Source organism: Aristolochia californica, unplaced genomic scaffold (genome assembly GCF_029961685.1).
Source record: "Aristolochia californica isolate CCGP_79_NKW_82.1479 unplaced genomic scaffold, dmAriCali1.0.hap1 SCAF_11, whole genome shotgun sequence".
In the NCBI taxonomy this organism is placed as follows: Eukaryota; Viridiplantae; Streptophyta; class Magnoliopsida; order Piperales; family Aristolochiaceae; genus Aristolochia; species Aristolochia californica.
Genome location: NW_027181782.1, coordinates 6588895 through 6730501, shown reverse-complemented (window position 1 = coordinate 6730501; position 141607 = coordinate 6588895). Strand labels below are relative to the sequence as shown.

Below are 141607 nucleotides of genomic sequence, written 5' to 3'. Positions count from 1 at the left end.
AACAAAAAGACCACTCAATGGAAAATGTCCGGAGAACTATAAGACATGCATCAATGTCTGTGAATGCTTTTGCAAGATTATCGATCTATGCTGTGAGTACAAGTTTCATAGATCAATTGATTATTATGTGAAATGGTTCCTCCTTAATAATAACAACTTCATGGTATTTCTATCAATCACCAACCTATATGTGTATTGCTAGATTAATTAGACATCATGAATAATATATATTGAATTAATTTAAGCCTACCTACCCCCTTAAACTATGTGTCAATGGAAAAGATGCATGGTCAAATGTAGTGTATTATTAGGAGAAATAAACACCAATGAGTTGTCAAACAAATTTTACCTCTCCTTTTTACGTCAAATAATATGTGAGTCACTCCCAATGTACATACTCTAACTTGTTATGACAAGTAGTTTGATTATGAGAAAAACATTCACTTTATTGTCACAAAACATGGTAGATACTAAACAGACATTTTTTCTAGCACAAATCAGTTGTTCTATCAGTCATATAGTATGATAGTATGCTAATGTAATTTTGATGCTTTTACCGGGAATTTAGGTTCTTAAGATTAGTAAGGGTAGTTTCACCGTTTAGGTAACAATTCCATGGTTGACTTCCCATCAATAGTTGGTACTAGGAAAGCATTAAAGCCGATGGAACATTGAACTTAGACCCTTCAAACTATTTCATACTAGTCTACTCCAACACAACTCCTAGACCCAAAGTTGGGAACGATGGCACTATAAAATCCCAATAGGCTTTTGTGCTACCATCCATGATGACCCACTTTGTGATTGCTTTACTCTAGACTAGGTAGTCCTTTTCAATAGTCTCCCCTTTGGCATTTGAACATGTGATGTAATTTCCGCTCTGATTTATCACTACAAGGAAAACCACTTTGCCAACAAAAAACCCACGATAGAAATTATACTCATTGTGCTACCATCCGTGACGACCCACTTTGTGATTGCTTTACTTTGGACTAGGTAGTCCTTTTCAATAGTGGCCCCTTTGGCATTTGAACATGTGATGTAATTTCTACTCTGATGTTCACTACAAGGAAAACTACATTGCCAACAAAAAAAAACCCATGATAGAAATTATACTCATTGGGGTAAAGACTTTTTCCAATGAATTTTAAATTTCATTGGGAGAGACAACTTCTCCTAGCAAATTTTAAATTTGTTGGTAGAGATTGACTTACTTGTAAATTCTAGATTTTGTTAGGTAAGAACTTCCCAGGAAACTTTACCGCTCCTCAAAAAACCTTCTCCTAGTGAATTAATAGAATTTGTTGTGAAGTTTTTTATTTTTCCCAACAAATTTCACAAATTACTAGAGAAAACAAAGCCTTGAAATATCTCTTCAATAAAAACAACATCTGACTAGAGGGAACAACCACTCCGGTCATTAGCCCTATCTTTGGCATCCCCTAGCTTGTAGTTAAGGTAACGACTTTGAACATAACCAACTCCCACATTGTGATGGAGAATGTGTACAAGGCTTGGGAAAGAATTTACCATCATATAGCTGACCAATGATTACTAGCAATTCAGACATCATGTAGGCGAGTTGCAACCTGCAATCCAAAACGAGAATAGGTTTTTGGGTGAAATTTCCCAACAAAATGATAAATTTTCTAAGAAGGTTCCTTTAGATATAATAGTACAAATAAATATTAGATATTAAATAAAAATAAACAACAAAGAGGTAGGTAATACAACTTTCCCAACGAATTTGGAAAAATATTTTTCCTTTTATTTTCCTTCTTTTCCTTCTTCTCCTTTTTTCCTTATTCTCCATCTTTCCTTTCTCTTCTTTTCCTTTTTCTTTCTTTTCTTTCTTCCTTATTTTATTTCTTTACCTTCTTCTCCTTGTTTCTTTCTTCTCCTTCTTTTCTTTTTCCTCTTTTCCTTGTTTCATCTTTTTCTTCTTTACCTTTTTTCTTTCTTTTTTTCTTCTCCTTCTTCTCCCCTTTGTCTTTTTCCTCCTTTTTACCTATAACGGAGAGGAACAAAAATAAAATTCTCCTAGAAAAATTTGGAAATTCACTGAGAGAAGGTGCCATCTCCAACAAATTCCTTGATTTCCCTTGGAGAAACTCTTCCTATTATTTTTTTTTTCTTCTTTTCCTTCTTCTCCTTCTTCTCCTTCTTTTCTTTTCTCTTTTCCTTTTCCCCCTCTTTTAGTTTTTCAACTTTTACTTCTTCCTCTTTTCCATGTTTCCTAGTTTCCTTATTCTTCTTTTTTCCCATTTTCTTATTCTTTGTTTACTTCTCATTTTATTTATTTTTTCCTTCTTCTTGTCTTTTTCCTTACTTCTTCCTCTTTTCCATGTTTCCTAATTTGCTTCCTGTTGTGCCAAGTAACCAAATTACCACCTACCATTGTGCAATAACTAGAAGTTGATTTTTTCCAAAACCTTCTATAATGAATATGTCCAAGATTTTAATGCAATAATGCATGCCCTAGACTTTTCTTGAGGTTAAATTTTTTCCAAGGCCTGCCAACGTGACATTTGATGACGATGCATAATTTGACTAATCACACTTACAACATAAGAAATGTTTGGTCATGTCATTATGAGGTAGACTAACTTTCCAACTGGCTGCTAAAACTATCCGACATATACTTCATAACCTTCCTCAGAGTGTAAGTTTTCATTTGGATCTATGGGAGAGTCAAGAGGCTAATATTAACCCGTACACATCTCATTTAATAAATCCAATAGATACTTCGGGTGGGATCGATCAATACCATGTGTAAATTGTAAGACTTTGATGCCAAAGAGATATTTCAGCAACCTCAAATCTTTAGTTTGAAAAACTTTACCATGTCCTTCCTTTGTCTTTTGAATTTCAACATTATCACTCCCAATGAGTATAACGTCATCTACAAATACAGCCACAAGACCTAAACCACAACTAGTATGTTTGAAAACACATAATGAGCAGCCTCGCAACTTTTGAAGCCAAAGCCAAGAAATGCTTTACTAAAATTTTAAAATATTCTAATGGAGATTTCTTTAAACAATAAATATATTTTTGAAGCTTGCAAGCTGCCTTCCCCTCAACGAAAAAACCAGGTGGTTGTGTCATACAAGCCTCCTCATGAGGGTTGATATATGTCATATTCTGACATGAGAACTAGGTTAATTATAATAGAATAACCTTTATAATTGTGTTATAGGTGGTTATTTATCGGTTTTCAAATGAAATGAGCATTTATTGAATTTGGCATTAATCATTGTCGATATTGCATATTTCTCTCTCCTAAATTATATTTCATTATTTTTTAGTTTTATTTCTTCCTGAAATGCTTTTTTTAGATTCAATTATGGAATTTCAGGAGAATTTGGGTGGAGAAGAAGATATTTACCAAAATGCCCTTAGTGAAATGGAGGTAATTTCTAGGGCAAATCGTTTTAAAATAAGAAAAATCATATTTAAAGCAAAGGGAAGCGTCGAACGGAGATGAAAAACAGGAGAGGAGCGTGAAAAGAAAACAAAAACGGAGACCAAAACAGAGGAGCTTGGACCGGAAACAGGGGAGGACCCGAGAGGAGTTCCCCACCGTCGTTCGCCGCACCACCGTCGTCCACAGCCGTCCACTGCCGTCCAGCAACCGAGAACAAACACGAGAGAGTCTCCGTCGAGGTGAGTTCGACAGTCGTCGCTCGCCAGGCCAAGAAGAGATCCGCGAGGGCTTCTCCGGTGCCACTTCCGCTTTTCGACTATCCTCCGGCGTCGGTTACGTATTTCAGACCAGTCCCGGAGCTATTCTGACTCCAACCGAGACTCGAGAGAGCCCGTTAGAGATCGTCAGCTCTGTTTCACTCTTCGCCGGACGTTCCCTCCGTCCGTCGGCTTCCAACCTTCGTCGCCGGCGTCGTCTCTACCTCCGGCCACTCACTCTTGCCAACCCGAAGCCATTGATTTCGGGAAATTGCAGCACCCGTGAGAACGAGTTGCTGCCCGAGCGAGAGGAGGAAGAAGGGGAGTAATTCGTCATTATTGAATTTAATTTTTATATAGTTTGAACTTAGGTTTTGAATGTTAATTGAATCTGATTTGATAATTAATGTTTATTGAATATTTGTTTTCCGGATATTTGATTAAATTAGCTAATTAGGGTAGGATTATAATTGAGGTTGGATTTTGGTATTTTAATCCGATTTCTATCTTTCACTCTATGCGCCCGAGAGGGGATAGACGCAAGGATTGAGAAATCGGATCTGTGGTTACGTGGGGCTCGAGAGAGGCACGAATCACCGTAAAATCCAGAGTTCCTATTGTGCAAGTAGTTAACCAGATGATTGCTTGATAATTTAGGATATAATTAGTTTTTAGTTCATATTAATTCATCATATTTGGTTAGGCTAGTTGACTGAAAAATACACTAAATTCAGTCCTCCTTGTGGATATGACCCTCGCTTTCCTCTAAATTACATGAACGATTCATACACTTGCGAGTTATTAAAGCCGATGTAACTAAATTTTATATCAAGTGTTTGGCGTCGTTGCCGAGGAGGCACGTATTAAGTGTATTTCTTTGTTCTCCATAGTCTTAGGTTAGATTTATTTTTATTTTATTTATTTTATTTTATTTTTATTATTTTATTTTTATTATTTTATTTTTATTATTTTATTTTTATTATTTTTATTTTTATTTTTATTTTTATTTTTTTGCTTTTTGCTTTCATAATTTTAGCTTGGTGATTTTGTATGGAATTATTTTTATTTCTTCTAGTTAGCTCATATTTTTAGTAGTGAGTTTGTTAGCTTAATTTGATAGTTCATTTTGTTTCTTTTTGTGTTTTTATGCATGGGCGCGGCTCCCTAGGTGGACCATTAGCTCCCTTTGTTGAAGAGGTAGAACATATTTTTAGGAAAATACCCGAAGTCAAGTTAGGAGCTACTATGGCCAATCAGGGTGAACCATTACAGTTACCTGCAGCAGGTGACCGTAGAGCCCTGAGGGATTATTCTATCCCATCCCACTTCACCTCACCTTCTTGCATTATATTGCCACCCACTACTGCCGCCAGTTATGAGTTGAAACCGGGTGTGATCCAACTCCTCCCTACATTCTATGGGTTGGAGAAGGAGGACCCATATTACCACATCAAGGAATTCTTAGATATTTGTGCAACTTTCAAATTCTACAATTTCTCAGATGACTCTATCCAGTTAAGACTTTTTCAATTTTCACTTAAGGATAAGGCCAAGTCTTGGCTTAATTCCTTGGAGGTGGGCAGCATTACTTCATGGGACACATTAGTCACAAAAATTTTGTCCAAGTACTTTCCCATTCAGAGAACTACAGCCCTCAGGAGAGAAATCTCCAACTTTATGCAGCAGGAGGGTGAACACTTTTATGAGGCTTGGGAGAAATGGAAGGATTTGATCCGTAGGTGTCCGCATCATGGGTTTGAGAAATGGCATTTAGTGCAATACTTTTATCAAGGTCTTACACCCCAGGTTAGATCCATGGTAGATGCAACGAGTGGTGGGAGTTTGATGGGTAAGAGTGCTAGTGAGGCGTGGGACTTCTTTGAAACGTTGAGTGATCAATCTCAGAAATGGGGTTCATCATTTAATGTTGATAGGAGATCCCACGAAGCCAAAAGAGGGGGTCTTTACGAGGTTAGTGAAACACCCATGCTCATGGCCAAGATTGAGGGGTTGACTAGAAAAATTGATGCCCTTATGGTATCCAAGAGTTCACCTAACCCATCTACTATCTGTGCCATATGCTCTGGTTCATCTCATCCCACACAAATGTGTCCATCTAGTTCATCCTACCCAGAGCTCATCGAGGACTTGAATGCAGTCCAGAATTTTCATAGACCGAACTGGAACGATCCTTTTTCAGAAAGGGCCCACAGGTTGGGGGTCCTCCAGGGTTTACTCAACCCCAAGCTCCATGCCCACACTTCACTCAACAACCATTGATTCCACAAAAACCTTCACTTGAGGATACACTTCAATTATTCATGCAGAATACTCAGTCCTCCATTGCTAAACTTGAAATGCAAGTGAGTCAGTTGGCCAGCCACATGAGTGAACAAGCACAAAATAGACTCCCGAGTCAAACCATTCCCAACCCCAAAAGCACACATGAGAGTGGGTTGAATTCCAAACCCCACCATGAGCAAGCCAAAGCCATAACCACCCTTAGGAGTGGTCGTGAGTTGAACAATGGGGTAGGGATCACTAAGTCTAAGGAGTCAAAGGATGACAATGGGGACACGTCATTGAGTGAAGAACCTCCAAGTTCTTCACCAAAAGCCAAGCAGATCCCTAACCACGTCCCACTAGGTCCTTATCCGCAGAGGTTATCGGGCCCACCTAGGAAAGGAGATAGCATGCATGAAACGTTGGAACTGTTTAGTAAGGTTCACATTAACATTCCACTTCTTGATGCTATTAGGCAAGTCCCTGCCTATGCCCGATTTTTTAAAGACCTTTGTACACAGAAGAGAAAACAACATGTTAACAAAAAGGTCTTTCTTACAGAGAATGTAAGCTCAATTCTGAAGCACAACACTCCTCCTAAAGTTAAAGATCCTGGATGTCCCACAATTTCATGTGTCATTGGTGAACATACCATCCAGAGAGCTCTTCTTGACTTAGGAGCAAGTGTGAATTTGCTTCCTTTCTTTGTGTACCAGCAATTAGGTTTGGGGGAATTGAAGCCTACCCCCATCACACTTCAACTAGCTGACCGTTCTGTCAAGATACCACGAGGAATAGTTGAAGATGTTTTGATAAAAGTGGACAAATTTGTGTTCCCGGTTGATTTTATTGTTCTTGATACAGAACCAGTAGTCAATGTGACCAACCAAATTCCAGTCATCCTAGGACGTCCCTTCTTAGCCACATCTAACGCTATCATTCATTGTAAAAGTGGTGAGTTGGAGTTGTCTTTTGGAAATTTTAAGGTCTCATTGAATGTATTTATTGTCGGGCACCACCCACTTGAGTTTGATGATCTGAGTCCTGCATTTAAGATAGAAACTGTTATGCTTGGTGACGAATCCACTCTTGAATCTTTTGAGTCTTGCATAACATCTTTAGACATGGACTATTTTGATGAGGAAACATATTTTTGAGAGGTTAATTCTTTACTCAATTTTGTACCTCTGTTGGAGGAAGCTTATGAGGTTATCACAACTGAACATCCACAGGATCTTCCTCTTGACTTGGACAAACCTCTTGAAACTTCCAAGCTAGATCTTAAGCCACTTCCTCCCACGTTGAAGTATGCGTTCTTGGGACCCATGAACTCATTACCAGTCATTATTTCCTCTGATTTGAGTACTGAGCAGGAGGAACAATTGACTGAAGTTTTACAAGCACACAGAGAGGCATTGGGGTGGACTCTTGATGCCTTAAAAGGGATTATCCCCTCCATATGCATGCATCATATGCATTTGGAGGATGGGACTAAAGCCTCACGTGAGATGCAACGTAGGTTAAATCCCCATATGCTGGAGGTTGTGAGAGAAGAAGTCATCAGGTTGCTTGTGACAGGAATCATTTACCCTATTTCCGATAGCACCTGGGTGAGTCCAATTCAAGTTGTCCCTAAGAAAGGGGGGATAACTATAATGAAAAATGAGATTGGTGAATTGATTCCCACAAGAACTACCACCAAGTGGCGTGTCTGCATTGACTATAGAAAACTTAATTCCGCCACTAGGAAGGATCACTTCCCACTACCTTTCATTGATCAGGTACTAGAGCGATTGGCTGGCCACAATTTTTATTGCTTCTTAGATGGATACTCCGGCTACAATCAAATTCCCATTGCTCCAGAAGACCAGGAAAAGGCCACATTCACGTGTCCGTTTGGCACCTATGCTTAAAGACGCATGCCTTTTGGTTTATGCAATGCGCCCGCCACTTTCCAACGGTGCATGATGAGTATCTTTTCTAACATGATTGGTGAATTTTTAGAGGTCTTTATGGATGACTTTTCTATGTTTGGCTCTAGTTTTGATACATGTCTGCACAATCTTTCACTCGTATTGTCCCGTTGCATTAAGTCCAATTTAGTCTTGAATTGGGAGAAATGCCACTTCATGGTGAAAGAAGGAATTGTTTTAGGACATGTAGTGTCTGAGCGGGGTGTAGAAGTGGACAAAGCCAAGGTTGACCTAATAGCCAATCTGCCACCACCCACTTCTGTGAAGGGGGTGCGTTCTTTCTTTGGCCATGCTGGGTTCTATAGGCGTTTCATTAAAGACTTTAGCAAAATTTCTCGTCCTTTGACGAATTTACTTGCTCAAGATGTTGCTTTTGCCTTTGATGATGCCTGTATTCATGCTTTTGAGACACTGAAGAAATGTTTGTCCACTGCACCCATTGTCCAACCCCCTATTTGGTCTTTGCCTTTTGAGTTGATGTGTGATGCCTCTGACTATGCATTGGGGGCTGTTTTGGGGCAAAAGACGGATAAAATGCCTTGAGTCATTCAATATGCTAGCCGCACTCTTCATGATGCTCAATTGAATTACACTACCACTGAGAAGGAGTTGCTAGCTGTTGTGTTTGCCTTGAACAAATTCAGATCATATCTATTAGGGTGAAAGGTTATAGTGTTCACTGATCATTCTGCTTTGAAGTACTTATTATCCATCAAGGACACTAAACCTCGCTTGATTAGATGGATCTTGCAATTGCAAGAATTTGACCTTGAGATTCGAGATAAGAAGGGTTGTGAGAATGTTGTTGCTGATCATCTATCTAGGATCTGTGTAGTACCTCAGGAAGGATTCCTTCCTTTAAATGATTCCTTCCCTGATGAACAACTTCTCCAAGTATCCCAGTTGCCTTGGTTTGCTGACATAGTCAACTATCTTGTAACTCATAAGATTCCTGATTATTGGAGTAAATAAGATAGGTTGAAATTCTTTTCCCAAGTCAAACATTTTTTTTGGGATGACCCTTATTTGTTCAAGGTGTGTTCTGACCAAGACATTAGGCATTGTGTACATGAGCAAGACTTTACCAACATTCTTGAATTTTTTCATTCCCACGCATGTGGTGGACATTTTGGTGCTAGAAAGACCGCGGCTAAAGTCTTGCAATGTGGTTTCTATTGGCCTTCATTATTTAGAGATGCCCATGAGTTTTGTCAAGTGTGTGATAAATGCCAACGAACTGGTTGTTTGTCTAGGAAGAACATGATGCCTTTTAACCCCATTCTTATTGTTGAATTGTTTGATGTGTGGGGTATTGACTTCATGGGTGCTTTTCCTATCTCGTTCGGCTATCAATACATTCTTGTTGCTGTTGAATATGTCTCTAAATGGATTGAAGCTATATCATGTAAGACAAACGATCACAAAGTGGTGGTAAAGTTTTTAAAAGAAAATATCTTTAATCGGTTTGGTACCCCGAGAGCGATCATCAGTGATGGGGGATCTTATTTTTGTAACAGAGCATTTGAGACCTTATTGAAGAAATATTCCATCACTCATCGGGTGTCCACTCCGTACCACCTGCAAACTTGTGGTCAAGTGGAAATCTCTAATAGGGAGATCAAACGGATTTTGGAGAAGTCGGTTCACTTTGATAGGAAAGATTGGTCCACTCGATTGGACGATGCTTTATGGGCCTATCGAACCGCTTATAAGACTCCTATTGGGATGTCTCCATTTCGCCTAGTGTTCGGCAAAACATGTCATCTACCTGTTGAGCTTGAGCATAGAGCTTATTGGGCCATTAAGGCTTTAAATTTTGATTTAACTCAAGCGGGTGAGGAGAGAAAGTTGCAATTGAATGAGTTGGAGGAGATACGTCATGATGCTTATGAGAATGCCAAACTGTATAAGGAGCGAACAAAGCTTTTACATGATAAATCTATTTTTCGCAAGTCTTTTACTGTTGGACAGAATGTTTTACTTTATAACTCACGATTGCATTTGTTTCCAGGGAAGCTAAGATCCAGGTGGTCTAGTCCATTTGAAGTTACACAGGTGTTTCCTCATGGCGCTATTGAGATCCGCAATCACGGAGACGGGTCGATCTTCAAAGTTAATGGTCAGAGGCTCAAACCGTATCTTGAGAATGTCCCCACACCGGAGGAGGTGATGGTGATTTTCTTGGAGGAACCTGTCATTTCATCTTGAATGCGTCAGAGTCTTGCTTACGACTATAAACTTAGCACATTGTGGGCAATCCCCACGTTTCTATCCCTTTGTACATTACAGTTTTATTTTTATTTTTATTTTTTTTGGTTTATTCATACTCTCTTGCCGGCTGAGAGCATAAATGGTTCCGGTAGTCGATGACCAGACTTTTGGTCCCTAGTTTGAGAGGTCTGTACTCAAAAAACAAAAAAAAAAACCGTTCTGGGATTGACCAGTTCTATCTTGAAGTATTGAATGAAAACCTTATGGTGAGTAACTTAAGGACTTGTGTTCAGCGCGTGATTCATGTTGCCTTCAGTGGCCAGTCACACGGAGATTTCTTCAAAGTGTGATGTGGGATAGCGGTTTCATCTACGGATGATTACCTACGGGTATGGCTGATACGAGTAAACCTTCTTCGAGGGAGACTATGTATCATTCCTGGGGGTCTTTATTATTATTATTTTTTTTTGTAGTCGTTATAGTGTTTTAACTTTTCCCCATTGAGGACAATGTCAGGTTTAGGTTTTGGGGGGGGGGGGGGGGGGGGGAAGAAACGTCTCTTTTATGTCTTAGCAATAATTTTCTTTTGATTTTTGTTCGTGGTCTTCAAATTACTCCTCTTAGTATGTGGTTAACATTAGTAGAGTTAAAATAAGTTGATCAAATGTGTTTCAAAATTTTTCGTAAAACTGTGTAGAATATGCCTATTAGAAATCTGATATCATTTGTTGTGATTCATGAGAATTCAATGGGATAACTTACAATTGCATTAGACTTGGAACTTAGTTGCAAAAGAGAACATGTAAATCTAGTGTTGATCTATGTTAGTCTGAATAGTCTTGTATGCCTGTTTGAACTCATTCCTTTTAATACCTCAGTGAAATTCCTTGTTGTAATGTATGAATGCAAATGGAAATGCTCTTGCTTGCAAAAGACAGATAACTTCAGAAACAGCCTGGGCAAACCCAGGGACATACACCGGAACAGTCGGTTACTTAAAAATAAGTGCATGTGCAGTGAAGACGAATACAGAATGGTGGTAATACCAAAAGTATTCAGTGAAACAAAAATTACGCTGGTAATAGCAAAAGTGCGCTGGTAATAGCGTAAAATGGTTTTAAATCTGGAAGCAATGATGTTTCTTTAACTTTGATGATGAATTGTAATTTGAAAGAAGTTGCAAGTCAAGATTGAAATTGGTATATTTCTTTTGTGAGATTGTAAGACAACATGCTTACTTTACTATTTTCTCTTAATTGTGATGTGACCAGGATTTTATTGTTATTTGATGCTTCTTTGTTCTGTTGAAGTAATAGCTTATGGGTCACATTGGTTCAGGTGGAGTAACAATGAGTGTATTTGGATTGATAATAGGCTATATTTTACACAGGTTTTAATATTTCACAAGATCTCATATGATTTTCAGATATTTTACGATACTAAGTGTTAGTCATATGCTAATGAGGAGTAAATTTTCTTCAGTTTTTCTTTTTATATTATTAATTTAGATGAATTTTGTGGGTAAATTCCATGCAAACCCTCACGAGACATAACTCGTCCACTACTGCAAAGTAGGGGTTTAACGGCTTGTTGCATGCGCTAAATGCAATCGTGCTCCCTACGAAAGTGGCATTTTGTTTTCCTAGGCTTAATTTTGGTTCGATTGTTGTTTTACTAGGGACTAGCAAAGATTTAGGTTTGGGGGTGTGATAGATGCCATATTCTGACATGAGAACTAGGTTAATTATAATAGAATAACCTTTATAATTGTGTTATAGGTGGTTATTTATCGGTTTTCAAATGAAATGAGCATTTATTGAATTTGGCATTAATCATTGTATTGCATATTTCTCTCTCCTAAATTATATTTCATTATTTTTTAGTTTTTTTCTTCCTGAAATGCTTTTTATAGATTCAATTATGGAATTTCAGCAGAATTTGGGTGGAGAAGAAGATATTTACCAAAATGCCCTTAGTGAAATGGAGGTAATTTCTAGGGCAAATCATTTTAAAATAAGAAAAATCATATTTAAAGCAAAGGGGAGCGTCGAACGGAGATGAAAAACAGGAGAGGAGCGTGAAAAGAAAACAAAAATGGAGACCAAAACAGAGGAGCTTGGACCGGAAATAGGGGAGGACCCGAGAGGAGTTCCCCACCGTCGTTCGTCGGGCCACTACCTTTCGCCGTGCCACCGTCGTCCACAGCCGTCCACCGCCGTCCAGCAATCGAGAACAAACCCGAGGAGAGCTCGAGAGAGTCTCCGTCGAGGTGAGTTCGACAGTCGTCGCTCGCCAGGCCGAGAAGAGATCCGAGAGGGCTTCTCCGGTGCCACTTCCGCTTTCTGACTATCCTCCGGCGTCGGTTACGTATTTCCGACCAGTCCCGAAGCTATTCCGACTCCAACCGAGACTCGAGAGAGCCGGTTAGAGATCGTTAGCTCTGTTTCACTCTTCGCCGGACGTTCCTTCCGTCCGTCGGCTTCCAACCTTCGTCGTCGGCGTCGTCTCTACCTCCGGCCACTCACTCTTGCCAACCCGAAGCCATTGATTTCGGGAAATTGCAGCACCCGTGAGAACGAGTTGCTGCCCGAGTGAGAGGAGGAAGAAGGGGAGTAATTCGTCATTAATGAATTTAATTTTTATATAGTTTGAACTTAGGTTTTGAATGTTAATTGAATCTGATATTATAATTAATGTTTATTGAATATTTGTTTTCCGGATATTTGATTAAATTAGCTAATTAGGGTAGGATTATAATTGAGGTTGGATTTTGGTATTTGAATCCGATTTCTATCTTTCACTCTATGCGCCCGAGAGAGGATAGACGCAAGGATTGAGAAATCGGATCCGTGGTTACATGGCGCTCGAGAGAGGCACGAATCACCATAAAATCCAGAGCTGACGTTTCCTATTGTGCAAGTAGTTAACCAGATGATTGCTTGATAATTTAGGATATAATTAGTTTTTAGTTCATATTAATTCATCATATTTGGTTAGGCTAGTTGACTGAAGAATACACAAAATTCAGTCCTCCCTGTGGATATGACCCTCGCTTCCCGCTAAATTACATAAACGATTCGTACGCTTGCGAGGTATTAAAGCCGATGTAACTAAATTTTACATCAAGGATCACAGCTATGAAAACATTTTTAAAATCCAACTGATGGTCCCAATTAAAATTGGCTGCAATTGATATTACAATGCATACTGAATTATGTTTGGAAACTGAGGAGAACATCTCTTCATAGTCCATGTTATAAGATTGAGTACAACCCTTGGATACTAATCTGGCTCTATGGTTGGTAACACTACCATCTTCATTATGTCTCACAATAAAAAACCATCTACAGACAGCCGATTTCTTTCCATACAGTAAAGGAGTTAAATCCCAAGTGTTGTTCACATACATGGCTGTCATCTCCTCTTCCATGGCTGCCCTCCACCCTGGATATTGTAAGTCCACCTAATAATCTTTGGAAAGAGAGATTGAGGACAATGCTACTAGAAAAGAACAACAACTAGGAGACAACCATTGAGTAGAATCAAAATTGGAAATGGGATCAGAAATTGGCTGGGGTTTTTATGCATAGTTGTGGGATGAGTGTCATATTGTGGTCCAAATGGAATAGAGGAAACAAGAGAAGGAGTGTTTATATTAGATGTTCGGGTGACTAGTTGGCCACTAGGGAAGAGGACTCAGGATTGTCTCCAAGAATATGTATTAATTGTTGATCCAATGGCACAAGAAGATAGAAGCATACCTAAAAGTGGAGTGAATCCTAAAAGAGAACTAGTCCAAGTATAGAATGGTTGATCTCCAAAAAAGGTGACATATGCATATATAAAAGTATAGTGTAGTCCTAGATGATAACATATATAACATTTTTTCTTAACATATCTAAGGAATACACATTTGAATGCTTTGAGATCAAGTTTGTTTTGATTAGGACTAAAATCACGAATAAAACTAACACATCCAAATATTTTAAGAGGAAGCAAAAAAATGATCCAACTGTGTAACAAGTTTTGAGAAAGGAGATGTGTTATTCAAAACTATAGAAGGCATATTATTGATTAGAAAATATGTTATGAGTTCTGCATAAGGCAAGTAATAGTGGGGAACATTCATGGAAAATAAAAGGGCTTGTGCCACCTTTCATAAATGGTTATTCTTATGTTTAGCTACACCATTTTGATAAGGTTTATAGGTGCATTAAGTCTATAGATAATGCCATTTAGATTCTAGGATTACCTAAAGGAGTGGGGAAGATACTCTTTCACATTATTAGACTGAAACTCATGAATTTTTTTGTGAAATTTGTTTTCAATCATGGCATAAAAAGATTAAAAATATCAAACACTACAGACCGATCTGCCATTAAGAGTAAACAAGTGACACGAATAAAATCATAAGATAATAAAGTAATGAGATTGTGAAACATTACATACATCTAATGGAACCCATACATTTTAATGAATTAAAGAGAATGAACTAGTAGTAGACACATCATGACACAAAGGAAAATATTTATTTGATGTTTGCTCAACTAACAAAGCTCACAGGACAAACTTTTAATAGAATGTAAAGATTTGACAAGAAGTGTGCCATTTAATTACTTTTTGCAAAGATGTGGCCAATGTTGAAATAACTGCATTATCTAGATAATAGAGTTCCCCTCCCTCACGACCTCCATAAATTAAAGGTCATGTCCAACTGTCCTAAAAAATAGTATGAGCGAAATAGAAAGTTATTGAACAACCAACTATTTTTCTTAACTTGGCTTACTGACAAGATGCTTAAAAAGAATTGAGGAAAAAATAGTACATTATTCATGGGTAAGGATGAAGAAGGTGAAGAAGAACCCACCCCTTGGACGTGTGTCAAACATTTTACTGGTAAAAGATGATAACGAATATCATGAATCTTCCTAGTAAGATGCTTCTAGGTGCCAAAATCAAAAATTTGGTGGAGTTATCATATAAAAAATGAAAAGACGTAGCAATAGTAGCAATGGTTGTTGTAGAGGTGTTGGAGATGTGACAATCATACTCATAAGCCACTAAAAAATTTGATAATCACCTTTAGTATGGACCTTGTATTATGAGAGCTGGTTGATTTGGTCTCTTTTTGTTCAATGGCAATGGAGCTAACTTGATCAATATTGGTTGGTCACATGTGAAGTTTCCAACACTTCTCTCTTTCATAACTGCACATAACACAATAAGTACAAGAACGGGTATTAGAATGGTAAAACATACCTCATCCTCAACCACATATGTTACCATGACCTCATCCACCTTTTCCCAAACCACTTGATGTATTGTACCTGTCTATACCCTGAGAGACCATGAGAGATTTAAAATGTTATAAAAGCCGACCTTGAAACTCATTTATTCCCCCTTCATTTTTCTATCAAAGATGATTTTACAATTTTTACTAGTTTTTAGAAGCTCCACTTCCTATCTCTCATTCGATTGGATGTAAACATTCAATGTGCCTCTACAATTGGAACGTGAGAAGGCAATCAGTTCTATCTGGTTTGGGTTTTTTGCAGGTATGTCTCTTTGTGAGAAATATCTTGTGTCTTTGACGCTTTGAAGATGATTGTACATATATCATCAAATGATGGCTTTGTAGAGGAACTTAAAATCTGAGATAGGTTTTAGTAATTTGTAGAAAATAGAACATACCACCTCCTCCTATTGCTTTTCTTGAATTATAGTATCCCCATAGCGTAGTTCTGTTAGTTTCAAGTCTTGTAGAAAACCTTTGAAATTGAAAAAATTTCATCGATAGAAAATTTAAGTCTTGGAGATTGTCAGAACTTGAATATAATTTTTCACATGTGTCCCAATTAATTTTGGTTGTATTTAAATGCACAACATTATTGGCTACATCTTCCTCCTTGATGTTTATAAGCCGATTGATAACCAAAGTATCCTCCTTTATCCACCTTTTTATAGTTGGCTTCTTCTACATTTTTTGTTGTTGGAAGTTTAGTAAGATCATCAACAAGGTCACAAGTTACCATAAATCTTTGAACACAATGGTCCCAAGAGACATAATCTGAAATTCCATTAAGTCAAATTGTAGTCATTTTTAGGAGGTCTATTTTACCAAACTATAAAGAGGAATGATTGTTAAAAGATAGGCCCAAGCCCACATGACCAAGGAAGGCCCACATATCTAAGAGTATTATAAGATGGGCCACACGACCAAGGAAGGCCCACAAGATGGGCCCAAGCACATAAGAAGTAGGACTCACCATGATTACCACGAGCTGGCATCCTTATCACATAAGTTGGAAGATCAAGAAAGACTCATAATGGCATCTTTATCTTATGGTCACATCCTAAAAAAGTTCTATTTTGAGTTATGTTTGTCTTTTATCTATATTGAGTTATTTAATTATGCTCGGACTTATCTTTAAGTGTTAGAGTTTGGGTGTAATTGAGACAAAGGTAGTTTTATTGTATTTGGACTCTACTACCTTCCTCTATTATAAATAAAGGTTCATATACTCTGATTATAATAAGTTAATGAAGTCAATTAAGTATTTCTCTTTTCCATAAATTCAACATCGTATCAGAACAGGTTCTGTGAGTTGACTTGGTCAACCCACAAAGATAATGAGATCCTTTTCTCTAAACCCTAAACCCTATATCTAGGTTCGTAGTTATTTTTTTTACTCCCTACACACGTAGTTTTCTTTGCATTTTTTACCTCTATACTGAGATTTTCATAATGCAAATTATATATTAACGAAAAGATATTTGATTCTTACTTTCCAAAGAAAAATGATTTTTTCCAATCTGAGTTATCTACAAAGATAAATCGATATTTGAATGAGTGAAGGTTAGACTGTAAAAGAGGTTTAAGCAGCAACAGAAAGCTTCAACTTCTGAGGTATTTTATGCTATCAAGAATGATACTTTATATGGAGATATATATATATATATCAAAAGAAAGATCAGTAAGTCTATTCTCTTACATATTCAACCAATTTTCAATCAGATTTATCTACAAAGATAATTCGATATTTGAAGCAGTGAAGGTCAGATTGAAAAAAAGGTTCAAGCAGTAGCAGAAAGCTTCAACTTCCGAGGTATTTTATGCTATCAAGAATGAGACTTGAGGGGGAGAAGTACAAGAAGTACAAGAAAGAGGTATTTTATTCCATATGGTGTGGATAATTTTATGTGACCATAATATTCAAGAAATGGGGAGCACAAAAGATGAAGCTTATGCATCTAAGAAAAAATATTTATATCGGATTATGATTATTTCATGGGTCTTTCTACAAGGTTTATTATTTTGGTTCATGCTATATGTGTTGGAAGATGGCCGTGTTACATTACAGCTGCTGCTATTATGTCTCTTCGGATGAGACATTATTATTGAAGAAGAGGTGGCCTCATTACCTTTTCTCATACCATAATTTATTTAACTCTAAAAAATATCACAGGGTGGACACCATGAGAGTTGTTGCCTGGATTGGGACACCATGATAAATTTAACTCTAAAAAATATCATGTTTGGGATACCATGAGAGTCGGTTTCCGGATTGGGACACAATTATAAATAAACCCACTACCCCCCCCACCCCCCCCACCCCCCAACCCACACCCCTTGTAATGGCTTTTATTACTCCTACCACTTGAGAGTCATTGTCCTATGGAAGGACACGATGGTGGACACTTCAAAGCAATGCCGATAGACACACTACCTATAGAAGACAGAGTGTGCCCTACATCCAACATTAGGACTGGAGTATGGAGCAATGTCTTACCGGCTAGGAGTGAGTTTTACTCTCACTTATATTATGCCAGTATGGCCTCATGGAAGGACGCAACAGCATGAGGGGGAGTGTTGGAAAATGAAGGCATATTGGAAGATGTGCGATTTTATACAAAAAGATTTTATACATCATTTGCAGCAAGCTAGGAGTTCATGTTGTTCTCTCACCCCCAGCTTGAGGGGGAGTATTGGAAGATAGGCACACGACCAAGGAAGGCCCACAAGATTGGCTCAAACACATAAAAAGTAGGAACCACCATGAGTACGACGAGTCGGCATCCTTATCACATAAGTTGGAAGATCAAGAAGGACTCACAAAGGCATCTTTATCTTATGGTCATGTCCTAGAAAGAGTTGTAGTTTGAGTTATGTTTTTCTTTTATCTATATTGAGTTATTTAATTATGCAAGGACTTAACTTTAAGTGTTAGAGTTTGGGTGTAATTGGGACAAAGGTAGTTTTATTGTAATTGGACTCTACTACCTTCCTCTATTATGAATAGAGGTTCATGTTCTCTGATTATAATAAGTTAATGAAGTCAATGAAGTATTTCTCTTTTCCATAAATTCAACAATGATGTAGAATTCAGCCATATCAAGAAGCCTAGGAAACTTGATTTTATTATGTATAAATTGCCAAAAAGGGACTCAAACAAGGGAGAAAGGACTTATGATTCAATCACTTATATGAAGTCTGATCACAAGGAATGAAAAAATAGTAAGTTTCAAACTTGTGGGACAAGGAAAAAAATTTGAGGTTTTTGTTTTTTCAAAAGAAACTCAGCCACAAACTCCTTTGGGATTGATTCAATTATTTGAATACTTCAATAAACAATGAGATAGGGTTTCTTAGTTTCTAGACTAATAGCACCTACCATCTCCTGTTACTTTTCTTGAATTGCAATATCCCCAAAACAAGGTTGTGTTAGCTTTCAATCTAGTAGAAAACTACAACATTTGGAAAAATATTTCTTAAGATTGTCTACTTTCATACCAGAAAATACCATAATCTTTGGAGATTATTGTTGGCCCAAGTGGCTTCTCAAATGGGGGGTGAATTGAGAATTTCAATTTTAAAAACTTAAGGCGTGCAAAAATAAATAAATAATTATGCAAAGTAAATAGGCAAAAATTCACATACCACAATTTTGACACCAAATGTTTTATTCTCGATGTTTTCCTATCAATATTCACGGCCCTAGAAACCATGCTTGGAAAATTCGACTAATGATAGCTCTATTAGTTTGAATTACACAAAAAAAAAAATTGGCTCCTTTTAAGCCACATCTGTGCTCAAATATACGATTTATAATACAATCTCCTCAAGAGATTATCTAGATTCTAGATCCAGTAAGGCTCTTTTATCTAGATTTAACAAGATTCAAGATTGAAAAAGACAAGGAAAGGTAAAACTTACACCCTTGACAATTGGAGAGATAGCCTTCTCCTTCGAGAGTTCCAAGCTCTCAGCCTCTACAACACAATGTTGAATGTAGACCTTGACTATAGTGTATGCAAGAAGATAGAATGAGAAAGAAGTGTAGAATTTTGCAAGGTTTTGGCTCTCTTTCTCAAAAATTCACTTAGGAAAATTTTTCAAATGATTAAGAATAAATATAGGTAGATATGCTAATAAATGCTCATTCACTTCTCAGTGAGGGTTTGGTGGGGTATTTATAAGTTCCTCAAGTCAAACTAGCTTTTTTTTACCCAATAGAAAAAAGTTGTGTTTATATTGATCAAACACTATAAAGTGGATGATCGATCAATCGTGTGTAATGACTTTTTTTTTTTTTTAGAATGTGACTTATTGATTGATGGTATGATTGATCATTAGCTTCATGTTGGGTTTAACTTTTTAAGGTGATTGATCAATGTACATGATATGATCAAAAAATCAAAATTTCCATTGCCAATGCATAACAAGTATCATCAATCAAATGACCTTGCTATGATAGATCATGTTTTATCTCCCTCATTGGAAAGGTTCAATATGATTGAGCTATCACTGAAGTTGATCAATCAATCAACATGAATTTGTTTTGCCTAAATAGTATTGATCGATCAGTCCTAATGGGTTGATCGATCAGTATTAGGACTGATCGATCAGTCCTAATGGATTGATCGATCATTTTTTATAACATAAATTGGCCATGTTATGGATGATCGATCAATCCACCTTGGTTGATCGATCAGGCTTTATATTTTTGGCATGTGCACTTTTGGTTGATAAATCATTGGCAAATATTAATCGCTCATTCCAATGTTAGTTCACGGTGTAGCTTTTCAAAATATGAAAATTTTTTATCCTTAGTGATCCTAACATGTATAAAATATGTTTATGCATATTAGTAGAAACATATTTGAAGGCAAAAATATGTCCTAAAGTTCCAAATTTGCATTGTACCTCAAGTTTTGGAAGAAAAGACTAATCTCTTAAATAGACTGAGTTTTTCACTTAACTCAATGATTTCTAAAACTTTGTTCTTCAATTTTTTTCATCGTCTTCAAGAGTTCTTTTACATTCCATGGAGCTTGAGGCCTTTGAGAAGCTTTTGCTAATTCAATACTTTGGACCTTGAACTCGGTGTCTATTGAGGAAAAGTGTCTAAAATACTAGATTTGCAATTGTTAGCTGACTTAAGTTTGGTTATCATCAAAATCAAGTAAGAAGTCAACTCTCGGTCAAAAATTATTAGAACTTGAATATCATTTTTCACGTGTCCCAAATAATTTTTGTTGTATCTAAGTGTACAATGGCTACATCTTCCTCTTTATCGTCTATAAATCAATTAATAACCAAAGTATGTTCCTTTAGGCACCTTTAATAGCTGGGATCTCCACATTTGTTGTTAGTGGAGGTTTAGTAAGATATTCAATAAGATCAAAAGTTATCAAAAGCCTTTTAACAGATAGGGCCCAAGAGTGCTAATTTGAAACTCCATTAAGTGGAATCTTAGTGATATTTAGGAGGTCCATTTTACTAAAATCTAAAGAGGAATGAGGAAGAGTTTATACCATATCAACAAGCATGTGACACTTGATTTTATAAGGTATAAGTTTCCAAAAAAACGGACTCAAAAAAGGAGCAAAAAACTTATGATTGAATCACTTATATGCAGCCTAATTACAAGGCATGAAAAAATAGTAAGTTTTAAACTCGTGGAAAAAAATTTTGATTTTTTTTCTTGTTCAAAGGACTCTCTACAAACTCAATTGGGATTGATTCAATTATCTTAATGCTTCAATAAACATACTTAGGTAGATTCTTCTTCCCTTAGTTCTTAAAAACGAAAATATTTGTTTGAAACCTTAAGTTAGGGTTTCAAGTTGAAGGGATGAAGAGATGAGCGAAGTTGAAGAGGAAAAAATCTGAAAATTCAGAGGAAAAATCATTTTTACTATTAGAGAAAAATGGCTCACTTATGGAAGGTAAAAATTTGAGGTTTATCAAAAACAAAAAATTGGGTTTTGCATGCATACCATGTTCAACATACATGCAATGATAGGAAGACAAAAATATAACTTAATCAATGATATTAAGGTAATCTAATCAAATTAAATTAAACTTCAAACACATAAAAAAATAATGGTAGATAAATTTTTTATATTTCAAAGTAAAACGCCATCTATTTGTGTCCAGCCATTGAATTCTTTTGCTGCCTTCAACATAGCTCTCATATAGCCAATAAAGAAACTTGAGCAGCTTAAAAAACCACACCCTAGAACCCATGCTCTGATATCTTGATAAATTCTAGGGCCTTAATTCATATTTGATGAGGATTAGAGAAGAGAGTGAGAAGAAAAAAGAGGAAGAAGAAGAGGTGAAGAGAAGGCTCTGGTTTAGCTTTAGAGGATGAGAGAGAGGATCAGAAGAGAGGACTTGTGGAGAGAATAGTATTAGGGTTTAAGTCAATTTCTCAAACTTCATAATGCTTTATTGATAAGTACACATTCAGGTTTTCCATGCATTTTTCAACATGTATCAACTAGATGATTGAGTCCACCACTATAAGCACACATTTGATTTTGATTTTTTTGTCATCTGGGGACCTTGACTCATTCTGCCATCTCTTCCTTTTCCACCAATGTTATAGCTTCCCCTACTCTTGCAGTACATGACTGCTGATAGATCTACAAGAGTATTTGAAATTGTATCTAGAATACGGAGCATTGTAGAACATATATCATCAAATGAGGCTAGCACTCCAGAGCTAAGAATTTGAATCTTAGTCGCTCAAGATAGAGCTTCAGATTTGCAAGACATATGGCAGCTATAATGCTTCCCTCTACTTCTCTTTCATTGCAATGTTAAGGCCTCTGAATCTAGAAAGCTTTGTTTCTCTAGATGAGTAAGCTTCCATTCTTACATAAGGCCTCTGAATCTAGCAAAATAATCATGTAAATTTTCCCCATATTTGATATTGAACAATGTCTAAAATATATCATATAACATTTATAAACTGTCAACAATGGAATAAAGTTTTGCACAAGTATCCCAAATAATTTTTTTGTTTTAAGATGGACCACATTGTTTGGTACATGCTCTTCTATGCTATTAATCAGCCAGCTAATTACCAATGTCTTCTTTAATCCATTTCTTATATATAATATCTACCTCATCAATAATTAGAGGATGCTTGACTAGAAGGTCTGACAAATCTCAGCTAATAAGAAACCTCTTAATACATTGAGACGAGCTCTCAAGTAATTGGACAAGCTTTTTAGTAGAATGGTGGTAATTTTTGCTAGGTTACTTTTACCAAGAAAATGTGAGAAATTTTCTTCTACCATGATGATTACTATATGATTAATCTTAACTAACCATGATTTTACCACAACTCAATTTATGTAGGTTTGAGTAAGTGATCATAACATAGTAAATCCTTTACCAAACGAGATAAAGAGATCTCTTCATCAATTAAAGACATAAACGAGCCAATTCTTGGTAGCCTACACCCGAGAAAAAAATGAAGAATACGGAAAACACCATTGGAATTCTAAGACCTCTGCTCTGATAACATGTTAAATATTAGGATTCTATTATCAATCTTAAAGAACCTTTGAGTGAGAGAAAGTGAGGAAGGAAAAAAGAAGAGAGAGAGAAGAGAAGAAGGATTGAAGTCAAGAAGAGGAGTGAGGAGCTCGAGAAGTGAGAGGGATGAAAGAAAGGGTTAGGGTTTGAAGTATTAATAGCCTAAACCTCCCCCTGAGTCCTTATATAATAGCTTAACCTCAAATATTACATAAATACCATCTAACATAAAAGAATTAAATACATGACAAAAATTACATGCATACCATTCTTCTTCTTATCTTCAAATAGAAATAAACAAAAAGAGAAGGTAACTTATCTACCTTGATGATTTCAATACCTGGAAATTAACACAAAGAACTTTCAACTGAAATGCTTTTATGATAAATAATCACAAGATTAGTTCTAATAATAATCATGCCCCCAATGTATTTTTCATGTTGGTCATATCAATTATGAGGAATCTAGCAAGTCACTTGACCACCAACCATTACTGAGATGAAAACCCTCTTTTTTTCTTGCAGTTAAATACTTGTGGAAACACACAAAAATATACAGCCGCTGCAAACCATTACAAGAAATCATCATATGTGGTGAATACTATTCACTAAAAATTGACACATATTGCCATTAATTGCGAACAGAATTTCCCACTTTTCACTACTTTTGCAGGACAAAATGCAGTACCCCAAGAAAGCAAAACCAGCTCGACAAAATCTCCTACTGAGCAAAATAGTTCTCAAGGTACAAGGTGTTCTGTTTAAGGATTTCTATTTGCTTTCTTGATACTCACTACTCCCTTTCTCTTAATCAGTAGGAGCAGGTGAACTGCCGAGGCAAAGGGAAGACAACAAGAGAAATTTGCCAAATGAAGATGAAATCTCTCAAGGTCAATGCTCTATTACACACTACTTTGATGGTAATTCTCCAGTTGGTTCATCATACAAATCCATGACTTTCATTGGTCTTTCTTAGGTAGTGCCAGAGAGAAGAGTGAAACTTCAAAGTTTCCACTGAACTACACCATATTGGGCGCTTTCATTCGGCTTCTAATTATTGCCTGCATCACTTTCATTCGGCTTCTAATTATTGCTTGTATCAATCCTCTCGGACTTGGTTAGTACTCTTTAGTTTACCTTGCATACTCTTGTCTGTTGAAAAACCATGTGGACTTAGTCTACATGTTCATTTTTCATAGAGAGAAGAGAAAAGAAGAAACCCTTTATTAATTTTGGTACTTCAACATTCATCTTGTTTAGTAAATTAAGCTAATCCACTTCCTATTTCATCTCAATTTGGTGATTGGAAAGGTCTATTGAAATTCAAAAGTGTGTTTGTTCTCTTAGAGAAGATATTTACAATTCCTTTATTACAAATAGTGGGAAATAGTTTACTATAATTCTACAATGTATGGTGATGGGGGAGTAAACAAAGGCAAAACTACCCATCAACATGTGCAATCATCAAATAAAATTAAATCAATTGATAGTTAGGGGTAGTTTGATACTTTGATGTATAAAAGGAAAAAAAATTTCATAGTTTCCTGATTGTGTTAGAATAAATGTTGTAATTTACATAGTTTCCTGCATAAGAAAGGGATTTTCAATTTGATTTGGAGGGTAGTTTACAAAGTTTGTGCCATAAGAACTTTCTCTCTCTCTTGCACCAAGGCCTACATGTCTTTGCTTGCTCCAACTACTCCCATTTTTATTTATCTCCATGTTTTTCCCTCAATTTATGGTAGGGCTCTAGATCTTTTAAGGTAGGTCACTAACAAAATGGTATCACAATAATTGTGATACAAGGAGCAAAAGAAGGTTTAATCTAGGGCCTTGACTTATAGTAGGTTTAGTTAGATGAAGAGAAAGAGAAGAAGGAAGAAAGAATGATAGCTTATGGTTGAAAAGAAGGTTGAATGTGTGAGAGAGAGAACACCAAAAGAGAAGAGACTTCGTCGAAGGGCATAGGATTAATCTCTCTCTATTCTTTATTTATTATAAAAAGAAGAAAACATACATAATGATGATTCCGCCTTTAGGTTCTCATATTGACATAATAAGTAAGAAATCAAAGAAACTACCACTTATTACATTAATAAATTTAACACTCCCCCTCAAGCTGTTTCAAAACACCAAATACACCAAGCATGGAACAAGAATATTGAAGTGGTCCAACAACAACTACTTTGGTTAAAAGTTGACTTTTTGAAGGAATATAATGTGTGCTAATAACTCTAGCTCTGCATTTTTTTCTCAAATGAAGTCATAATCAATCTTCAATGCATTTGATTCTTTCATGAAACTTTGGATTCGTAGCAATAGACATCGCTGCCCAATTATCACAATGGAATGACATAGGTGTTGTTATTGAGAAACTAAGCTCTAGAAGAAAGGATGTGTGCCACAAAATTTTACTAATTGCATGTGCTATAGCTCTATACTCAATTTTCACACTTGATCTAGCAAATATAGTTTGTTTCTTACTGTATCAAGTAACTAAATTTCCACCAACCATTGTACCCAGAAGTGGACTTTCTATCATCAAGAGAGCCTACCAATTCTTCATCTACTAACCCTTCGTTAATTTGACGAATGCCACTTTCAATAATGATGATATCACCCACATACATAACCCATAAGAACAACTCCATTATTAGTATTTTTAACAAACATCGAGTAATCCATCTCAGACCTTGTTGAATTTATTACACAAACTCGTGGGGATTGCCATAAATTGAGTTTTTTTACCTCACACGCTTTCTAATGTGGTGTTCAAGTGCTCTTTAAAATAATCTAATGTGAAGTGTTGAAACATGAAAGAGAAAATAGCATACCTATAGTGGAAAAGGTTGCACTGGGAGGAGTAAGAAATATTTATTTTTAAGATTCTTAGAACCTATTCTAGAAGAAATTTTAGTTTCCATAGTATCTTGGGTAATAATACTTGATTCATGTTGCTTGTTTTCCATGCAACTTCCAACATCTATCCACAAGATGATTGTTCATTCAAAAAAAGTAGAAAATAGGAGTGGTAACCTTATCTTTGGATGTATCTCAGAACATCCTACTTGTTCCTCTACCTCGGAAAAAACTACAACCTTGACCTCGGCTAAATCAGTTCTCAACTCTAGTTTTTTGGCTGGACTCAAGAGCGTAGTGGTACAAATGTCAACAAAGGAGGGTTTCACGACTGAATTTAGAACTTATCTCTTTGCCAAAGAAAGATAGGATTGTAGGTTTGCTACACAGATAGACTCAACCAACGCCTCTCTTTGTCTTTCTTGGATTGAAACATCTGTGGAGTAGGGCTGAGCTAACTTCCATTATTGAAATAAATGCAAAATCAAGAAAAGTATTGATTGAGATTACCATAATGTTTAATAATTACATTGCTTGAAAAACATCATAGAGTCTTTATCAAAACCAAATTAAAACTTGGTACAGGCATCCCATATAACTTCGGCATTCTCTAAATGGACATATTGTTGGTTACAATTCGTCCATACTATTAATCATCTAATTGATTACTAGTATCTTCCTTGAGCCACATCATGTAATTGGAATCTTTCTCATTAGAGGAGGGAGGAAACTCTTTCAAGTAATCAACTAAATCTCAAGGAATAAGAACCCTCTTGATTGACTAGGACCAAGAAGAATAATTTGAAACACCTTTTAATGGAATAATGGTAAAAAATCAGTGTCCCCAAACTCATAAGAGAATGAATCTTCAACAATAATTGAGGCTGACATCAAGGATTCCAAACAGCAAGGATTCAATGAAGTAAAACAAAACTTGTGAGTTTGAGACTCAATAGTGAATTATGGAACCTTCAAAAAATTTATCAAAGAGGGAACAAAGGCCGACGTTTTCACATTTATTAGAAGACTATAGATGATAAAAAGGACATTATGTAATCGCTGTAATTTCAAAAGATAGAAACAACAGCTTAAACATTGCAACTCCAACACCCATGCAACTAATAATTAAAAAAATCAAACCTTAAATTATGGTTTCAACTCCAAAAAATAAGAAGAACTTGCAAAAGCCTCAAAATTAAGGTTAAAAGGAAGGATTGAATTTTAATGGAAAATCTAATGATACTATGTTATATTTTGCATAGTTTTGATGAAAAACGAAAATTTCAAAGCAATAACTCTAGACATGAATAAAGGTCAGACATTAACATGCATGAAAGGAAAAAAGACACCAAATTGAACATAAATAGGACATTTTTTTTCAGGAATACAATATGAAACTTATATCTAGAGGTAAAGAAGCCAGCTTGTAGGGTTGTAGCAGAATTGGTCAACTCGGGTGCTTCACTTGTTGTAGGTACCATAAGATGTCCTCTCAAATTAACAAGTAGAAGGCTTAGTTATATGAAGAGAATGAGAGAAGGAAGAAAGAAGCGAAGAAAGAAAGAATAGTAGTACCTTAGGGTTGAGCGGAAGGCTGAACTTGTGCTAGAAAGAACACAAAAAGAAAAGAGACTTCCCCTTAGGTCATTGGATCGTCCTCTCTCTATTCTTTAGCTATAATGGAAAGAAGAAAGCTTCCATCATGATGATTCTACCCTCAGGCTCTCATAATGACAAAATAAGTAAGAAAACAAAGAAACTACCAAAACACAACATATGCTTGAGCTGAAAAAATTCCAACAAGTCTCTTGTTCTATTTAGATTCCAAAATCACCCTCTCATGTTTTGAGCTCTCAATAATCCATGTTTAAGCTTCCTTTGGTATCCTTCAAGTTGAGTTTCAAGTTCTAAAAAAAAAACGTTATTGAGGCATACATTAGGGCAAAAAACTAATGTTTTGAATGGTTGATCATATGGCTTAAAAATTATGTCAAATTGATGCCATAAATTTCCCATTATTAACTAAAAAATCCTCTTGTGATTTTAGAATTTTTTTCTTCGCTTTAGCTATTTTTAGTAGTTAAACCCTAAGTTAGTGTTTATAGTTCATGACTAAAGGATGTTTAGTGTTTATAGTTCATGACTGAAGTTTTTTTCTTTAAAGTGTTTGATTCACCTAAGGTTTCTAAATTCTTCGTGGGTATACTCTTGAATTATTGCCTAATCTAGTTCAGTCATGATGCAATTGAATCAAATTTCATCTTTTTCATTTTTTTTCTAGCACGTTGGGTATGTTTATGTGCTGAAATTTGTGATGCTGAGTTGTTGTTTTTTCAGCCATTGTGTGACTTCATTGAAGGTGATTTATTCTTCTCTATCTTAAGTTCAAATTAGTTTTTTCTTTTTTTTTTTTTTTTTTGCTATTTGCAATGTTGAAAGTTTACAAAAGTCTCCTTATTATGCTGATTTTAGCAAACATGATCCCTTGAGAATTACCACTATTCCACGGAAGGGTCTAAGTAATTTTTTATCATGGTCCAAATCGGTAAATAGATTCTTAATTACAAGAGATCTTGCTGGACATTTGACTCAACCATATCTCAGTGAAGATGACCCTTCATAACAAAAGTCATTGAAGGATGAAACTTTAGTCATAAGCTGGTTCGTAAATTGCTTGGAGGAATCAGTTGCTAACAACTTTATTCACTTGGATACAACTTAGGGAATTCGGAGAACTTGTTCTAGAATTTATTCCACACTTGTTAGCCTCCAAAAGGTTTTTGATATTTTTTAAGAGATGTGTAAGACAAGGCATAGAGATAACATTCATGAATACTTCGTTAGATTCAAAGGGTTTCTACAAGAATGGAAAGTTATGCAGCCATATTAACCTACAATAGCAATTCAAGAGAAACAGAGAGAAGATTGTGTCCATGCAATATGCCTTGCAAATTCATAGCCTTATTTGGAAGCTACAAAATCTCAGGTACTCAGTTAGATCCTCTTTTAATGATGTGTGTGTTCCCATGCTTAGGATTCAAGTCAAGGGATCCACCTCTTAGTCAGAACAAATAGAAAACTTAGTAATATTCTCCCAACAAAGGGGTGGTAGCAACTATGGAAGAGGACGAGGAAGAGGTGGTAGATCATATGTTAAAGGTAGAGGAAGAGGTGGTGGTGATTCCACTTCTAATTCCACAAATTTTTGTCAGAGTAGAAAGTACACTTTTTGTGGTTTAAACAACCATCTGGTAGATGAGTCCTGGAATTTACACGGAAAACAAGATTTTTTAAGGCTATTCAAGCCTCCACCTCTACAAAAACAACTAGCAATGAAGTGTCCTTAGATCCCACTAAAGGAAAGATGGTCTTTATAGAGGAGTAACTTGGTTTTATACAAAAACCTAAAACATTAATGGATGCTCTTCAAGTGCACCAATAGCTACCGTTGCTACTAGTAGTATGTTCCCTTTGTTAAGTTGTGGAGCCTAATTAACGCCTTATGCTGAGTTGGTCGCGGATCAACTTTCGTGGTAAGGTCATTGTGGGGGTTGGAAGGGGGCGGAAAGCCCCCATCCGATCCATGATATATTGATTGTTGTTTCATTAAGGGCAGTCTGGGAATTTTACTCTTATATGTAGTTGCCCAAGCTTTCTCTTTAAATTGGGGGTCGCCGCTATTAGGGTTTAATCATCACCAAAGGAGAAGGATCTCAAGTTGCAGCCCAAGGGGTTAGAGAGAAACACCTGTACGGGTGTATGATTTCTCTTTGTAAACTATTTCATCTTCATAGTGGGTTACTGCAGCAGTGGAAGATAGGACGTAGTCTCACCTTGAGGAGAACTTTTATAAATCTTATTGTTCTATTTTCGTGTTTGCATTTCCTTCTTTCACGTTTATTATTATTGCTCTCGTTAGTTTGGAATTAGGGCGTCTAATTCCTAACAAGTAGTATCTGAGTTTTGGTTCGTGATTGAGAGCATGGCTGGTGGAGAAGGATCAGTACAAGGAATCAACAAGTTCGATGGTATGAATTTTGTGTTCTGGAGAATGCATATCGATGACTATCTATACAGTGAAAAGTTGCAGACACCTCTTCTGGATATGAAACCAGAAAGTATGAAAGATGATGAGTGGAATCACCTTGATCGATAGGTGTTGGGAGTAATTCGGTTAACACTGTTGAAGAATGTTGGTCACAATGTGGCATCAGAGAAAACCACAACGGGGATGATGAAGATTATGTTTGACATGTATGAGAAGTCTTCCGCAAATAAGAAGGTACATCTCATGAAAAAACTCTTCAATTTAAGGATGACAGAAAATATGTCCATGGCATCACATTTGAATGAGTTTAGCACAATTTTCAATCAATTGAAGTTGGTTCAAATTAAATTTGATTATGATGTCCGTGCTTTAATTCTTTTGGTGTCTGCCAAATTATTGGGAGTCTATGAAGGTTGCGGTCAGCAACTCTGTAGGTAATGAAAAGTTTATTTTTAATGATGTTCGGGATACCATTCTTGCGGAGGAAGTTCATAGAAAGGACTTCGGAGAATCGTCGATATCTAATTCCCTAAGTGTTGATACTAGGGGGAGGAACTTCGAGAGGAATTTCAACAAGGGCAATGGTAGAGGGAAGTCAAGGAATGAAAGAAGTAAGTCCAAATTCGGAAGGAATGCGGAGTGTTGGAATTGTGGCAAGTCTGATCACATAAAGAAGAACTGCAAAGCACCGAAGAAGGATGAAAAGAAAGGTGATGCTGCAAATGTGCTGACTGAAGAAGTACAAGATGTTTTACTCTATTCGGTTGATAGCCCTATTGATTCTTGGATGTTAGATTCAGGGGTTTCTTTTCACACCACTGCATACCATGAGATCATAGAGAATTATGTTAGATTCAGGGGTTTCTTTTCACAGCACTGGGTACCATGAGATCATAGAGAATTATGTTGTTGGATATCACGAGAAGGTGCATCTTGCTGATGGAGAACCTTTGGATATTGTCAGTATTGGTAATATCAATTTGAGGATGTCAAATGGGTCAATGTGGAAAATTCACAAGGTGAGACATTGTACCAAAACTGATGTATAATCTGATTTCAGTAGGCTAGCTTGATGATGAGGTCATAATTTTGTTAAGTTGTGGAGCCTAATTAATGCCTTACATTGAGTTGGTCACGGATCGACTGTTGTTTCATTTAGGGTAATTTGGAAAATTCACTCTTGTAAAGCAATTGCCCTAGTTTCTCTTTATAATTGGGAGGAATTGATCATCATCACGGAGGAAATTGAGTTGTAGCCTAAGAGGTTAGAGAAAATACATGTAAGTGAGTGTGATTTATCTTTGTAAACTATTACATCTTCATAGTGGATTATTGTAGCGATAGAAGACAGGATGTAGTTTCACCTTGAGAAGAACCTATATAAATCTTGTTGTTATTGTTTCATGGTGATTTTCCTTCTTCCGCATTTATTATTATTGCTCTCGTTAGTTTGGAATTAGAACGTCTAATTCCTAACAAATATGACTTTTAATGGAGTTGCCTAGAAAGTCACTTAGGGAGCCATGGTCGTCGCTCGAGTTAAAACTATAACTTTATACATCACTTCCAGTTGTAGAGACACGGTTACAATTGTTGATGCTATTACTGATTTTGATTTGTTGCATTATAAGCTCGGTCACATGAGTGAAAAGGGAATGAAAAAACTTCAGACCAAAGGGAAGCTACTGTTGATTTTCAGGACTCCATAGATTGAGCTCATGGGAAAAAAGAGAAAGGGACTCATTGGGAGATAACCAGAGGAAGAAGAGGTTATGGACTTGATGTCCTAACCCTCCCCCTAAATTTCTATTTATAGATTAATGAAACTATTGTATTACAATAATACCCCTGAAATTAGGGTTTAGGGTCTAAAGTTTTAACCCTAGAACTTTAACCAAATTACATCAATGACATCTCTATGAAATGACCCTTTATTTACCATCCTGCCATCATTGTATGAGCCTGTGGGCCTTCTCCTTAATCTGTGGGCCTTGAGCCCATCTTCCACATCTCTTGGATGTGTGGGTCTTCCATGGTCTTATGGGTTTGGACCCATCTTCCAACACACTTGGATATGTGGGCCTTCCTTGGTCGTGAGGGTTTGGACCCTATCTTCCAACACTCCCTCTCAAGCTGGAGGTGAGAGAATAGCATGAACTCTCAGTTTGCTGCAAATGATGTATAAAATATTTTTGTATAATATGGCACATCTTCCAACACTCCCCCTCACATTGGTTCTCTTGTTCATGAGGCCTAGCTAGAATAGGAAAAGTGAGAGTAAAATCACTTCAAGCCGTATGACATTGCTCTTTAATCCAGTCAAATAACTCATGATGGATGTTTGGCACACTCCTATCTTCTGTAGGTAGTGCCACTCCTATTAATATAGGTTGTGGGTCTATATATTGTTTTTAAGTGTAATAAAAAAATCCTCCATCACTGTATCCCTCCACAGGATAACGACTCTCTAGGAGTAATAAATTTCAATTTATGGGGGTAATGGGTCCATTGATACTGAGGCCACCTCTTCTTCAATAATAATGTCTCCTCCAAAGAGACATAATAGCAGCAGTTGTAATGGGTTTTGGCCCATCTAACATGAACTAAAATAATCCTTGTAAAATTGACCCATGAAAGAATCTCATGCAAATATATGTACCAAATAATATGTTGACCAGGGAATAATCTGTCAATACTTCAAAATAATAATCCAGCCATAGAAAAAATACCAAGTCACGCCGAACCAAATAGTAAACCAATATATCCGAGTCATGGAAGAAATATGTATAAAACTTGGACACGTATACCAAAGTAAAAAAAATAAGTGGTCCGATTTAGGTTGACCCGGACCTGAGTTGACCCACTCAGTCTGAGTTGGCCTGGGTTGACCCGACAGAACATAAGCATCCTCGGTTCTGTGGGTTCGTTTAACTCACCTGATCAAGGTTGCGATAGGATAGTCTCGCCCGATGTTGATTAATTCTGGTTTCCTAACTTTGGAAACATGAACAGTGCCTTCTTCTTCCTCGACGCCGAACAGAGCAAAAATTGAAAGGCAACCGACAAGCACGGGACAATAATAAACTGATTTTTCAAAAAAATAGCAGCAAGATCAAGATCAAAATTCTGGAAATCAAGCAGCAATGACATGATGACAGCAAGACCAACAGAGAAGTCATCCTCCCGAAGCGCAAGCAAGATTAATTTTCTGGATTGACGATAGATTACGAGATGAGCAATAGCTCTGTGACTTCCAAAAAAAATAGAAGCAATGATGTTCTGGGATGGACAGCAGCAACAGGATTTTCTCGGAGTCTCGCGAGCAGATTCGTCTTCTTCGGCGATGCTAACTTCCGAACAGTTCTGAAAACACCAAGATACAGCAACAGAGATAATCGTCTATACGCAGTAACTCATAACTCTGTTCCGAATCAATGCGTATAATCAGCAAGACGTGCTCTGTTTGGAACTTGGTTCAAGTTGACTTGTTGTCTGGTTCACTGTTTTCTCGGAGGACATTTTCTAAACTACTTTCCAACTTTGAAGTTTGCTTCCAGTTGGATGATTTTCGACTTTCGAACCAGTTGGATGATTTTCGACTTTCGAACCAGTTGGATGATAACAACTCAATCTCAGTTGAGTTTCTTCCATCAGTGTATAACGGACCGGATGACAACCCAACAGCAATAGAGAGATTACCGGCAATAATGAAATCGCAAGATGACCAGATGATAACAGCGGACAGCGGCCCTGCAAATGCGAGGGGAGATTGTGTGGTTCAAGGTATGAATAGAACGTCTCTCTCTCTCTTAAAGTTTCAAAAATTTTCTTAAACCTACGAGGCATGATTTCTACTTATTTCTACTGCAGTTTGTTATGAACTCGATGCCACGCCATTTCTTCGTTGTCATTGTTATGGTCCTGGGTTAAGTACCTATGTCTTCCGCTCCTAACAGGCCGGTCTTTTGGGTAGTATTGGCTAGGTGCTTAACATTTGGTATCAGAGCAGGCGCTACGTCCTGACTTCGAGTCCCAGCGGCCGCGTGCGCAGGTGGACCGCAAGCCCCTAGCGTGACCCCTGACCCGGTCGCGTTGCTGTGTTAATGCCGGCGTGGTCGTCGGCTCGGGCGGGCGGGGTGTGATGTTAGGACGGAGCTAGCTCCCTCATCACGTGTTCGAATCCCGGAGGGGGCGACTGCGAAGGGGGCGACCTATGCGGAGGGGGCGACCTTGACAGAGTAGGCCACCGCACGTGCGGAGGGGGCGACCTTGGCGGAGTGGGCCGTCGCTAGAGTGGGCCATCGCAAGTGGGCCGTCGTGGACGTCGGCCCGTGAAGGAGGGGTGTGATGTTATAGTCCTGGGTTAAGTACCTATGTCTTCCGCTCCTAACAGGCCGGTCTTTTGGGTAGTATTGGCTAGGTGCTTAACATTTGGTATCAGAGCAGGCGCTACGTCCTGACTTCGAGTCCCAGCGGCCGCGTGCGCAGGTGGACCGCAAGCCCCTGGCGTGACCCCTGACCCGGTCGCGTTGCTGTGTTAATGCCGCCGTGGTCGTCGGCTCGGGCGGGCGGGGTGTGATGTTATGGTCCTGGGTTAAGTACCTATGTCTTCCGCTCCTAACAGGCCGGTCTTTTGGGTAGTATTGGCTAGGTGTTTAACAGTCATCAACCATGCTGGCCATACCCCTATGTATATATTCACAGAAACACACAAAGATCTCGTTAAAGAAGGAGGAAGTTGGCTTACCGGTATTGCACAATACTGCGCAGTCGTGGCTTCAGTCATAGCGAGTGTGAGCTATGCCAGCTCTACCACTGTGCCTGGTGGAGTAGAGTCTCGTAGTGGCGTGTTTGCATTTTATAGTTTTGCCCTCTTCTCCATGGCGGCACTGGTTTTCTCCGTCACTTCCCTTGTAACCTTCCTGACCATTCTTTCCTCAGGTTACACTGCAAATAATTTCTATCGTGCTCTTCCCATCTCTCTGATATGGGGGTTAGGCACACTCTTCATCTCCATTGCCTCAATGTTTACGTCATTTTGTGCTGGGTATTCCATCAACTTTTACGACCAGTACAAATTTCCAGCCAACTTTCCAGCCCTTTCTTTCTATGCAATTTTTGCATTTTCTGCATATTTTGCATATTTTGGATTAACACAGATTCAACCGTATTTAGATCTGCTAAGCTGCTCCATTGGAAAGTCACCTTTGCGCAAGTTGTAGATGTGTTTCTTCTGTTCAACTTATTCGGACTGCAGCTTATTCTCAAACTGATGCTGTTTCTTCGAAATTTGACTAAAATACATGCAAACAGTTTGATTTTCATATTCTAACCTTCAGTTTGATCAAAGATCTTACGTTATTTCTTATGTATTTGTTTAACTAGAATCACACAGTGACAAAAATTAGGATCATGCTATATATCGTACTCATCCCAAAATTTGATATATTTGTGCCTATATGAACTCAAAAGCTCCCCAAGTGTTCCCATAATAGTCCTAGTGCCATTAAGGACCTCAAGAAGAAAGTGTATTTGATAAGAGTTTTTCACTCAAAGCTAGGTATCAGTGTGCATTGATTTTAATATCAGTTTAAAATGCTTGATTTTTTATTGGTGGAAGTTTGCTCATGAATTTTTACATCGGCCTAGGTGAGGGGGTAAATTCAGAATTTTATAATTAAAATCTTTTGTGCTTGCATGAAAAATTAAATGCAAGTAAAGTAAATATCAAACACACACCATAAAGGACACAAATAAAAATTTATTGATCTTTCCCTTGTGGTAGTCACTGCAAATTAATGACTCTATTAGCAAAAAAAAAAAAAAATTATACGACAGATATTTTGGCTCCACATGTATGCTCAAATACACGATAACAAATCTCTCATTGAGAATAAGTGTCTAGAATCTAACTTTAGCAAGCTTTCCTGTCTAGATTAAGGCTCTAAATTAGCCTTATGAAGAAAACAATGAACATACAAAATAAAGAAAAACTTACACCCTTGAAATTTGGAGAGATAACGTTTTCTTTGAAATTTCCAAGTCTCCAACTTTTGATGCACAAGAGGAAAAGTTTATGGATCTAGAAATGCACAAAGAATTTGAGAAAGATATGAAGTTTTTGTAAGTTTCTAGATCTTTTCTCTAAAAAATAGGTATGTGAAGAATTTCAAGTAAAAATAGTAGTTGAGTGCTCTTAAATGCCAATAAAGGCTCTCATTGTCCTTCACTGGATGCTTGGTAAGTTATTTATAATTTTCCCTTTTAAATGAGCATTTTTTGCCCATCTTTAAAAAGTTTCAAAAAGTGTATAACGACTGTATTTTTGAGTTTCCTAAGCTTGTTCAACGATCAGGCCATTGATCAGTCGAATTCTCAACTCATCAAATGGCTGGTTGATTGATCACTCCATTTAGGTTGATCAATCATGTTTAGCAAACCTAGCTATGAAGCTCTAAGTGTGATCGATCATGTTTTATAGTCCTTGTTAGGTAATTTTCTATATTATCTATCAACTATACTTTATAATCTTCTACCAAACTGCATCTATATGATTGATCATGATTTATGCCAATCATGTAATTCTATCAGACTCCACCATATTAATTCTGGCTCTGTGGGACTTCTTACTATGAAAGTCATATAAGACTTTTTTCATATTTGCTCTTCAACACTTCCCCTCAAACTGGAGTTTATAACTTCAACTTAATTAAAAGGATTTTTGGTCATCAATTTTCTTTTGTTGACAAATATTCTGCTAAGATGCAAAAACTTCATCTTTTGTCCCCTTTCTTGAATATTTTGGTCACATAAAAATTACCAGAACATGTGGAACAAAATATATATTTCTTATACTTCTTCTTCTACTTCTCCCCATCAAATTGGGAATAAAAATGACATATAAATTATGCTTGGAAAAAACCCAATGAGGGAGAAGAAAATCACTTCTAGCCATACGACAAATCTTCATACACCAGTCAAAATGGTCAAAGTCTAAACATACTCCACTCAATTTTAAAGGTGGGAAAACTTCCTAACTTGAGGGCACAACAAAAAGATTACTCATTTTTAAGGGTAGCTCAAACATAAATCAACTCTTGGGTGAAGAACAAAAGACTCTACTCAAGATGGATGTTAGGCACACTCATATAATTTTTACGTAGTGGGTCTAGGCACTGCTTTGAAGTGATAGAAACACAATATGATAAACTAAAGAAATACTACAAGAAAAAAAAATTTACTGAAAGGAGGCGACTATGCAACACTCATACATCCCAAGTGATTTTAAAAAAAAACTAAGATAAATTATAATGATAGAACTTAATAAATTTGACCGAGTATAAATTTTATTTTAGGGTGACCACAATTTTTTGGATTTAACTATACGAAAGATATACAACCAAGTAACAAAATGTAAAATTTGAAAACAACATCGAAGCAAGATATTGCATACCTTGAACGAGCACATCATGGAGTGATTAATTCTAACCAAAAATCTCTAATTAGAAGAGAAATTTGGCTAACAAACTAGGATTCTAGGAGAAAAGGAAACTCAATTCACGTTAATGTGTTTAGAAATAATAGAAGAAATAATAGAAGAGAAAATAGGAAAAGGAGAATTTTTTTATAGAACTGGCCTTTTGTACTTCTGATATTTATATCACCAAAAATATAGCTCAGAATCACAAACAGTTTGTTGCTAAAGAAACTAGACTCAAATAGCTTTAAATTCATACCTAAATTTACATAAAAAGATTTTTTTTTCAATCTCTGATGACCTTTTGATTTGCTTCAATATGTAGTTTGACCCGTGCCGACTCCAATGCTAAAATGTCCTTAAATATAGATCAGATTTACATGAAATTTTCTCCTCCTAAAACTAGATTTTGATACCTTTCATCCAAGTGTCACTTTTTCTTATAAAATAAACTTCTTTTGAGAGAAAGAATCTGATAGATTTCGGATTCTTTAATCTAGTCGAACTGAGTACTCTTTCTTCTTTTGGACTAAATAACCATTGACTCTTCCAAGATTGATATCTCCCTCCAGAAAACTCAAATTGAGAATTGGTTGTATAGGTAAGAAAATACACTTATAGATATTTCTTTTGATATATAATTTTCTATATAAAGTCTCATTCTTGATGGTATAAAACAGCTTGAAAGTTGAAGGTTTCTAATGATATTCGAACATTTCTTGCAGTCTAACCTTTGCTCTTTGAAATATAAATTTCTCTTCGTAGAAAACTCTGATTTCTAAAATTCTTTTTGCCTTTAAAATTAGACTAAAAACTATTTCTATCAATTTATAAATTGCAATATGAAAAATTTAATATAAATATACGAACGCCAAGAAAACAATGGGTACTGGACATGCTCAATGTCATATTGAGTAAAGTATTCCACAAAATGAGAATTCTCATATTCTTCTCCATGATCACTCCTAAATTTGACAGTGCTACAACATTGTTCTTTTTGTACGTTTTGACATAGTTCACGAAAGGTTAGAAATACATCATCCTTATTGGCTAAGAGATCTTATGGTACATTGCTTCTACCGCAGAGATCCTATGGTAATGAATTGTGATAACCAAGCAATAATTTTCATTGCTAGCAATACAATGTTTCATGAGAGAATGAAACACATAGAAGTAGATAGTCATTTCATTAAGGATACAGTAATGAAGAAGAGGGTGACAACCCTATATATTTGGTTTGGTGATCAACTTGGTGATGTCTTTACTAAAACACTAGCAAGCACGAGTTCTTAAACTTCTTTGACATGTTAGGCCTCTTTGACATATATGTTCCAACTTGAGGGAGAGTGTTGAAAAACAGCTACAAGGATAATTTGATCATTTCACCTGACCCTGACTTTTATATCTTGATGTAATCTTATTCCTTACGTTGAATTATGCCTAATTTCATATAAATAGGACATATAGAGGTAAAGACATAAGAAGATTAGGGTTTCTCTTAAGTAAGGGGTATACTTGTAATTTCTTATTTTTCATTTAATAAAAAGGCATTTTTTATTTTTCAGTTAATAAATAGGCATGGAGACGTGCATGCCACCCTAGGCAGCTCTGTTATGCCTTTCTCTCCCTCTCTCTCCTACTCTTTCCTTACTTTTTTCAGTTAATATAAGCAAAAATCTCGATATCTCTATCGCAATTAAAATATAAACAACAGGCTAGTTTTTTCTTGAGATATGACCATCCAATAGTACATTCTTGCAAAAAGTTAATGAAACCACAAAAATGGATAGCTACTATCTACCTAACAAAGAAAGGTTAATAGCCGCTATAAGAGGAAAACAATGGTTTTCTAAGTTTGATTGCAAATCAGGATTTTGGTAGATTCGTCTAACCGAAAGAGTTATTCCCCTTACTGCATTCAGCTGTCCTTCAGGACATTATGAGTGGATTGTTGTGCCCTTCAGGTTAAAACAAGCACCCAATATATTTCAAAGAAGAATGGATGATATCCTCGAACCATTTTTAAAATTTTGCTTAGTTTAAATTGATGACATCCTAGTTTTCTCTAAAACCAAATATCAACATAAAGAGCAATTACTTAAGGTACTAAATGCCTTAAAAATGCTAGGATAGCACTCAGCAAAAAGAAATTAGAATTGTTTAAAATTAAGATAGATTTCTTAGGATTAAACATCTCAAAAGAAGAAATCATTCTCCAAAATCATATTCTGGAAAAACTAGTAGCTTTTCCAAATGAAATTGAAGATGTAAATCAACTTCAAAGTTTTTTAGGATGTCTAACATATGCTGAACAATTCATAAAGAATTTAGCAGAAATTAGAAAACCCTTTCAATAGAAGTGCAAGAAAGATGTCAAATGGTAATGGACTTCCACTAACAATTCAGAAGTAATCAGGATCAAAGAAATGATAAAACACTTCCCGACGTTAACTCTACCAGATCCAGATGCAAAACTAATTTTAGAAACTGACACCTCGGATCATACTTGGGCAGCAGTACTAAAATGTAAAACCAATGATTCTAAGAGAATATGTAAATATACCTCAGGAACATTTTCATCTGCTGAAATAAACTATCATTCTTATGAAAAATAAACTTTAGCAATAAAAATGGGATAAAGAAATTCTATATATACCTTACCCCGAAAGAATTTCTCGTTAGAACTAATTGTAAGAATTTTGTCGGTTTTATGACAAGAAACTAAGAAGATTCACTTTGTCGTGGTAGATTACTCCGCTGGCAGCAGTGGTTCTTTCAGTTCTCTTTTATTGTTGAACACATTAAAGGAAACAAAAATTATTTACCTGATACTCTTACTCGAGAATTTTCTTGTATTACAGACAGGTAAAATGGATCCCCTCAACAACACATTGACGGATCTGGTAGCAGGAATCGCCACCCTCACAGTATTGCTCTCAACATTACAGTCTCTTTTCGACAACCTCTTAGTTCCTTCTAAACGAGGAGAATTATTAGAGAATTGTGCCCGTTTCGGGTTAAGTGGAGACATCCTACAACTCACGGTTAAAGAATTAACCGAAGAGTTAAAAGAACTCAAAAAAAGGCATGATACGCCAAGCTCCTCCGGGACTTCTACCGGATCTCCATCGGGAGAAAAGGAAGCCATAACGTCAGCCAACAAGCAGACGGATGACTTTAGTGTTTTGATAAACACAGGTCGATCCAGGATTTCTACCGGTCATGATAGGCATGAAAAGGAAATCACAACCCAGTCTTCTATGAAGAATGGGGGAATCAGGGACTTCTACCTGCCAGTCTCGAGCTGGAAAGGAAGCCAAAACGACTTCAGAACTCGTGGAGATGGACATGCCCAAGAAAGATACTTCTTTCAAGGCATGGTTAGCTACCCCATCTGAGTTCACTAGGTTGACAAGCCTAGGAAAAACGGATAAAAAAGAGTTTAATGAGTTCGATTTTCTCATGAAAATCAAACCTCTAAAAATCCAAGACATTATATCTACAGAACCTTCGCTATGCCCTCAAAAGGTGGCCAGTGAAAGTTCAAAAGAGTCTATTTGCCATAAGACTCAGTTCCAGAATTCGAATGAAAATCTTGGCATAGGGATTCATACTCCCTTTATGACCAAGGACGCCAGTGAACGCTGGAACCATTTGGTGATACATCCAGAAATGGATAGTAAATATGTCAGTATGTTAAACGCATACGGACTAATTGGACAAATCTTTATATGAGCAACAGATTTAACTGTACTCAAAATATTACCAAAAGAAATAACCAAGGCATGCAAGAGTTTTTACTCTACTACCAAGGCTAAAGCTATAAGGTTGAAATTCGTTTCTTCCATAGCAGAAATCGTTGAAAACAACAAAGTTATATCGAGTCTTTCGGTAATAACTATTGAAATCCTTGACAAAGAAGGAAAGCTTCCGGATTTCGATCCCAAGCTAAAACAAAAATCACGACCATGTCCCGAAGAGGTTTGGAAGAACAGATGGACCATGGGGATTAAAAATATTATCCAAAACCTTCAACTACTGGTTCAAAAAAGGAAGAGCTACGTATGCAAAACATCAGTTCGACTGACTATTGTATCAAAAAGCTATAAAGAGTCTCCAACCAATGTACAAAAATCATTGGAAGAAACACTCAAAAAAATACTTAATGGGAAAATCCCAGCAAGTAAAAACACAAAAGAATTTTTTTGTGGCATGGCCCAGCTTACTTTCAACAAATTACATAAATGCCAACTATGCACCAAGAAACTATCAGAAGACAGCATGTCAAAATGAATGGACGTAAGTTGCCATGAAGGTAGAAGACACGTCAGCAGCCACAAAGGCAGAAGACAAAATCTGAGTCAGCAAAAAAGACAAAGATAAAAAGATTCCTTACATCAGCAAGATGACATCAGATGAAGAAAATACATAGCTACCCCTGCTTTCGGTGCCGAAAAGTAAATAATGCAAGGGCAGATATGAAAAACAAAAAGACAAAAGATACCCTTTGTCTTTCAACACAGACCCTTTGATTAAGGGTAGAAAGGGAAGAAAAGAAAAAACCCTGGGCTATAAATTCGAAGCTCCGACAGAGTTCAAGGCATTCGAAAAATCACTCTAAGATTTCAGAGAAGAAGAAGGTGATCTGAGAAAGAAGGCGATTTCCAGCGAGCATCCCCAAGCAAAAGTTCTTAAAGCACGGTATGTGCAAAACAACCATAATGGCTGAGTAGTAAAAAGGGAACCGACCGGTAGCACGGTCAGCAACGTCGGGAGTTATGTAGTATGTATTTATATTTTGAAACAATATTTCAATTTTTCGCATGTGTGTAATGTTTAAATTCATACAATATTTATTTTAACGATTCATTTTCCGCATATATATATATATATATATATGAATCTCCACAGTAAATATTTTTACTATTCAAAAGTATTGTTCAAAAATTACTGTTCATGTTTACTGTTCATAATTATTGTTCGTGTTTACTGTTCATGTTTATTGTTCACTCATAATAGTAATAGTATCAAAATAGTGCCTAATAGGATCCAAGCTAGGTACTTAGTAATATTCGGCTACGCTCCGAGGTAGAAAACGACACAGAGTTGTGCTCTACCCTGCTGAAGCAGCTATGGAGCCGCATCGGTTGACATATACGGCTTGGGGACCTCTGAAAACCGTGAGGTCATATAATGATTTAGCCCACATGGTGTTAAGCCGGCAAGAATAGGTTCAAACCCCGAATAGTACTAAGTAGCAGCAGAAGTCATGTTGGGCCTATTAGAGACTAATATGTGTCTAGGAGAGTATCTAGTGTTGAAACTCTGATAGATTGAGACTCGTGTTATATCGGCTGGAATACCCGAAGCTGCAGGGCTATTGGTCTGAAGAGAGTCACTCGCCAGAAGGGTCGTTACCACTGGTTAACAACGCCAAGTCACAGCTTTTCAATAAATCAGCAAGTTGTGTTAAAAATGGTATCAGAGCCAAGGATTAGCATTGGTTTTTTTTGTTTGGTGTACATACTCCCAAAACAGTTACGACCCAAAATCGGTCACATCCCAAACAACATTTGTAATCTATAAATATATCAAAGACCTCAATTAGTCGGTCAGAAGGAATTTAACGGTCCTTCATACAACACAGTGTTAAAAACTGGACATACCCATGTGTATCCAATAATATGCTATCCACATGGATGGCATGACAAAAATAATCCAATATTAAACAATTTAATGGATTTAGTTGATTATATTCATCACAATTTTTTTATGAAAAGTTCCAGTGAAAAATACACTACAGAATACGTTGTCTTCTTATGCCTAGGAATAGATAACGACGTAAATGAATAAGTACAAAAACTCAAGAGAGGAATCAATGCCCATCTTGAGGTACTAAAAATAGGAAATACTCAAGAGACAGTAAAATTCCTTACAGACCTACAAAGTTTTGTATATTAAGAAATAAATCACTCTAGGATATTAGCACCTATCTAAGAGATGAAAACTAAAATGGTTAATAACAAACCAAGTAGATAAGAATTACAGGAAGTCATTTGTAAAATAGCTTCCATAAAAAATCAACAAAATACATATAAAGATCGTCCTATACAAGATATCTGTGCTTTAACTCAAAATAATGAATTAAGAGAACTAGTTATTCAACATACATCTCCATTAATTACTTTGTATCAATTGGAACGACTGATAGAAATTTTGTTCCAAAAATTAGAAGAGACAGCGTCTCAACTAAAATTACTAAATGTCTAAACAAATAGGAATAGAATGTACTTCTCTTCAAAATATTGTTCATGTGCATCATGAAACACAGGGAGAATATGAAGAACATTCTAACCTTATGCAGGACGGACAAAAGTGGACAATCAGTATCCCTCGGATAACTAAAGTCTATAATAGAGATTGGATTGAATTCCAAAAGAAATCATTCATCTTCCAGAAGGAACTATCTGTAGAAATACAGGATACCGACTCAGGTACCTTCTGCTACAAATTATTAAGTGAATCAAACTTAGCCAAGCTAAAACGATTCAAATATGTCTATTATGGACTAGTTCGTATAGGATTAGACCCCTTAATACGAATCAACCAAAATTTACCCTTCATAGAGGTTATCGTAGATAACTCAGTGAGGAATAATTTTGAAAAAAACCTACTCGGAGGAGTTAGAGCAAATTTAGAATTAGGCGCAGTTTCCTTTACAACCTGGCCCAATCTACAAATAGATTTAGAATTTTAAGGGCATCTATCATGTCTTTGAAAGCCAGTAAATTTTCTTTTAAGACACTTCAGAAATTTTTTGTAGCAAAAATTTTAAGGGCAGTTGAATGAAGCATGTGTTAAGTTCAACCAGACAACCATTTGGTTCAGTCAACCAAGCGTAAGTGTAAACGTGCATTAGTTTTCCCTCATGAAAAAATGTTCCAAGAAATATAAGTCTCCTGAGTTAGAATCTCTTGTTTTGTTTGTGTCTGAACTTAATGGCAATTTGTCTGAATTTGAATATAATAGTTTCAATTTCAGGAAGATTGATCCAATTACCACCAAATCTTCCGCAGTAGTTCTGCCTCACTAATCTAGTTATCTCTTAAGGCAGAATGAAGCAACAGAACTTTGGAACATGTCACGATGACAAACTCTTAACAATTGGAGGCCAGAATCTGCTCAAGGAGCCAAAAATGAAAAAAATCCTAACATGAATCCTCTGGAGGAAAGACAAATCCTCAAAAATTAAAACAAACCAACAGATCTTTCAGGGAAAATCTATGGCTCCCTTTATTGAGGTTGTCTTTCACAAAGAATATGATCATCCAGTTATACATACACACATTTTCTGGGTCCTAGTTACAAATCTCCAGGAGACCCTACCAAGGGATCAATACAATGGAATTACATCAATTATGCACAAGAAGTGCAGACGAGATCGGTGAAATACATCATTTACATGAGATTTGTGAAATTCATAATTTACAAGAAGTCCCACTGCCAGTAGACCTTCTCTACTATTCCTCCGCCGCTTCGAACTGCAAAACGTAGAGTCTCGGATGCAGGAGGAACACCCCATAAAAGCGGAACAGCTACAGTCATCGTCAACTTTTCTTGCAACCCCCCATCACAGGCCTTCTCAGTAGCCACAACCTAATATATTTTTTTGGGGGGAACAAGTCAATGATATTAATCCAGACAAACTTTGTTCACAGAAAAGATGGACCCTTCACATTTCAAAGCAGTTGCTGAACGTCTTTCCAAGAAAAATACGAAATGGAGAATGTGCTCGGTAGTTTAACTCTGAGTAGTGAAACCACTTTTTGTGGATATTGGAGATATTATTGTTTTTGGAAATTCTGAAATTATAATTTCAATAACGCTCTTCAGTGAAATGGTAGATTCCAGTTTCTTCTACTAAGAGTAGAATAGAGGAATCCAGTTAATGGCAATTCATCTGAAAGCCATACTGTAAAAGCTAAAACCAATAAGAACTGCAAGGTCAAGTATACTTCTACCACTTGGAAATACAATAACTCTACTAAAAATTATCCTCTTGACTGGTCTTGGTTCAACTACTGCTTAAACAGTTCGTTCTGTTTTGTGACACCACAAACAAATGCATGTATTATGAAAAAGAAGAAAATAATAAATTGCAGTTACTGACTAGAAATGCAATAGATATACCTCTCCACCATGATCTAACACAGTATCTTCCACAACATCACTCAGCATTTCGATCGAGCGGCAAAACCCAAAGAAGCATAATCTTCGACCCATATCAAGCCCCTAGAGTAACAAAAGTCTTAGATAGTTGCTAGGAAGGTCTTAAGAGACTTTTTTCTCTTGTTTTCAACAGCAGGCAGGTTTTGAAAGATTGATAAGAATAATATACAAAAGTCAATGGAAGAGAGAAGTTACAAATAGATACAACCACTTACATTGGTTGCTGCAATGTCAAATAGTGCTCCAAGGCAAAGACCTTGATTCGTATCCATATAATCACACTCTTGAAATCGCTGGGATCGTTGAGCCGTCTTTCTTTTACCTCTTTTTTTCTGCAGACTCGAACAATCAGCCCTTTTTTATGGATTCAGTATGAGTTTTAAGAGAGAACAAGCACCCAACAGACTCATTCTTAAAACAACATAGTTATACCATTATCTAAAACAATAACATGTAAACACAAACTGGAGAAATTCCATACTTCTGACGAAGAGATGTGACGAGGCACCAAGGAGCCTCCAATCTGAAGGAGTCCATCAGTAGTAAAAAGTGTGACTCTTTCTTCGGGAACCCACTCAATGCCTGCAAACATGTGTCAAGCATAAATTTTCATCAGCTGATAAATAAATTCTAAAGAACCACATGGATAATTGCATAGCACATAAGTCGTACTTCATTTCCTTGTAAGAATTACAGAAAGTTTAACGATTAATCTGAATGCAAACTACTGTGACAGTTTGAAAGACATCAGTTAGCTTTTCCACAAACATATCATTTTACACCGACTTCAAAGCTCTTTCAAAAGAATGGAATTAGTCTGCTTTAATGAAGAGTAACTAAAACTTTAATTTTCTGCAACAGTAAAAACACAAAATATTGAAAATATGATGGTTAGCTTTCACGTAATCCAGTTCCCATGGTTGAAGATGCAAATGGTTAACTCATGGTTAACCATAAATATAATTTCATAAAATGCAAATGGTTTTTCTGAAACCATATCATTTTGCAAACACTTCCAAGAACATAAAAGTTTCTGAAAAGAGCAGATATCACAACTATACACAGATTAATGTTAATTTTCTGCACCAATTATTTTAGGAGTGAATCTCTCAAGCAGAAAATAGATCTCATATAAACAGCTCAATTTCTTTTTGTTTCCGGTTTGACTTGATGAACAGCAATGACTACTATCTATCATCTGTGCCATGGTCATTCTCCTAAAATGGTGAACAGCAGAGTGGTCTGCATGTGTATCAGGAGAATTATCACTAAGGGAATGTGCATTACAGGAAACATTTGATCGTGTAGTTAAGTAAAATAGTGCACATCAAATGCACAAGTTGCAGGAAACACATGGGACTCCAAAAATATGCCTCAAATCATAATCTGAAGCACAAGACTACCCTAAGATAACCATTTTCTCTATTCATTCTAGTCACACTGCATCACTGCAGTAAATTGTTAGGCTGCTGTGCTGTTGCCACATTCATATTGGATAAATACAATCTTGACAGAAACATGCATAGCAAGGATATTTTAAAGATATTATCAGGTTCATCTTTCCCACTGAAAGGAAACAAAATTGCAAGATTTTTTGTATTTTTACAGTATCATTCATTATTTCAAAACTCCCAGAACTTTTTTCAATTCCTCATTCTTTAGCTTCAAAATTTAGCAGTCGCCACAACAGTCCGCACACACAATCTTATTTGTTATATCAGCATGCATGTCAAACAGTGGAAGTTGGGCAGGCAAGATCTCCTGACAATGGCAAGAGAAAACCTACCCTAAAATGAAAAATAAAAGAACATCTGAAGCATCCTATCAAGTTTATCCTTGGTCAACATTAGCTCTTCTCTGCAGGAATTTTAACTTTCCTCTCCTGAACTTTATTGGTAGTCACTCAAGCCTTTACATCTAAATTTATAGGTCTCTTAATTCCTCACATTTTGGCCCCTTTTTTCCTTCACTCAAGCACGCTATCAAAGTTAATACCCAAAGTACAAACCATAAGATTCAACAGAAAGAAGAGATCACATATAGCCATGATAACCCGGACAAAGTGAGATTTCACCAGCACTAACCATCGAAAAAAGCTACGAAAGATCAAGGGACAGGGAGAATCATCGAATTTTGGACAAGAGACTATTTGATGTCGCCAATTCGTGAAATATCACATGTTTTGAAAAAAAATATGGCGAATTACAGCTTTACAGTTCTCATAACGTATATAATTCGATGAACCTAAAGAGAAAATCAAGACTTCATGGACCCACAAAACTGCGTAGAATAACACATATTGACCAACGACAACCAAGACAGAAATTCCAGCCACTGCAAACATTAGTTAGAGAAGTACGCAAGTCCCTATCCATTTTCTCACCTAAATGAAAGAAAGAGACAGTCAAATCGACAATTAAATTTCCAAATCGTACCTTAATCTATAAAAACGATGAGAGGGCAGAGAATAAAAAAAAAAAATCACTTACCACCATCACCTTCTTCAACATTCCAATATTTCCAAGGATAGAAGTGAAAAGGGTCCTCGGAGGAGAAATCACTCCCCTCAGATTCCTTAGCCCGCGATTGGACGATCCGAGAACGCAACAGAAAAGGCGGCCGAAGAAGGGAAACCGGGAAGTGAAGTTGCCACTGTTTAGAATGGGAAAGAACAGGAAATGTTGGGAAGGATGAGCAACATCGTGCAGCAGAAGAATCGGCCATTACAAAAGAGAGAAAACGGTAACGAGTTGAAACGCGGAGCGGGAGGAAGAGGAAGTAGTCGGTTTTTGGAGGAGAGGAAGCGTAGGAGAGAAGAACGAGAAGACACGTGGCGGACATACGGCGGACTAAACGATTGCTTCTCGGTATTTTTCTGTGGTTGACAAAAGCAGGGAAGTCCGCCCAATGAGTCGGAAATAGGCATAATTTTCCGAGTAAAAAATGATTTTTCTGTGATACACATTATCAAAAAACCTTGAAATCCTATTAGTGCCTTACGAAGAAATTACATAAAAATTTTTAGAAATTTTAAAGGAAAATTAAAATGGAACTGTTAGGGCATTTTTTGGGAAAATAAATAAAAATTAATAATCAATCTCATACATTACCATACTTATCAGATAAATTTTTAATAAAATAAAATATCAAATACAAATTTTTCATAAAAAATTACCTTGAGCTAAAAAAAGTATTACAACATCAATTGTTAAATACTTATTCAAAAATTTTCTATATGGTTTTCCGGTCCATCTTGACTAGAAAATCTTACTACAAAATCATATGATTTTTCTGCTAAGAATTTCTAGCTAGAAAAATGTGTTTCCAAAAAACATGAGACACTAATAGTCTCAATAAACATATTTCTACTAGAAATTAATCCATATTATTAGCTAAAATAATTTATGATTAGGTTAGACCTATAGAAAGTATCCAAGTTTTGTTAACGAAATGCCAAATTTAGAATCTAGGTACTCGCTTGTATCTATTGAAAATTTAAGCTAGTAAGTTGATGATTGTAAATTGAGCATATTATTATCAAGAGATTCACTCACAAGATCTATGAAAAAGAATCGGTAAAACCAACACAATAGACATCAAATCTAAAAGCAAGAAAGACTCGTCTTGAAAAAGCACCCACAAAGAAGGGAGGATGAAGACTTGAAGATCAAAAATATAAGTCTCATAGAAAATCCCAGATACACTAATGGCAATTCAAATTTTGCATCAAACGAACCAATATTGACAAAAGTCAGCAAATAATAAACCCAAGGCAACCCACTGAAGAGTCCCTTTTCAGAAATAAAGTCTCGATCAAAGAGACAATAATAGTAACAAAAATGGGCCAATGCCAAAATATCATATACCACATGTGCAATTGTATTACAGTGGATAACCGGTAAATAATGGAAGTTCTTAAGAGTAATAAGGATATATGAAATAACTTGCAACGAGTCCATCAGGAAGTTGTGCACCAAATAATAAACTCAATCCGAGTAATAAGCTGTCTATACTTCAAAATAATAATCCACCATTACAGAGAGAATTGAGTCGAATAATTATCCCCGTTGACATTTACAGGTAAAAAAACAGGTGGGCTGCCCTCAACGGGTTCCATCTCGGCTTGGCTCAACGGGTTCCGTCTCGGCTTGGCTGAGTCCGGAAAACAAACCGATTTGCAGTACCTAGGTTGGTGCTGTAATTTTGTTTAGCTTCTTCGCCTCTCTATTCCGAGAAGAGCGAGAGAAACATACATGGAAGGTCGGCGAACGGCGGCGAACAACGGCGAACGACTGCGAACGACGGCAAATGGCGTCGAACGGTGACAAACAGCAGCGAACGGCGGGAAAAGCTCGGCGAACGGCGAAGAATAACTAGGCAAAATTTCTGAGAGAAGAAAAAATACAAAATCGCTCAATCTCCTGGCCGAACGAGGGAGCGCAATCGTCAGAGGTAGAGCGCCCGCTCTGATACCATGTTAAAAACGGAAAAGAGGTATTTTCTGGAATCCTTGTTTCAATAGATTCAAAGCACGTAAATTTGTACAAGAAATCACACGTTTACAGCTTTCTTACGCATTTACAGTGGATTAACAGCTATTACGAGTTTACCTGAACCCAGCGTTGTGCTTCACCCTTCTAAAAATGTCTTCCAAAAGACCCTTCACATTTTCTAACCTAAACAATCGCGCAACCCCTCTTCTTTCTGTTATTCTTTCTTCTTTTTACCAATCTCGTACTATTGACACCTCATTTACTGGAATTTCTCGCAAGTATTTTACCTCTTCTCATGCCTTCAGAACTCCTAGAACCGTAAATTTTATTTCCTCACTTATCCATCATTTTGCATCCTTATCCTCTCTTGAACCTCATAAAACATCTGAAGGGCTCTCTGTGGACCAAATCCTTGACCGACGTTGGCCAATTCTAGATGAGTCTGAGTCTGACTGGAAGAGCCATGCTACTGCTATTGCTCAGTCAATTCAGGTCATCAAGAAACGATTACAGGTTGGCCCAACATTATAAGTATTTTTTTTATTGTTCTAATGATTTCTACTTACTTTTAAGATTTTTGGTTGGCAGTGGCAGAATCTGGTGCTTAGGGCAGAGCATTTATCTTCTGAAATTAATAGGTCGGACCTATGGGAAAATCCGAACTATGCTGGAAAAGCCAGCCGTGAGCATGGTATATGTATGGGGAAAATTAATGAAGTGAATGGATTTAAGCAGGAATTGATTGAGCAAATCGAGATGCTAAAGCTTGCAAGAGAAGAGGATGACAGGGAATTAGAATTGGTGGGCTCTAGCTTCTTCTAGGCATGTATTTTTTTCTTCTTCCTGCTTCTATGAGTGTTCTGTCATTTTTTTGACGGATAGGGACATGCTTATATAACTGTGAAGCTTGTGAATGCATGATTGGATGATGAGTGCTATTAGAAGAGAAGATAACCAGGCTCTTTTGATTGATGGACAAGAAGGTTAATTACAAAAGTAAACAAGAAGCAAGAAGCATCTATTGGGAATTTAAACTAACTTGTTGACCTATCCAATCCTTAAGTAACCTCTGTGTAAAATGGGTCTCTTTGATGCTCTCATTTCCATTAGTTCTACACTGGAATCAAGAATGCTACCAGCATAAATTCTTGGATGATAGAGCAGTCTTTTTCTTCTTCACATTTATTTCCTTCTTTCCTTCTGATTTTTCTTTTTTTGGCAACACTCGCTGATTCAATTTTGACTATGTCTAGTTTGGCCATTATATTTTATTGTTGTGCTTTTTCTTGTTTGTTTTGTTTCATGTTTAGTTAGTTCTTTTCCTTCAATTATTAGAAAATTTTATGTGTTTGTGGTCTTGTGTGAGTTGATTATGGCTTCCCTTTTCTTTAACATGTCTGTGACATTGGTCTAAGATTATTATGTTTACCTACTTTTATCCGTTTGCCTCATGAAGGAGATCATGAGAGCTTTGCTTAGGATGAGAAGAAATCTTAAAGAGAAAGAAATCGAGGCGCTCTTGGCTGGTGAGCAAGATCCACACCCATGCTTTATAGAGGTAAGAATTTTCACCTTCATGTTGTTTCCAGATCATGTCAAGGGATTTGTATTGCTCTTTGTGGTTTTCTTTAAAATTCAACACAATCATGTGGACCTAATTTTTATGATGTCTGTATTGCAGGTTCAAGCTGGAGCAGGGGGAACGGAAAGTATGGATTGGGCTGCTATGGTCATGGGCATGTATAAAATGTGGGCCCAGCGTCGTGGATTTCATACAACTGTGGTGGATGAGATGGCTGGTGAGATAGCAGGAATCAAGGTTTATTCCCTTTCCTTTTCATCTGTAGTTACCTAAATTTATAAAACGGATCCCACAGTTCTTGTGCAAAAAGTTGTGGAATCCGAGGAAAGTCAGGTACAATTTAAAGTCATTTACGGAATAATTTTTTTTTTCAAATGTTGATTATGCATGCGCTCTTCACCCAATGCCTTGTTGAGACAAGACCTCAAACTTGGAATCCTACATTCTCCAATTTAAATTAATTTACAGAGTAATGTTTGTTAGAATGTTGATTACACATGAGCACTGCACCCAATACCCTGGTGAGAATTGAATCAAGACCTTATACTAGAAACCCCCTATGTGGCGATTGAATAATGTTTGTTAGAATGTTGATTACACAGGAACACTGCACCCAATACCCTGTTGAGAATTGAATCAAGACCTCATTCTAGAAACCCTCTATTTGGCTATTGAGCCTAAGTCCCAATCAACTGAATAACTTTCTCTTCCCAAAAAAGCTTTCTCATTTTCATGCAGCTGAAGTCACTTGAGGTAAGCCAGTAGATTGAGTGTATCCACTAATATTTGTGCGAATGTGATTTGGACCTTTGGAGATTGGAATCGCGTTCCAACATGATTCCATAAGAATGTTTTGGAGTTCATGTTGAAGAATCACTTGAGATTGGAATCATCATTTTAAAAAAAAGTTAGTTTCTCTTTATTAAAGTTGCTATATACCTGCCATGAAGATGTACTTCACCAAAACAATTTTGAGCATGGACCATTTTTAGCAGTTAGTGGTTGATCTGGATCCATCTGGTATGCAGCGGGCTACAATAAAAGTAGATGGTGATTATGCTTTTGGATATGCCAAAGCAGAAGTTGGTGTGCACAGATTGGTACGAATTTCACCATTTGACAGCAACAAGCGCCGGCATACCTCCTTTGCTGCCGTTGCTGTAATACCAATCTTGGGTGATACCTCAACTCATGTTCTGATTAAAGATTCTGATCTCCGGATTGAGCGGTTCCGTTCTGGAGGAGCTGGTGGCCAGAGTGTCAATACCACTGATAGTGCTGTCAGAATAGTGCACATTCCAACTGGAGTGACTGCTACATGTCAAAATGAAAGGTAAGAAATTACATGCACTAAAACCCTGCTCACATGTATAGCTGACATACACACTGAGGGAACCTATCTGAAATGTTTATCTGTTTGGGTCTAGGTCACAACATCAAAACAAATCGATGGCTATGCAAGTACTTCAGTCACGGTTAGATCAACTTGAGATGGCACGTCAAGCACAGTTGAATTCTCAACATACACAATCTTTAACTGATATCAGCTGGGGCAACCAGATACGAACTTATGTCCTCCATGTGAGTGTTGTACTGAATCACTTCAGCTGTGTTCTGCAGTGACCTGTTGATGTTACAAATATTACTATCTGCATCTCATCATCTTCTGTGCCCTTCTTATTGCAGCCTTACCGCATGGTCAAGGATCTACGAACGAACTATGAAGTTTCAGACCCTGATTCTGTGCTTGAAGGGGATATTGATGGATTTATCTTGAGCTTCTTATCTGCATCTCTCGATAAAGACAATAATTATCATGGTGGCTAATTCCCGGTTTAGGAGTTTCTTAGCTGATTGCAAAACCTGGGTCATACTCTACCCAGTTGGATAACTTGCAATGTTAGGCGTCATGCCAGAGTTAAGTGGTTTTGGTTGGCATCGTTTGATTTCCAGGTGTTATCTATTCGCATAGGGTGGAAACCATTGTGTATCCTATCCATTTTCATAGAGCTATTACTTGTTATAATTCACATAGGGGAAATAGATCTCTATTGTTTGAGTTATAATTTCCACAGGAATACTAAACCTTCAGGCTTTCGACTTCCCCTGCTTTATTGTGCGGATAGGAAAATGATAATGGTCGCTTTGTAAAATTTCCAATTCTTTGTTCCTTCACTCTCTTTCTTCTCCACTATGTTAACACATTCTTGACACTTATGGACAACCCCAATATTTGGTCTTCTTTGCCTCAACTTTTCTCCTACTGTTTCCCTTTTTTCCTTGGCATGAGCATGCTACATGTTTCTTCCTCTTCAATCTTGGACAGGTTGGGTAGGTGCTGTGTGGGGGAAAGGATGGCGTTGCCCCTTCTTTTGATAGAAAATCTGACTTCCATGACTATGGGTAGGGGAGGCAAGAGAAGGCCCCACCTAATTTCTTTAGTATTCTTTCAAGTTATTGTTGAGTTTTCCACATTTTTCTAACAAAAAACTATGTTAGGGTCCTACAAGGATAAACCTAGAAAGAGGGAAAGGGGGAGAAGTGTAAATTTCATTAGGTGGGTATGCTTCAGGAAGAGGAGAACGAAAAAAGAAAAAGAAATAGAGGAGAGCACGTATGCACAAAGAGAGGAAGAGAAAATGTTTGTTGTATATGTGTTCTTCCTCCTCTAGACAAATTTGTTAATTATAACCTAACTTTTCTTTTCTAGTGACATAATTACACCCAAAATATAACTTTCTAAATAAAGTAAAATGTAAGAAATAAAGTTGAAATAGGAAACTAAAACAATAGAGTTTTGATCAAATCTACCCCCTTCATGTGTTACATGTAGGAGATAGCTTTTCCCTTTTCTTCTTTGAGTTGGCATGAGATTCACCTTAAAGTTCATTCAACTTGTGAGATATGCTCTGCATGAGACTCATCTTAGGTCCTTCGATATGATTTCTTTAACACTCCTCCTAGAGCGAATTTGTAATTTCAACTTGCAAATAAAATTTCTTAGAAAATTGGAAAATTTCTCTCTTCAATTCTTCCTTCTTCAATACTATGGCTCTTCATTCTTCAATTCTCCCCTTTACTTGCATACTTTTTACCACAACTCGTGGATTCCTCATTATTATTCATATAAAAAATTTCTTCATGGTATGCTTCTATCAAATACCTCACTCTTTGTACTTCTTCTTATACTTTTTCCCCTCAAACTGAGGATCACTCTTTTCACATTTCCATTCCATATCTTTTTAAGTATAACAAAAAGGGAGAGATAAAAAGACACATAAGGCACTAAAAATAAACAACACGTAAAATTTGAAATCAGATATGCATATTTTAAGGGGTAGCTATTTCCCAAAATTTTCTCAATCTACTTAGCTCCACCTCTTAGAGGTGTTGTTATTTTGATTTTTGGACATTTGGTTTTATCATCGTAAAAAAAGGGGGAGATTGTTGATTGAGTGTTGACTTCCTTCTTGATTTTGATGATAACGAAACGTAATTGAGCTAACATCTGCATTTCTATGCTTGTCAGATACATTTCCTTGAAGAGACATAAAATTCAAAGGTTTAAGCAATGAATCAACACAAACTTCTCAAAGACCTCAAGCTATATGGAATTTCAAGGTACTCTTGAAGAAGCACCTTAAAAAAGAAGAAAAAAATTGAAGGCTAGAGTTTAGGAAGTATTGAGAACAAAACTCAATCTATGTAAGAGAGCAACCCAATCTTTCCAAAACTTGAGGTACAATGTAAAGTTTGGAGTTTTAGGACACATTTGCATTTAAACATGTTTTTGTAAAACAATATACCCATTTTATACATGTTAGAATCACTTAGAATTACAACTTCTCATGCTTAAAAAATTCACATTTTGAACTTGAACTGGAATGATCGATCAACATCTGCCAATGATTGATCAGCCAGAAGTACACATGCCAAAAATATAAAACATGATGAATCAACCAAGGTCGATTGATCGATCATCCATAACAAGGCCAAATTGAGCTATAAAGCATGATCGATCAACCCAATTGGACTGATCGATCAATACTATCCAAGCAAAGCAAATTCTTGTTGATTAATCGATCAACCCTCGAAGATTGATCGATCATAAAAAACTTTGCCAACCAAGGACATAAAACATGATCGATTATAGCAAAGTCATTGATCAATCATACTTGTTATGCATTGTCAGTAGATATTCTGATTGATCGATCATACCATGTACATTGATCGATCAACTTAAAATGTTAGACCCAACGGGAAGATATTGATCGATTAATCACTTTACACTAATCGATCAATGTAAAATCAACTTTTTTCAAATGGGTAAAAAATGGTTATTTTGGCTTGGGGAACTTATAAATATCCCACCAAACCTCTCATTGAGTTAATGAGCTTTTATGGGCATACCTACTTCATTTCTTTCTCAATAATTTGAAAATATTTCCTAAGTTCTATTTGGAGAAAGAGGGAGCCACAACTTGCAAAAACTCTACACTTCTTTCTCATTCCATCTCCTTGCATTCATAAATTAGTTAAGCTCCTATCTCTTGACTATGCATCAAAGGCTGGAAGTTTGGAACTCGAGAATGGTATCTCTCCAAATTCAAGGGTGTAAGTTTTACAATTCTTTGTAATTTCCATTTTCGGATAAGTTCATCTAGAACTTTGGAATCTAGCTAATCTCTTGGGGAGATTAAGCTGTCATTATGTATTTGAGCATACACAGGGTTTGAAGGATAACTAAAATCTCTTTCTTGTAATTCCAAGCTAATAGAGCGTTTATTGGTGGAATTTCCCAAGAATGGGTTCTTGGGCAGTGAATACCAATAGCGAAATATCGAGAACAAAATATTTGGTGTTCAATTGTGGTGTGTGAATTTTTGCCTATTTATTTGTATTTTTATTTGATTTCATTCTTGCACACCTTAAGTCTTCAAACTTGAAAAACTCAATTAGGCCCCCCTCTTAAGAAGCCACCTGGGTCAACATTGTGTCCCTCATTGGCATACTTCTATATGATCGATCAATTAAATAGTATGATCTATCATGCTTCTTAATTTTTTAATGCATGGACAAGGTTGATCGATCAGTTCACAGGGGATGATCGATCATGTTTTATAGCACATTCTGGCCAAGTTCTATTTGATCGACCAATCACCCCTGATTGACCAATCATGTTTTATATTTTTAGCTAGTGCACATTTTGGATGATTGATCATTGGCAGACAATGATCGGTCATGCCAAAGCTAGGTTTCTATTTTAGGCTTCAAAGCATGAAGAAATTGTTTCTTAAGTTATTCTAACATGTTTAAAAGAAGGTATGCCTCGGTAATACATGTTATGAATGCAAAATGTCCTATGGCTCCAAAAATTTTAGTTGTACCTCAAGTTTGAAGAATTGGGGCTACTCTCTTACATTGATAGAGTTCTTGAGATTTGCTAGACCACTTACACTCAAACCTTCAATTCTTCGTTTCTTCTCTTATGGGTATTTCTTTAAGATGACTTGACACATGTGGAGTTTGAGGTATTGAGATGCTTATTCTTTTGCATAGACCTTGATTTTTGTGTCTCTCGAAGGAAAGACATTTGAAAATGCTAAATTTGTATTTATTAGATCAATTTAGTTTTGTTATCACCAAAATATAGATGAATGTCAACACTCGGTGAACACTTGTGTGATGTCAAATACAACCCTAACATTGCATTTAATGGGGTTGAAATGTGCTGAAATGCTATAAGGGTGCAACGCTGCAACAACAAATCAGGGATTGCCACATAAGAAAAGATATATTTGTGGATCACATGGGGCTACTAAGCATGAAAAAAATTATAGAAAAACTTACCATGATTGAAAATGAATCTAGTGGAGCCAAGATTTTATTTGGGGGAGCAAGGAAATCTAGCACAACTAAATTGAATCAAGTGAAGCTAAATGACTTAGGTGGATACCAAAGTTTTTTTTAAAAAAACAAGTTCTATCAGAACATGGGAGTTTTTATTAAGAATTTTGGTGTTTTGGAAAACTTACCATCGTTGAAAATGAATTTAATTGAGCTAAATTGAATCTGGCCGATACCCTAATTTTGAAAAACATACAAGTTCTATTAGAACTTGGGTATCCATTCAAAACTAGGGTATTTTTATTAAGAACTTGTCCTTTCAATACTAGGGTATTTTTAGTACGAGCTTGGGTATTTTAAATTTAGTTTGACAAATTTAGCTCTTTAATTTAATGCCACAAGATTTCAATTTTGGCTCTAGTATTGTATATTAGTGAAAGTTTTGTTGAATGAGATGCTCCAAGAAGAATGGAGATAGAAAAGCTAGTTTCAATGCCAATGTTGAGGAAACCAAAAAGATAAAGATAAAGAAACTTGAGGAAACCAATGTTGGGAAAAAACAATTCCCTTTCTCAATAAATTCCATCGATGATGAAAATGTATTTGAGACCTCCCAATCATGTAGCAGACTCTCTTTCCATCCCTGAGGGTAATCTTTAAACCAATCAGTAAAGATATCACATATCGCTTATGTCAATCCTCCACAAATTATACCTCCAAAACTAAATGATATCTTAGCTGTCAAATGGGACATTAGCTCAAAAGCCTTTTTTGACTCCTTGTTTCAAATAGGAGAAATTTTAAATTTTTGCTTCTTCTTGGTACTTTCATTCCAAGTACAAACAAAAAAATAATTAATACTGCCCCTTGCTTTACGAAAGCATAATAAAGCAAAACAAAGTCGCCTTTTTTTTCTTCTAATTGTACTTTTCCAAGTGCAAAAGGAAAAACAATAAAAATTATCGTACTTTTTTTTTGCTTCTTCTTTGTACTCTCGCTCCAAGTGAATATATATAAAAATCAATTAATTTTTTACTTTTGTTGGTTCTTTTTCTCCAAGTTCAAAAAGAAAAAATAATAATTATTGTCGTATTTTTTTTACTTATTCTTGGAACTTTCATTCCAAGTGCAAACAGAAAAACAATAAACATTATTGTACTTTTTTTTTTTTTGCTTCTTCTTGCCACTTCCATTCCATGTGCAAAAAGAAAACCAATAAATATTGTCATACTTTTTTTTGCTTCTTCTTGGTACTTTCGTTCCAAGTGCAAAAAAGAAAATAATAAATATTGCTCCTTGATTTGTGAGATCTTAATAAAGCAAAACAAAGTCGTACTTTTTTTCTTCTGTTGTTCTTTATCTCCATGCGCAAAGAAAAAAACAGTAAATATGGTCATACTTTTTTTTTTTTTTGGCTTCCTCGTGGAATTTTTGTTCAAAGTGCAAAAATAAAAACAATACATATTGCCCTTTGCATTGCAAGAGTTTAATAAAGCAAAAAAAAAGTCATACTTTTTTACTTTCTCTCCAAGTATATACTATTCCACAATGCAAGCACGTGTGTTTTTAAATTTATACTAATTATAACACTACATATCTAATTTGGTTTAACTTAAACTAAATTTTGTATTTTCTTTCTTGAAAAAATTATTTGTCAAATAGAGAAATAACTTGTCTATGAGATGGGTATAACTAATTAAGAATATAACCGTGTGGTGAAACAGTGAAACATTTAGTGTGCTCGATTTGACGATGACAAGGTATTACATTATCACAATGAGTTTTTTTTAATGCAAGATTTAGTTAAACTCGTATTTTTTATTTTTAAATATGTAATAAGTTGATTGTTTTCCATTTACCAAGTCACTTTAGCCGAGTGGTAAAGACATACGCTTGCTAAGTACATGAGGTTTCCTGCGAGAGTTCAAATCTCTCATGTAACACAGCATTCCACATTACACACAAGTGGGTTTTTAACATCTTACCCAACAAGCGTATTATCAGATATAATAAAAAAATATTGGTCAGATAGAATAACATCTTACCTATGAGACGAGTATTCCAGTTAAGAATATAATCGTGTGGTGAAATGGTGAAACATTCATTTTGCTCGATTTGAGGATGACAAAGTTTCACATTATCATATTGTTTTTCGTGTTAATGGAGAATTCATTAACACACATTTTTTAATTTTTAAATATTTAAAAATTGATTGTTTTGATTGTTTTGCTAAGTACATGGGGTTTCCTCGCGAGAGTTTGAATCTCTTAGGCAACGATCATTTTATTTTATTCTATTTTAATTAATATCTCCGCTTCTCCTCTAGGGAGGTTGCAAAGTTGAACGTTGAAAATCGATGTCCACGATAGTATACAATATTCCACGTTGCATGCATGCCAGTTTTTAATTTTATATTAATTATAACACTAAATATCTAATCTGATTTAGCTTAAACTCAATTTTATATTTTCATTTTTGAAAAAAAAATATTGGTCAGATAGAATGGCATCCTATCTATGAGACGAGTATGACTAATAAAAAATATAATGGTGTGGTAAAACGATGAAATATTCATTATGCTCAATTTGAGGATGACAGGGTTTGACATTATGGTAATGTGTTTTGTGTTAGAGGACTTGCTTAACTCACATTTTATTTTATTTTTAAATATGTAACAAGTTGATTGTTTTGTTTTCACCAAGTCGCTTTGGCTAAGTGGTTAAGGTGTGTGCTAGCTAAGAACATGGGTTTTCCCGGCAAAAGTTTGAATCTCTTAGTCGATGCTCTTTTTTTTTATTCTATTTTAATTAATATATCCGCTTCCCCTCTAGGACGGTTGTAAAGTTAAACGTTGAAAATGGAAGTCCACGATAGTGTATAGTACTCAACGGTGCACACATGCAAGTTTTTAATTTTATATAATATAACACTTCATAACTAATCTGGTTTAGGTTAAACTAATTTTTTTATTTTCTTTCTTGAAAAAAAATGGTCATATTGAATAACATAATATCTATGAGACAAGTATGACTAATTAAGAATATATCCGTGTGGTTAAACATGGAAACATTCATTATGTTCGATTTGAGGACGACAAGGTTTTACATTATCGAAATATTTTTTGCGTTAATGAAGGATTTGGTTCACTCACATTTTTTTAGTTTTAAATATTAATAAATTGATTGTTTGCTTTCATCAAGTCGCTTTCACCAACTGGTTAAGGCGTGTGCCTTCTAAGTACATGGGATTTCGAGGAGGTCACCCATCCTAAGATTACTCTCGCCCAGGTTTGCTTAACTTCAGAGTTTTTAGTCAGATACCTAGCTAATACAACCCGAAAAGACTAGTCATTTAAGGTGCGGAAAGCCAAGTACCTAACCCAGGTGGACCGGAACCACCTAGCTCTGACACCTACCCCGCCTATTCTGGAGCCGTCTCACACGGGATTCGAACACAGGACATGGCGTGCCCAACTCTGATACCATGACAACGATTAGCCAATACAACTCAAGAGACCGATCTGTTAGGTGTAGAAAGCTACCGCTTACAAGAGTGGACGGAACCATTCTGACACCCACCCCACCCATTCTTGACCGCCTCTCACGGGATTCGAATGCGGGATGTGGCATGCCCAGCTCTGATAACATGACAACGGTTAGCCAATACAACTCAAGAGACCTATCTGTTAGGTGCAGAAAGCTACCACCTACAAGATTGGACGGAACCACTCTGACAGTTAAGGCGTGTGCTTGCTAAGTACATGGGGTTTCCCTGCAAGAGTTTGAATCTCTCATGTGACGTTTTATTTTATTTTATTCTTTTTAAAGTAATATCTTAGCTTTGCCTCTAGGGAGGTTGCAAAGTTGAACGTTGAAAACCGAAGTCCACGATAGTATACATTATTCCACGTTGCACGCATGTGAGTTTTTAATTTTATATTAAATATAACACTACATATCAAATCCGTTTTAGCTTAAACTAAATTTTATATTTTCTTTCTTGAAAAAAATTTATTGGTCATATAGAGTAACATCCGACATATGAAACGAGCATGACTAATTAAGAATATAACCATGTGGTGAAACAGTGAAACATTCATTATGTTCGATTTGAGGACCACAAAGTTTTACATTATCGTAATGCATTTTGTGTTAATGGAGGATTTGATTAATTCATTTTAAAAAAATATTAAATAATTTTATTGTTTTCCTTTCACAAGTCACTTTGGCTAAGTGGTTAAGTCATGTGTCTACTAAGTACATGGGGTTTTCCCACAAGTGTTCAAATCTCTCAGGCGACGATCTTTATTTTATTCTTTATTTAAGTAATATCTTTGTTTCGCCTATAGGGAGGTTACAAAGTTGAGCGTTGAAAACCGAAGTCCACAAAAAAAATTCAAACAATTTTTAGCTTATTCATTTATTGCCAATCCACAACCTATTCACCAAAATAGCCATTACTTCAGGAAGTAGTTTTGTTTTATCTGGTCCTTTTACTGAGTGTATGGATTCCCTTGCCCTGTGTAAATTTGCTGCTAGTTTTTTCTTTTGTTTTAACCACGCAACAACAATCTTAATCTTCTTACCTAGAATCTTGTCTCTGTGAATTGAATACTTAGACAAGATGTTTCTAAACCTTTCATTTAATTTGCTCTGCTTGGTTGTTTTCTCTACTTGGCCACCTGATAGTTGATAGTATAGAGTATTCCGCATTGCACACATATAAGTTTTTAATTTTATATTAATTATAACACTACATATCTAATTCAGTTTAACTTAAACTAAATTTTATATTTTCTTTCTTGAAAAAAATTATTGGTCAGATAGGCTAAAATCTAATCTATGAAATGAGTATGACTAATTAAGAATATAAACATGTGGTGAAACAATGAAACATTCATTATGCTCGATTTGAAGACGATATGTTTTACTTTATCGTCATGTGTTTTGTTTTAATGGAGTATTTGGTGAACTCACAATTTTTTAATTTTTAAATATGTAATAATTTGATTGTTTTCCTTTCACCAAGTTGTTTTGGCCGAGTGGTTAAGGCGTGTGCTTGCTAAGTACATGGGGTTTTCTTGCAGGAGTTTGAATCTCTCAGGTGACGCTTTTTTTATTCTATTCTTTTTTAAGTAATATATTCGCTTCGCCTCTAAGGAGGTTGCAAAGTTGAACGTTGAATCCACGATAGTATACATTATTCCTTGTTGTACACATGCGAGTTTTTAATTTTATATTAATTATAACACTACATTTCTAATCCAGTTTAGGTTAAACTAAATTTTATATTTTCTTTCTTGAAATAAATTTATTACTCATATAGAATAATATCCAATCTATGAAATGAGTAAAACTAATTAAGAATATAAACGTGTGGTGAATCAGTGAAACATTCATTATGCCATATTTGAAGATGACAAGGTTTTACTTAATCGTAATACATTTTGTGTTAATGGAAACTCGTATTTTTTTAAAAAATTAAATTTGTAATAAGTTGATTATTTTCTTTTTACCAAATCACTTTAGCCAAATGGTTTAGGTGTGTGCCTGCTAAGTACATGGGGTTTCCCTACGAGATTTCGAATCTATCAAGCGACACTCATTTTAATCTTTTTAAGTAATATATTCGCTTTGCCTCTAGGGAGGTTGCAAATTTGAACGTTGAAAACTAAAGTACACTAGAGTATACATTATTCCACGTTGCACGCATGCGATTTTTTTTTATTTTATATTGATTATAACACTACATATCTTATCTGTTTTAGTTTAAACTAAATTTTATATTTTCTTTCTTGAAAAAAATTTATTGGTCAAATAGAATAACATCCGACATATGAGACAAGCATGACTAATTAAGAATATAACCATGTGGTGAAACTATAAAACATTCATTATGTTTGATTTAAGGACCACAAAGTTTTACATTATTGTAATGTTTTTTGTGTTAATAGAGGATTTGGTTAATTCATTTTTTTAAATATTAAATAAGTTGATTGTTTTGCTTTCATCAAGTCACCTTGACTTATGGTTAAGGCTTCTACCAGCTAACTTCATGAGGTTTCTAGTGAGAGTTCGAATCTCTTAGGTGATGCTTTTTTTTTCTATTTTAATTAATATCTTTGTTTCGCCTCTAGGGAGGTTGCATAGTTGAACATTGAAAACCGATGTCTATGATAATATACAGTATTCCACGTTGCACTTTTGCAAGTTTTTAATTTTATATTACATCACTACATATCTACTTCGGTTTAGCTTAAACTAAATTTTATATTTTCTTTATTGAAAAACATATTGGTCAGATAGAATAACATCCTATTTATAAACGAGTATGACTAATTAAGAATATAACTGTGTGGTGAAACGATGAAACATTCATTATGTTTTATTTGAAGATGACAGGGTTTTACATTATTGTAATGTGTTTTATGTTAATGGAGGATTTGGCTAACTACCAAAGCGTTCTAAATATTAGGCATATTGCCCGGAGGAAAAACTACATCCAACACTAAACAAATGATTTGATCAATACGCCCTAGGTTTTCTTCTTCAAGCGTGGAAATACTCGGGCTAGAAGTAGTGGGATTGATTCTCATAACATAATATAATAATAATAATAATAATAATAATAATAATAATAATAATAATAATAATAATAATAATAATAATAATAATAATAATAATAATAATAAAATATGTCAAAATTAGTTGTGAATAATTATGAAGTTGAAAATAAATGTCCGATATAAAGTTGATCGGTTAATTCAATAAGAAATAGAAATGGGAGTTAGCGCTTGATTTCGATTGGTTTCCTTTCACCAAGTCGCATTGGCCGAGTGATTAAAGCGTGTACTTGCTAAATATATAGGGTTTCCCTACGAGCTGAGTCAATGCTTTTTTTATTTTATGCTATTTTAATTAATATCTTCATTTTGTCTCTAAGGAGGTTGCAAAGTTGAATGTTGAAAACCGATGTCCACGAAAGTATTCAATATTCAATGATGCATGCATATGAGTTTTTAATTTTATATTAATTATAATATTACATATCTAATCCGGTTTAGCCTAAACTTAATTTTATATTTCTTTCTTAAAAAAATATTAGTCAAATATCCTATCTATGAAACGAGTATGACTAACTAATAATATAACCGTGTGGTAAAACGGTGAAATATTCATTATGCTCGATTTGAACACCGACAGGGTTTTACACTATTTACGTTTTATGTAAATCGAGCATTTCGTTAAATAATTTTTTGTAATATGTAATAAATTAAACATGGCATCCCTTGCTCCATGTTCTATGCCACGTTTGTTACTGATTACATCTCTCTCGACTTCCCCCACAGCCAATGAACATTCCACTGTGATCATAAAGAATCCTCCATTTCTCCCTTAATTATTAAGTCTTATCAGCTTAACCCTCTTCCATAATACCATCGCCTCTGCCGATATGCTTTTCAGGGAAGAACCCATTCTTTCCAACTTCGATCGTCTTGATTACATGGTCCATCGTCTTTCTTTTTCACTCTAATGATTCAATTTTGACTACTGAAGTGTTTAAAATTGGTTCTGGAAGCAGATGGGGTGCTTGGAAGAGTTGAAGACCAGCCACAAATCAGTATCTGCATGAAGTTCCAGTCCCTCATCTCTGTCCAGTGGAACATGAACCACTGGAACCACCTTAACGAGCAAGTCTTAACTTGCATTTTGTTCGGTTTGTGTTGGCACCGCAGATGAGTTTACAGTTAGAGGAAGAAATGGAGAGCGAGAGGAAGAAAGAAGAAGATGAGAGGCAAAAGAGGAAGAGACCACGCAAAAAGGGTTTGAACGGTACGAGCCTAATCAAGTGGGATTTTTTGTTCCATATCGAGGAACTCGGTATCATCTGTAAGAATTTGGAGATAATATTCCTAGAAATAAAAAAGAATTATTCAACCGAAGACACTCATCTTTGCGAAATACTATTGAGCAAACTTTTGGTGTTTTAAAATCTCGATTTCTAATGTTGAAAGGTGCTCCTCCATTTTCTTTTAATATCCAGACAAAAATTATAATTGTTTATTGCATATTGCACAATTATATATGTGAAGAGGATTACAATGATTTATTTGACTTGGAAGATGATAATTCGGGTGGCGAGCTTGGTGGAGAGTGATGCAGTCCAATTAGGTGCAATGGCTTCTCTTCTATCGGAAGGAAGGCAATTGGGACTGGATAACATGATATGGTTTACAAGTGGCTTCGAAGTCTGAAAGGTCCAGCCATTGGATTAATACCACAATGGTCCAGCAAGGGAGTTGCCAAGTATTGAGGACATGGGCGGGCTTGACAGAGAGGGTTAGATTTCTGTGAGGCAAGCTGGCAATGGCTAGCAGGAAGGTGGGGCAGTTGTGGACTTCTTGAGCAGGTTGACATGGGAGTCTGGGTGGATTTTGGAGTAAGGTGGGAGGTCTAACCGGTAGGCTACTGCACCAATTGTTTCCAGCACTTGATAGGGTACATAGAATCATGGAATGAGCTTTTCATTGGGTTTGGTAGCCAAGGACTTGAGTCAATAGGACTGGAGTGTGAGGTAGACAAAGTCATCTTCCTGGAATTGAACTTCTCAGCTGTGCGATTGGCATATGACTTTATTCTGCATTGACCCTTGTCGAGATTGGTTTTTAAGTTCCAGCAGGATGTTGTCTTGCTCGTAGAGGTGTTAATTAACTTCATCTACCAGATGTGGAATCCGAGAACTTGAGAAAGGAGGGAGTGTCCCTCCTGTAGAGAGCTTTGAATGGTGTCATCCTTGCAGCTTGGTGATAAGTGGTATTGTACCAAAGTTCAGTCCACTGGGTCCATTTGAGCAAGGATTTAGGATGGTCCCCCAGGAAACATCAGAGATAGGTTGCCAAACAGCGGTTTACTACTTTAGTTTGCCAGTCTATCTGAGGATGATAGGCGGCGCTCATGCGAAGTTCAGTATTAGAGTACTTGAAAAGTTATTTCCAGAAGTAGCTGATGAACAGTTTGTGAGAACCCATGTAGGCATATTGTTAAATTGGGTCCAAGGTCCTATCCCAAAATGACTAGTCAACTTAGGAAACCTCTTTCCCAACTAATAAACTCAAGATCTTTGTACTCACTAATCTATGTGGGACTATTCCTTAACATTTCCCCTCACGTGTAGACCATCTTTTGTGGCTCTACAAGTGGATAATTTAGGAGTAGGCAGTTTAGGTGTAGGCCCTCTTTTGTGGCTCTACAAGTGGATAGTTTTTAGTGTAGACCTCTTTTGTGGCTCTACAAGTAGATAGTTTTTAGGTGTAGGCCCACATATGAGTACCTGCTCTGATACAATGAAAAATAGGTGATTTGGGGAGAAAATAGAAGAGAAAATGGATTTCTGGAAGAGAGGCAGCTTTGCTGCCTTGGAATCCAAGCCAGAAAGGCCCTTCTTTCTTCTTTATAATCAGGGTTTAAGTGAAATTTTATAATAGGACAAAAATGCCCTTCAATACTCAAAATTACATATCTCCTAAAATACATGTCTAAATTGAATGAAAAATTAACTAGAGATAAAATAAGACATTCCCTATCTAATAGCCATACTATAAGAGAAAAATTTAATATTGAAAATATAATAAATGACCAAAATACCCTTGAACTTGTATTTTAATACTCCCCCTCAAGTTGGAGAGTAGATATCAAACAATCTCAGCTTGTCACTAAAGGATACATTTCCCCGAAGGCTTGGTAAATATATCTCTTAACTAGTCTGAAGACTTTACATACGAAGTTACCACCTTCCCCTACATAACTGCATCTCTAATGAAGTGGCAGTCAACCTCTATATGTTTCGTTCTCTCATGGAATACAGGGTTGCTGGCAATAAAAACCAAACTCATAACCATAGGGTCAGGTAACATAAAACCAAACTCAAGAAGCACAGACTTAATCTACATAAGCTCACTAACTGTATGAGCCATTGCTTGATACTCGGCCTCTGCACTGGACCTAGCCATAACTATTTGTTTCTTATTTTTCTAACTAATCAAGTTGCCTCCAACAAAACAATTGTAGCCTGATGTAGTACGTCTATCCATCTTACACCCAGCATAATCAGCATCAGAATACCCAAGTACATCAATTTTCCCATTATGAGTATACAGAAGACCTTTTCCAAGTGAGTGCACCCTTCAAGTACTTCAAAATCCTCTGAGCAGCTTCTAAATGGACTTTTTGAGGATTTTCCATGAACTGGCTCACAACTCCATAACAAATGAAATATCCGGCCTGGTAACTGTAGCATAGATTAGTTTACCTACTAACCGTCGGTATTGAGTTTTATCCTTGATTGTAGGGCCCTGGGTGTCATGTAGATTATGATTAACTTCCATGGGGGTGTCTATAGGTTTAGCACCTAATAAACCATACTCCTGTAACATATCCAATATATATTTTCTCTGAGAAAGAACAATACCTCGCTTGCTACGAGTGACTTCAATGCCAAAGAAGTACTTGAGAGAGCCCAAATCCTTTATCTAAAAATATGTGGCCATATATTGTTTAACTTCTATAATACCATCAAGATCATCACCAGATAACACAATGTCATCCACATAGACAACCAAAATCACCACACCAATCTTCCTTTAACATAGAATGATCACAATGACTCCTATAGAACCCAAATTGTAGTACCACATCACTAAACTTTTTAAACCAGGCCCGTGGACTCTGTTTAAGTCCATAAATAGCCTTTTGTAGCTTACACACTTTTTTTGTCTCCCCCTGAGCAACATGCCCAGGAAGTTGCTCCATATACACTTCCTCATGTAGATCACCATATAAAAAAGCATCCTTCACATCGAGTTGAAAGAGAGGCTAACCCTTATTAACAACCACAGATATTAAGATACATACTGAAGTAAGTTGGGCCACAGGAGAGAATGTCTCAAAGACATCAACTCCAAAAGTTTGCACATACCCTTTTGCTACCAGCCGAGCTTTGTACCGTTCAATAAAGCCATCAACGTTATATTTGATAGTATAAACCCAACGACACCCCACAATAGCTGTTCCTGCAGGTGGATCACATAGATTCCATGTTCCTTAACACATATGACTTCCTTGCCAAACATGGCATTAACTTTTTTGGCCATATAGGGATGGCCGAGGAGTAAGAAATGACTGTTCTTTGTCAATCAGTCAACACCAACTAGAATAGTGTTGAAGTCGTGAGTCTTGGGGAGCCCACCTAAGAAGTTGAGGGATATGTCTTCTCACACTTGTAGAGGACTAGGAAGAGGTTGGAGCAACCCCACTGGTGTGAGGGTATTGTACTTGTTTCTTTGGCAAACTTCACAAGATTCCACAAACTATTGGACGCCTCTTTTAAGACCTGTCCAATGTACCACACTGGCGAGCTTCTTATAGTTGTGAAGGTATCTTGAATGGCCACCTGAGGGGGTGGAGTGAAATTCCTCGACTATGTGTGGAATGCATGTTGACGAAGGAGGAAGGACGAGGCGGTTCTTGAACATCAAACAACCATTAACATGTACTAAGGATGGCTGGAGTGGTCTACCAACAAGTCCTGCTGGATCTTTCGGAGGCCGTCATCTTGCTTAATCTCTTGTTCTCGTTCCTCGAATCCAGTGAAACATGCAAAGGAGATAGCAGAAATTGTGAGAGAACCCTCTTTTCGGGATTTTGCATTAGCCACTTTGCTATCACGGGTAAGCTTGTATTGAATTTCGAAGTCAAAACCCAAGAGTTTGGTTACCCACTTTTGTTGTTCTTCCGCCACCAACCGTTGGTCCATAAGGAACGCAAACTTCGTTGATCCATTTTGATGATGAAGTGCCACCCCATGAGACAGTGTCTCCATTTTTGGACGGCTAACACCAAGCCATGAGCTCCTCTCATAGACTGATTTTAATCATGCTCTATTTGACAATGCTTGGCTTAAGTATGCGATGGGTCTCCCTTCTTGCATGAGTACGACTCTGATGCCTTTCCTTGAGATGTCAGTCTCGAGAGTAAAAATGTTGGAGAAATCCAGTATGGCTAGCATAGGGATGGTGGTCATTGCCTTTTTTAGGCGGTCAAATGTTGCTTCTTTTTTTGAATAAATGTGCTTATATTTCAGAAAAAAAGGAATTAAAAATTAGTGGGGCCCTCCCTTTACAACCAGGGATTGGAGGAGGCACCATGTTGAGCGCCTCCATATGCTCCAAAATTGATGTCATCCGTTGGCGATTTCTCTGGAGAGGATCAGAAGACACCTTCAGATACTATTTGGTTAGTTGGAAGGATATTTGCATGCCTCATAATAGGGAAGGATTAGGCATCCGACCTACTAGGGATATGAACAAAGCTCTTATGCTCAAATGGATTTGGAACTTCAACAACAAGCATAACAGTTTTATGGAGGAATATGGTCAAATTCTACCTTCAATTTTTGGGTGCCTAGTGGAGAAAGGGTGGCGTCGCTCACCTCCTATCCCCGCTATGGAAATCAATTTTTAAGCTCCTTCTAGTATTCAAAGATGCTACCTTGTTTCACACGGGCAATGGAAGGACCCTACTTTTCTAGTCGGATGAATGGTGTGGCCCCTGATCCCTCTCAGAGGACTTCCTGGGGCTGCATAGGGTGGCTAGAGACCTCTCTTACTTTGTGGTTGATGGATGGAGACATCAGTCATGGAGTCTCCTATTCTTCCGGAGACTAAATGATGAGGAATCGTCGACTTTTTGCTCTCTCCTTACCAGACTCAACAGCTCTATTATCCAAAAGCATTCAATTGATAAGTTGACTTGGAAGCCTTGCATTAATGGCCGATTCATTGTTACTTCTGGTTACTCTCATATTAGATAGCAAGATTTCAGTATACATGAGCACAAGGCAAATCTGGCTTGGAAACTCTCAGCGGCAAGCAAAATCAAATTTTTCGTGTGGTCGGCCATTAGAGAACAAATTCTTACTTTTGACAACCTTCATAGAAGAGGCTTCGCCGCCCCTGATCTTTCTTGTCCCCTTTGTGGTGAGTGCGATGAGACAGTCCAACATGTCCTCTTACACTGTGGATTTTCATGGCAAGTCTGGATGAAGATTTTTTAGAAGATTAGGCTCCAAGTGGGGCTACATCAAGACCTCTTCAGCACCTTTGAGATGGTTAGAGGGATTCACCTTCCTCGGCTAGGCCAGTGGAACATGAATCATCGGAACTACCTTAACGAGCAAGTCTTAACTTGCTTTTTGTTCGGTTTGTGTTGGCGCTGCAGATGAGTTTGCAGTTAGAGGAAGAAAGGGAGAGCGAGAGGAAGAAAGAAGAAGATGAGAAGCAAAAGAGGAAGAGACCAAGCAAAAAGGGTTTGAACGGTACGAGCCTAATTGAGTGGTGATCTTTCGGGATTTTTGGCTCCATATCGAGGAACTCGGTATCATCTGCAAGAATTTGGAGATAATATTCCTACAAATAAAAAAGAATTATTCAACCGAAGACACTCATATTTGCGGAATACTATTGAGTAAACTTTTGGTGCTTTAAAATCTCGATTTCTAATGTTGAAACGCGCTCCTCCATTTCCTTTTAAGATCCAGACAAAAATTGTAATTGTTCGTTGCATATTGCACAATTATATACGTGGAGAGGATTACAATGATTTATTTGACTTGGAAGATGATGATTCAGGTGGCGAGGTTGGTGGAGAGGTGATGCGGTCCAATTAAGTGCAATGGATGATACAGACATCGACATTAGTGATGGTCTTGAGGATGAGGGTAGCCAAGTAACAAGCTTTCGGAGGCAGCGTGCATTAGAATCCACAAGAGCTGCATAATTTTGAGATGTCATAACGACTTCCATGTGGAATGATAAATGATGGTTGTATCTTATTGCTTTTGAATATTTGTCGTTCATATATACTAAACTTGTAACTTGATGATTTTAATATTAAAGGCACGAACTCGTTATTTGAATAATCTTTCTTGGGTTATTAATAAAGTGGTATATTTATTTATTTAATATATTTTTAAAATTTTATTACTATATTAAACATGATATTTAAGTCTAGTAAATAAAATATAGTTAAAGTATGCATTTGATTAATCAATTATTTTTAATTTTGTGGAAATATATTATTAATTAATACCGTGTAAAAAATCCATCTTGTGTTATTAATAAAATAATTATTTATTTATTAATTATATTAAAAATTTTAATTACTGTATTGTATTTGTGATTTAATAGTGATAATGAAAATATTGTTAACTCAAGCATTTGATCAATTATTTTGGTTTAATTAACCCATTTTTATAATTAATAAAATCAATGGTTTTAAATTTAAAGGAAAAATATTATTAATTAATAATACGTAAAAATATATAGTGTATTAAAGTTTGCAAGTTTGCATTTAATAGATTTTTCCTTTTTAATCATGCCTTTTTTATGTTAAAGTATACCATATATTATCAATAAATTAATAACTAAACTTATTATATTCGTTTATGTTATTTTTAACGTTATTTATTTATTTTTTGTAATTAATCATGTGCACAGTTAATTGGCTCACATAATTACTATATTAATGTACAATAAAGAGCAATCATTAAATAATATAATATGTAATTCAATTAATTAGTATATTAATATATTTTAGTTATGCATTAAATTAGTTATTCGTGTAGTAATAATGTTTATTTTAACTTATTTAATATTTAAGTATTATATTTTAATTAACTATACTATTACAAGTTACTAATTCTCTTATTTTTCATATTTTTCTCATTTTGGGGCACTAACACTGGAAACTGTTTTTCAGTGCACATGAACTCGTCCACACTAACACCCAATTTGAAGATGAAGTTAATGTAGATGAATTAAATGATTTTGAAGCAGGAGATGAAAGATGAACTTCAAATTTTATGTTTGTTGACTAACTCCCCCATAGAGTATTGTTCCATTGTGCGCTTGTTTGGGACAAAATAGTTGGCAAAATTCGGTTTGACGGTACTTTGTAATAATTTTGCTAGGCTTTTTTTGTTTGTTTGTGCGTTCTTCCTTTCTTTGATGGAATTGGTTGTGTTTGTTCCTTCAACTTATTGCAATAATGTAAAACCAAATCGTCCTCAAATCGAGCATCATGAATGTTTCACCATTTGACCACAAGATTATATTCTTAATTAGTCATACCGGTCTATTTGACATAACTAACATTGCTTCCTTAGGAAAATTATTCAGATTCATTATTGTCTAATTGCATTTCCTCATCACCTTTGTCCCCCTCTTCTTCCACCTCTTCTTCTCCCTCTTTTTCTTCATTGTACTCATTTTTTTACCTCAACCTCGTCTTCTTCATCTACATCTTCTTTATTGTTTTTATTTTGTACCACTTGATACAATTTGGAGGAACCTTTGACCTAGTCAAGGGCCCAATATCATTGTTCACTTGGTCAATATGGAGATTAGCATTTGACAACTCCTATTGGCATGCAGTTGTTTCATCAACTATGATTAATTATTTATCTAACACATCAAATAGATTTATCATAACCACACTCTGGCACTATTGCACCATGTCCTTTAGGTATTGACATTGATAAACCAATCATCTATTTTGATACCTTGTCTCCTATTGGTTATATCAAACCACATGCACATGAGCACATAATTTTTTTTCAAGAAAGAAAGCATAAAATTTAATTTAAACTAAACCGGATTAGATATGTAGGGTTATAATTAATTATAATTTTTTTTAAATATGATTGAAAATAGTTTAATATTAAATCCTTCATAGGGCCTAAGCACAAAAATTCAAACAAAATTTTAAAATTTACATTAGAGTAATAGATAATTTAAGTATTTAGAGAAAAATAAATCAATCAAAATGGAGAAGAAAAGGTTGATTATATTGTGGCCTGCTACTTTGATCCCTTAATAAAAGCATTTTTACCTCAAATTTGTCTAACATGATTTTTAATAATGCTGGAATTTTCTGTTGCTTTTATTGAGCCTCATTCCTACATGATCTTTCTTTTCTTATATGGCAAACTTTCATTAACTATTCCAGTCGTTTCAACGGATTTGAGCCCCTTTTATTAGGGAATGCATGGGTGCGTGGTTCCTCTTGATTTTTTTTTTTTTTTTTTGTTGGATGCCCTTAGCCATTAGCTCTGAATGATCGATCTCACGTATTTGTGGGAGTCTTCACTCACTGGCACGGCCTGTTTTCCGCTTCGGGATCGTCTTGCCGGGATTGGGGGACGAACTGGACCCTTATACAAACCGAATTCTAATATAAAACGTCATGGCTTCCATAATCTTATCCTCTTTCTGTCGTAATTCTCTCCGTCTTCCCTTCCAGAGCCCTTCGAACCGTATTCCCATTTTCAACTCCAACATACAGTCTAAGGTCTCTCTCTCTCTCTCTCTCTCCCCGTTTTTTTCTTTTTTCCCTTCTTTTACCAGGATCAATTGATGCTTATTTGTGCTGCAGGCTTCTCGTAACTTCCGGTTGCTCTTTTCCCGATCCAGTTCAATGGCTTCTGAGTTGAAAGAATCTTCATCTAACAATCCGGGACTTTGTGTCGCGCCGGATGAAGCGACTAAAGGATACTTCATGCAGCAGACAGTAAGTCTTATGCTCCTTTTATCCTTTCTGATCACCTTTTCGTTGTTTGAAGCTTTGACCTAGCAAGTCCACAGAGGAACTATTATGTAATATATCTTTGCTAAAATTCAGACCTCATCGTGTAAGTAGATTCATACAGAAAGAGGGAACAGAGAAATGGATATAAACTTTTTTCCCTTGGGCCTGTTAGTGTACTGTGTAAGTGAACTTTCACGAGGGAAAGTGGCTCCAAAAGCGTTAGTGCGTTGTGTAAGTGGAAAGTGAGAGTGATTACACAGGTACTTCACTCCACGAGACCAGTGAATTCACTTTCACTCGTCCTTTCACTCGACGCTTGACGTTGAGACTCCTCTTTTCCTCTTTCTTCTTCTAGCTCGTCTTGTCATTCTTCATCTTCTGGAGATAGATCAAGGTTCCCCTTTAGTCTCCTTTTGTCTATACTCCAATGGCAAAAGTCCAGAAAGCTGAACATGGCAGGGTTACTGTCTGCATCAACGAATTCTTGATGGAAGACGAGCTTGGGGCGATTTTTTTCCAAGTTGGATACCCAGAAGGATAAGGATGCCTTTGGCCTTGTTTGCAAGCGCTGGCTCAATTTGCAGAGCACCGAGGCGGAAGAAGCTCATTACCAGAGCCGGTTTGCTCATACTCCAGAAACTGGCTGCTGGGTTTCCGGAAATTTGCAGAGCACCGAGTGGAAGAAGCTTTGTATCAGAGACTTTGATCACCTTTGCGGTGTTTTGTGTTTTCTACGTTTCCAACTCTTACCATCTCATCCTTCAACAGAAATCTGCAGCTGAAGCCCTCAAAACATTTAGATGTGCATCTGGGATTCCCAATTTTCGACACAATCAATCCACCTACAAAGGCAGTGATACAAAAGCTTAGTGCTTTTCGTCAGTTGCAGAATGTAGATAATCTTCTCGAGGAAATGCCAAGCACAATGGGTTCACTGCCTGATGAAGCCATATTTCTCATAATTGTCAGAGGGTATGGCCGCACAGGAAAGGTGAAGAAAGCTATTGGGGTGCTTGATTCAGTTTGTCATTTTGGGAGGAAGCCATCGCTAAAACTATTTAATTCGATTCTTGATGTTTTATTTGATGCCATTCTTTTTATTTTTCTATTAGTTAGTCTACTTCGCTTATCATCTTGTTGAATCATTTAAGAATGGAAATGCAGCTCCCTGTAATAAAGTTTAAAAAATTATGGAGGTTATTAGTAGAGTTTATCATTGTGAATGTTATCCTTTTTTTTTTTTTTTTTGGGTTACCTTATCCTTTATCTAGATCCTTTTTTTGTGAATGGTATTACTGGGTTATTATTTTATTGATAAAATACCCTATTTATTTATTGGTTATATTCATTAAATTTAATAGTTATTGAATTACTAATTTAAGAGTGATAATTTAGACATTGTAAAAGTAAGAATTTGATTAAGTATCTAGACATTATAAAAGTAACCATGTTTGTTTAGGTATATTATTTTTTATATTTAATTAATTGAATATTTTTATATAAATTTTTTAATTATTTATCTTATTTTGTTGATTAAAAAGTTAAATAAAACTATCTTAATAAATTTAAATCTATCAGAGTATTTTATTAATAAACTCATTCTTCACTTTCCACTAAATTTTTCATTGTGCACACTAATACAAGAAAGTATTTTACACTGTACTTTCCTTTGAGCACACTAATAAAAAAAAGTAATTCACTATTACTTTTACTTTCACACCCCCCCTCCCCCCTCTTAGTCCAATGTTTACTTCAACTTGGTTAAGATTGACCCTTCCATCTGCGGGGAATCATAGACGGTCTTTTCTGTTGCTTTGAATTGCTGATCTGGGTGCCTTACTCCTAGCATTGGCTTTACCATTTGGTAAAAGGGGCTGAATCTATTTCAGCCAGCCAATTAGACTTTTTATTGTCGCTTTTTATGTTTTCTTGTTGTTTGGAGTCTATTCATCTCTACTGCATCCTTGGGTAAAAGAAAATAGATGCCATCCTTAATAACTCTAGTGCTGAAAATATGTTATCTTTCATTACTTTCATATTTAAAGCCCTAATATTTTGTATCCTTTGTGAGGCCATATTGATCTCCTTATAACAATCTCATGAGAATTTCTTGTGTATAGATTAAGGATAAGATATATATGTAAACATAGGAAAAGAAAGAAATAGTCAGATGATGTAATCAAGGGGAAAAAACATGCTTTAAATGTTTCCATGCCTCTTAATTATTTCCTCTCGTACATAACTAACAGCTGACTTGGGTTTGCAGATGTTTCGAATTAAAGATCCCAAAGTCAGCCTTGACTTTTACTCCCGTGTTTTGGGCATGACGTAAGTTTTAAATTTGCCTTTTCTATATTTTTCTGAAGACCATCATCTGTAATTCAACAGAGTGAATATAAATCCTCCTCTGTATTACTGAGTTCTGTGTGGTTGCTTATCTTGTTGGTATCAAAGATTATTGACAGACACTTTTTTTAAATTTAAATGGAGTTAGGGAGCGATGGCTTGTGTGCAAAATTTCCATCATGTGGAACAAATCATTAATTAGTTATAATGCATATAATGGTAAATTGTCCACATTATACTGATTACCATAACTTGGATCTATTTTAAATGAGATTTGATAGATTGTTAGACCAGATACCAAATGGGGCCATGGAAAACCCATTGATTGTATGATGATGTAATGATACACAAACCTGATTTTTGTGAAGGATAATCTATGTCAGTTCAAAATCAACTATTGCTTCAGTGGATATCTTGTATGCTTATGGACTGTGGATTGCAACTCCTGTTTCTATCTGGAAGTTGTTTTGCATGGCCCTTTTTATGAGTGTCACTCTACCCGTGGGAAACTCATTTTTGGTTTCAAAGTTTTGTCTTTTACACTCCTATCTAGTATACTGGCATCAAAAGTCAATCAGATGCATGCCCTGTATCACAAGGAATTAGTACTACCTCATAATCCTCTCATTTGTGTCGAAAATATCTAGGTTACTGAAGAGGTTGGATTTCCCAGAAATGAAGTTCAGCTTGTACTTTATGGGGTATGAGGTAAATTCTATATAATGTTGTTTCTAGAATAGGCTTATTAGTGTATCCATTGTCTTGTTGTCCACAAGTAAACGATTGTGGTCAAATTTTCATTAATAGAATCCAGCAGCAGCTCCTACTATTCCATCAGATAGAACAGTTTGGACTTTCAGCCAGAAGGCCACTATTGAGCTTACGCAGTAAGGACATCCGGGACCTGTTATATCTTCAATTTTTAAAATTATTATTTAAGTCTGAATTTTTTCCCTGATGGTACTTCTTTCTCAATACTTTTAGTAACTGGGGAACTGAAAGTGATCCCGAATTCAAAGGTTACCACAACGGCAACTCTGACCCTCGTGGCTTCGGTATGAAGTTCCATGTACAACTAGCTTTCTGAAAATATGACTGTATTAGAACTACAAATAGTGAAATCAAAGTTAAGTGTTTGAAATCTGGGATCAACACTAATCCTTGGTTTGTGATCTGTTTTGGTTTCAGGACATATAGGCATTACTGTTGATGACGTATACAAGGCCTGTGAGCGTTTTGAACAGTTAGGGGTGGAGTTTGTGAAGAAACCAGTTGATGGTAATCTTTCTTTCTCTCTCCTCCCTCTCTCTTCCCCTAGAAATACATGGATAAAATATCTATTAGATGCTTTTAAGAATACTGTTTTGAGTACCTATTTAAGTCTTTGGCTCAATAGCCACGTGGGGGGTTTTAATTTGATGTGTTGGGTGCAATTCTCACTTTCTCTTGTGTGTATGTAAAGAATTTGTGAGTTAACTGAACTGTGTATTTGTGAGGCTTTTTGTCTTTATTTATTTTACATTATTCAAAAAAAAATGTTGTAGTTCTTTTTTGTGGATTGGTCATTTGGCTTGGTGGCTGCATGGCAGTGTTTCTAATATGAGATCTTGGGTATCCGGTCTCTCCAAGGGGTAGGTGTAGTCTATGAGAACCAATATTCCAAAAGAAGAAAAACTTGTAACTTTTTTTTATTATAAAGAAAAGCCAAACATGGTAATTGTTAAAATATTAGTCCAGGGTATTTTGGTCATTTCACATATCATGTTTTATCATAGTTTATGTCTACTATATAGATAATGTTCTTATAGTCTTATGTTTCAAATTTCATTCATATTAGGGTTGTATTCTAAGGAGATATATGACTTTTTGTATCTAGGGGCATTTTTATCCTTTATGTAAATTTCCACTTAACCCTGAAAGAAAAGAAGGGAGCTCGTGCTTTTCTGGCACGAAATCCAATGCAGCGTGTGTTGCTTTCCTTCCTCCTCTTTTTTCACCTTTCTTTCTCTTATTTCTCCATGAAATCTCTTTCTTCGCTGTTATCTATGAGGACTAAAATGGAGATTTGTCTGATTGCAGGCAAAATGAAAGGGCTGGCCTTTATAAAGGACCCTGATGGTTATTGGATTGAAATATTTGATCTTAACGGAATTGGGCACATCTCTTCAGATGCATCTTAGTAAAGGTCTTCCAAGCTTCAGGTGTTATTATTTATTCTTATGTTCTTGGTTTTTTTACTCATTTATGCCTTAGTTGATAGTCATCTTCAATATGTACCATGTAAACTTAACTTCAGCTCTTAAATAGAAGTGTTGCTCAATACAGTGGGAAGTAATGTGATTGTGTCCTCAAATTGTTTGGTTAAGTTGCTAAGCAGTATGCAAATCATTCTGAATAAGCAGACTCGGTGAAATAAGATTGATCAGGTGCACGGAGATTGACACCGAACAAAGCTGACAGTAAAATCCTATGTACTATATACTTATGTTAAGCTTTTATAGGATGTCTTTGTGGGATGCTTCTATGTGCTTCTTTTGGGATAAAACTGTTGACCTTTTGAAGTCTCTATACAACACTGAAATGAGACACTGCATTTGTGTTTCTACCAATTACGACTTTTAAAAGATGTAGACATATATATAGACTTGTGGACCTTGAAGGAATATTCAGAAAAAGGAACAGTAAATCCCAGATCTTAGGATGATCTCCAATAAAGCTCAGTTGTAAATTTCCATGGATACAATTGACCATTTCAGTCTGCCCATCAGTTTGCGTGTGGTAGGCACTGCTAATATTTGGTTTAGTATGCTGTAACTTGCATGAGCTCCTCCAAAAGGGACTGATGTATGTGGTATCCTTGTCAGAAGTGATTGGTTGTGACATCCCATGCAACAAACTCCTTATTTGAAAAACAAGCAAGCAATATGTGAGACTTCTGCAGTCCTTTTACTCAACAATGAAATGTGTTTCATTTAAAAATCCTTTCATGACTACAAAACTGAGTCCAATGATCTTTTTGTCCAGAACAAAATCCATGCTTAAATCTGTCCAAGGCTCCTCGAGTGTAGGCAGAGGTTAATAAAGTCCAGCATTGGTAGCATTACCGTTTGAAAATTGACAAGTATGACACCTGTCAATATAGTGAAACTGATGGATCCCATGCCGAAGCTCCAGAAATAGACGACCTCTTGGATCAGAAGCAGCTTCTACCTTCTCTGGTTCCTTCTATGCAGTGCTCTTCTAAACTTCGAGGGTCTAGCTCATCCCCGTAACTCCCTTGTATTTTCATAACCCCTGCTGTACCCCTCTGCCACCCCCTTATTCCTTCCTTTAGTTGCCCGTAACTAACTATCTCCTAGAGGACAGTACTGGTGCTACCATGTGGAACCTCTTCCGTGGGCACCTTAGTTCCTCCTATATGTCCTCCAGTTGCTGTATTCCCTCTTTTCTATAGACTTGGGTTATCAAGAGTCCATCAGTGCACTCCCCAACCTTCCCCCCGCTCCTCTTCTACCAGAAGGAAGGCAATTGGGACTGGATAACATGATATGGTTTACAAGTGGCTTCGAAGTCTGAAAGGTCCAGCCATTGGATTAATACCATGAGGGTCCGGCGAGGGAGTTGCCAAATATTGAGGACATGGGCGGGCTGGACAGAGAGGGTTAGATTTCTGTGAGGCAAGCTGGCAATGGCTAGCAGGAAGGTGGGGCAAGTATGGACTTCTTGAGCTGGTTGACATGGGAGTCTGGGTGGATTTTGGAGTAAGGTGGGAGGTCTAACCGGTAGGCTACTGCACCAATTGTTTCCAGCACTTGATAGGGTACATAGAATCATGGAAGGTGCTTTTCATTGGGTTTGGTAGCCAAGGACTTGAGGCAATAGGGCTGGAGCGTGAGGTAGACAAAGTCTGTGCGATGGGCATATGACTTTATTCTGCATTTACCCTTGCTCGTAGAGCTGTTAATTAACTTCATCTACCAGTGATGTGGAATCCAAGAACTTGAAAAAGGAGGGAGGGTCCCTTCTGTAGAGAGCTTTGAACGGTGTCATCCCTGCAGCTCGGTGATAAGTGGTATTGTACCAAAGTTCAGTCCACTGGGTCCATTTGGGCCAGGATTTAGGATGGTCCCCCAGGAAACATCAGAGATAGGTTGCCAAACAGCGGTTTACTACTTCAGTTTGGCAGTCTGTCTGAGGATGATAAGTGGCTCTCATGCGAAGTTCAGTATCAGAGTGCTTGAAAAGTTCTTTCCAGAAGTAGCTGATGAACAGTTTGTGTGAACCCATGTAGGCATATGACTTCCTTGCCAAACAGGGCATTAACTTTTTTGGCCATATAGGGATGACCGAGGAGTAAGAAATGACTGTTCTTTGTCAACCAGTCAACACCAATCAGAATAGTGTTGAAGTTGTGAGCCTTGGGGAGCCCACCTAAGAAATTGAGGGATATGTCTTCTCACACTTGTAGAGGAATAGGAAGCGGTTGGAACAACCCCACTGGTGTAAGGGTATTGTACTTGTTGCTTTGGCAAACTTCACAAGATTCCACAAACTATTGGACGCCTCTTTTAAGACCTGTCAATGTTTCACTCTGGCGAGCTTCTTATAGTTGCGAAGGTATCTTGAATGGCCACCTGAGGGGGTGGAGCGAGATTCCTTGAGTATGCGTGGAATGCATGTTGAGGAAGGAGGAAGGACGAGGCGGTTCTTGAACATCAAACAGCCATTAACATGTACTAAGGATGGCTGGAGTGATCTACCAGCAAGTCCTGCTGGATCTTTCGGAGGCCGTCATCTTGCTGAATCTCTTGTTCTAGTTCCTCAAATCCAGTGAAACATGCAAAGGAGATAGCAGAAATTGTGAGAGAACCCTCTCACAATTTCTTTGAACCATGTCAGGATGAGGCCTTCTAATGCAAACAAGCTCATCTGGTGGCCTGACAAAAGCGGCAAATTCTCAGTTGCATCTGCATACAGACACATTAATGGTTGGGACTCAATGCAGAGCGAGCATGATATATACTTTGTGTGGCGTCTCTGTTACCCTCCAAAGGTAAAATTCTTCATGTAGCTTGCCAAAATAAGATCCTTACAGCGGATGTGCTTCGAAGAAGGGGTCATCCCTCAATAGACTTGCTATGTCCTTTTTGTAACATTGAAGAAGAATTCGCCAGCCATACCCTGTTATTATGCCCGTATTCTTGGAAGGTTTGGTCCTCTATCTTTTGCAATTTCGGTTTGCAAATATGTATCTCTGCAGATCTGTTCAGTTTTAGCAAGTCAATCTATGGTTATCCCCTTCCTGGGCTCGGTAAAATGATGCTATCGGCATGTGTCAGTTTTGTGCCATGGGGGATTTGGAATGAACGGAATAGGAGGCAGTTCGAGGCTAAATTTGGATATGAGAAAAATGTAGCGGAAAAAGTGATGGGCCAAATATCCACCTGGCTCTTGACGAAAAAACCTTTTTGCTCTTTCAAGGGCACTTCTATTTGTGAAAACTGGAGCAATCTAGCAAGGATGCATTTGGGGACCAAGATTCAAGTTATGAAAGAGTGGGCGCCCCCAGAGGTTGGATACTTAAAATTGAATTTTGATGGTTCTTCTCTCGGTAATCCGGGGATCGCAGGTTTCGGAGGTGTAATTTCGGACTCATTTGGCAATCAGTGTTTTTCTTATGCAGGTCCATTAGGCATCTCCGACTCAATGTCTACAGAGCTTCATGGTCTTCTCAACGGGCTCCAGATTTTCAAAGATAAATGTAGTGGCCCAATTCACATTGAAGGGGATTCCAAGGTAGTCATTGAATGGGGCCGTGGCACTTCCTTTCCACCATGAGGCATTGTGAAACTTTCCAAGAGATTTTAGAGATTACCACATTATTTTCTTGTATTTGGTCTCACACTCCGAGATCTGCAAATTCGGCAGCAGATGTGCTTGCCAAACAGGGAGCATCTCTTCAACATCTTGTTGTTAGGGACCTGCTCCCTATCTCTTTGTAATTTTTTGCTTTTTAATGAATTGCATCTTTATAAAAAAAAAAAAGATTTACAGGATTTTGCATCAGCCACTGTGTTATCACGGGCAGGCTTGTATTGAATTTCGAAGTCAAAACCCATGAGTTTGGTTACCCACTTTTGCTGTTCTTCCGCCACCAAACGTTGGTCCATAAGGAACGCAAACTTCGTTGATCCGCTTTGATGATGAAGTGCCACCCCATGAGGCAGTGTCTCCATTTTTGGACGGCTAACACCAAGCCATGAGCTCCCTCTCATAGACTGATTTTAATCGTGCTCTATTTGACAATGATTGGCTTAAGTATGTGATGGGTCTCCCTTCTTGCATGAGTACGGCTCTGATGCCTTTCCTTGAGATGTCGGTCTCGAGAGTAAAAATGTTGGAGAAATCCAGTATGACTAGCATAGGGGCGGTGGTCATTACTTTTTTTAAGCGGTCAAACACTGCTTCTTTTTTTGAAGAAGTGTGCTTATATTTCAGCAAAAGGAATTAAAAATTAGTGGGGCCCTCCCTTTACAACCAGGGATTGGAGGGAGGCACCATGTTGAGCGCTTCCGTATGCTCCAAAATTGATGCCATCCGTTGGCGATTTCTTTGGAGAGGATCAGAAGACACCTTCAGATACCATTTGGTTAGTTGGAAGGATATTTGCATGCCTCATAATAGGGACGATTAGGCATCCGGCCTACGAAGGAAATGAACAAAGCTCTTATGCTCAAATGAATTTGGAACTTCAACAACAAGCATAACAGTTTATGGAGGAATATGGTTAAATTTTACCTTCAGTTTTCGGGTGCCTTGTAGAGAGAGGGTGGCGTCGCTCGCCTTCTATCCCCGATATGGAAATCAACTTTTAAGCTCCTTCCAGTATTCAGAGATGCTACCTTGTTTCACACGGGCAATGGAAGGACCCTACTCTTTTGATCGGATGAATGGTGTGGCCCCCGATCCCTCTCAGAGGACTTCTTAGGGCTGCATGGATGGCTAGAGACCTCTCTTGCTCTGTGGCTGATTCATGGAGAGATCAGTGGTGGAGTCTCCCGTTCCACCGGGGATTAAATGATGAGGAATCGTCAGTTTTTTGTTCTCTCCTTACCAGACTCAGCAATTCTATTATCCGGGAGCATTCAGTTGATAAGCTGATTTGGAAGCCCTGCATTAATGGTCGATTCACTGTTACTTCTGCTTACTCTCATATCACAAAGCAAGACTACAGTATACATGAGCACAAGGCAAATTTGGCTTGGAAACTCTCAGTGCCATGCAAAATCAAAATTTTCGTGTGGTCGGCCATCGGAGAACAGATTCTTACTTCTGACAACCTCATAGAAGAGGCTTCACCGCCCCTGATCTTTCTTGCCCCCTTTGTGGTGAGTGCGATGAGATAGTCCAGCATGTCCTCTTACACTGTGGATTTTCATGGCTAGTCTGGATGATAATTTTTCAGAAGATTGGGCTCCAAGTGGGGCTACATCAGGACCTCTTCGGGCATCTTTGAGATGGTTAGAAGGATTCACCTTCCTTGGCTGGGCAAGTTAAAAATTTCAGCCTGTCTTGCGCATGTTCCAAGGTGCATTTGGCTCGAGCGAAATAACCAGAGATTCAACATAAAAGCTTGCACCCCGGACTACACGACTTCTCATGCCTTTGGCCTCATCTCGAGCTGGTTTCATATAAGGAAGGAATTTGTGGCTCTATTGGGTGTTTCCCTTCGGAAAAATTGGAATTTGATCGCCCATGTGTCTGGCCCCTTCTGAACTCCAAGTATGGCCATCTGGGATCGTCCCCCTTGCGACTGCATTAAATTCAATTTTGATGGTAGTGCTATTGGTTGTCCAGGGCCGGTTGGAGCAAGTGGTGTTTTCAGAGGTCATAATGGAGACCCTATTCTTTCTTATGCTGGTTTGGTGGGTATTGTCGATTCTAATACTGCTGAAGTTAGTGCTCTTCTATTCGGCCTCCAAATCTTCAAGGATCGTCTCCATGGCAAGTTAATCATTGAATGTGATTCGTAGACAGTTATTAGTTGGTGTTCCAAAGACAGCTCCCCCCCCCTTGACACCATTGGCCCATCACAGATAGTATTGCTGACATTGTATCTTCTATCCATTGTAATTGGAATCTCATTCCTGGATCAACCAACTCTTTGGTTGATAAATTGGCAAAATTTGGAATTTTTCAGCAATCTCTCATTGTTTGGGAAGGCTTTCCCCTTTGTAAACTGCTCTTTTGAGCTTTTGTCTTAATAAAAATCAGCATCATAAAAAAAAAAAGAATTAGCAGATCTTGGGACATGATTTCAAGAACAACAAATTACAGAAGAAATATCCAAAATCTCATGGAAGATATCCCAATGACACAATGGAGGCACACAATCCAATGACAATGATTAACGGGCCGTGGAGGTGGTCCCGAAAAGTTATGAAGCCATGGAGGAGACCAAGAAGCTTAGTAGAAGTGGAGTACAAGATGCCTAAGGGACCTGCATATGTAATGATGGGAGTACTGCTCAAGTGATGAAAGACCCCCTCAAATCCAACTATCCCCGGATTGTCCAAGTCACTTCCATCAAGTTGAGTTTAAGGGAACCAACGGGGGGAGGTTGCCATTCTTGCGTGAGAGGGGCCTTGGAGGGGATGGACATTTGGGCCACAGTGCATCAATTAATACATAGGGGAACATCAGCTAAACAAGCGAATTACTTTCTTGAATGAAGCCAACAAGAGACAAGATCGGTAGTGCGAATAATAACTTCGTCCACGGTTTCGAACTTACAGCTGAACCATCAGTTGTTTCATTCAATCCAAAGACACCAAGGGACATGGGCAATGCAGGTAGACAGAAGAAGCTTCCCAAGCTTTAGGATTGCAGTCTTGTGCTTCCTCGTCCCATTGAAAGGCGTCTTTTTTGAGTAGCCATGTGAGGGGTTCTTCAAACTTTACCATGACCTTCCACAAAGCGATGGTAATAACCTGTAAGGCCAAGAAATCCTTGCAAGCCTTTGGCATCTTGTGGGGTTTCCAACTGGAGCATGCCTTCAATTTTAGAAGGGTCAACAAAGACATCTTTTTCTGGAATTAAGTGACCTAGATAGTTGAATTAACACTTTTTTTGGTTAAGTTCTAGGTGATTGTCCCCTAGTATTTGGAGGGTTAACTGCAAATGGATCAAGTGGGTGCTAAAATCAGAACTATAAATGAAAATATCATCATAGAAAACAAGGATGAAATTACGGAGGTGCGACTGAAAGATCTGATTCATCAAGGTTTGGAACGTGGAGGGGGCATTAGTGAGGCTGAAAGGCATGACTAAAAACTCATAGTGTCCTCCGCTTTCATCTGGATTTGGTGGTAGTCGGGCGTGAGGTCTCATTTGGTAAACACTTTCCTCCTAGTTCATTTAACTAGTCCTCTATGGTTGGAATGGAAAACTTGTTGAGGATTGTAATTTTTTTGAGTGCTCTGTAATCGACACAAAAACACCATCCCCTGTCTTTCTTACGTACCAACAAATAGGACTGAAAAAAGGGGCTGGTACCGGATTTGGTGGTAGCCAGGCGCGAGGTCTCATTTGGTAAACACTTTCCTCCTAGTTCATTTAACTAGTCCTCTATGGTTGGAATGAGAAACTTGTTGAGGATTGAAATTTTTTTGAGTGCTTTGTAGTCGACACAGAAACACCATCCCCTGTCTTTCTTACGTACCAACAATAGGACTGAAAAAAGGGGCTGCTACAGGGCATTATGATTCCAGCTGATAGCATCTCCCTTACGATCCGCTCTATCTCAGCCTTTTGATAGAATGGGTGCTAGTAGGGTTGAATACATGGAGGGTGGCCGTCTGCTTGTAGGGAATGGAATGTTCATAGGGTTGAGTCGATGGTTGCCCTATTGGAGGGTCGAACACATGCGGACTCAGTGAATAGTTCTACAATTTCTGGGTAGCATCTATCATAGTGGGCTCTTCCACCCTTGCAATTCCATTATACTCGAGTAAGCAGCCTTGCCCCTCCTTTGCTACAATTCTTGTCATCGCCTTCAGAGATACCTCAACCGTGGCTAGAGCTGGTGCCCTTTGAAACTTGACCTTCCTCCCATTGAGTTTGAATGTCACTGAGAGACTTCTCCAGTTTAGACAGACGTCGCCTAAGAGGTGAAGCCATGCCACTCCGAGCACTACCTTGGCACTGTCCATGGTAAACAAGTATAAGTGTTTCTTGATGCGCAACCCTTGGATTTCAATTTCGAGGTTGGTGCAGAGCCCATCGCCTCTTATACGGTACCCATGTGCCATGATCACTGTGAAGGTTTCGCTACTCACCACCTGAAGGCCCAATTCCTGGAATAGTGAGGTGTTGATGAAGTTATGGGAGGTGGCATTGTCAATGAGGACCACCTACCTCCTGCTCATCATTGGGGCTTCAAAGCTTCTGAGTATTGCTCGTGGTGATGCCACTGTGCTAGGCGTGTATCGATGTGGTCACGAGGCTTTGATCGGGATGGTCGTTCTCTATTGTACGCGAGGTCAATGTGTTCGGTGACATGTTGTCTTCGTCTGCCTCCGAGACCATCATCACACTCAGCTATCGTAGCCAACAACGATGGCCTGGGTGTTATTTCTTGTCACAACAGAAGTAGAGTCTACACTCTCTCTTCTCCTAAGCTTCCGCCTTCGAGAGTCGGCGAAAAGCGGAGGCGCGTTTCCTTACCATAGAGAAAAAAGCTTGTTGGTTGTAAGTGGTTTTTACTATGAAACATAATGTGTATGGAAGTATAGTCCGTCTCAAAGTAAGACTTGTCGCCAAAGGATGCACTCAATCCTATGGAGTTAACTATGAAGAAACTTTTTCACTGGTAGCAAAACTTAACTCGGTATATGTTCTTCTTATTTCCCTTGCTACAAACTTTCAGTGCGACCTTCATTAAGTTGATATTAAATTTTAAATGGAGATCTCCAAAAAAAAGTTTACATGTTATAACCACCCAGTTTTGTGGTTGAGGGGGAGAAAGTATGCAAAAATTTCAAGTCTAATGATAGCTTAAAACAATCCCCTCAAGCATTGTTTGATTTGTTTAGAGAGGTGATCCTTGGTCTCCAATTCAAAAGATGTGAAAGTGATCACTCAGTATTTGTCAAACATATTCAATCTGGTATAGTACTTATGGTTGTGTATGTAGATGACATTATCTTAATCAGAAGTGATAAATATGAAATTCAGAAAACAATGTCTGAACTCAGCCAAATATTATAGACTAAGGATTACTAAAATATTTCCTTGGCATAGAGGTTTTGCAATTTAGATATGACATCACTTTATCACAAAGAAAGTATGTGTTAGACTTGTTGGAAGAAACAAAAATGCTAGGTTGTAAACCTCTTGATTCACCTATGGATCCCAATGCAAAATTACACATTGAAGAAGGGGATGAGGTGGATGTGGTAAGATTTCAAAGACTTGTTGGAAAATTAATATACCTTATTGTAACTCGGCCAAACATTTCCTTTGCAGTTAGTATTGTTAGTAAATTCATGCATCATCCTTGTATCTCATATTGAATGGCATCGGAAAGAATTCTAAGATACCTCAAGAAAAATTTAGGACGGGTTGTTATACAAAAACCATGGACATATCAATATAGAAGGGTTTACCGATGTAGACTAGGCATGCTCTCCAGATATCAAAAAATCCCTTTCTGATTATTGAACAATGGTAGGTAGCAACTTAGTCACTTAGCAAGGTAAAAACAATTAGTGGTAGCTCGTTCCAGTGCAGAATCAGAATATTGAGCTATGGCCCAGACAATGAATGGAATGAGATGGATAAAATCCAAGCTATCAGAACCGGTCTACCATTCAAGAAATCTATGTAGCTTCATTGTGATAATCAAACAACAATTCAAATAGTAACAAACCCAGTATTTCGTGAAAGTACCAAAAATATCAAAATAGGTTGCGATTTTATCAGAAAAAAACTGCAAGTTGGGGACATTACCATGCTCTACATCCCTTCGTGAAACCAACTTGCAGATATCTTCACCAAAATAGTAATAACAACAACTCTTCATGACACTTGTACGAAGATGGAAATTTGTGATATCTATGCACCAGTTGGAGGGGGGTTATTAAAATTTTACCCATGTGTAGAATGACACAAAAGAGTAAATATGAAGACTTCCAATAAGAGATGGTATGTAGTTGTAAATTATACAAGTTGGTGTATGTCTTATGTCTTTTTCTTTTTGAAGATGTAGGCCTAAGGGTATTGTAGTCATTATAATCACCTTCTTACAACTATAAATAAAGCCTCAAGGGCTGGGTTAGAGCATCAAGCTTCATTATCATCTTGAGAATTCTCTCATTCTCCTCTTTCTTTCCCACGAGTCCTCTTTCTCTTCTTTCCCATGAGCTAGAGTTCTCTCTTCATCTTCTTCTCTTTAGACCTTGGTAATTATGTACGAAGGCTCTTGAAAGTTAACAAGAAGACATAGCGTTATCTATAATGACTTTATGGGTACAGTGATGACCTGATTTGAAATTTGCTTCCCACAGGCCAGTTGCTTCTCCATGATAATTACTTTTTGATGTGCTTCAGAAATAGAGCATACATAGTGTAAATTGGGAATATCTTGGACACATTATTGTAATTTTTTTGGCAATTGATTGTTTTCAGATTCAGAAAATCATTAATTTAAAATTTCTTCCCATGGGCCAGCTGCTTTTTCACATTAATCGCTTTCCTATGTACTATTAGAACATATATCGTGTAAAGTGAGAGTATCTTGGGCACCTTGCTCTCCACTAATGTATTTTGCAACTGATTGCTTTTAATATTCAGCAAGATAGTTACATGTTTGCAAATGTTATAGCTCATTAATATAAGATTGTTGAAATTTTGCAGAAGAAAATAATTCATAGATTTTTGAAAATTGAGTACAATGAGTATTTGTTTATAATATAGAGAATACATAAAATCTGAGGTAAATTTAAATACCCATATTCTAGTTACACTCAAACTATAACTCTTAAAAGATAAGTCTTACAATAAGTAAACAACTTTTACAAAGTAGAAGTCTGATAATACTAAAACTCTTCCTTGGTTATAGCTTCTTCCCTTGAGATTTTTTTCCTTGAAATTCATATAAGACTCTTCCATATTTATTTTTCAACACTTCCCCTCAAGTTGGAGTTTGTAACTTCAGCTTACAAAGAAAAAAATTATTGGTCTTCAATCTTCTTTTGCTAAAAAAATTCTTTATTCAACCAACACCAACATATTCCTCTAGTTCTCCCTCTCAAGCAAGGGAGCAAAAGCTTACAAAGCCCTAACTTAGATGAAAGAAGAAAACACATGTATCTCACTCCAAATAATAAACCACCTTCAAACCAGATAGATAAGAACATAAGTGAAGACAGTGAGTCTTAGAAAACCCTACATGTAGGGTAGAACTCAAAAAGAAAAAAAAATGGCAAAAAAGAAGGATGGACAACAGATACAAGCAAAGTCAATACTAGGCAGCCTTGTAAACACTTTTCAAGTAAGAAAAAATTACTTGGTAGCAAACAAGTCACTAAGGACATAATAAAAAGTCAGCCATATAAAATGAGAAGATCGACTCAAGAAAGTGTGGTATGATGGTGTGAACTCCAAAGAAACAAATGGGTACTGGGAAAGAAGAAGACTAAAGGGAAAAATAAAATAAAATAAAATAATAGATGGTAGATAAGAAAAGGAACACATTATCTCTATAGGTAAATTTTTAAAGAAGAAAATAATATTTTAATATATTGAATACAATGGTCTCTATTTATAGTAGAGATAATACATAGAATCTGAGTTAAATTTAAATAACCATATCCCAGTTACATCAAAAGTATAACTCTTAAAAGATAAGTCAGATAACAATTAAAAAATTCTAACACAGTAGAAGTTTGATAATATAAAATTCCTTTTTGGCTGGAATTTCCTCCCATGAGACTCCTTTCCAAAAGAGTAATGTAAGATTCTTCCATATTTATTTTTCAACAAAGATAAACATTCATCATGCAGTTTTTTGTTGATATTTTCCCAATCAATAGTTTTTTCTTTTTCTCTTTGCAGCCAATCATGAGTTGGTTCTGCCATGCCCTTCCATTCAGCCTTGTAGGCACAAATTGAACTTTCTTCTCTAGAACTTCTTCCTGACTGTTTGAAGCCAACTGAGGGTCTCTTTAGTGACCAAACCTCTTTTGAATTCTAATATATCAATTTTGAGCCATATTTAGCATCTACTTGACTCACTACATAGGGCTCCCTCCTGCGTGCGGGTTCATGGAAAGGATTTTGGAACTCTTCATCAATGTCATTCTTTTCGGCTTATAAATTGGATGGTTATGCAGCAAGTTGTTGTGTTAGTGCTTCAACTTGTCTTCTTAGAGATGCTATTTCATTATTAGGATATAAGATTGCAGCTTGGTGGGTCGCTATTCCTCTACTTCTGCAACTATTTGGTGCCATCAAAGCAATCTCTCAACCTTCAGACTCAACCTCTGACACAATTTTGATGCAGCTTAAAAGCTAGAGTTGGACTATGAGTTGGACTATGAATGACTTCAACAAACAAAACAAGAAAGCAGAGAGCAAGAAAACAAAAACTGAGCCAGAAGTGCTTTGGAGTTCTATTAATTTCAATGTCAGAACTAATTATAGTTCTCTTGAATCCTATATTTATAATGACATCCTAGAACTGAGTTTCCTATTATAACTCAGCAATAGATTTGCTAACTTCAACTTTCATAAGACTTTCCATGGACTAAACTGTACAAATTAATGGCTAGGTTGGTTTAGGAGGGAAGATACGGTGAGGAGATAGTTTCAGCAGAAGAGAGGTAAAGAAGATAGGGTTGTCTCACACGACCTCTTTCCCCCTTATATTACTCATATAAAATACATTATCAAAAATACCCCTCACTTTCCCGCTGCTGTATTTCCTTATTCTGAATTAAAAAAATGTACTAGTTCTCAGAAATTACAGAATCAATTACGACTAGACTCTTGATACTCTAATGACGAAAATGGCCTTGAACTCTTAAGTGCATTACTCAACATAACTAGCTCCTTTTCTGAATATATATGTATAGCTAGGTAACTAAAGTTCACCTTGGCCTTTGTAAACCAGGCTTGGAGAAAATTCCAGCAACTAGTTTGGTAGAGACTTACTAAAAATGAACTTACCAAGTTTAGATTCTTAAGAAAAATAATCTACTAAAACAAAACATGCTAACTAGAGAATTTCCCTAATATAAGTTTTTCAAAAAAAAAAAAAAAAATCAAGGTGTTTGCTTGAAAGAGGAACCTTTCCTGTGTGTGGACTTTCTGACTGACTTCCCAAAAAAAGAAGATACTAGAAGTAAGATTTCTTGGCACCTTTCTGTATGTTAACCAGATCGTTCTCTCTTTTATCAGGGCTTCCCCCTATCGCAGATGGATCTATTTATATTTCGAATTTCGACTTTCTCATAGAATTTTCCTGCTATATTCTCTGCATCATCTAGGGACATTCTTGAGCTAATTTTCTATCATCACCTGCATGGAGATCTCCCCCTAAAAATGATCATATTTTCTAATGGTGCTTGTATATCAATTTATGGATGGAAACAAGTTTCTTGCATTTCATTGAAAGGCTTTTAACTGGCCCTCAATGCTAAGATGTATCTTTGTGAATTCAGATGGGAGAAATAAGTGGCAAGTTTCCTTCTTTCTAGTTTAAAAGGTTTATTAGAAGACAATCTTGCTGGTTTTCTGTTCTCTTTTGTATTAAAACACAAGCTTGGTCTTGAAGGGTGTTACCATCCAATCTGCACAAAGTGAAGAGAACCCAATTCTCTAATCCATTTGATCAGGTAGTAGCCAAAGGTCCTGAACCCAATGATGATGTGCTGGATAAGTATGCAAGCATACAAGCACTCACCTGCATTACATGGACAAAGCATCTAGAACAATTAAATAAAACAAATCTATGATCTAGAACCAAAGAAATTCAGATTGATTAGATCATTAGCTATTCCAAGTAAAATTTCTTTACACATAAATTATAGTTGCAATATATGATTGACTTAGTTATTGCTTTAAACTTTGTAAAAAGAAAACCATCATTCTAAATAAGACATGTTTGGTGTATTTCCAATTAGGGTTGTATTCACCCTAAGAAACAAGTCATACAAAATGGTTGTATTCATCTTTTAATTTTTGCAAGTAAAAAAAGAAAAACTGTCTTGTCACGGCCGGTCATATACATTGGGGGGGCTTTCATAGCCTCCCTGTTATAGTGGATTTTACCATTCTTACATATCCTCCTCTTTATACAAGGTGGGAGGCAGAGGGAAGAAGTGCCTCCTCACTGTTCAGTATGTTCTATAACATGGGCCAGTTCATTATGTAGGTCCAGAAATCATTTACCCCGTTGTCTACACCTGGGTTTGTTTCATATTTCATAATGTTAAGCTAGCCCTTTTCTTACTAATGCTGGGCACATCAAATCTGACACACACTTGTTTTGGGTGCAGGAAATTTGTGATGGTTTTGTGTCCTCTGTTATGAAAGTGCAGTCAGCAAAAATTGAAGGGAAGGAAGGCTTGACATTTGTTCTGTCAATTCAGCTTATAAGTAGTGTAAGTTGGCAAAAATAAGTGATCCAAAGTTGCTTCTGAAATAGTCTACATGGAATAAGGTCAGACATTGGTTAACTAAAACTCCCTAAAGCAGTAATTTTACTTCACAAACTATTAATATGAACTATTTTCAAGAAGTATCTTAGTAGCTTATATAAAGCATTTGCCTGTAATACCAGTATTGGTTCCATTTTGATGAGGCAGATCCATATCTTCGTTGCCTCTAATGTTCTCATAAGCAAATTAGGAAATAGATAGAAAATGAGGTGATGTTATATATTTCAAGGTTTTGAGAATCGGCATCGGGATCCGACTTGGTGTTCATCAATCTTGAGTCAACTCAGTCGATCCTATACCCAATCCTAACCCTTTTATTTTGGTATATAACACGTTATAAATAAATAGCTAAATATTGTAATGATTTTCAGCACATAAACTCAGTGTCTTGTGGGTTCTAAATACTGTTTGGAAAGAGAGAAAAAGATATAGATGAAAATTCTAATAATGTAAGAACCACAAATATAAAGTCATTTTTTGGATACTATGACATCAAATTGTCAAACTGACCTTTCAAAATGTCTAATAGTCAAAACTAAACAAAACCTAATGCTCAGATGATTGATGTGGACCAAAAGATTGTGATCAAAGTTTAAATGAATAGTTATTTATCAAATTATAATTATTTGCTAGGGTGCACTATATTGAGTATAATACCTAAATACATGGTATATGTGTTAAATCCTCCATATGTAGGATACATGTAATGTTGTCTCTAGCTGAGGTTGATCTGGTGGTGCCCTATGTGACGTCTCTTGGGTTGATGATAAGATAGTATTTGTTTCACTAGAATTATATCTTTCATGTGGCTACTAATAAACACAACCACCCACTTAAGCATCCATTGTTTTTAGTTTGATGTTCTTCATTTCTATCAACCACATTTTCATTGTCTCTATCTCTATAACCTCCATTGGTGTTTCCTCTTGAGATACTTAAAAAAGTGTCGTTTGGCTTGAACCATGTACTACGGTTTTCTTCTTCATTATCTTCATGATCTGTGTCAAACTATGAGTAAAATCATATACAGAATCTATCATCATCATAAAAAAAATAGCTATTGGACCTCAATAGTCCAAGGAGCCAATAAGTCTTATTCATACTATATCTTGATGCTTGTGTATTTCAGGTCCTAAGCTTCATGTCATAATAAAGATAGACAAGATCATTTAAGTGTTCCATCTTTAATCAAATTTTCAGTTTTGTATGGATGATAACAAATATACTCTAGTTTCTTTCACATCCAAATGATGCACAAGTTTGACAAAATTCATTTTGCTATCCATTAAAGGGTTGGAGTAGCACTCTCAAAATGCATCAACCAATCAACATATATATTAACTAAAGTAATAATTAGTAACGACTTAACATAAAATTTATATTCCTGGATGGTATTCCTCTATTAGTCCAATCACCATTTTAGTACTAAATAGTCTCATTTGTGTCTCATATGGTTTAAGCTCACCAATTATATGAATATGTGTTCTAATATCCAATTACGGTATTCACAACATCTCATACTGTTGATCTACACTTAAGAAGCACATTTGATTGCTGATTTTCTTACAAGATCTTAGGGTTTAAAACCAATCTGCTTTAAGTAAATTGTGGGAGATATGTTGTTTCCATCGTTTATCTATCTCGATACTTCTTGTACTTTTGAGGGAAGTTTGACTCAATAATTAATTTAGCATGATGAATAGAATTTTGTACAAATCCCAACGAAAGTACATTTATACCATCAATAAACTTAACCACTTTCACCAAAAGGTGACAATAAGATAATCACCTTTTTAAGTTTTTCACAAAATTCGTCATCAATACTAAATATCCAAATTTTTTACCTTTCTTCTACAAGGCCTTGTGTTATGCACGCAATAACATTAAATGTTATGCATGCAATAATATTATTATTTTAGTTTTTTTATTTAATTTACTTTATTTTATTTCAGTTTTAGGTCATAGGGGTATTTTTAGAATATTTTATTTTTAGGGGTATTTTTGGAATATTTTATTTTTAGGGGTATTTTTAGAATATTTTATTGTAAACCTTAACCGGGTGAACCCTATTTAAGGGGTAAGAGTAATGAGAAACACAAGCATTGAGTATTAAAGTTAATTTAGAGTAAGCTTAGAGTAAATAGGTCGAATTCTCCCTTTGAGATCCAGGTCGAGCTTCCTTTACAGCTCAATCATCTCATTCTTATTCATCGTCATCGTCTTCCTCACGTGTGAGATCCAGGACCGTAACACCTTGTTTTCAAATCCATTATTGATAAATTTTGTATCATTTGTACAAATATTGTTTTTAAATCTGACTTACACAGAAGATATAAATATCAAGTTTCTTTAACATGTATTACTTGTATATTGTTGATGTTTAGGGCCAAGACATAAACACAAGAAATCTCTCAAGGGAAAGAGAGAAAAGAGGAATTCTATCTATTGGGAGAGAGGAGAGATAAACCAATGGAGTGGAGGAAGAGCAAAAGAGAGAGAAGCATATGGACAAACTAGAACCAAGAGGAAGAGAATAGAATGCTCTACCCCAAGCCTTGAGGCTATATTTATAGTTGTGTGAAGGTGTTTACAATGACTATAATGTCCTTAGGGCTACATACTTCAAAAAGAAAAAGACATAACATGACATACACCAACTTGCATAATTACAATTTTATGTCATCTTTATGAAAGTTTTTGTTATTTACTAGTCATGCCACCCCTATACACATGAGTGTCTCTTATCACTCCCCCTCAAGCTAGTGTTTGTAAATTCACTTGCAAATAATCTTGGTTAACAAACTTGTGTGTTTGAATTTTTTTTTATTAACTTGCTTTAACTCATCTTGTTCTTGCTCACATCTTACTTGTAATTTTCATATTATTCTCATTTTGTCTCCCCCTTACTTGGATATTCTAGCCATATAAATTTTGATTACCATAACATGTGGAATTCTTCATTGTTGGTTACTTCTTTCTTGTATTTATTCTTCTACTTCTCCCCCTCAAGTTAGGGATCTCTTTGTTATTTACCAAGAGACCTAGTTTGCATAACATACTGGTGAGAGAAGAAAAAATAGTGTTAGCCATACAACAAAACTCCATACTCTAGTTAAATGGTCTTAGTCTGAAACACACTCCGTTCAATTTCAATGGCGGAAAAACAACCGGTCATTAGGGCACAACAAAGAGACTACTCACTTTCTAGGGGTAGCTCAAACAAAAAACACCTCTTGGGTGAAGAATAAAAAGATTTGAATCAAGCTGGATGTTGGGCAGACTCCTATACTTTTAGGTAGTGGGTCTATAGACATTGATTCAAAATGATGAAAATAAAAATAAATTAAAGAAAATATTTTGAGGAATTAAAGGTGTGAATAAAAAGATAGCAACTCTCATACTTCAAAATGAAGGAGGCACACAATGTAGTTCTTCATACTTCCAAGTAAGAAGGAGGCGCTTTTAGATCAATAGATGGATAAAAGAGGGTCAGGTTTTACTCAAGAGGGAGGTAAGAAAATAATTCCTCTGTGAACATGATGATTAAGGAAAATTAAAAAAAACCAATAAGAAAGTTCTGAGATGAAACATAATAATGGAAACTTTCTAAACATAGACTTCTCATATAAGGCAATTACTTTTTAACACAATTTGACCAATTTGATAAGAAAATATTCAAGAGATAATTTTTAGAATGAGAGAGGTTGTAGGAGACAAATATTTGAAATTTGGAATCGACAAACAAGACTTTCTAATTCAAAAATTTCAGACTTTGTCAAAAAAAGGAAACTGAACTCATAATGGGAAAGACTTCTCTTAAGGAAACTAATGTAATATGAGATAAAAGAATACTTTTAATGAAGAAAAAATACTCAAGTTGGTAAAATATTGATAGCAACTCAAAAAGTTAAGCAAAAAATTCGGTTTAAATTCAGATCTTTGCGTGCAACAGTATATTAATATGACCTTTGATTCTTCCAATATGGATGTCCCTCTCTAGAAATATCAGATTGAGAAATTGTTTATTTAGGTAGAAAGAAGAATCACATAGCTTTATTTTTACATATAATTATAAATAGAAATCCTCAATAATGTTGGTTCAAACTATTTAGGAATTTGAGACTTTCTGCTGCTACAAGAATCTTTTCTGTTGCTTGACCGTTCCTGCTTCAGTTATCGATTTCTCTTTCTAAAAAAATATGATTTCAACGATTCATTTTGAGTTGGCTACTAGACTCAAAGATATTTCCATGTCTATATAATTTTCTATAGGAAACATACGGTAAGAGAGTGACACATCTAATGAAAAACAGAAATTGAGAAATAAGACTTGCGAAAAATCGAGAAACTCCTATTTTTTATTTTTCTTTTTTGTTTTCTTCTTCTTCCTCCTCCTTTTATTCTCCATCTTCTTATCCTTTTCTATCTCATATCTTTGCCCACTCTGATACCATTTTGATTTCTAGGACCAACACATAAACTCAAGAGATCTCAAGAGATGGAGAGAAGAGAGGAATTCTAGCTTTTCAGAGAGAAGAGAGAAGGAAGAGGGAAAGAGAGAGAGGTATATGGACGAATTTGAGCCAAGAGGAAGAGGCTTGAATGTTCTACCCCATGCCTTGAGGTTATATATATAGTTGTGTGAAGGTGTTTACAATGACTACAATGCCCTTAGGGCTACATACTTCAAAAGGAAAAGGACATAAGAGGACATACACCATCTTGCATGATTACAATTTTATGTCATCTTGATCAAAATTTCTCCTCCTTATTTACTAGCCATGTCACCCCTACACACGTGGGTGTCTCTTAATAATCACTCCTAATTTTGATAATACTATAGCCTTGTTCCTTTTGCACTTTTTCACATAATTTAGCAAAAGCTGAAAATGCATCATCTGTTCGCTAGAAAATTTACCCATGTGAACCTAGAATAGTCATCCACAACCACAAGGATGAAACACTTCTTGCTTAGGCTTAAGGTATAGGTAGGTCCAACTAAGTCCATGTCGATTAGTTTAAGAGGTCTAGTAATTTACATTTTTGGATTGGAGTGATGACTTTTGTTGCTCTCCAAGTTGGCAAGCATCAAAAGATTTTTTCCTAAATTTTTTTTGATTCGGTAGTCCTCTCATTATTTTTTTTCTTACTAATTCACTCAAGGAGTCTATTCCTATATGTCCTTACCTTTTGTGTCATAACCAAGACTAGTCTATTTTTGCACTCAAACATATAGCACTAGTAGAGGGTAAAGTCAATGATGTTAACAACATAGAGGTTTTTACCCTATGAACCTCTAGAAAATTTTAATCATTTTCATTATTTACTATGAAATTATCTTTTCCAAATCAGACTACATTGTCTTTATTACAAAATTGACTAATGCTAAATAAATCATGCATCAACCCTTCTACATAATAAACATAAGAAATGAAAGAGTTTGATGAAACTAGTTTTCAAATTCCTTTGACGGTACCTTTACTATTGTCTCCTAAAGTAACATGACCTCCATCTTTCAATGTAAGTTCTAAAAACTTGTTCTTATAATCGGTCATGTGCCTTGAGCACCCACTATCCAAAATTCTTACGTTCTTTGGTGCCTTAGCTCAGAAACAAACCTATAAACAAAGAAAAAGGATCATCCCTTCGAGGTCCCAATTAAGTTGGGTTCCTTTGGGAAAACATTAGCTCCACTAATTACTTTAGGTTTTCAAGTTTGGTTTCCTAGAGATTGATGAGTTACCTCAATGCTTTCGGTTATTTTGGGTACCCACTTTCGTTTGATGACATTTGCAATTTCATTTCACAAATGTGGGAATAGTGGCCCAATTTGTTGCATTAGTGGCATCTAGTATGAAAAATGGGAGTAAATCTTTGTCCCTGTTTCTCTTTTTTTCTCCCATGGTTACTCCTAGGTGTGCTCTTTTGAGATGATAGGACTTTGAGTTTTTGTTCTAGTTCTATACATTTCTTTCCAAAATCAAATCTATCACACCTTGAACCATGAGTCATGTAGCTTTTATTTGATTCCTTCAAAGCAGTCAACTCACCCTTGAGCTTGGCTACCTCATGTTTTTGGATGTCATATTTTTTTTATATCTATTCAAACTAAGATTTGATTTCTCAAGTAACATCTCAAGTTCATTTTCATAGTCGGAATCATTTACCTCTTCCAATATAGTGAAATCTTCATTCACGAATGCCAGGAATCCTATGTCACTCTCTTCTTCTTCGACGGGCTGGATTCTTCCTCAATTGCTTCCTAAGATCAAGACCTTCGTCTTCTTGTTCTTGGGATCCATACTTGAGGATGGGGTTCGTACTTCTAGATTCAAACATGTGTTTCTTTTATGCCTTGCTTTTCTACACTCAAAACAAACATCAGTTATTTTAAAGTTTTTCTTCTTATTTTCCTTGAACTAGACTTCCAATACATTTTTCAAAGTTACATCTTAATTGCATCTTCTAAAATGAATCTCACTTCATCGAAGTTTTCTTCACTATAACCTTCATCGGATTTTACCTTAACAGTAATATTTTTCTTCCTAGGTTGTTCTTTTTCTTTTTCTTCCAATTCCATCTCATAACTGGGAAGGATACCCACTTCCGAGCTCATGGATCTAAACTTCACATTCTCATGACTAGCGGTCTTCCTCATGTCTCATGACTTGGGAAGTGCCTTGAGAAGCTTACCGTTTTTTCCTATATAGGGAAGTTTCCTCCCCAAGAATGTTCAACTCATTTAAGCTATGAGTGAACCTAAAGTTCATGTGAGCTACTCACTCACCCATTTTTATTTTAAATTCATCATATTGGGCAATGAGTAAGCTTATTCTAGATTTTTTTACCCTTGACCGCTTGAGTTGAAGTGGATGAGCTTGAATGCTAGGAATGTTGAGTGATTTGAGAGATGAATGCAATTTTTGCTAAGTACATAGCTCTTTTCTCTCAAAATGGGTTTGTGTGAATATTTCAAATGAATAGGCTACTTCAATGATTTGAATTTCTAATAAATGCTCACTTAATATTCCCCCAAAGAGTTTGGGGGTCTATTTATAAGTTTCCAGCCAAATTAACAATTTTTTTTTTTTGCCTTTTACAAAAATTTACAAAAAGTGTTGATCAATCATTTGGAAGGCATGATTGATCACCATGTATAACGGCTATACTTTTTATGTTCCCCAAGCTTGTTGATCAATCAACTATTTTTCAACCTTTAGGAAACGCATTGATCAATCAACCTATTTCGATTGATCGAGCAGGCTTTATAGAAATGGCTATGCAGTGTTTTTGATGATCGATCATGTAATAGTGTATGTTTGATCATGCTTTATAAACTTATCTGGCAACATTTTGGATGATCAGTCATGCTTTAAAGGCTTTGCCAATGTGGGTTTATCGATTTTGATTCATCAATCATACCCTTATCAATGATCAATAAACTTAACTTTTCTAGACCAACGGTAATATATTAATCGATCAGTCCATCGATCAATAAGTTACTGTTTATCAGAAAAGTAGTTGTTATGATTGATTGACCAATCAATCACTTTGCAATGATCATTCAATCAAAGTATTGATTTTTTAAAAAGGGCAAATAACGGCTAGTTTGAGTTGGGGAAGCTATAAATACCCCACTAAACCGTGAGTAAAAAAGTGAATGAGCATTAATTGGCATATCTTCAAACCAATACTATTTTTCTTTCAATTTTCCATCAAAATTGCTTTAGAGTAAAAGAGAGAGAGTCACACTCTTTGAAATCTGTATTCTCTTTCAATCATCCTTGCATTCATAATAGTCCAAACTCCTTGATCATTTCTCAACATGCTACAAAGAGGAGGAACTTTCTCAAGGAGAAGTATCTCTCCATGTAAGGGTGTAACTTTTTCCCTTTCTTTTTATGTTTTTGTGAAAGGTTCATCTAGAACCTGTTAACCTAGATAAAAAGGCCTAGCAAGAGCTAGAATCTAGCATCAATCTCTTGGGAAGATTGGCGTTGTAGAAATCGTGTATTGAGCTACATGTGACCAATGAGACCCAAAATCTCTTTTGTATTTTTACAACTATTAGATCATATAGTGCAAATTCCCCCAAAAAAAAGTTCTTGGGCGATGACTACTACTAGGGAACATCAACAACAAAAATATTTATTTGTCCCTATGGTGTGTGCATGTTATACTTTACATTGAATTGCTTCTATGCATGAATTTTTAATCACACACATAATTCAATTTTAATTTGAATATCTCAATTTACCCCCTTCTTGAGAAGCCACATGGGCCAACATGGATATCTCCAACAACCCAAGATTGTCCTATGTAAGATGTGGTTGCTTTGTATTGCAAAATATGCATACAATGTTTTTAATGAAATACAAAGATTTTTTCTCATCCATCCTCATTTACATTCTATAATTTTGATGATACCAAAAGGAGGAGAATATCCAAGCTTAAGGCAACAAAAATCTCAGCTCAAAATAACCAATAGTAAACTAAGGAGGAGCAAAGTCAAGGAGAGTTTGCTTATTCATGCATCCATTGATTACTCTTTAGTAGGAAGATTTTTTATTGCTCAATCAATATTTTTCATGATAAAAAAGGGGAAGATTGTTGGTTTAAAGATCCTCATAAATTTAATTTTGGTGATAAAAAATATAGAAACTATCTCTGAAATTTAAATGAGCAACTTGGGCACAAAAGACTTGGAAAGAAAATTGGTCACACACCCGTCTAGGCAGCCCATGCACTATCAAGCGGACATGCATTAAGGCTAAATAGTTGTCCAAAGAAACAACAAAGGCCAATCATACATCAGCTACTCAATTGAACGACCAGAGAGATAAAAGAATTTTTTTTGTAATCGTACGCCTGGATATCTGAATGGGAAAAGCATACAAAGGCACAATGAAAGGAAAACAACAGAGAAGGTGTTAAGTTGTGGAGCCTAATCAACGCCCTATGCTGAGTCGGTATGCGGATCGACATTCACAGTAAGTCACCGTGGGAGTTGGAAGGGGGCGGGAAACCCCCCTCCCGGGGGTGTGGGGCGGAGCCCTCGCCCGATCCACGATATATTAAATGTTGTTTCATTAAGGGTATTTTGGAGATTTTACTCTTGTATCGCGGTTTCCCTAATTTTCTCATTATAATTGAGAGGCGCCGCTATTAGGGTTTATCATCACCGAGAAGTAGTTGGAGTTGTAGCCTGAGAGAGGTTAGAGAAAACACTTGTAAGTGTGTACGATATTTCTTGTAAACTATTTCATCTTTATAGTAGATTACTACAGCGGCGGAAGACAAGACATAGTCTCACCTTGAGGTGAACTTGTATAAATCTTGTTGTTTATTTTTGTGTTTGCTTTACCTTTCTTCCGCAATTATTATTATTATTTTTTTAATTTAGAATTAGAGCGTTTAATTCATAACAGAAGGCTAAATAACTGACCTACCCCAACTAAACAGCCCATGCAATATTGGCTAGAAGGAAAGAAGGAACATCAAAGGAGACCAACCAATTAGATAGAGACTTTGTCTAAACAAGAAGAGAGAGAAAATGCATTGTAAGTGATCATTTGGTATGTAGATCAAATTGTTAAGTTGTGGAGCTTAATTAACGCCTTATGCTGAGTCGGTACGCGGATCAACTTGGGGTCTGGGGATGGAGCCCCCGCCAGGTCCATGATATATTAACTGATGTCTCATTAAGGGCAGTTTGGAAATGTTACTCTTGTATTGTGGTTGCCCTAATTTTCTCTTTATACTTGGGGTCCCGCTATTAGGGTTTTGTCATTCAAAAGAAGCATCATCAGTTGTTATTCTGAGAGGTTAGAGAAAAACACTTTTAGGTGTGCGATTTCTCTTGTAAACTATCTCATCTTCATAGTAAATTACTGCAGCGGCGGAAGATAGGACGTAATCTCACCTTGAGGTGAACCTGTATAAATCTTGTGTGTGTTTTCGTGCTTGGTTTTTCTTCTTCTGCGATTATTATTATTGCTCTCGTTAGTTTTGAATTAGGGTATCTAATTCCTAACACAAACACCTTAAAGAAATGATAAAGAAGCAAGTTATGAAAATCAACCAACCAAACTCCAATCGACCAAATGACTAGCTCCAAGATAAAGAGCAAGAAGGGCTTCTTAGATTCAATTCGGCTAACATATGTCACCATAATTTCTAAATGAATTTACATTATTGTTTCAAAGATTTTACAATCTATTTGGATATTTTTTTCAACATGACAAAGTATCATTTTCAAGGAGAAATGACTTTTTAAACGGGTAGTTTTTAGACGATCTGATCTCATCTATTTAAGTGATTTCATACCCGACACTATTCACCAAGCCTACCACAATAAAAAAGAAACTCTCTTTGCATGTTTATTGCTTAGTGATTTTCAAATAATTTAAAAAATGCCAACACAAGGAAGTATTTTTTAAATATACTAAGTACTCAAACCTATGATTTTAAAAATTTTGAGTGTACATGGGAGTTTTTCGTTCTGAACCTGATTGAGCCTATTTTGAAACCAATTGATTTGACTTCAATTGTGCTTTGGTTATGAGTCTATATTTAAACTCTAAATATTGAGTTTCACAAATATCATTGAACGTATACTCAGAAATCACTTATTTAAGATTAAATTGACCTACTAATTACTCTGGTAATATCATTTAGGATTGGGTGTACTTTTCTTGTACTTAATTTGAAAAGCAAGGGATCCTTATTGTATCGTAAACTAATCTTGACATAGATAAGTCTATTGGTAACTATCTTGACATAGATAAGTCTATTGGTAACTATTGAGAAATATCTCAAACGGGTTTAGGAGTTTGTACCTAGTTACCGTTGAACAGAAGTCCCAAATGTTGGGCAAGTATAGTAATTTGGACCCTACAGGTTTATTATTGTAGATGTCGTTATGCTATTAAATAACGGATTTAACTATGAGGTGCAAACACTTTGCTTGCTTTTGGGTTGTAAACCACTACAAATCTGTTGTTTTTTTTTTTGTGGTAATCTATCATTTGCATGATTTAATTGTTTTAGTGAACTTAGAATCTGAAAGTAACATTTGAAATTTGATAAAACTACTCACTCCCTCCATCACTTTTGGTTTATCCTTGTAGGACCTCATAGTAGGAGGATGGAGGTGGAGGGGAATGGGGGGGATCTCCTACAAAGATTTCTCATCAAAGAGCAACAAGATTGGATGGCTCATTCTTGTTAGTAAGCTCTTGACTTGGTACAAGGTGATCATTTCTTCATATGTTTCATATCAACTTGAGGGTCAATATGAATTATATAGCATTATTTGTTAAGAGTGGACTGTAATTTTATTTGTCAAGCACCCACAGGGAGAAAGCCTGTAATAGTTGACTTGGGAAGTATTAGCAAGGTTTTTGCTTGGGTAAATGGGCAGAGCATAAAACTATACTTCCATCGATCAACTTAACTTTTCTGGACCAGTAATATATCAATCGATCAGTCCATCGATCAATAAGTCACTGTGATATACCATTCATATAGAACCATTTTTCAATATCTAACAATTCATTTGGAATAAATCTCTCCATGACTAACCCAAAATTACTAACCTTCTTCCCCTCTCTTTATAGTAAGATTAGCATTAGAATAAGGACAGGTTTTAATTGAATTTGCAAGAGACATCTATTTGCTTATTTTGAACAATTATTTATTTAAATATGGAGTCCCTGAAACATGAAAAAGTCTTGTTTTCAGAAGGAAAAGGTCTTCACCTTACTTCTATAACCAATGATCTTGTTTTCCTGTTAGGTGGCCGTTCCTCCTCTTCGGTAGAAGCACCAGGTCTGGTAGAACCCAATCCAACCTACAAAACTTCAGTCCAGGATTGATAGACCTTCTTTAAGACAGCTACTGAAGAATTTAAAGACATTGGACGACAAAGGTCCTTTCATGGTTTATTTCAGACATCCACGATAAAAAATAATTGCATAAAAATAACAAAGAACAAAAATAATTAGCCAAGATATTTAGTCTATGAAGAAAAAAGAATGATAAACATCAACTGAGAGGGATTTGATGCCATCTTCCAAGCTGTATATAGATTATAAAACAGCTGAAAATATCATCAACCAAATTGTGTACTAACGAAGAGGAATCATATTTAACTAACATAAAGTAACTGTCAATGTAGTTTTTCTGGATAGAGCAATAGGTTTCCATTCTGGATAACTTACAGCACAGCTTCTCCTCTAACAAGAAGCATAAATAGATGGCAGTTCACACTTATGTACACAATTACCCAACTCTGGAATATATTTACTCTGAGCAAACAACTACATCACGGAGAATTTTAGACGGCTGTCACAGTAGACACCATGGAGTCCACTCCACAAACATTCCGGCCTCTACAGATCTTGTAGTAACCTTTCTCTCCCCAGTTCTCCCCCCATGAGTTCTTTATGATCCAGAATGGCTTCTCCTTGAGTCTGATGGGAGCATATCCTGCTGATCCATAGCCTACCAAAAGCACTCCATGATCCAATCTCCTGCCGCAAATGTAGGGGCAGGACACCCCGCCAATGTATGTCTGCATGAAAACTGCATTGATACCCACTGCGGGCCACAATAAAAACATGTCAACAACAACACAAACAAGCCCCTAACGCAAGGTTAAATACAAGCTTTCATCATTGAAAATTTTTAAAATCCATTAACCGCAGATTTGAATAGTTTGAATACACCCAAAAATTAAATCTCATTGATCACTCAAGACGATGACTAGGGTTTCTAACAAACCTGCAAGCGGACCATTTTTCACAAGATTTGCAGCAATTTGGTCTTCATCAAGGGAAACAACACTGAAGTTAGCAACAGAAGCTGCAATCTTTGTCTTGTCAAATTTGCACTGACCACGGTCAGTTCCCGTATAAGGGTAGTCTTCCTCTCGCATTAGCCCACCAGCTTTGAGTGTATACTCAAAAGCAGTGGTCATCAGCCCACCATTACATCCAGCATCACATGCACTGGGTTCGGAAGGATCACACTGCAAAAGTCCATAAGAATTCACTATTCAGCACTTCTCCAAATGATAAGAAAGTTATTTGTAATATGGCAGAGAACCTATTAATGCATCAAACACCTCCATGTGCAATGCAAGTTATTTAAATAACCAAGTACTCGACATTTAAATGCAATTCACAACAAGAGTATTGAACTGAGCCAAAATCCACTTCCAGATGCTGTGGAATAATCAATCATGTTGGTAATAATCAAAGCAAACTAACTTCCGAAGTTTTCATCAATGTCCTTAGCAAATGCTCATCAAGAGGCTGACAAACACAAACCAAGCTGTGAATCACCTCATGATAATGCACATAATGAGTTCCTTAAAAGATAAAGAAAAAATGGACCTAGTCCAACAATCAGATCCTGAACTTTAGGTTTTATAAAAGAGCAGTTCCATAAATAAGGAACTACTCCCAGTGAAGGACTATCTTGTAAAACGTCAGTCCAGGGTCTGATTGCTGGTACAAACCTACATGCTTCACAACAAAATTGAGAAGCTCCCTGCTCAACCTCAAATAAGATGAGTATGAAATTTCAGTGTTAGCTGAGGAGGTGATCCCCGCAACGAAAGCAGATGAAAACCACCAATATCCGGTTGTTTTTCTTTTTTCCTTCATGTTTTTTCTTGAGTATTACTCACAAAAAGACACAGATCCATACCCACTCCAGACACTAGCAAGACATGAAGCCAAGACCTTTCAGTAAGAAACCCACAGCTTTGGCACTGAGCTAAAAACTCAAACGACAAGCATAGGAAAAGGCTTTCACAAGCATTTGATAGGAAGAAAGACAAAAGTGTCAATCATTCTTCCGCTTCAGCATGCCAAACTGACATGACAGCCAAATAAATAGTCAGTGACCGAAAGTTACAGCATCAGCCATTCCAAACACATGAAAAAAGGAGGGGAAGGGGGGAGTAAATGCTATTTATCATCTAATCTTATGGCTTCAAGGAAAAAGTATCAGCAATATCCGATGAAAAAATCCGAAAAGCAGATGGAATAATTACATATTGCACTCTCGTCCTACAAGCAGAGATACCAGAAGATAGGCAGTTAAGATCTCATACTTCAACTGGACGACAAGAAGAGACAGATAAGCACTTGGTTTCCAACATGCAGAAGAGTCATGGATATAGAAACCAACCACCATTAAAAGCAGGAAGCCGAACAAGTGATTGAGCATAACATGAAGAAAGAATTTGTCAACAGAAAATCTTCCCAATCAGCATGGGAATACATAAACATATTCAAATGCTATAATTTCTCAGTAAACTTCTAGTAGACTGTCACTATAAGCAATAGATAAAAAAAAAAAAAAAAAGTCAAGCCCGGATATATGACCTATGTGCAAGTCTGCACTGCACACCCAGCACTTGGTTAAGTCACCAATCGGAGTCGTAAACAGGACTCTCAATTGAACCCGAAATAAAAACAAGAAATAATTGATCATATAGAACCTTCTCGTGAAAAGAATAAAAAATTATAAGATAGATAAGAAATATGGCAACCCGCTAAACTAACTCTTTGACTCTAAATTTCAGTACGGGAAATGATTGTGCATCAGTTTATTAGGCTGTTAGTTCTAAATAATAGAAGCATGAAAATTGAAAAGAAGAGATGAAAATTTGAAAGGTGCGACTTAGAAGAGGGAAACATATTGGATAAAAAACACCCAAACCTGATGGTCGCAATCCACAAGCTGTTGCTCGCTAAGGCTAAGCAGTTTCCCCGTCGCCAGGAAATTAGCACCTTCAAGCGCGGCACTAGCACTGAAAGACCAGCATGAGCCGCAAGAACCCTATGCACATGAAGAACAAAAGTCAAATTTTGGAAAAAGGAAACCATTGGATGGGGGAAGATAAGAAAATAAGAACCTCCTGCCATCCATTACTTCCGATCGTCAATTAAGAAGAATTTCAACAAGAGGGGGAACCCCATACCTGGTTCTTAACAGGAGTAACAGCCCCTCGATCCCTCCAATCAAAGTCAACCGGCAAATTGTTGGTAGGTAGAATCGGAGCCTTGCGGGCTTCCTTCAGGAAAGACGGACGCTTCAACCCCAAATAATTGCGTTCAAACTCCTCCGGGGTGAGATCGCTGAACTGGGTGACCCCATGAACAGCAGTGGGGTCCAGCTTCTGATGACGTCGTGCCCGGCGTAGATTCGCCTTGAAGACGGAGAGACGGTAGGAGTGCTCCTCTGCGTTGGCGTACTTCTTGCCAAACCTCCTTCGGAAGCTCGCGAAGTGGATATCTGCATCGAGAAGGAGGTCATCCTGCTCCTCGTCAACGACCTGACGAATAAGGGAATCTTCCGCGCCATCAAGAGACGAGAAGGCGCAGGAAGCTGTGAAGACGAGAAGGGTTAGAAGAAGAAAAACGAGATCTTTCGCCATGGCAGGGGTTGGGAGAGAAGAAGCAAGAGAGGATATTTGGGCATCCTCTACTGGTCAGCCTCATATAAGGGTGTTGGTTGGTTTTGACGAATGGAATCATGCCACGTAACTTCTCTTTTTTTCCTTTTTTGTCATTTGTTTACACTGGCGTGCAAGCAGCAGTCCAAGTCAGGATCGGCAGAAAGTTTATAACGAGAAGATTACTGTGAGACGCAGAGAAATAAGGAAGGTATGACTTATGAGGTTCAGTCGTTGTTAATCTCACGGGCCTCTCATAATGGGTGCTTGTAGCGGTATTGACGTCAGGTCTACGAGAGCAGTAAAAAAACGTAAGAAACTGAAAAAGCGACAAAAAAGCAGAGAGATGAGGGAATACGGAACCGACTTTTAGTTGCTTCCGTTTCCCCCATTTTCTTGCCCATAAAGCGACTAATGAAGCCGCAAGAGAGGATCTTTTCCTTCACTCTTCTCCAGTAATTTTTTAAATTTTTTTATTATTTTTTTATTTTTTTATCGGAGAGCACTGATCCGGTACAAAAAACCGTCTGGTGTGAAATATGTAAACCAACTATCTCAACGATTCGATCACAATCAACGGCTATTTCAGTCATCCGACTCCACTATTCAATCATGATCGAACAGTTGAGATTTCACATGTTTCGCACCAAATAATTTTTCGTATTGAATTAGTCGTGTTTATCTGGACTCTCCCCCCGATCATCTTCAACTTCACGTGGGTAATCCATCTTCCACAAAAAATTTGGAGATTTAAATAACAATCTCATTTCGAGATTTAAGCACGGCGGGACATACTCCTTCCATTGGTTACGAATGGCTCATAAAATGCTTCCAATCAACTTCATCAATGAATTATAGTGGCCCACCCAAGTGTGACTTTTGTTACACTCTCATAATGATTGGTGTAATATCGAAGGATACGAAAGTTTACACTTCATTCTAAACCTTAAACCCTAAACCCTTAACGACACCTGAAGGAAGCCACTCTCTCTGTTATGAGTCACATTCTCAAATATCTCTTTTAAGCAATTCTTTGTTTTTCAGGATTGTTTGTTGCTGCTACAAGAAAATAAGATTATGAGAAAATTATTTTTTCTTTAATTAATAAAATCGCCTTATTAAAAAGATTCTCTTTGTTTAGACTTGATGTTTGTTTTTATATTATAAATAATAAAAATTAAAATTAAGTGATAAGCTTGATTTGTTTGTGTTATACTTTCGTATTGGAACAATAGATAACTTTTTTTTTATCCTTTTTATTTACACTATCTTTGTCTGGATGTCCATAGAAAATGAGAGAGAAAATGGAAGAGAAATATAGTTTTTTTCTTGTTTGGATATACGTGGAAAAAAATAATAGGATTTTAAAATTTTGATTATTAACATTTTCTCCCTAGTTTCTATTTCTTTTCTTTTCTTTTCTCTCTATATTCCATCTTTTGTGAGAGAAAATTATTCTCTCTTATTATTTTTTTTCTCTCAATGATTTTCTGCTGCCAAACCACAACAAATTATTTTCTTTCACATTTTTTTTCTTTTCTATCGGTTCCAAACAGACTCTTAGCGAAGTAATTGCTTAATTAACATTCATATTCCCTATTATGAGTTTCATTAGAGAGTCATTGTAAAGTTAACAAATTCTCCACACCTGTATATCATTCTATTACAACTGTTCAAACCATTGTGCTAAAAGGCTCGAACCTATTCGGAAAACAACCCCACGGATCTTATACAAGGATTAGCCAGGTCGATACAAACAAATATTCCAACACTCCCCCGCACGGGGAAAACCCGTGGACAAATTCACCAGAAATACTTGGGACAAAATTATGTGGGAGCAGGACTCGAACTTGGGACCAACCTGCTCTGATACCATGTTAACCAAAGAAACCGAAAACAAAACAGAGATTCAAAGAATGATTTTTCGATGATCTATTCTTCTCCGTTTAGGAGGCAATTTATAATACATTACATGCTGATTTTAGGATCAATTTAGATCTTAAAATCAAGGAATAAAATTACAGGATCAAGGAAACAATCCGTTTCCTACAATCTCGTTAATCAATTTACAAACAGCTCATTGCAGGCTTGCAAACACTCCCCCTTAAGTTGGTGCATAGATATCGGTCATGCCCAACTTGTCAATTATACCATGAAATGCCTTCCCTGATACTGCCTTCGTGAGCATATCAGCCAGCTGACTCTCCGATTGAATGAAGGGGAATTGTATGATCTTTGCAACGAGGTTATCTTTGATGAAATGACGATCAACTTCAACATGTTTAGTGCGATCATGTTGAACTGGATTATGTGCAATTTGCGATGGTTGCCTTGTTATCACAGTGGAGATTCATCGGTTTGGCGTATTCAATCCCTAAGTCCTTCAGTATATTCTTTATCCATAACAACTCGCATACACCATGAGTCATGCCTCGAAATTCAGCTTCGGCACTTGATCTTGATACTACCTTCTATGTTTTGCTTTTCCAAGTGACCAGATTCCCTTCCACAAAAGTAAAGTAACCCGACGTGGATGTTCTGGTTGTCTGATCACCTGCCCAATTAGAATCTGTATATCCTTCAATATTAGAGATACCATTTTTTGATAATAACAAACATTTTTCCTGGAGCACTCTTTAAGTATCTCAAGATCTGATAAACAATTTCCATACGTTCTTCACTTGGTGCATGCATGAACTGACTCACAACGCTTACCGCATATGCTACATCTGGCCTTGTGTGTGATAGGTAGATTAATCTTCCAACTAATCGTTGAAAATGCCCTTTGTCTGCTGGGATTTGATCAGGAAGAATTCCGAGTTTATGATGCATTTCCATGTGTGTCTCTATTGGTTTATAGTCAAGCATTCCGGTTTCGACTAAAAGATCTAACACATATTTTCGCTGTGAAAGGAAGACTCCATGTTTCGATCTTACAACCTCAATTCCCAAAAAATATTTAAGTTGTCCGAGATCCTTCATTTCAAATTTAGTGGCTAAATACTCCTGTAAAGCTTGCATTTCACCTGAGTCATCTCCTGTCACGACCATATCATCAACATATACAATTAAAGTTGTTACATTTCCTTCTTTGCGTTTTATAAACAAAGTATGATCTGAGTTACTTTTTTTATAACCAAACTCCTTCATTGTAGCTGAGAATCTCCCAAACCATGCTCTAGGTGACTGTTTCAGCTCGTACAATGACTTCTTCAATTTACATGCTTCACCTTGACACAAAGAACCACTTTTTACGCTAGGTGGTAGCTCCATGTATACTTCTTCTTCTAAGTCTCCATTGAGGAAGACAATTTTAACGTCAAATTGTTGCAGAGGCCAGTCTCGATTTGCTACTATAGATATAAGAATGTGAATTGCATTGATCTTAGCTACTGGTGCAAAAGTATCCTGATAGTCTATCCCATACCTTTGCGTATATCCCTTTGCAACTAGTCGAGCTTTATATATCTGTCAATACTTCCATCCGGTTTGAGTTTCAATGTGAACACCCATCAACATCCAATTATTTTTACTCCTTTAGGTTGGCTAACAAGTTCCCACGTGATATTTTTTTTGTAGAGCCTCCATCTCTTCGTTCATCGCTTTTTCCATTTTTTATCAGTTAATGCATCCTACACATTACTAGGAATAGAAACCCTGGATAATTGATCAACAGTAAATGCATACGATTTAGTCAACCTATGGGAGGACACATAGTTATTGATTAAGTATTTGGTCTTGGCTTCAAGATCAGGTTCATACTGTTTTTTTGGAATTCCCCTATTCAATCTTTGTGGATATCTAGGGGTATATTTTTTGTAGGAAGACATGTTTCATTAGACTCATCAAACACAAGATTCGTATTTACCTGAGGAGAAACATCCTGGGTTGATTCTTCAGTTGTTGGTGCAGACGGGGGCAACTCTGGGGGTTCTTTAGGAGAAATTACTGAATCACAGTCTTGTTGCACATCATGACACTTGAAAAATTCATTCACCGCTTCTAACTCAATAAACTTAGTACCTCCGCTATTTTCTTGTGGAACATTCTCTTCACTTGAACTCTCCCCCTGAATAATAAGGTACTGATTCATGGAAGGAGACATCTAGAGTCACATGGAGCTTGTTGGTGTGTGGATCATAACACCGATATCCTTTTTGAAATTCAGAGTAGCCAACAAATACACATCGTTTGGCACATGGATCAAGTTTATTTCGCAAGATCTCTGGGATATGAACATATGCGGTACACCCAAAAATTCGGGGTTCAAAATTCGGAATATGGGGAATTGAAATCAGGGATTGCAGCTTGCGTAAAGGAGTTTGAAAATCTAGTACTCTAGAAGGTGTTCGATTGATGAGGTAGGCAGCAGATTGGACAGTTTCGCCCCAATAAAATCGAGGCATGTTCATGCCAAAGAGAGAGGCACGTACTACTTCCAAAAGTTGTCTATTATTTCTTTCTGCTAATCCATTATGTTGGGGAGTATAGGTGCAAGAAGTCTGAAGACGAATTCCATGAGTGGTCAGAAAATTTTCTAGAGAAGCATTAACAAACTCAGTAACATTGTCAGATTGCAAAACACGAATCTGCTTTTGGTATTGAGTTTGTATCATTGTGTGAAATTTCTGAAATGCTAGACACACATCACTCTTTTGTATAAGCAGAGATACCCAAGTCATTCTAGTGTATCTTCTGAAATGCTCTGATACCATGTTGAAACCAATTATGCTAAAACCTTGAGGCATTAGTGAGAGGCGCAACAGGACCTTATATAAGGACTGGCCCAAGCGATACAAATACGGTTCCACACTCCCCCGCACGGGGATTACCCGTGGAAATTCAGTGGCCAAATTCGCGGCCTTCAGGGGGAAGCGGGATTCGAACTCGAAACCAACCTACTCTGATACCATGTTGAAATCATTGGGCTAAAAGGCTCGAACCTATTAGGAAAGCAACCCCACAGATCTTATACAAGGACTGGCCCGATCGATACAAACAAATATTCCAACAACAACCCTGTTTATTAGGTATTTGAAAAGAATCTAGCAAACTTATTGGATTTTTTTATGATTTGGATAAATCCAACCTATGATACCAAATAAGTTTATTCGATTTATTAATCAAACTCAAAACTCCCATATTATGTTTTGTTCATATTGGGTCTCTACGTCCTTTTTATCTCAACTTGAAGGGGAAAAAAAAAAAAGATTTTACATCTATGAAGAATTTTTCAGTAAAAGAAGATTGACGACCAATAATCTTTTTCATTGCAAGCTGAAGTCTTAAACTCTAGATTGAGTAGGAGAGTTGAACTTCTTTCCTAATGTGATATAAATGATTTTACAATTTTAATTCTCGAACTCTTCTTGATTTTCTCTAGTTCACTTTTGTTTGCTAATAAAGGTGATTTTTTTTAAAAAGAAATTGTTGCTACTAGAGTGCAAGGTATTTTTTCTGTGCATATGTTAAATCATAATAAATGAGGAGATAATGAAAATACAATAAAGGAAATGGATAAAGAAAATTTAATAAGGAAAAGAGTTATTTTTTTATTTTTTTTAAATACTATAAAAAAAAATCTAAAAAATAAATGATCAAAAGGTGATAATGGAAATATTAAAAAGGCTATAAAAATGCATACAACATACAATATGTCAAGAAAATAACACCACTTGTAGAACTAGTAAATATAAATATTAAAATTCATAAAATAACATAATTCACCTAAATTAAATTAAAACTTATTTTTGAAAGGAAAATATGAATCACTAATTGAGAAAATAAAATAATTAAACATAAGTAAAAAAATAAGAATATTGACTACTAAATTTAACTAAAACTTTAAAGTAGTAAATTAAAATAGGCAATAAAAATATTAAATAAATAATAAAACTTGAATAGATAAATTTATTTTTTAATAATATTTGATAACATATATTAATTTGTGTTATATAATAAGTAATTAATTTTTTAGGAAATATTTTTTTACATTTTATATTATCTCAAAATAAAAACAGAAATAAATATTTTGTAAAATAAATATGAAAATAAAATTATTATTTACTTTTACTATTAAATAGTAAATAGTTATAATGATAAAGTAATAAATGTTTAATAGTAACTTAAACTACTAAATGAAGTAAGAAAATTATAAATAAATGAAATAAATAAAAAACATTAAATAAGCAGAAAATCAAATAATCTGAAATAATTAATATAAATTAAAAATAAATATTTACTATTTATAAAATAATAAAATTAAAATTAAAATTAAATAAATGAAAGTTGACAAATATTTTTTTTTACATTTTTACATTTTAATCCTTCATTAAAAATATTTATTTATAGGTTATCTTACGGTTTATAATATTGTCAATATTAACTCGCTTATACATCAAAACAGGATTTTGGGTGTTACAACCTAGTTTCTCTCTTACAGGCTTCTCACCCATTTACAAGAGTTTTCACTACGTGATTTCTCAACCTCCTTTCCTACTAAAAAAAAAAGTCTCTTCAAAAGAAGGCTTTCGGTCACCTGTATTGAAGCTAATGATATACTGTATAAACACATTTATGTGGGTTTTAGGGACCATCTCAGCTACTCTTGATTGGTGTCTTCGTTGGATTTCTTGTATTCTGGCTTAAGCTCGTAGGTTCCTTGATTTGTTCCCCTCTTGTTGTACACACACAGATCATTTAGTATCTCTTTCAGAAATTGCTGCAAGAAAGAAAGACCAAGTTGAATAATTAGCTGCCACATAACAACAAAAGTTACCAATCTATTGCCAAACATTCTTCTACACTGCTCCCTCTTAAATAAAATAAATCTGCCGAATGCTCCCTCTTGATCCAAAAAAAAAACCACATTAACCACAATAGTGGAGCTTTTTTCTTTTCCCTTGAAACATGAGCAAAATAAAAGAGATAAGATTCAAAACAGCTGAGACCAGTGATATTCAGACGTGGGTCTTCAAAGGGAAAGAGAAAATGGTAGCTACAGTTAGTTAATCTTACAAAATTATCATCTTCTCTTTGCAGGATGCATAACACTAGCTTAAAGCAAAGGAAACATAATCATCTAAGCAGCCTCACGCTTGGGATGAAACATGACTTTTGGCACTTCTGGTTATGGAAGAGATTAGTAATAGAGGAAAACTAGAGAAGAATAGAGACAATGATATTCATGTAGATATCATTCCACTCCCTCTATCTTTAATAAATTCACACCTTTTTCTAAATGAAAAACTTCATGTAGCCATCACCAACATGGTAGGGACAGGGCTATGAAGATATTATACATGGAGACTCAAATAATACCATACATTGGTAAATATTGACCTTATGGCTTTGAAGATGGGCAGGAATCTTCAAGCAGATTAAATATATCTACTGGTCCTAACAAATTATAGAATTTATAATTACTGGGAGGGAATCTTCTTTAGATGGAGTAACCTAAACTGAAACAGTCTCCAAGACTTGGAACTCGAAGTAAAGAAAAAAAACATGTCAAAGTTAACCAGAACACCCAGAAACCCAATCAAACCCAGTAAGCTAATGGGTCACAGGTGAAACAAAACAAGCCTGATAGGCGTTTTGGATACTCTAAAAAATTTCTAGGTTGTCAAGCCTTCTGGCCTCGTTTGACCTAGTTCAGCCAGTGGTTCCAATCCAAATCTTATAACTACGCTTCCTTGATCTAGGCTGTTCTCAAAATATTCTAAAATTTAATCCTCATCTGCCATGAATTTCTTTGTAAGAACCAGTTTCCCTTTCAAATATAGCATACTATTTCCATTGGAAATAATATAATTGCAGACAGAAAGTAACAATGGATTGATGAACGTACTGCAGGTTGATCTGTCTCTGTCACTAATTGCTTCAGTGCCCAATTTGGCTGCCTTTCAAAAAGCTTAAACATGATATCCTCCAGTTCTCCACGTTCACGCCTTGTTCTTTTCAAGTCGGCTCCCTTTAGAGGTGTTCCTTTTTTCTTATCCTGACAAACATAGCAATAAAATTCAAAAATCAGTTGATTATATCACAAATTATTAGCTTGAAACTTCTCCCTTCAACAAGTTTTTTAAATGCCAAAAATTACATTTAAGGAGGTTATCATTGGATCATTCTGTAAGAGGTAAAGCTTATAGGTTCAAACAAATATGCTAAACATAAAGACTCCTTAGCTAGTCAATACTGAAAAAGGAAATGTGCATCATCTTCTTCTTTATTTCTTTTGGTACAGATGACAATGTCTAAACAAGAAAGGATAACCCAGTACCTTTGAACCGGATGCCATTGATCCAACCATTCCTGGCATTGGCCTCATATGTGCTCCATGGTCATTGCTAATTACCTTGAATAGTATGAATAAAGTAAGAACAAACAGATACAAGTTTTTTAAAAAAAAAAAAGTAGTTAATTTTTTTTAAGTACAAAAACTTGCTTAAATATTGCAAAACATGATTTTCATTTTCAGGAATCATACTACAAGTAGTTATAAGTAAACCGACTTTCACTTTGGGCCTTGAATTTGTTCCCTGCTAGCCCTAGTGCCTTGCTCTAGATACAGAGGTCACAAATTGCTCAGGAGAAAAATGATTTTGTAAACCATAAAAATTCTTGCCCAGGATTTGAACTAAAAAGAAAACCAGCACAGTTTATTTTCAAATTGATATTCATCCTAAAAAGTCTAGATAATGTTTATCTTTTTTATTTTCAGAAAGGTTCCAGAATATGGTGCAGTCTATTCCAGTAGTAATTGTGTCAGGAAATTGTTCAAATGCATGCCTTAACCCAGTCATAACAGAGGAAAAAAGCAACAAAAATAACATCGGTAGGAAATAATAAGCTGGAAATTATATACCTGCACTTGTCTACTTTTGATCATGGATTTAGTGGTTCTTTCACGACAGAGTTTGCGATACTCCTCCATATTTTCATTGTTTGGCTTCATGTCAAACTTGTGTTCCACTTTTCCTTCAATTGAAACTTTTCCTGTGAAAGAGAAACAGCTATAAACAAAAAACACCATAACGTATCATTTAGTACTCACTGGCCTATATCCAAAAAATGTCAAATAACTTTTTCTTTACTAATCGTAGATGATTTTTTTATTTCTTAAAATGGTATTATGATTTGTTCTTTAAATGGAACCCCATATCCAAGTTGATACTTGAGCCCAAGACCTCACATTAGAAACCCCCCATGTGCATTGAGCCAAAGGCCAAATCTACAGACTTATATCTTCTAGAATGGCTTCAAACACAGCTTTATTGTCTGAATTGTGAATGAAAGTGGAAAGAAGTTTCATACAACTGAAAAAAAATGTGAAACCGATTTCAGATTACCACTGATTGTCAAAGGGGACTACAAAACTGCGATTTCATGGGTGAAGGTGAAACAGAATTTCCCAGGAGTTTGATCAGAAAATTTCACAGATTGATCATATGGCTGGCTCTCTTGAGATTATCTGGTCTCATGTTCACTGCAGTGAGAATTCTGAGGCGCATAATTTTTCAAAAATGTGGAAATTGCAGGAGTATTGTTATTTTTTCCGGCTCTTCTCCTTTTTAGACCTTGACCTTCCCATATAGTAGCCTTCTGGCCCCTTTGTATTCTCTCTTTTTTTTTTTTTGAAATGTCTTTGTATTCTCTCTTAATAAAACCTTTCAGAGAAATAAAAAAAAAACCAAAGATCTAACATAAAAATAAAATAAAATAAAATAAAGCTTACGATCCACAAAGCATCCGAAATATGCTATTCAATCAATGACTTTTAAGTTCAATCATGAGGAATGGGTTTTTTATTAGATAATTCAATAAAAACATTGAGTAACTTTTGTTAAGGAATAGTCCCACATGGATTAGTGAGTACAAAGATCTTGAGTTTATTAGTTAGGAAAGAGGTTTCCTAAGTTGGCTAGTCATTTTGGGATAGGGCCTTGGACCCAATTTAACATTGGTATCATAACACATACTCATATGTGGGCCTGCAACTAAAAACTATCTACATGTAGAGCCACAAAAGAGGGCCTACACCTAAACTGCCTACTCCTAAATTATCCACTTGTAGAGCAACAAAAGAGGGACTACACGTGAGGGGGAGTGTTAAGAAATAGTCCCACATGGATTAGTGAGTACAAAGATCTTGAGTTTATTAGTTGGGAAAGAGGTTTCCTAAGTAGGCTAGTCATTTTGGGATAAGGCCTTAGACCCAATTTAACAACTTTGTCGAATACAAAATTGCATCAGGCTTGCTTTTGCCAACTACAAGCTTGATAACTTTCTAAGAAAAAAAATGACAAATAGTGCAAATTCTTATGTACCGTGATAAACAAAAATATAAAATAAAATAGAATTTAAATATATAATAATGTTTTTGAGATGGTAAATATATAATAATTTGATGACCATAATACATAAAACTTAATTGGATCATTTACTAAACCATTTTTTTGTTTTAAGCTTTTTTTTGAAAAATATTCAAGAGTGACGATATTTAAAAAACCATTTATTAAACTTCATTTCAATCAAAACCACGGAATGAAAAACCTAATTCTTTTAACTCTATAAAAGCAAGGGGTAATTCGGTAAATTTTCATTCTAATAACCTCCATTCCTTCAAGGATTCCAGGAAACAGTGTTTATTAGATTATTGACATACCTCAAATGACCTTATTACAATATGTAAAAAATTTTGCCATTTCAAGAAGAAAAAAAAAACTGAAAATCCATATCTAAAACTTTTCTTTACCAACAGACCCCTTAAGCAATTGATTTTTTTTTTCACAAATAAATTAGTCATAACTAGGTTAATTGCAACAAAAATCATCAGTGAATTCTTTGTGTTAGTGGGATTAATCCCGCATAGGAAAAAGCGTTCTAACTTTAGCTAGTCATTTTGAGGCCTAGATATGGTATTAGGGTAGAGAATATGTCTTGTTGGGCCTAGTTTGTGCCTTGCCCATTTGTATTGTCCACATCTCAAGCCAGATATCTATTTGTTTAGGCCTAGACGTGATAGGAGCATTAGTGCAGTCAAGAAGACTTGTATGGGTACTTGTTGAGAATAGGCTCCTAACTTCGACTATTTTAGGATGGACCTAGACCATCCAACTTTAACACCTGAGATATAAAAGTGCACAAGTCTTATGGATATTTTCTCCAATAATAAGATGCAGAGACAAGTTCTGCAAAGTATTTCTGAGGTTAGTGAAACATTTCTAAATAAGATAAGGGAAGGTTTTGTTTATTTTTCTGAAATAAGATCCATAAAATGGACTACCTACCTCAACCAGAGTTTTAGGAACTACAAGAAGAAATGCCTCCATCCAAAAATAAAAAATCGAAAAGGGCAACGGAACAAGTAGTCGTTCTTCAAATTTTACTCAAATACTCAGAGCAATCAAGTACAATTATCTGATTTCAAATAGAAATAATACAACTAGAAGCATCAACATCCACAGAAAATCCTTACCCCCCATCCCCATAAAAAAGAATCCAGACACAATGAAACAAGTGGATCTAAACTGAATTGAATTGGACACGAAGATCGTGCATTCACATTTTATGAAATGCAGTGGAAAGAGACTCAACAACAAGAATAGTTCTCACCTTGTGATGATGTCTCTGAGAATACACACATAGGCACAAAATCTTTAAACATATTCAAGGAGTAGCTCTTAGGTACATTGATACCCTCATTGCCAGTCAACTCCATTGTGAACTGATTATCATGCAAGTCACATAAAATAAGTAGTGAATAAAATGTTCTGCAAAAAAGGAAGAATTACACCATCAAAATTTTCATTAAATAACTAATACTAATTCTGTGTAGGATTATGGGAAAACAATAACCTCGTGGTTGTTTGAGGGTAAGAAACCGTGGTGTGAGAGTGGAGTAATAATGCATTTGATGGGCTAAGTGGTTGAATGTTGTTTGGAGACAGTGAGCAGTTTCCCTTACATTTAAGTTGTGCTTGCCTTTTCCTTCTATAATTGATCATTTAAACATAGATAGATAGAGAGATAGAGATAGAGATAGAGAGATGGAAGAGAGAGAGAGAGAGAGAGAGAGAGAGAGAGAGAGAGAGTTGTATGAATTATCAGAATGACATGTCTCAACCATCAAATTTAGTTTTCCTTCTCTCAACCATCTAGTGTTTCCTCTCTTTCATTTTTCTCCTTCCTCTTCAAAGTTCTGATATCCTTATTCTACCACCCTGCTCAATATTCTTATTACTTTGACACAGAAAAAAAGTATATTGAGATGGTCTAGAGACCAGTTGAATGCAAAGGAATAATTACTAAAAATAGGAACAATACAGTGTAGGAGATATCTGAAGATACAAGGAAAAGAAAATAGCACAATAAAGGGAAAAAAAAAGAGAGATCATGTTAGTTTCAATATGAAGCCATTTAAGCACCAATGCTTCTCTTTAACTGACAACACTTGCAGTTGCATAACCAATAGCAAGCTTAAAGCTGAAATCAAGTACCTGGCAGTGCCTTGACCTTAGGTTAATTGGGTTTTGTACAGAAAATATGCACATACATAAACATACGTACACACAAAACACATAAAACAGAAGTGCAGACTTGAATACCACAAATAGACAGCTAGAGTAGCAATAGCTGACAACTCTATGCTTGTCATACCTGGAGAGAAGTATTGTCAGCTTGCAGGGGATCTACAGAGAGGACAACCTTTGCAACAGGTTGAGAAGAATCGGGAGGGTGGGTTTGCCATGACTTTGAGACCACTAGAGGGCACTTCATCAGCCACACGGAGCGCTCCGCCTTGCTAGTCTCCAAATTGGCACTCCATTGTTCATCGGCCATTTCTTTTCAACTGACAAAAATCAGGCTTTATAAACAGATTACCAATGACCCAAAGATTTACATAGATAACAATTTCAATCACTGGGTAGATGATAAAATTATCAAACAGTTGCATACACAAAGTAAAGAGAGGGAAAAAATCATCTCATTCGGGAGGTGAAATTATTAGTGAATATTATCACATTAACCAAGTCAAATGAGCCGTAGTAAGCCTAAAAAAGGTAGAATTTCTAACTCCCAAAGGAGAGAAGTCTGAATTGACAATTATGATAGTTAAGATTATTTACAAAGAAAATAAATTTCCAAGAGTTCCCTGAGCTGTCTTCATAATTCTGCTAAGAAAAATGCATGCATCCAGCTGTACAGAGGCATAAACCAAAAGGAAATGATTGCCCATGCCTAAGAAGATATGGAATTGCAGACACTGAAGCAGTTTTCAAGTGAATACTGAAGTAAGATTATACAGTAAATAAAGGAACAAGTAAGGTCCTGTCAGCTCTTCCATGGCCTGTCAGAATTTTCAATAGGCCACTTCTACATTATTTTATTGAAAAGGCCCTTCGAAGATCAATTAAATAAAAGGTGATCCCTTATTTTCCCACTACGATTGATTGGATTTAACAGTGATGGTGGCAATGACACAAGAAACAAGGGTACAATCTCATTGAGAAAATCAGCTATGAAAACTATGTAAGTCAAGTAATAAAGTAAATCAGGGAATACCGTTCTTTCAAATACATAAAAGACTTATTGATATAGCATAAACATAAATTCCAACCTTTATGGAGCACAGTGACAAGCCTTAAAATCCCCAAAGTCTCAAAAACCTATTAGTATGTTTAAGAGCATACATCTATAATGGCACCGATTCATATTAAAACTGAAGGTGATCTCTTTCTCTCAAAGAACATTCAAATGTGAGTCGTATAAGATTCTATGAGGGGTAGGATTGGGGTTTGCTCCCTCGATCTTGGAAATGCTTTTGAAGAAACTATGGATTCAGTAAGAAGAATAATTTTCCCCTACACCTAGTAACTCCATTCCAAAGACTGATGAGCCAAAGATGGAGTATCTCTACATAACCTGCTACAATTCTATAGGTGAAGGTCTTTTTTCAATTTCGTTATCGAAAAAAAAAAAAATCAAAAAACATCCGTTGACCTCTCTTACTGATGATGGTATGTTCAAGAGGCATCATGATTCCCTTCCATAGTGCACGAGGTTTTCTGCCAAATGCATATGCTTCCAAGATGACCATTAGTGCTCTGTCCTTAATTCCTTACTAGAAATAACATGTGCTCTGAATGTCCACTGAGAGAGAAGTTCCTACGGTTTTTTGGACCCACAAAACCTATTCTTTCAAAACTCAGAAATTCAGTTGAAAAGTTGTAGGCAAACGGCAATTAACCGATTTTATAATGTCAATATTAAAATAACATCCCTTGAATTATCTGTATCTAAGATCTCGAATAAAATGATGAATAGGAAAGGCAAGGCATAATCTTACAAGTGACCAGAAGGGCCTAATTTCAAAGTCATATATAATCACAATCTGCAAGACCAAAGTTAAGGTTACATTTGTTTAGGGCATTTCAACAAACGAACAAAAAAAGCTGCACACAACATGGGCATTCAATCTCAGCCACCATGCACAACGAAAGCGATGACAACTCGAGCAGAATACAAGCATTTTTTGTGAGAAACGCCAAAAGACATTTTAGCATAATGGTTCCCGAGACCTAAAAGCATACCGAAATTATCGTATACCACTCCATGAATCATGAATTCTGTTTTACACTACGTACCCGAAAAAATAAACTACGGCAGGGGGGTCAAGCAGGCGAGGCTACGAAGGAGAAGGGGATGGAACTAGAAAGATATGAGCAGTGGAGGTTGATGGGTCACCAGCTGAGAAACGATTGGAAGCTTGGGTAAAAGTCGATGCAGAAGCACGCGAAGTCTGTTGAACTTCAAACTGTAAACCTTCTGATCCCGCTGCTGTACGCACTAAACTGAAGTTTACTAATTCGAATAAGCCTCGTAGACGACGGAGACGAAATGTCGAATATTTATCGCATGGCCGTAGGGCTGGTACTGCAGTGGCAAACGCGGTGATGCAAGGAGCGACTGGTACAAAATAAAAAACAAACAAGAAACGTTTGTATATATTACACAGACTTCTAATGAACATTGATATTAATCAAATAATTAAGGTCATTATTAATTACTTCATATAATGAAAAATATTAAAATTACCAAGATGAAAAAAGATTAAAAAATCATATAACGGATAACACTATCTCCATAGGCTTCTTCTCAAGCTGTAGTCATCAAACAAATATTTATTAAATAAAACAAGAATATTCGCAACAAAATATATCAGAATGAATAATTATCCAATACTTGTTCACCTTTTAATTTTTTTCTTGACAACATAAAGAACTTGAATCCAATCGCCACCACAAATCAAAGCTTGATTGTATTTGGTGCCAAGGAAAAACGATATGAGTCTATTACTCTACTACCAGCACTAAAGGTAAACTCTAAGGCTATTATAGACATGGGAATTACATGAATCTCTACTGTCATCTTAGATAATACCCAAAATTTCAAGTTATTTATTTTTCACCATTCTAAAATATCAAAATCATAATGTAAAATTTTCTCACAAATATACACATATTTTTTAAGATAATTATCCAATTCCAAGGTGAATTTACCACTTCCACTTGTTTCACATAAGTCATTAACTTTGACTAACTTGAAATTGATGAAGAATATGACCTATAAATTATAGAAACACCTCAAGAGCTACCATTCCAAATAGTCTCTTCATTACTAATTCTCACATTACATGTCACTACATATTCATCATAAATCTCAAATATGGTATGTCAAACTAAGTTTACATTCATTCTACTTTCCACCTAAGAATATATCTCCAGAAAACACATGTCAATCAATCTTAATTTGACAATTGGATACAAAATTGAAGCAACAACCATCAACAACTTGCACTCACCCCAATACTTCTAAATTTTTCTTTTATTTAACTAACCTTTACCTAATAAAAATATTTTCAATCATAAAATAAAGATTTACAACTTTTTTTACCCAATATATCTCACTGAGGTACAAATTAGAAGTAGGGTAATCACTCCCAAAAATGATATGTACGACTGCATTAAAAACTTTTAAAATCTCACACACCATTTTAACTTCTCCCAATTCATCAAGACTTGACAAACAATCATAAATTGGCTTTCTATCCCAAAATCTAGGAAACACTTCTTTGAATTTTAATGCACAAGACAACATATCCGAAGTAGAGTTCTAATGAGTCGGACACTCAATGACTAATCTTTTTGCACCTACCTACAAATAGTGCACAATTTTAGAAAAATTGTAAAGTATACCTCAGATTGATTAATGAACTAGACACTCTCACACACATTCTCAATGATATCCTTAATTTTACCAATACCATCTTGGAATAATTAATTTAGAATGTAAGGACAACAAGGACCATGAATCAACTTCCTACCATAATGCAATTTCCTATTTCTCCAAAAATCATCTTTCAAAACTTTCAAACAAACATCATTATACACAACGCTATCACTGAGATATTAAATACTTTATTTTCAATTTTTCAATCTTTCAAACACTTTTAAATAGCATATGTTATGTCAATATACCATGATAAAGAAGAGGATCAAGCACAAAACTCAAGACGTTTTGTAACTTCCAATTACTATCAATGAAATGCCCAGTTATTACCCTATATTCAATTTCTTTTTAGACTTCAAAAGATTCGTGGTAAGATTAATCTTATTAATCTCTTTTAGTATAGTTTTTAATTTTTTTCTCTGCCTCATACACTTCCACACAGTCCTTCTTAATGGTCTTATAGGTTATTTTTTCATAATTCACATTTGCCATCTTCATTACAAAATTAAGTCTCTCGTCTTCTACTATCGTTAATGGATGCTCATGCATAAGAATCCAATGAGCAATGGCTACTCTCATTATACTTTGATCTTATTTGCCTCCAAAATCCATAAAATAAAGGCTAGCTAAACTCTGATGAAAATTAGAGCTCACTAATGGAAAGTTTATGGTTTTCTATTTTCTTAAAATTAGCACTTAAAATTATAAATTAAACCTAGATGCACATAACCAATTAAACACATGTGAGAGTGTTGAATTGAGAATATAAATTAAAATTATAAGTTGATATCAATTAAACGAGCAAATCTCAATGTGCATATAAAAGCCATATAAAAAAAACATTCAATACACATGCAAATAAGCAAGGGACATAATTTTTAGTTATCGATGTTCCCCTATTGGTAGTCACCACCCAAAAACTCTTGCTTGAAAATTTTCCACTATATTCTCTAATAGCTGAAAATCAGAAAGAGTTTTGCTCCCAATTACATGATTTCTAATCTCCCAAAAGATCTAGTACAAAGGACTAGATTCTAACTCTAGTCAAGCAGACCCCTTCTAGATTCTTGATTTTAGAAACTAATTCCTCTAGTTTCTAGGCACTAGAGAACCTATAGAAAAAGAAATGAAAATAAAAAAGTAGAATAGAAACTTGCAATTTGTTCTTAATATGAGAGACAACCCTTGTCCAAATGAGAACCAAGCTTCCAGACATTTAAGCATGAATGATTGAAGTAAAGGATCTTAGTGGAACTAAGTATGCTTTGAAAATTTTGAGAGATGTAGGAAGATTTGAGAAAATGAAGGATTTTTTCTCAAAGAGGGAAAAATTGGACATTGATGCTCAATTTATTTTTGCAGAGTTTGGGTATGCAAGTAAAAACTCAACTCATTGTCGTCAAGATGTTTAGAGGGGTATTTATAAGTTTCCCTTTCAAACTAGTCAGTTTTTGCTCGTTTTCAAAAACTAATGTATCATTCATTGATCAACGTAAAGTGAATGATTAATCAAGCGAGTGTAATGGCTATATTTTTGTATGATCAATCAATATTTGTTTGTTGGTCTGACAACTTAAGTTGATTGATCAGTGCTTTAGTGATTGATCGATCATGCTTTACAATTTCTGGTTATGCAATACAAATATGATCGATTATTGTAAGGATGTTGATTGATCATACATTGTGTCCCCAAATGGCATTTTATGCTTGATCGATCATTGTTACTATGTATAATCGATCATGCTTTGCAAATTATGTATGTCTGGACAAGCATGATCATTCGATCCAATAGTGTATGGTCTATTAGTCCAATAGTGGATGATCGATCATGGTTATAACATAATTTGGTGAAGTTCAGGTTAATCTATCAATGTACATCTATTGATCGATCATGCTTTGCAATTATTACCAATGCACATTCTAGTTGATCGATCATCGATAGGTACTAATCAATCAATCTAATGCTAGTTTTCATAATTGACATTCAAAACATGAATGAAGTGATTCCTAATTAATTCTAACATGTTTTAAGGATGGATATGCATGCATGAAACATGTTGAAGATGCAAATGACCAAATGTGGTTTAGCGAGTTAAAACACATTTTGATGCATCGGCTAAACAATTCAACAATATGCATGTCCATGTCCTAAAGCTTTTTTCACGAGTTCAAATGATATTCTAGTTTTGGGAAAAGGCTAAAGTTTGTGTTATGATTCCAAAACCTTTGTATATGATGATTTTGAGTATGGTTTTGAAAATATGAGATGTCCTAAAGCTCCAATACAGATATGTGCTTAAATATGGTTCTCTACTTATATGACTAGAGTTCTTGAGATTTCTAATTTGGACTCGACTGTAAGTCTTCAATTCTCCACTCATCTTCTTTTTGTAAGTTCTTCTTCTCAACAACAATCTTCAAAGTATTTTAGCTTAAGATCTTGACTTGGTAACTTGACGGATCAATCTTTTTGTCTTGAGCTTGCCATAGACCACATTATGTAGGTGTTGGAAGGATTTGTGTCTGATCATGCCGATCACTCTATTAGTAGCATAATTTCAAGCTACCCATTTTATTATCATCAAAATACTGGAGACAAACATGATTTTACCATAGGTCTAACATTCTAATAAGACAACACTTCAAATATCGATTCATATGTGAGATTACTCCACTCTCAAATTATTTTTACGATCATATTGAGCCTTTTTTTACTCCATTTAAGAGTGACATTTCTTTGAATTCAAACCAAACATGAGATCTTTTTTGTCTTAGTTTTTTGGATAGCAATATTTTTTCCTCATTTGGGGTACCTTCATCTAGGCTCCCTTTCATTTCATTAGTAGTTTCAGGCTGACAAGACTCTGGTGGAGTTGAGATCTATGAACACACTTGAACTAGAACTAGTGTTAGCTATAAATGTCAAAAGAGCAAAAGATGTTGATATTCCTACTTCTACAATAAATAAAATAAATTAAAAATAAAAACATTAAGAAAAAATACCAATGAAAACAACAAAGAAAAATGTAAAAAAGAAAGATGAATGGGCACTAATCATAATTCATAGTGAGAAAAACATGAAGAAGCAATATAGATTGTGGGTTAAGAAATTAAAATAAATTAAATCAAGAGGAGGAAAGGGTTTTGTTGCAAGCAAGTTCAAATCAAAGCTCCTTGTACAATGGTCAAAACCCTAACAACACTATATTACCTTGCGATTGAAATTGATAAAAAGCTTTGAATATGTTGTCAATAGAAGAAAATTAAGATCGCATTAAAACCAAAAATTGATAATAAAAAAAATCTAGCAACATGTGCTTCCATATAAAAGAAACAAGATTATGGCTGAAACAAACAAAATTATTGCGGAAGGTTTTATATGTTTTCTTATCAAAAGAACAGTCAATTAAGAGGCAGTGCACAAGTAAAATCAAACAATTTATGCAAATATGTGTTCCTTCCAAAGGCAACCTTCAAATCAATGAATATTTTTAGGTAAGGTAGTGATTTTGACTTGAAAGGGCAACCTTACGCTAAATTAACTAATAAAATTGATATTTAAACTATGTAGTTTGGGAACTTACCTCAACTAACTGACTTTCCATAATTTTCATTATGGGTATTACTTTGAATACATACTGATAATCAATGTCGATCCCATTTTTTTACTGTAAAATGATTGAATTGGTAGGATTTATTCATATTTGTATGCAGTATTTTAAATATGGTGAATGGAGAGACTGTATAGATAAGATTAAAAATAGTTTCAGCAAAAAAATATAGCAAAAACAAGGATATATTAAGGTTAATAGGAAAATGAAAAACAAGGGAAAATTGTTAGCTTTCTAAGTTGTGATTAATAAATGCATGATGTGTGAAGCCTTAACTTCAATGTTATTGTTCATTAGCATCTAGTTTGTCAATTAAGGTCTATAATTATTTGCAATTAAGAGGAAACATACTCTTCAGCTATAACATTAGAGTACCAGAGCATTAAATCATATCTTAGTCTTTTAATTAATGAACTAACAAAATGCATTGCCAAACATAATAAATCCATCTACTCTTTATAGATGTGCCAAGGCATTTACTATCCGGTCATGAAAACAACATAAAAATTGTCTTAGATGAGCAAGTAAAAAACATTTCTTCATCTTAATACCTTGGCATAAATTTGTAAAGACAATAAAAAAAAAAACAATTTGCTCATATCCATTCTACTAGTTGGATGTTTTGGGGCTTAACAAATTAAAATAGAAAACATGATTCATATAGCCCAGTGCATCTGAGCATGTAACAACAAGCAAGGAAGAAGGTAATTTGTTTCTCATTCTACAGATTGCTACCCACCTCCACCACTAACATGCCACACAATTTATATGCACTATAGCCATAGAGGCCATCAAGGAAGCTCATTCACTAGCATTTAAAATACTATAATGAACTGAACACATTTGTTATTATACTCTTAACTCCTAAAAAAATCGTGTTCTATAACCAAACAAAAGTAAGAAGTAAGGATGATGCAATAATTTACCTAGAACTACCAAGATGCATGCCAGTGGAGTGAGGAGAAGGATGAATAATTGAAGTAGTGTTATTATTTTTCTTATGGATAGATATAAGAAAAGCAAATGTTTCTATTGAGAAGAGAAAATAAGGAAACACATTAGAGAAACAGGGCAAAGAATAGAGATAAATGGAATTGAAATTCTGAAAGATTAGCTTATCTTTTATTGTTAGTTTGTTCGTTGGCAATGCCCAATGTTGGCTACAACAATGAATTGAGTGATGAAGAGGCTGAGGAAGAATATGGAAAAAATTAGGCACACCTAGTATGAAATCATATGAAATTTGAAGACGCTCCGACTCTCTCAAGCTATGGTTAGGCGTTTAGAGATAGTGTATTCAAAGGGGGAAGAGGAGAGAAGATGATATACTTGCTAGTCACTATTGCTCGAATGAAGACTCGAACTCGAAGTCCCAAAGAGCTATGAAGTAATCGGAGCGGCTAGTGAGCTCGTGAATAGAACCATCGATCTCTCAAGTTCAGCTTGTTTACTTTAAAAAGTGCGAACCCAATCTTGAATTCGATTCGATTTTGAGATGGCTCGATTGGAACGGAGCCAAGGCCGAGCCGAGCATGAACTATTCACAAACTGGCTCAGTTCGATGCCTCCCCTACCTAGTACATCCTATTTATGAATCTTTCTCTCTTTTCCCTTTAGCTTTTTCTTTTCTTTTCCTTCTTATTGTTGTGTTTGGAACACAGAAAGTGTTCAAAAAAGAAAATAAAGAGAAAAGGAAAAGAAAGAGAAAATAAAATAAAAAAGTTTCTTTCACTTGTTTGGATGCTCAAGAAAAACAAGAGAGAAAATGGAAGAGAAACATAATTCCCTTGTTTGGATGCACAAAAAATGGAAAATAAAAAATTGTAATAATTAAAAATTATTAATTAAGATCATATACAATCTAAGAAATAAAATACCTATAAATAATAAAACGTTATCAATATTATCGATAAAATTTTATTTCCTAATTATAATCAATATTATCAATACACTTTTATTTGTAAATTTATTATAAACATGTTATGTTCTTAATATTTACATGAATTTGAAATTGGTTGAGACACTACTTTCATCTTTTTTATAGTATAAAAATCTAAAAATTTCTTAAGAATATAATATTAGTACTTATTGTTATTTTAAAATTAATATTCTTAAAATTTTTCAGAGACTCTAATGATTAAAATGCCTCAATCTAACCTTATAAAAGTAATTAGTGACATCATAACAAAAGTGTAAGTCCCAAACACATTGCCCACCTTTTGAGAACTCTAATTAGGAGAATTCAATTGAGGTTGAACTTTTGTCCTCACCTCGTCCAATCCTATTCCTAGATTATTTTCTATCCTAAATTAGTTATAAGTTACTATTTGCTCAGTATTTTTATTTGCTTTTTTTCTAAATTATTGTCCAGCAATAATAATTAACAATATGGGTCTTGGTGGATTTGAATCACTATCCTCCTAAAGAAGCTTTGAGCATTCTTCCCTTTGGGTTTAAAAATCCATTAAGAAAATAACAATTGAAAGAAGATAGATTATACAAAACTTAAATTTTAGAATATAAACTAGATTGGTCAATGGAGTAAGAAAATAATTCCCACAAACATGGAAAAGGATAAGCAACAAAAGCAACACTAACAAAGAGGAGCACTAACAAATCAACATATTTTCCCATATCCATACCAAGGGAGCTCAATGGAAAACTACTTTCAAAGTGTTGGAAGATAGAGCTCAAGCCCACATGGCCAAGGAAGGCCCACATACCTAAGAGTAATATAAGATGGGTCAAACGACCAAAGAAGGCCCACAAGATGGGCCCAAGCCTATAAGAAGTAGGACCCACAATGATTATCATGAGTTGGCATCCTTATCACATCAATTGGAAGAACAAGAAAGACTCAAGAAAGTATCTTTATCTAATGGTCACATCCTAGAAGAGTTTTAGTTTGAGTTAGGTTTGTCTTTTATCTATATTGAGTTATTTAATTATGCTTTAAGTGTAAGAGTTTGGGTGTAATTGGGACAAATATAGTTTTATTGTAATTGGTATCTACTACCTTCCTATATTATAAATAGAGGTTCATGTACTCTGATTATAACAAGTCAATGAAGTTTTTCTTTTTAGCATAAATTCAACACAAAGACAGCTATCTCAAAATAGAATCTAATAAAGTGGTGTCTTTCTCTGCCAAGTCTACTATGTTATTTTCTATGCAATAGCTTTCCTTTCTAGCTTTTAGTTTACATAAGTAATTATTTACAATAAATAACAATTATAGGTGGGTAGTGAAACTAGGAATATTTGGACTTAATCTAGTAAACGAAAAATTAATAACATAATCACTAAGTGCAATGAATAGTTATAATCATTTTGTCTAGACTTAATCTCCTCAAGAAATGTTGAAAACCAAATCAATGATGATGAGGAATAAAGATACTCCATCTAGGCATAGCCTCCTTAGACATAAGATCATGCCAACTCCAAATCAGAAAAACCGGATGCATGTCCAGCAAATACTCCAAAAACATTTAAGGATTTACAATGAGTACAAACATCTAAAAAGAAATAGAAAAAAATGGAAAAATAAACTGGATATAACTTCTCCATAGCTAAAGCTAATAACCCACATGTTTACTTGTAATACCCAAATCAACAATAAAAAGAAATCCAAATAGCAATTGAACCAATTCTTTGCCATACAAAATAAACCAAATGTTCTACATTAATTCACATTTCTAAAGTTATCAACTTAAATATTCTAATTATAAATCATATGATGGGAGTTCAAGAACTGAGATATTCCCAGAAACACTAGTTGGATTTCTTCGAAGAAACAAAAAGTTTGAATGATTTCTCTGCTTCTTTCTTAGACGACCTACATTCCTCGAAAACAATTAAACATGATGGTGAAAAACACTCTTAATAATTTTAACCCATAAAGACTCGGGGAAAACATCGATTGGAGGGTCTGTTGGAAATCTTTTGCTCAAATAATTTTTGATATTTTGCACCAAAGTAAATTGTACTTGCTCCATCCAACTAATATTTTTTAATTAGAAGGGCTCGTCTGCTCATTTAATTTTTGATATTTTTGCACCAAAGTAAATTGTACTTGCTCCATCCAACTAATATTTTTTAATTAGAAGGGCTCATCACAATATTTATCTTCAATTGCTAAAAATGAGATTCATTTTATAAGATCTAAGCTTCTTTTATCAATGCATCTTCACCAAAAGGATTAGGTAACTCTTCTAGATGCATTTGAACATCTTTAATTCTGCATTCTTCACCAAAAATGTAGTCTCACAAAACACTTATCAATTGTCAAGCTAAAAGTGTAAAATTGGGACAAAATAGGGTCCTAAACGCCTACAACACCCGTGTCATGGTATCAAGAGAAATGTATATCGAACACGAAGAGCGAGGATCTAGGCAATGATGAGAAGGAACCAACGGAGTTTGAGATAAGCAGTAGTACACTAAGTAGTTGGTGCTATTGTAAAAGAATGTCAAAATACAAAGAATAAAAAACAAAAAACATATCAAATTTCAAGGTACTCAAGTCACTCCTCTCATAGCCATCTTGATCACCTCTCAGTAGATTTCTTGGGGATTAAATGGTGAATGTTCTTCCCAAAAATAGCAAGAAGTTACCCAAGATTTTAGAACCAAATGCATCACAAAATGAAATTGTTTGAATCATCCCATGATAGTAAAGGGAAGGAGAGCAGTATCTTCAGGCACATAGTTGAATCACATTGTTAATTGTCGATCATATAGAGTTCAAATACCCCGCTAGAAATGCCTCGGATGAGAGTTTTGATTTGAATCCTAACTGGAAGTGAATCCTCTAATGTATCCATTGTATCCTAAGGAGCTTTATAGGAACTCTGCCCCTCTACTTCATCATCTCCATGATCAGATTGCAACCTTCTAGACAATTGCCACTTCTTCAAATCCAAAAACTACAAAAAATTTAGTTTTCTTCATCCTTAAGCCCTAGATTTGTCGCCAGTGTAGGAAATTGATGGTCAACTTGGCCATAGGGGGTCGCACCCAAATTTTTGGGATTCAAAGATGGAGATGAAGGAAGAGATCTTATTAATGAATCTCAGTCGTTCTATCCCATTTTTGTTGTTATCCAAAGCAATTGACATCTATTATCACAACACGTAGAACTATGAAAATTTTGTTGGCCCAGGTGGTTTCTCAAGATTGGGGTGAATTAAAATTCTAAATTAAAATTTAATATGCTTAACAAGATAAAATAATATATGAAAAATAATTAACAAGCACATACTACAGGGAGACAATGATTTCTTGCTCTAAATGTTCCCCTAGTGGCAGTCACTACCCCAAAACCCGTGCACAAAAAAATTCCACTAATATGTTCTATTAGTTGACAATGAAAAATAGATTTCAGGCTCACTTTAAGCCAAACATAATTCCCAATTACATTAGTTAATATCTCTCCAAGAGATTCAATACAAACTAGATCACAACTCTAATTGTCACATCCTTTCTAGATTTCAGGCTCTAGAATGCTGATTGTTCTAACTTTAAGGTACTAGAGAACCTCTAATTAAAGAAAGTTATAATACAAAAAAATAAACTTAAACTTACAACTTTCTTTTGGAGAGATAGCCCTTCTCAGAGTAAGATCTATACCTCCAAATCCTTAAGCATGTGAAAAGATGTTTTGCATCTTGATGGAACTTTGAGTGTAATGAATATGAAGGGAAAAATGAAGGTTTAGGAAAATACAGAGTTTTTCTCTTCAAAAAGGTAAAATTAGAATTTTAAGCTCAAAAGAATTCTTCTACAGGTTTGGTATGCCAATGTAAGCTCAATTCTTAGTTCTCAATCAGTTTGGGGGGCCTATTTATTTGTTTCCCAGCCAAACTAGCCATTTTTTTTATCATTTACAAAAAACTAAAAAAAGTGTTGATTGATCAATGGAAAGGTATGATTGACCAATCATATATACTGGCTATATGTTTTGTGGTCCCTAAACCTATTGATTGATCAGAACATCAATTAATAAATTTTTAACCTTTTAAAAATTGCATTGATCGATCAACCATTTCGATTGATCGATTGTTCCATATAGAACTAGCTATGCAAAGTTTTTTACGATCGATCATGCAACAAGGGATGAATGATCATACTTTATAGCATCTTCTTGGTAGCATTATGCATGATCAGTCATGCTTGAGCTAATGATTGATCATGCTTTATAAGTTATGTCGAACTGCATTATTAATCAAGTCGATCTAGGTTGATCAATCATGCCATATGCCTTTGTGTTATTTTGACATTTAAGCATGATATGGGCTATAGCATTGTAAAACATTTTATATGCAATTCAGTTAAAACATGGTTTGAAATATTTCATGCCCTAAAACTCCATAAAATAAATATATTTAAGAATTTAAATTTGGTTGGCTATCTACTCACATAACTAGAGTTCTTGAAATTTTTTATTTGACTTTGACTCTAGGTTTTCAAGTCTTCAAGCTTCTTATTTATGTAAGCTTATTCTTCACAACAACAATCTTCAATGTTTTTGCTTCAAGTATTGACTTGGCAATTTGATTGATCATTCTTTTGTCTTGAGCTTATGTCATAGACTTTATAATATTCATGATGGAAATCATGTGTCTAAAATACACTGATAACACCATTAGTAGCTCACTTTCAAAAACCCATTTTGTTATAATCATAATAGAGACCAACATGATTTTACCATTGGTCTAACAACCTTCCCATTTTTTATGATGACAAAATCCCTAGCTTGAATAATATATACATTAAAAGCACATGTTGATAATTTTGGAAATAGTATGACTTTGCCAAAAGATATGAAATATCTATGAATGTTCTAAAATTCATCAACCATATGAAATAGTGTCCTAAATGTTCTAGCATTACAGCACAAGGACTTGACTCCCTAAACATAGGGTCCCTCTACATTTGTGCATGCATGGTAATCAACTCTCCCTTGTTTTATGCACGCACGGGCCATTATTTTAATTGTATTCCTATTTGGTCCCCTTAATCTATGCAACACTCTCCCCTCCCCCTCCCCTTATTTTCATACTTCAAAACGATCATGTTCAAGGCACAAGTAGAGACAAAAGAAGAGAATTGTCCATCCTAGGCTTCACTCTTAAATTTTCAAGTTTTAAATTTATTTTTAATGGAGATACCTAATTCATCATTAATCTTGAGCTAGCCAGTCTGAGGGTTACTCATGCCTAATTCTCCTCCTATCTTAGAGAATCAATCAACTCCTAAGGGCTTGCGGAAATGTGCCTCATTGTTTTTTTAGTAGAAACAAATTCAATTTTGATTGGTTTAATTTTGAGCCAATTCTCGAGTAAAATATTGTTCAATTTTAATGTATTTGGACCGACATTTTGTGTTAGAAGATATAGCCAAACTTGGGTGTTATTGTTTGTTATTATCTTATTTTTTTGTTTCTTCCTCACTCCTACTAGGGTGAAGGGTATATTTATAATATTGATAATTTTATCATGTATCAATAAAGATGAAGGGGGAAGGTTTGGATCAATTCCATAACCCTAATTCTCCCCTCACTCGTCCTTTCCTCTCTCTCAGCTGTCTTCTCCTCTCTTTCTCAGTCGCCCACTCTCCTTCCTTCTCTCTTCTCCTCCTCCTCTCTTCTTATGCTTCTTTCTTCTCCTCTTCATTCTCTCGACCTTGAAGACCTACTAGTAATGGAGTCCTAAAAACAACATGGTATCAGAGCTAATTTTTAGGACTCCATCTGAATCACATTCATGTGCTTAGTGGATTATTTGCTGCCAATATGAATCAACAACACCCCAAAAGTCCTGGTACCCATTGTTTTCTTAGCATTCAAATCTTCAGACCTTGTCTCCTTCTCTAGTTTGAGGAATCCTTGCAGCAGCTCTCGAAATCAGCAACATAGAGTTCAAATATTTATTTATTTTTTGAGAATATTAACAAACATTCGGTTCAAATTATTATTGGCTGCTTCTTAACCTTTATTATTTCATTGATATCTGCTACTACATAACAACAACTATGATATGTCTTACTAGCTCTTTACTGAGACTGTTATTGTGTTTCTTTGATTGAGACATTAGTCCTCAATTGGGCATTTCTTGATATAAAGGTTTTTTAAGGGTTCGTTTGTTCGTGAATTCAGCTCTAAGATGGCTCCTAAAAATACTAAAGGCAAGAAAACAATCTCTAAAGAAGTGTTTGAACTATTTCAAGAGATAAAGCATATGATGGCTACTACTAGCAACCGGGTCTCCCTAAACGAGGTAATGTTTCCTTCTTGAGTTCTATATCTTCTTGCTTGACTGAAAATTTTGGTTTTATAGCAAATGGATCCCAAACCAAGGTGTGTGGGGGTGGGGTCCACATTTTCTATACCTACCTTCATTTGAAAAATATCTTTTTCGTTCCCAAGTTTCCCTTGAATTTTTTATCCATCAGTCAACTAACATAGAAATTTAATTGGTCCATTACTTTTTCCCCTACTTTGCATGTTCTTCAGGATCTGAGGACAAAACAAGTTATTGGTGGAGGCCTAAGATTATTCGTTTGTTTACCCATCAACTTCATTCTTCATGACTTAAATGAAATCTTCACAGAAGGAAATGATAATAGAGCCAAAGATGATATCATCCATATGGATTTGGGCAATAATCAAATCTTGTAGATGACTCTGAGTAAACAAGATTTTATCCATACCTCTTTCCATCCATTTTGTTTTAAGAATTCACTGAGTCATGAGCCCTAAGAGCTCACTACAAAGGGAACAAAACTTTATACAATTTTCACATATAGTTTGGATTACTCAATGTATCTTTGATTAGTAGAGGATGAATTAATATGACTTCATACTCAAAGGACGGTATTAGTTTTGACTAAAAAGAGAGTCTCACCTCTCTAAGCACAGCAATATGATTTACAATTTTAACTTGGTTTAAATTTATAAGGTTTATTATCTACCTCTAGACCTATGTGCTTTGTGAAAATCATTGGTATCCATCTATACTATTTACCATTGAGATCTTCATGACTCTAGGGAGGGTGAATATTAAAAATTATATTTAGCATAAGTAGGCAAACTTGAATTGCACTAAGAAAATTCAAAATACTCTTTAACTTATTATAGCCAACTAGATAAGAATTACTTGTGTTTTAAGCTTCTATATAAGTGTAAGAATCAAATATAAAAATCATGCATAGAATCAAATTCTCAAGTGAAAAATTGATTCATAGCCATGAGATGAGATTCTCAATACCTTGATAAAGATAAAAAAAAATATACAAGTACACTAATTCATAGTAAAGGCTACCTAAGTAATAAAGCCTAATATGTATGTAATCAAGTTTTGACCTTTTTAACTCACCCAACTCATTACCTCTTATTGTCTAAGTAAGGCCAAATGTAATGTAAGTCTGATTTGCCTATACCAAGGTATTTCAATAATATTTTATTTTTTTTGGCTTATAAGATTTTTAATATACTTTCATAAACTAGGCAAAAGGCATCCAAAGTAGCCGCACATCAAAGATTTTTAATTAATCCAAATTTGGGCTACATAGGCTCTAATGATAGTAGGACCTAATGATTTTTTAACCGTCTTCTAATTGGATCCTAATATATTTCTATTAGGTTTGATTAGTTTGTATAGAGGTTCATAATTAATGGTTTTCATTTCTCTAACACACTAACCTTTCCCTAAACATGTAACCATTTTAATTGAAAGAATAGTAAATCAATGATAGGCAACTAAGCTCATGTCAACAAAGTAGTTAATTTACCAATTGTTGATATAGTGATTAAATTTGTTAAAGAGCAGTTTTGGAAGAGTCTTATATGACTCTCACTGAAAGAAGTTTCATCGAGAAATAATTAATATGATAAAAACTTATAGGAGTCTCACGGGAGGAAGTCTCACAATAGCATCTTAGTTAAAAATATTTTAGTTATTTTAACCTTCTATTTATATTTAGTTATTTAAATATTCTTGGACTTCTCTTTAGGAGTTAGACTTTGGTATAACTAAGATATGGGTAGTTTAATTGTAATCCAATTTTACTTGTTTCCTCTATTATAAATGGATGCCCATTGTACTTAGTAATAATCAAGTCAATGAATTATTTCTCTTTTTCATAAATTCAACATGACATCGAAGCAAGGTCTATAAAATAACACAACCTTAATTTATAGAGATGATGTGTTTCTCTCTCCCAATCAAGTTTTAGTGTAGTTTATCTTTTTGCTTTTTTTTTTTTGTCTTTCTTCTATATAATTCCAAAATTTCCCTCCTCTTCCATATTATTTTTCCTGTAAGCCCTTCATGTCATGAATATTCAGCTCAAACTATGTATTGACTTCTAGTTACATTTTCCCTCTTTGAATCATCATGGAATGTCAATGATCTCCTTCCACTTTCTTCCCATGCTTATCTGGATAGCTCCTTGGGTGCTACCTTAGTCCAATGGGCAAGTTTGTCCTACTTCAAATGGAAGCTAGTAACAAGCCCACATATTTCATCACTCTCATTGAATTGCTCCAATCAAAGCCATAAACTTTTCAAGCCATGTGTTTTCAAGGTTCACCTTTCGAGTGTTGGTTGCAGACCACCCTCCTCGGTTTGCACATTCCGGTCTTCCCACTTGGGCTCAGTCCATGCTTTGTAGTGAAAATCGGGTTGGCCTACAACTTGCTCAAATGAAAAGTCTGATTGTACAATCACCATAACTCCTTGATTATGTCAGAAGTGTAGATTTTGTTAAGAGTGGTCACCTAAACAACACGTTGTTTTGTCTTGGACTGGTTATTGAACAAAAACATTCACTTTGTTGAACTTCGAATAACCACAATTGGCATGGCAGTAGCTGGAAATTCTTGTTAACACATAGCTGCAAGGCTATCAAAGCACCAAAGATGGAGAGTGTTTCTATCATGGAAGCCCTCTTACTCTAGTCAAGTCTTCATCTTCAATACTCAATAGTACCCATATTAGTACCCATGGCAATGGCATCTTCTGCATCGCTCTTTCAATTCATCTTTGTCCTCCTCATCTTTTCAAGCTTGATTTGCCTTCATCACCATAGCCATCTTCAAGTATTGGCCAACCTTCCCTCGACTAGGATCCTTCTTGAACAAGGATTTGAACTCGGAGAACATGAGAGAAATAAGGAATGTTGTTGTTGGATTAAAATAAGTACCTTTCAATTGGAATCCTTCTACAAGGACTCAGTTTCAAGTTTGATATATCAGAAAGCATTCCAGAGTCTTGGCTGATGAAGATAATGATTAATAAGCACACACCTCAAGAAGACACTGAATATTTTTTTCTTGATTTTCCCCTAATGGTAGTCATTTCCCCAGAACCCTTGCTCAGGAAAATTCTACTAATATGTTCTATTGGATGAAAATTACAAAGAGCTTTCAGGATCTCTTTAAGCCAAACATAATTCTCAATCACACAAATTGATCTCTCCAAGAGATTCAATATAAAGTAGATATTGGCTCTAGTTGGAACTCCCTTTCTAGATTCCAAGCTCCGTAATGCCAATTGTTCTAGCTTTAAGGTACTAGAGAACCTCTAACCAAGAAAGTTAAGATACAACTTAAACTTACAACTTTATTTTGGAGAGATAGCCCTTCTCCAAGAGTGACTCACACCTTCAAATCCTTAAGCACATGAGAAGATGTAGTGTAGCATGATGGAACTTTGAATGTAACGAATATGAATAGGAAAAAAAATTTAGGCAAATATGGATTTTTCTCTTCAAAAGGGTAAAATTGGAATTTTTAGTTCAAAAGAATTCTTCTGCGGGTTTGGTATGCCAATGTAAACTCAACTCTTAATTTTCAATCAATTTTGGGTGCCTATTTATAAGTTTCCGAACCTAACTAGGCATTTTTTTACTATTTACAAAAAATTACAAAAATTGCTGATTGATCAACAAAAATATATGATTGATCAATCATCTAAAGTGACTATATTGTTTGTGTTTCCTAACCCTAGATTGATCAAGGCATCAACAAATGAGTTTTTAACCTTTTATAAAAAGTGTTGATAGATCAAGCCATTTTGATCAATCGATTATACTTTATCGAAATGGCTATGCAAAGTTCTATACGATCGATCATGCAATAGTAGATGATCAATCCCGCTTTACATCATCTTCCTGATTGCACTATGTATGATCGATCATGCTTGAGCTAATGATCAACATGTTTTATAAGTTATGCCAGACTACATTTTGGATTATTGATCAAGTTTATGTAGGTTGATTAATCATGCCATATGTCACTGTACTATTTTGATATTTAAGCATGATATGGGCTATTCTAAGGGATTTACCATTTTAAAATATTTATATGCATTTAGTTAAAATATGGTTTTAAAATATATCATGCCCCAAAGCTCCATGCCATAAATATGCTGAAGAATATCAGCTTGGCTGGCTATCTACTTACGTAGCTTAAGTTCTTGAGATTTTCTATTTTACTATGACTTTAGTCTTCAAGTCTTTAAACTTCTTCTTTGCATAAGTTCTTCTGCACAACAACAATCTTCAATGTTTTTTATTCAGTTCTTGACTTGGCAACTTTATTTGTATAGAGCATAGGCCACATAATGTTCATGCTAGAAGGCACCGTTAGTAGCACACTTTCAAGCTACCCAATACTATTTATTGTTTTTACCAGTTTGATGCAGAAATAGTGGAAATCGATGAGGTACAGGGGATTTTTGCCATAGAATATAGATGACTTGGGGGTTAATTTAGAGATTCCTCATTGGAGTTCGAGCGAGTTGTTGGAAATTGAAAAAGGGTTGTTTTTCCTATACAAATACAAATAGATGGGGCGAGAGAGATAAAGAGATTGGAAGAGGGAAAGGTTCATGCTAGAAGGCATCGTTAGTAGCACACTTTCAAGCTACCCAATACGATTTATTGTTTTTACCAATTTGATGCAGAAATAGTGGAAATCGATGAGGTACAAGGGATTTTTGCCATAGAAT

General features: G+C 35.9%; 5 protein-coding genes and 1 non-coding gene across 9 annotated transcripts; 2 read left to right on the top strand and 4 right to left on the bottom strand.

The window, feature by feature from the left end:
* Positions 1–5334: 5334 nt before the first annotated feature.
* LOC137945092 (small nucleolar RNA R71) lies at positions 5335–5441 on the bottom strand. Its single transcript, XR_011110910.1, has one exon. It is a non-coding gene; the product is annotated as a small nucleolar RNA R71 (small nucleolar RNA).
* Positions 5442–44646: 39205 nt separating this feature from the next.
* LOC137944813 (uncharacterized) lies at positions 44647–48394 on the bottom strand. Its single transcript, XM_068790573.1, has 5 exons — positions 48085–48394; positions 46077–46177; positions 45811–45927; positions 45557–45658; positions 44647–45022 (listed from the first exon to the last, which is right to left on the bottom strand). Exons 1-5 carry the CDS (start codon positions 48317–48319, stop codon positions 44852–44854), a joined length of 726 nt encoding a protein of 241 aa, XP_068646674.1. The 5' UTR covers positions 48320–48394; the 3' UTR covers positions 44647–44851.
* Positions 48395–49827: 1433 nt separating this feature from the next.
* Positions 49828–53893, top strand: LOC137944236 (peptide chain release factor PrfB2, chloroplastic). Of its 2 annotated transcripts, none has more exons than XM_068789855.1 (8): positions 49828–50089; positions 50191–50601; positions 50677–50889; positions 51545–51646; positions 51770–51907; positions 52699–53003; positions 53098–53251; positions 53357–53893. In XM_068789855.1, exons 2-8 carry the CDS (start codon positions 50239–50241, stop codon positions 53495–53497), a joined length of 1416 nt encoding a protein of 471 aa, XP_068645956.1. In that variant the 5' UTR covers positions 49828–50089; positions 50191–50238; the 3' UTR covers positions 53498–53893. The 2 variants fall into 2 exon arrangements, with proteins under 2 accessions (XP_068645956.1, XP_068645957.1); XM_068789856.1 differs by having other exon boundaries at positions 50180–50601.
* Positions 53894–73679: 19786 nt separating this feature from the next.
* On the top strand, positions 73680–93340 carry LOC137944104 (lactoylglutathione lyase). 2 transcript variants are annotated; one of them, XM_068789630.1, is made up of 9 exons: positions 73680–73920; positions 74005–74139; positions 76424–76485; positions 77151–77211; positions 77311–77390; positions 77488–77558; positions 77692–77781; positions 78583–78704; positions 93063–93340. In XM_068789630.1, exons 1-8 carry the CDS (start codon positions 73816–73818, stop codon positions 78681–78683), a joined length of 705 nt encoding a protein of 234 aa, XP_068645731.1. In that variant the 5' UTR covers positions 73680–73815; the 3' UTR covers positions 78684–78704; positions 93063–93340. The 2 variants fall into 2 exon arrangements, with proteins under 2 accessions (XP_068645731.1, XP_068645732.1); XM_068789631.1 differs by having other exon boundaries at positions 73829–73920; positions 74043–74139.
* Positions 93341–105345: 12005 nt separating this feature from the next.
* Positions 105346–108710, bottom strand: LOC137944362 (cysteine protease RD19A-like). The gene is made up of 4 exons (XM_068790023.1): positions 108220–108710; positions 107958–108077; positions 106008–106254; positions 105346–105824 (listed from the first exon to the last, which is right to left on the bottom strand). The coding sequence occupies exons 1-4, from the start codon at positions 108673–108675 to the stop codon at positions 105562–105564; spliced, it is 1086 nt and encodes a 361-aa protein (XP_068646124.1). The 5' UTR covers positions 108676–108710; the 3' UTR covers positions 105346–105561.
* A 6315-nt stretch (positions 108711–115025) lies between these two features.
* On the bottom strand, positions 115026–123640 carry LOC137944135 (transcription initiation factor IIF subunit beta-like). 2 transcript variants are annotated; one of them, XM_068789679.1, is made up of 7 exons: positions 123342–123640; positions 121354–121546; positions 120310–120421; positions 117560–117690; positions 116975–117049; positions 116543–116692; positions 115026–115414 (listed from the first exon to the last, which is right to left on the bottom strand). In XM_068789679.1, the coding sequence occupies exons 2-7, from the start codon at positions 121534–121536 to the stop codon at positions 115295–115297; spliced, it is 771 nt and encodes a 256-aa protein (XP_068645780.1). In that variant the 5' UTR covers positions 121537–121546; positions 123342–123640; the 3' UTR covers positions 115026–115294. The 2 variants fall into 2 exon arrangements, with proteins under 2 accessions (XP_068645780.1, XP_068645782.1); XM_068789681.1 differs by lacking the exon at positions 123342–123640 and adding an exon at positions 123288–123304.
* Between the last annotated feature and the right edge of the window lie 17967 nt (positions 123641–141607).

Bases quoted from the DNA above. Each gene is read 5' to 3' on its own strand.
- LOC137944104 (XM_068789630.1), top strand. From the start codon at position 73,816: ATGGCTTCCATAATCTTATCCTCTTTCTGTCGTAATTCTCTCCGTCTT. The intron at 73,921-74,004 runs GTCTCTCTCTCT...TTTGTGCTGCAG, and splicing joins ACTCCAACATACAGTCTAAG to GCTTCTCGTAACTTCCGGTT. The intron at 77,391-77,487 runs GTAAGGACATCC...CAATACTTTTAG, and splicing joins GCCACTATTGAGCTTACGCA to TAACTGGGGAACTGAAAGTG.
- LOC137944362 (XM_068790023.1), bottom strand. From the start codon at position 108,675: ATGGCGAAAGATCTCGTTTTTCTTCTTCTAACCCTTCTCGTCTTCACA. The intron at 108,078-108,219 runs GTATGGGGTTCC...TCATGTGCATAG, and splicing joins TTACTCCTGTTAAGAACCAG to GGTTCTTGCGGCTCATGCTG. The intron at 106,255-107,957 runs GTTTGGGTGTTT...GGACTTTTGCAG, and splicing joins TTGTGGATTGCGACCATCAG to TGTGATCCTTCCGAACCCAG.
- LOC137944135 (XM_068789679.1), bottom strand. From the start codon at position 121,536: ATGGCCGATGAACAATGGAGTGCCAATTTGGAGACTAGCAAGGCGGAG. The intron at 117,691-120,309 runs GTGAGAACTATT...TCTCTTTCACAG, and splicing joins CTCAGAGACATCATCACAAG to GAAAAGTTTCAATTGAAGGA. The intron at 117,050-117,559 runs GTATATAATTTC...ATACTATTCAAG, and splicing joins TCAAAAGTAGACAAGTGCAG to GTAATTAGCAATGACCATGG.
- LOC137944236 (XM_068789855.1), top strand. From the start codon at position 50,239: ATGTCTTCCAAAAGACCCTTCACATTTTCTAACCTAAACAATCGCGCA. The intron at 50,602-50,676 runs GTTGGCCCAACA...TTTGGTTGGCAG, and splicing joins TCATCAAGAAACGATTACAG to TGGCAGAATCTGGTGCTTAG. The intron at 51,647-51,769 runs GTAAGAATTTTC...TCTGTATTGCAG, and splicing joins CACACCCATGCTTTATAGAG to GTTCAAGCTGGAGCAGGGGG.
- LOC137944813 (XM_068790573.1), bottom strand. From the start codon at position 48,319: ATGGCCGATTCTTCTGCTGCACGATGTTGCTCATCCTTCCCAACATTT. The intron at 45,928-46,076 runs GTATGGAATTTC...TCGAGTCTGCAG, and splicing joins GTCACATCTCTTCGTCAGAA to AAAAAAAGAGGTAAAAGAAA. The intron at 45,659-45,810 runs GTAAGTGGTTGT...TTGTTACTCTAG, and splicing joins TTGACATTGCAGCAACCAAT to GGGCTTGATATGGGTCGAAG.